Source organism: Haliotis rubra, unplaced genomic scaffold (genome assembly GCF_003918875.1).
Source record: "Haliotis rubra isolate DU_JTF1 unplaced genomic scaffold, ASM391887v1 Scf585, whole genome shotgun sequence".
NCBI classification, from domain to species: Eukaryota; Metazoa; Mollusca; class Gastropoda; order Lepetellida; family Haliotidae; genus Haliotis; species Haliotis rubra.
Window position 1 is genome coordinate 281,116 of NW_025767285.1, and position 144,179 is coordinate 425,294.

Genomic DNA, 144,179 nt, shown 5'->3' on the forward strand with positions numbered 1-144,179 from the left:
AATGTGTAACACGGAGGTCTAATCCAACTGGAAACTATGGTTTGGGTGATTATGGTAAACCAAACAGCGGAAAGTAAACAATTCGTGCAGAACGGATGCATATAACGACAAAATGTATCGACGAAGTTGCCATCATCTTGGAACATGAAGTAGTTCAGAGTTCTAATAATTCTTATAGCCAAATTGGAATGAAGTTTACAGACATGCGGCCGTAAACCTATCAGGTCCTGGGTTTGTCGTAGTTTTAAGAGCGAATAAAGCTTCAACCTTGCTAAGTTCCCCTAACAAAAGTTCCGTGTCTTGAAAGTGTAATTTTATTTAGGTTTATTCTTTGAAGACATTTGCCCGGTTAAATGAATTAACATCTGTTCATCACATAAAGAAATGTGAAATACGGTTTGTTGCTCATTTATACTTAAGGATGTATTTAGAACACTTTAGTTTCAGGACATTTTAACCAATGCTGCTTCCCAACTTATGAGCACAGATCTACCCAACAGATCGATCTTTAATATTATTATATTTCTTCTTAAAAACTTTCGTTTCTGTCTGTATGAATTCAATACGATTTTCTACGATTGGTTCTACTTCTGTTTTCATTTGATAAACTTGTTTTCTGTATTTAATAGTGTTCCGAACAAAGGTTTGAGTGTGTGCGTGAGTGCGTGAGTGCGTCAGTTTGGACAATATTCACGCTATATCTGCTGAATGTGAGAGAAAACCTAGAACTGATGCAAGTCGTAGACGTATACCACTTTGATGAGTGAGTGAGTGAGTGAAGCCTGCAACAATTTCAGTTGACCCAAACACATAATGCAGACTGCAACAAACTCAGCGTACAAACACTTGTTTTGTTGGTGCCTCTATTGAGGGAGTGAGTTGAGCTTTACGCAGCTTTATTATAATAATCCAGCAATATCACGGCGGACACACCAGTGTGTCTGTGTGTGTCTGTCTGTGTGTGTCTGTCTGTGTGTGTGTGTGTGTGTGTGTGTGTGTGTGTGTGTGTGTGTGTGTGTGTGTGTGTGTGTGTGTGTGTGTGTGTGTGTGTGTGTGTGTGTGTGTGTGTGTGTGTGTGTGTGCCACACACATACCCTAAGCCATAAATTATGTAGGTCCATTACCTTTACCTTCATGGGCAGTTAATTTCTATAGAGCGTTGGATGGTTTCCCTTACAGGCTCATGCACAGCCTGTGAAATATCCATTACGCTCCCGGTGTTGTGGCAAAATGCTACATTTGCAGAGAAGTAAAGGGGTCGTTTAGCAAATTACAAATTCACTTTATACATATGTTCTCATTGCAATAGAATGTATACGAGTTCCGTTACTGTCCTTGCTTTGGTCGTTGGCGTACCGTGGTCCTTAGATCTTGACACAGAGAGGCAATGATGAGATTATGACTATGACATATGAGGTTAATGACTATGTATTGTCAGTGCCTGCTCAATGCGTGTGATGCAATCATGTCTATTTGTCGCCATGTCAACGTCCTCCATGTCCTGGTTCTGTCGAGATGGACATAAGATCCTACACAGTGACAGGTAGAAGGAGACACAAGGATGTCCCGAATACCTATAACAGTAACATCGTGGCTATTCACAGCCATCGCGCTTGTATTTCTTTGATGTGAGTTTCAAAGGTGAAATAGACATCAATGATTTTCAACTTGTAAACATTCAACGGGTGTCTTAAATTTTACACTATAAAGGAAATACAATAATGTGAATTTCAATTTTGTTTATTCAACGAAACATTCATTACAAATACAATATATTTTAATTAACGATGTTAGTCAGAACTTTCTAAACTGGTGTGGTGCATAAACGCAACCGTGTTAAACATGTGTCGCATAATACAACAATCATATAAGACTGCACGAAAATGCCATGTAAAGGAAATTAAACGCAGGATGCACGAGCAGGTTGTGACAATCAACAAACAACTTTGAAGTCAATATTTTGATGTACGTTTGTCGAGTTATTGGGGGTGAGACAATGCTACCACAGGAGAGGTGAGGTGAAATTGGGTTTAACGTTGTGCTTGAGAATATTTTGCTGATATGACGACGTGCATGCGTGTGTATGTGTATGTGCGGCTGCTTGTACTAGCCCAGACTGAAGCTGGTTTTATAGCGCTAGCCCACTGAGATACCATGCCGCAGTGACTCCGAGCCGAGCAGTCCTTGATGTAACCATTAATGCCGAGCGCCAGGCAGGGGAGCCAACTAGTACCATATTCTAACGAATACCACATGACGTCTTTGCGCTAGAGAGTCCCAGTATGTAGTCATTTCAACATACACCAGAGCTGCATACCTCCTTTGCGAGATCGGTATACCAGCCTCAGTTCAACCAAAGATCGCCAGAGAAGTTGTACATCACCCCTGAACAGTTTTACATCTCTCATAGGCAGGCTACAGGCACTGGGACAGCAGGGGTGATTATGATTTTACGCCACTTTTAGCAATATTCCAGCAATATTACGGCGGGGGACACCAGAAATGGGCTTCACACATTGGGGAATCGAACCCGGGTCTTCGGCGTGACGAGCGAACGCTTTAACCACCAATCTACCCCACCGCCCCGAGACAGCAGGACAGGTGCCTAGTTTGAGGAAGGTGACCAAACAAACAGGAAGCGGGGGAAACTAGACCCACAACACCTGTATGAAGATGTTCTCATCGACGAAAACGTATGCTATCGAGCAGCAATGTACAGACATGAGACACCGACAGTGAGTTCAGTGATGAATCACGATTTCTTCTTCAACACCAAGGTAGATGACGTCTTCGGGTGGACAGATTCGGGGGCGGAAGTGTGAAGGTGGGGAGCCATATGTTACACACGCAGATTTGACCTGATGGTGGTACAATGCCCTTTCCACAGCCATAAAGAGTCAGTGATTTTAGTTTTACGCCGCACTCAGCAATATTCCAGCTATATGTCTGTTAATAATCGAGTCTGGACCAGACAATCCACGGATCAACAGCACGAGCATCGATCATGAGAACAAATGTGTATATGAATCAATAGTAATGATAAAGGGGTTTGCGAAAAGGTGAGCGTATCTTGCCCCACCGGTGGCACCAGTCATAAACACATGCAAAGTCTAGTCAATTCTTCATCCGGGATGAACATATGGTACAATCTACTGCCATCAGTATCAATTCAAGTTTCTCTCTCTGCAACATTTAGACAAGTTGATATCATTGAGGACTCAGGTTAGAATTGATCTTTGAATTGATTTATCCCATGCTTGTCATAGGAGGCGACAAACGGGATCGGGTTGTCAGGCTCGCTGACTTGATTCATACATGTCATCGGTTCCCAGTTGCGTAGATCAATGTTTATAATATTGATCACTGGCTTGCGTGGTCCAGACTCGATTATGTACATACCGTCGCAATATGAGTGGAATGTTGCTGAGTGCGGGGACCCTTGAAGATCCGGGTTAGAAAGGATCTTAGGAACCCCATGCTTGTCGTAAGAGACGACTAACGGGATCGGGTGTTCAGGCTCGCTGGCTTGCTTGACACATGTCATCACATAATTTACACATAATTTCAGACTTATAGTAAGTTGTTTTAAAAGCAAATGAACATCGCAAATTCATACATGAATTGCAGTTAGGAAATTCCTGAATAATGAATGACGTGTTTAGATAACCTGCAGTTTACTTTAATTCCTTTACTTCAGAGCCATTTCTGGGCGGTGGGGTAGCTTAGTGGTTAAAGCGTTCGCTCGTCACGCCGAAGACCCAGGTTCGATCCCCCACATGGGTACACTGCGTGAAGCCCATTTCTGGTATCCCCCGCCGTGATGTACTCACACACTCATTCACTCACACTCACTCAGAACCCTCTCAGCTTGTATTGTAAGACAACTCTGCGGTAGATGTATGTTATTGCAGTCGCAATTTTAGTCCAAAGTCGCTACGATTTTTCTTAGGCAAGACAGCTTCGTGGATAGGTAGTTTCATTGCGAATGAAATTAAAATACATAATTATCATAGATCAAACCGCTACTTATCTTACCTATATATATACGTATTATATTCTTCATCAATATGATCAGTAATTCATTAATATTTTTCAGATTGGACATAGGCATCACAAAATAATCGAAAGTACATTTGGTCTTTAGACATCATTTGAAGGCAAAGGAAAAGATGCAAGTAGATGTAAATGTTAACGTAAGTAATCATAAAGTAAAGTCGAGGGGAGGAATACTCTCACTCTGAATGTACGCTTGTCCATGGGTGGAGGAGACAGTCGTTCTTCCATCAGGACCTCAAGTACCTGGTTCTTGGCCTTGACCTTCGAGAAGTGGAGATGACATCCGGTTGGTGGAGGGGATCGTCACCTTCCCATGGCGCGTGTGTACATGAGCTGGATTGGAGGACAGTCATCTTCCTTTGTGCATCCTGGGATGGGTGGCCAACGCCAGGAGGACAGGACCAGCTGAGTGCCCGTAGTACTAGGAACTTCTTCATTGTGAAAGCGATGTACCGCCCAAACCACACCATTTATACACTCCCAGTCCAAAACAGCTGACGTATTGTTAACTCAACGTAATTACTTATGTGTCAACATTGCAGTGCATCATCAGCATAGCTTAGGTGATTAAAACGTGACATTCTAAAGATCGGAAATATTAGGAATTGATTGCTATGTCATCTGGTTCTCTTAACGGACAAAGCGTAGAAACTAATTATCAAATATTGTTTTCATTGAAAGGTATTTAATTTCAGAATGCAAATACTGAAAATGATTGTTATGTGTGTCTCTAAAGAAACAAAACGCGAAATACAACTGTCCACATTTTTTTAACTGAAAAGTAGTTTTTAATTTCAGACTGCAAATAATTACTTTGGAATATCCATATTTGAAGTTCACGTAGATGGTAGATGAAGCTATACAACATATGGAGATCTATTTAGAAATACATTGTAATGATAGACCGATATAACTTCTGGTAATCTATTAGGGAGGTCATGTATATGGTAGATAATGCTCTATAGCCGATGTTTTTATTCGCGTACAAGGGCCACCGGCCCAGTATACTAGCACAGAGCATGATAACGACTGTTTGACAGGAGCCCTGAGAACAAACATGACTAAATTATACATTATATAACAGTATATGGTATAGGCAAAACAATACAAACTATACACGATGTTGCTAAACAACAGGTTTTTCTTTGAAAAAGGAATTACGGGTTTTTTCAAAGCGAGAAAAACGTATATTACAACATTAAGTTTGTTACATGAAAATGAACATTTTGCCAATAGTTGATATTGTGGAATATGACTGGTGCGCAAATCCGAATAAAATGTGCACACTAAACAAAAGTGGAATTCATCCTCAGCGTTTGGGATAATACTAAATGGGCAAAACCTTTCATGTCTTAGTATGTTGTGATATCTGCCCGTTTCTACTAGAAGAGTATGGTTTGATCTGAGGAATCTTACAATATTCATTAGATAGATTTTGACATCAATTAATCTAATGCAATTATGATGCCGGAAGTTATCTTTTATGGACGAAAACAATTCAAGCTTTGAACAACATTTAATTGTTTCGCTTTTAAACTTGATAGATATATTAAGCCCTGTAACTACGTTGAAGATACTTTCATCTACTTAGATGATAACTGTTTACGTCAAAGATATTATAGTCTTCTATCGACTTTGGTTACCATATTTTCCCGTGTAATCGACAATATTTCTGGGTCTGTTTATGTAACTTCTATCTTAATTAATAAAGACCAATATCTTGGACGTTCTTTTTAGTGAGGTACTATCTGATAGGTATTAACCGGTTCAGACGTGAAAACGATACGTATTGCAATACGCTGATCGAAAACCGGTATTTTGAGATGCATTCGGAAACACTAGGAAACCTTGATGATCGTGGCAACTGTGGTAATGGTGGTGGGAATGATCGTGGTGAAAATTATATCTAACTGAGAAATGCAAGATTTATGGATGTCAACTTCTATATTGTGAATGAAGTTGGCATACATAAATCTTGCTTTTCTTATACATTCCACTTCTGCATGCCCTTCAAAGACTTTACATTTAACTTTATTGTTAAGTTCGGTTTGAAGTTGTGTTCTTAATTTTTGTTCAAGTGTTTCGCAATGTTTTGATTGAGATTGTTTTAAATATTTACTCATTAATGACCAATGATCCCTGATATGTGAGAGTGGAGAAAGTAGTTAAAACTAGTAACCACTCTGTTGATGTTAAATTATTCTTTTCCTTGTTTCATTTGTGCCAAATATTATTTATGTTCTTATTTTGTCATGATTAAAAGTGTTTATTATAGCTTAATCAAGCATAGTGATTTTGTTGTGTTTTTGCTTTATAAATAAAGCGTTAACTCAATTAACTCAATATATGCTTTGCATCGCAATATATCGCAATATGAAAATTCTCTGCAATACCCACCCCTACTATCTGAGCAGTAAAAAGTGACTCTTCATTTAGATATGTCGATATTTTGTTGAATGTATTTGAGTTATCTGTATTGTTTTAAAAATGATATTTTTAGATTTGACATCTCCGGGGATTTGTGAAAATACAGGAAAGGCCTAAATAACATAGACCACATAAGTACTCCCTATAAAAGGATCTTCTTCTTGCAACACGTCTCTCTTACGTTGCAACACTTTCATTTAAAAGTGTCCCTGATTCAAACTAAGTATTTCAAAAGGTTTTTTTCGAAAGGAGGCATTTATTTGAAGCGGTATATAGGTACAACATAGGTATAGCATTATCACATCGGCATGTAGTCTTCGACAAACTTACAGCAGTAAAGCATGAAAATATGATTTTCTTGTCAGTTGCCTAATAAGTATCCGGTGTCCGATTCAAATTAGTCGTTGCTCTTGCTTTCAGGCACTGGTGTGTCTGATCCAGACTCTTGTTATTTGCACACCAGAGCCTAGATTTTCGAAGCTCTCTTAGCGCTAAGATAGTCGTAAGTTAATGTTAATGTATGGCACTTACTTCTATCTTAGCGCTAAGAGAGCTTCGAAAATCTAGCCCCAGTGTAATAAAGCTGGAATATCACTGACGTTAGCAATACACAAATTCCTCATCATACGTCCCGTCGCAACAGCTGTTTACAATCAATGAACGGTGACTTGGAATAAATGTTTGCATTCATTATTGTCTTGTTAATTTGTTATGCCATGAAAGCATATTTGGTCATGTAATAAGATATGCCATCGTCGATTGAAACGTGGTCCTGCGACAGTCTATTATTGACATAACAAGCTATTCATTATCACATTTCTATTTCGCTCTTTGTCTTCGTAAGGACAGTCCTATTATGAACAATACATATCTTAAATTGAAGCAGCACGTTTTAATCCCTTGCTGACAATGCAAGCAATACCGCCTCCTCGGTGGTAATTAATAACAGTTAATGAAGGGCCATCTGGTTTTGGACTGGAAGTGTATAAAAGCTGTTCTGTGTCGAGACAAGACCACCACTCTCACTATGAAGACTTTGTTGGTACTACTTGCGCTCTCCTTTGTTGCCACATGTTGGTCGCAACCCCCTCAGGGGGAAGGCGAGGGCCCACCTCCACCAACTGGCTGTCCTCCCCCTAATGAGGGTATGGGAAAATCCCGCCAACGCAGACAACAGCGGCCAGAGGGTGACGGTCCACCTCCACCAACAGGATGCCCTCCACCTCCAGAGGGCAATGAACAATCCCGACCACGCAGACAAGCACAACAACAAGGTCCCCAAGGTCAGGGAGGCCAAGGCTCCCAAGGTCCCCAAGGTCAGGGAGGCGAAGGCTCCCAAGGTCCCCAAGGTCAGGGAGGCCAAGGCTCCCAAGGTCCCCAAGGTCAGGGAGGCCAAGGCTCCCAAGGTCCCCAAGGTCAGGGAGGCCAAGGCTCCGAAGGTCCCCAAGGTCAGGGAGGCCAAGGCTCCCAAGGTCCCCAAGGTCAGGGAGGCCAAGGCTCCCAAGGTCCCCAAGGTCAGGGAGGCCAAGGCTCCCAAGGTCCCCAAGGTCAGGGAGGCCAAGGCTCCCAAGGTCCCCAAGGTCAGGGAGGCCAAGGCTCCCAAGGTCCCCAAGGTCAGGGAGGCCAAGGCTCCCAAGGTCCCCAAGGTCAGGGAGGCCAAGGCTCCCAAGGTCCCCAAGGTCAGGGAGGCCAAGGCTCCCAAGGTCCCAAGGTCAGGGAGGCGAAGGCTCCCAAGGTCCCCAAGGTCAGGGAGGCCAAGGCTCCCAAGGTCGCCAAGGTCAGGGAGGCCAAGGCTCCGAAGGTCCCCAAGGTCAGGGAGGCGAAGGCTCCCAAGGTCGCCAAGGTCAGGGAGGCCAAGGTTCCCAAAGTCCCCAAGGTCAGGGAGGCCAAGGCTCCCAAGGTCCCCAAGGTCAGGGAGGCCAAGGCTCGAAAGGTCAGAGGGGTGATGGCTCCCAAGGTCAGAAAGGCGAAGGTTCCGAAGGTCAGAAAGGTGAAAGATCCGAAGGTCAGAGAGGCGAAGGCGGCAAAGGCCCCGAAGGGCAAAAGGAACAAGGATCTGAAGGTTCCGAAGAAAGGCCCAGAAGACCCCCTCCACAAAGGTATTTACTGACATTCAAGGATAGTTTCTTATGGGCTCAGTTCCATATGTATGTTTCTTGTAGGTAAGCTTCAAAATGACTATACAGTAGAGAGTATGTACATGTTTCAACTTCTTATTTGACAAGACGAGTCTGAGTGTATCTTGTATAAAGAGCCGTTCATGCATTTGTGATCAGTGACGGTGGACTAGCCTGGTGGTTAAAAGTTTCACACGTCATGTTGAAGTACGGTCCTGTTATCCATATGGGTACAATATGTAAAACACCTTGGTCCTTCCCCAGTCATATTACCAGAATATTGGAAGGCCGGCGAAAAAGACATACTTACTCATAAGTCACGCATCTTTGATCAAAACCTGCAGTCACGTTACCAATGTGCGTGAAAACCCCATGAAACGTATTACTGTTTTAACGCATGTTTTCTCATCTTTTCAGACGATGATTCCTGTGAAAGAAATAAAACAAATGAATACTGAACGATTTGTTACGTGTAGTTCCTGCATGTGTGTTTTGTCATAATGTGTGTTTAACGTGATGTGTGAAGAAAGATATATTGTTTTGAATACTTCGTGGTATTATCATCTGTTTGTGGTGAAAACGTATTGATGAATTTCACTTTAAACGAAAAAAAGTAAATCAAAGAAGTTGAAATTAAGTTTGCGAATTCTCATAATTTGACCTTGCCAATTGAACAGTTAAATTTCAGAATTTTATACAACTTAGGATAAAAGTTGTTTAACAAACGATCATAGATGAGCGTTAACTTAGACTAACCCTACTTGTTCTCGGTATTTCATTTAATGTCCATACCCCCTTGTAATACAAACCAATAATAGCGATTTGAAACTATGATCGTTTGTTAAACAACTTTTAACCTAAGTTGAATAAAATTCTGAGATTTAAAAGTTCAGTAGGCAAGGTAAAATTATGAGGATTCGCAATCTTAATTTCACTTTATTTGATTAACTTGTTTTACTAAGTTGAATAAAATTCTGAGATTTAAAAGTTTAATTTCACTTTATTTGATTAATTTTACTTTTTTGTTTAAAGTGAAATTCATCGGTACGTTTTCACTGCAAACAGACTATAGTATTTTTCATACCAAGAGAACCCTAAGAAATAGAACGGACACGTGCGGCCATAATATCTATATCGATTCGCTTTGACAGAAACATGGGATCACGGTCTTATCCCACGTGGTTGTGGTTCTTGGTTCGACAAATACCTCAACGATGTTTGCATGTTTGGAAATTGAAACTTAAGGCTTCCCTTCCATCCTCAGTCATCAATTGTTAAAAGCTGCGGTATAACAAACTCATTCATCCCCATAATCACTGAAGACCGAACAGGGATTCTGCTTTAGAACAGACCCGCAACCTTTGCTGGGTTCTCGGGAGACGACCTAGTGGATTGGATGACAGGCTCTGTAACTACAACGGTTTTAGCTACATAGGTTTTGACTGTAGGTTACAACGATCAATGGCTTTGTCCAAATGGATGGTGATGGCAGCTGAAGCCGACGATCACGATTGCACGGATTTACAATAATTGTAGCGCTGACATTGTTTTGTGTAATTGGGCCTTTGAGCCTTTTATGATTGTGTCATCGCAAACAGACGACATATATCAATCACGTTGTATACACTCCAACATGTACACGCCGCCGTCATACAGCTGAAATATTGCCGAGTTGGGCGTTAAACAACCACGTATACACCAAACAGTGAATTCGTGCAATATTCACATCATGTAGCTAACAGACTACTCCGAATAAACCAGAGCTGGGAGATCCAAAGTTAGCAAGAGCCTCTCCCAAGTTGAAGTTAGCTAGGCTACAGCTAGGCCATTACAATTTTCGCAAGCCGCTGCTTGATGACCTCAGGTCAACAGGTCAAGGCTAACCCTCCTTGCTGCATTTTTTCTGGAGCAAATAGGGATTGACCTTGAATATTAAGGAAGGGAATTTTTAAAAGCATTCCACAATAGGCCATCTGATTTAGATTTATGAGCATTATGCTAATACGTTTTATGATGGAAAAATTATGTTCAGGCACAATGCCTTAAGAAAGGTAAATGTGCACGATTGCTCAGTTGCATGAAAACCTTCCACATGAACACGCCATTGCTTAGCTGGGGACTTGTGAAATATGCCGGATATTCAACAACCATACACTGGTGAGTGATGTGAGCAATTCTGTATATTCCCATCAAGCATGTCACTTAGAAAATGTTGTACAGATGTTCACCGTCGATCTATGACTAGCTTCACTTCGGGTCGTCTTCTAATATATAGTACTGCTCAAAGTGGCTCAACCTAACTCACTCACACAGATATCGATGCCGTCCAAAGATGCATCATTTTAAATAAACTGACAAGACAGTGATAAAGATCAGTTTAGCACAAAGGATTTGCAAAATTTAAGACATCTTAAAGTTAAATCTTAAAATATATTCAATGTGTTCATGTGACTGACAACCGGCCTTGATTTGAACACGTATATGTTTCGACAATTGTAATGTAGAAGTGAGGCTCACACAAAGAATTTCTGCTTTAAACATTTGAACACAAGCAAGTCATATGAATGAGTCCTGTAATTTTCAGAACACCTTTTCTATAACTTCGGAAATTCCCCCACCCAGTGTGCAAAGAGACCTTAATCATCCGATTGCCTGTCACATTGCTTCGACCCATGAAGATCCGGGTTAGAATTGGTCTTTAGCAACCCATGCTTGTCGTAAGAGGCGACTAACAGGGTCGGGTGGCCTGGCTCGCTGACTTGGTCGACACATGGCATCATATCCCAATTGCGTAGCTCGATGCTCAAGCTGTTGATCAGTGGATTGTCTAGTTCAGACTCGATTATTTACAGGCTGTCACCATATTGCTGGAATATTGCTGTGTGCTGTGTTAAACAACAAACAAACAACCCTGTTCCTTTCTGACACACAGGCTCTGCAACACGGTAGAAAGGTAGACATACTTGAATGCAATGGAAACAACGTATACAAGCACAGATAGTCAGCGTCGCATGTGGAAGAGCATACAGAGAGAACATTTTGTCCTCAAGGGCAGGCTGGAGCGGTCACTTCAGGAACTGGACAGAGAACGGGAGTTGGCACAGAGAAGGATACGGACAAGGATGAACCGGGCCCTTCATCAGGCCGAGCTAGCAGAGAGGGAAAAGAGGCTCCGGCACATAGAGCTCAGCAGTATTTACTGGAGAATATGTGAACGGTTATTACGTACTCCTGACAATCCAAGTCGGTGAATTATATACCTGATTAATGTTATAACGGAACACCTAATGTCATCACAGATTTTAAGTGATTCATTCATAAAATTTTCTCGCTTATGTTTCCTTTTACCCCAGATTGGTTTCTGAGAATAGGCCAAGACTTTTTTGCACTGACGTTCTATAATTGATATGTTTGTACAAGATCACTTGGTTTGAAACCGATTATGGATTGGTTTTTAACTGCTTAGCAGGAAGTATGTAATTGTTAAATATGAAAAATTATAAAAGCATGTTTCAACGTGACTTGGCTGAAAAATGAAAACGATAAACTGATTGGGTCACTCATTTCAGTGTCAAGATTATTGTATTGTACAAAATACTGAATGAAATTCGGATTCAACACCACTTGGGCGTTGGAGATTATGTTGAAACTGTTCATGGCTTCTTTCAGTTCTTTGTAAATTAACATTCGACGGAGGTGATTAATGAGGAGCGTGAATGCTTAATTGGCCTTGGTAAACGGTATCAAGTATGGAATTGGTAACTGGGGTATCTGTTGTATCACCTTATGTCAAATTGTCACTGGATTGTCTGGTCCAGACTTCATTATTCACAGATGGCCACCTAGTCTGTCTCACAGTCCTTGAACCATATTATTTTAAATACTTACAAGCTATCTCTGAAATGCTAAAGCCGTAAATGAAGCAAGTCCAGATTCCCTCAGGTTATCTCTGGTCTCCCTGGGGCTCCTTTTCAGTTTATATGGGTTTGTTTGTTACTATCAAAAGCATATATATCATAGGCGGAACCACTGAAACTCGGGTGAAAATGAAGTGTGCACCCCTCCTTTTCTCAATAGTGTGCACCCCACCTTTCTCAAAAAGCTGTATCTGCCCCTGTATATTCAGAGACTAAGCGTTAGTCTAATGGCCACCTTATAGCAGGAACATTGTGAGTGGGGCATTAAGCAAAGAAACAAACAATGTTGTTTGACACAAACGTTTAGGAAAACACAGCTACATGACCACAGCTGCCAGGACCAAGGTGAATATGTGCTTGAATGGGTGAGTCAGCTATAGTCTGTTTGCAGTGAAAAGTACCTGTGAATTGCACTTTAAACAAAAATGTAAATCGAATAAAGTGAAATTAAGATTGCGAATTCTCATAATTCTACCTTGCCAATTGAACATTTAAATCTTAGATTTTTATTCAACTTATGAAAAAAGTTGTTTAACAAACAATCATAGTTTCATATCGCTTATATTGGTTTGTATTACAAGGAGGTAAGCGCAGTAGTTGGAACAGTGAAACAAATGCAGGTGCGGTACGTGATGAGCGTTAACTTAGACCAACCCTACTTGTTCTCGGTGTTTCATTTTAGCTGCATACCCCCTTGTAATACAAACCAATAATACCGATTTGAAACTATGATTGTTTGTTAAACAACTTTCAAGTTTTAAATTTTCAAATGTCAAGGTAAAATTATGAGGATTCGCAATCTTAATTTCACTTTATTTGATTTACTTTTTTGTTTAAAGTGAAATTCATCAGTACGTTTTCACTGCAAACAGACTATAGTCAGCAATCTTCCAGACATCTTAAATCTGAAATAGCCTTCACACATTCTATCGATGAGGAAACGGTTTACAGTGTAAGACGACCAGTGTGAAAAGAAATCGTTTTAAGCACACAAACAACAACTCCAAGTCTGAAAGGAAAGCCCAGTGGTTGACATTGTGAGCACAATACCCTGTTAAGATCAGAATCTATACCCTCTCTGAGGCTCTCAGGGGTACCATTTGCCAAAGAAGGCGGTTCTACATTTGAAATCTCCAATTCATTGTGAGTGAAGGGGATTCTAATATCAAATGTCCATTTAAATCAAACAGCAGCCTTTAAAAGGTGGAATCCCATCTGCAAAGTATTCTGCAAACACTTGACAAGACACAAACAATGACTAGACATAGAAGTGTTCCTTTATTGAGTTGTAGTTGACATTAGTGAATCAGACAATTAAGAGATACATTGTGTTATCTTTCCTAAAAACAAGAAATCAGAAACTTTTTAAGTAAGAGGTAGACCTGCAAAATTACATGAACATCACACAGAAGTATACCATTTCACTTGTTGACATCCACAAGAACAGCTGGACATACAAGTTGACGGATTTTAGTTGCACAGACAACACATTTATATTCACATAATGCCAACTAACTAATGCCATAATGTAAAATTAAAACCAAATTCATTTTGGTCCATGGCAATTTCAAATAATGAGTTCACTGCCAGTGAATGCGGATCATTAACAGTGAAAATGCTTCCAAGAGGTACACGAGAAGTGAACTTAACCAAAAGTAGCAACAAAGTAAAATCATTCACATCTTCATCAAACACGTGGAGAATGACACAGTTAACAGTGTTTTGAGTTTAACACCCTTTTGAAAAGTATTTCAGTCACATCACTTTGATGACTCCAAACAGCATGGGTGTGTTGCTGACAAGCAAGGGTCATTATGGCAAATCTAGGATGTCTGCCCTCTACTAAAGGGACACAACTCTGCACAAGCTACAGCCATCCAAATAGTTGGTGTTGTGAACACTGCACGCAATAAATATATGTATGTACATGTACCTTGTAAGGTGACAATTACTGCTTACTTTCTGAAGAGATACAGTAGGATATCTTTAACCATGTTACTTACTAGACATTAATATATTTCCAGTTGTATCAAATCTGTACCTCAGGATATTAAACACAAGCTCTAGAAGGGAAGTCTCCAGATATGAAAAACTGGGGGAAAATAATTACAAGATTAGACAAATCATACACTGGACCCTCAACGATGCTGGTTATAGGATGGGATATTTTACCAAGTGGGAAGAAATCTCAAATGACTTGTCATGAATTTTTAATGTTGCACTGACATCAATAGATTCATAGGCTATTTAGTTGCCATGATAATGCCCCTCTTCAGACAACTGACTTTCATAGTAACTCCAGTTGGAAAACAAGGCTTTACCTCGCTTTCTGCACAACTGCAACAATACTGTATCACAATGGGGTACAAATAAGATAATTGTCATCATCTGTGAATTGAACCCTATTTTTTTTTTTATTAAAAAGCAATATAACAACAGCGTAGGCTCCATACTACTGAAAATGTTACTTTACTTACTGAATCAATCATAAACTGAAAAATATTCAAGGATACTCAAAATTCAACAGAAATCAATGTCAGTGTCAACAAATAGTTTGGACTGCCTGTGCCTTTTGTTCTTAACTCATCACCCATGAATAAATTCATATTTTGGCAGTTAATCATACATGTTTCTATAAATACCATACAGTCAAAAAAGAAAAGTACCTATCACAATCAAGACAAAGCACAGATTCTAAAATGATGACCATATCTGACGCTAAACTTGTTTGTATGTTTCCTGTCGCCAGCTGAAACTGATCTTCGTGATCTCATTAAAAGCAAAACTTTAATACATTACCTGTGTGTGAAGATTTGACAACCCTCTATTGAAAGTTGCTTCAGGTAAACTCTAAGTGAACTCTGACCATCCAGTCTAAGACATTGGTTCTTGATCCATTCAGATGTCCATTTTCGAACATGATCTTTACTGATTCAGAAATTTTGATTTTTTAACAAAAGAAAACTTAACACAGAACACAAATATTTCCTTAATGGTACTCATTTTGATGTATGTATCGACAACAATAAAATGGCAAGGGTTATTTCTTTACCTCCGAAACTGGTTATCTAATTTCAGATACAGAAATGAGATATGCTGCTGTGTGCTGCAGCACTCCTTGGCTGATTAGAATGTTCTGAGCGGACTGGAAAGGTTGTCAGATCTTCATCAGAATGTCGGAACAAAAGCTGTGATTTTAATGAAACTGAGATTTTTATGACACAGATGAAGGAGGATCCTCTCACCCAGGTGACATATCTCATGAGGTTGTTAGTCTGGGGAGTAGGGCTCTATCAAGTTTTTGGAAAAGCTTTTGATCTTGTCCACGCCGCGAACCTCAGTGTCTTGCAATGGCAGCTTTGTAATATGAAAGTCCTCATATAAGTCAGATATCTGGAAATGTGAAAAAAAGATGAACAGTTAGTTTGAAAACTGCAGATTTATTTGGAATATTTTGTCCACCGACAAAATGTCAAACTTAAATTGTTATGACTGAAAGTTGATTTAAATCAAAATAGGTACATGTAATTAAAGTGAAACCATCTGTTTCTGGCAATGCAGGGATTGGGACAGAGAACTTTGACAATGGGACATTTTCAGGATTATTAGCCATTTTCTGAATTTAGAATGGGCCACTGCCCTTGTATCAATAGTAAACTTCAATATTAATGCGCCATTTTTTATTCCAATGTGCAAAACGGTCCATGGCCCCTGCCTTTCCCAATCCCTGCAATGAATCTCAATTTTTTAGATTTAGTTAAAAAGGTCATCCAGAGTATATAATTACTACCGACCAGACCACAGGACCAGTGAGTGGACAATAATTAGTGGTCCTGTCTGTACTTCACTTGTCCAAAATAACTTCCGTAGATTTACTTAACTATCAATACAAAATTCACTGGCCACCAGGACCACTTGAAACTTATCATTTAGTGGTCCTGATGAATTTTTACTAGCTGGGGACCACAGGACCAGCGTAAATTTTGCACACTGATGGGATAGATAAACATACTGGCCTACCAGTGAAACATTTTTGTCAGCCACAGCCAATTTGCAGATCATTTGATAAATAGAGTGAGTGAGTATAGTTTTACGCTGCTTTTAGCAATATTCCAGCAATATCATGGTCGGGAAACCAGAAATGGGTTTCAACCATGTTGAGAATCGAACCAGGGTCTTCAGAATGACGATCAAATGCTTTAACCACTAGGCTACCCCTCTACCCATTTTGATAAATAGAACCTTACCCAAACAAATCTAGTGGTTTTTACTGCATAAATCAAAGTTAGGAAATGATGAAACTCTATCAGCAAGACAATTGTCACTCCCCCTGGCTACAAAATTCTGGTAATAAGGAACTTCTCTACCCAATGTTCCAAAAGATCTGTTTATTTCATTTGAAGCAATTACCTGGTCCAGATACTTGGCTTGTATTTTCTGCCTAGCTCTGCACAGATTACATGGCTGTTCCCCTTTCTTCATCATGTGAAGCTGGTTGACGATGATGTTGTGAGTGTCGATCTGGTACTGAGTCAGCTCCTGCACCAGTCTCTCCGTTTCGTACAAAGAAAGAAACTCTGCGATGCACACACACACAAATGTGGTCTGGTCCTGAGGTCAGAGGTCAGGGGGCATGATTAGAATTGTGTTTATTCATGGGACTAAAATCATTTGTAGACAATGATTCATGGGCATGTGAAAACTGAAAAGGCTCTTTCATTCTGTGACTATCAGTCAAAGAAACTTTCTTTGTGTCAAAGAAAATGTCAAATTCAAGGTTAAGCCTGAGAAACATTTATAGCATTGTTCATACTTAAGGTGTATTGATCGCACCTCTGTATTTTATCAATAGATTAATACATAACAGAAGGCACATCTGGTAAAATTGCAAGTACACAGTACTTCTAACCCTTTTAAATTGGATGTACAGACGGTGTCATTTAAAACTTTGGTTATGCCACACTTTTCCAGCATTAATCCAGCAATATGATAACGTTCTGTAACTAATCATGTCTTGACCAGACAATCCAGTGATTGATATCATGAGCATTAATCTATGCATTTGGGATATGATGGCATTTCTCAGCCAAGTCAGCAAGCCTGATAACCTGATCTCTTTAGTTGACTATTACGACAAGCATGGATTGCTGAAGATCAACTCTGAGATCAAGAATCTTCACAGGTTCTTTAAAATTTCATACAACAGACTTTAAACGACACAATACACATTGAAGTGTTTGGGATACCATGTACCAGATTAAATAATGTTCAATACAACCAGGTCCTGTGCCAAAAGAATATGTAAATGGTAGGATGCATGAATGTAAAAATTCATTGGCTAAATTATACACAGAGAAATCTGAACATCAGAATAGGTGGTGCCTAATTCCAAACTGATCTCAAATTGTTCATGTCTGTGAGGTATACTTACAGCATTCCTGAATTGTTCATTGACCTGCCTGATGGTCACCAGCATGTCGTCAAACTTCTGGGACATCTGATCAGCATTCAGGTCCTGCATCCCCAGCATCCCTGCCATCTGAAACACACCAGCATTCACCAGTCAATGCAATGTGTTCCACAGACTGATAGGCCAGCCTGCCTCAGCGATTATCATTGGATTTCCACAAATCAACATAAGCCTAACAGAATTAGTTTCAAATGATTTTGCAGTCACTGAATGACATTTGACAAAAGTGAGGTGAGGGGTTTAACTTAAGAATATTTCACTCATCCTTGTTGTACCCATTAATGCCGAGCACCAGGCAGGGACCAACAAGTACCATATTTTAACGTTTTTTGGCATGACGCGACCGGGGATCAAACCGTGACCTTCCGCTCTCCGGACGGACACTCTAACCACTACACCTTGGAGGCGGTCATTGACAAAATGATGAACATAGCTGTTTATCTTCTTAATAAAGGATCATCTACATAACACTAACAGCTGGAGAATTACTCATGAAACAGAAATACTGGGTATATACATTAGTCAGTCAGAAGTATCAAATCAGAACAACCTCCTCTCATAAGAAAAGCCAAATTGTTTACCATCCTACCGCAAACATAACCTTGCTAGAAAATACTTCCTTTTTAGTCATTTTCTGGTTGGGTACATCAAAATGGGCATAAAACATATATCTTAGTTTGTATACATGGCATAAAGTCGTATCGACTGCTTAGTTGAAAATATATATTGAAAGTGTAGGATGTTCAACAATGTTACAGTAACAAGTACTACTGTTGGAGAAGGCTTTCCCCATTTTGAATCCACAATCACAGTATTCTGCTCAGCCAAAGGGACACAACCCCGTAGAGCAATCTGCATCACCTCAGATGATTTGGACATCAGTACACCCATATGACCATATGAATAAGGTTAAGACATAAACATACCTGTGAAATAAATGGGCTAATTTGGTTCTTGAGACGGAGTAGTTTACCAAGTCCCTTCTCGATAACAGTTGGGAAGGAAAGAAGACGAAGCGTGTGGCCGGTTGGAGCAGTGTCAAACACTACCACTGAGAAATTCATATTCTTTACAAGTCTGTGTGACAGAAACAAAGACATAATGTAAAAGCCATAGTTCTTTTGTCATTGCAGTGAGTGAGTGAGTGAGTGTTATGTTCCACTGCTTTGAGCAATATTCCAGCCATATCACAGCATGACACCAGAAATGAGCTTCACACATTTGCTGTAGAATAATTCTATACCAAGTTCAGATCACAAGTCATAATTTTTAAGAATATATTGTCTCCTGTAAAGACTGATGAAAGATGAAAAGTAAAAGGAACAATATTGGTCATGTACAGACCCTAAGCAATACACGGGTAAGTTTTTCATTCAAAACACTCACAGATTCAAACCTTCTTGGCAACAAAACAATTTGTGATTGTGAAGATCATATTTAGACGTATGGGGATCTGGTTGTCCATACTGCTTTGTCGAAATAAGTTTATTTCAATTTCTGAAAGATAAGTCCTTATGGAGCATGGAAATCTAAATTACAGAAGATTTAAAAATAGTGATGGTATTCCATGCAAATTGGGGAATTTTCCCAACTTTCATCAGTACTTAAGCTGACAAAGCCGTTGTCGGCACAGATATTACAGATATGAACCCCAAGTATGTGTCTGTATACAGAAATGTACCCTAAACAAAGTCAAAATACAGAAACATACCACGTACCCTACACGGCAGATGAGTCCATGTTCCGCAACCCAAAACCGAAAACATGTGTTATTGTTCCCGTTCAACTGTTTGCAAGTGATATTGTGCACCGTGACGTTGGTTACTGTGTATGGTCGTTTCTTTTATAATGCAATCAAATGCATTTAGGCCATGGGCCGAACCCCAAAATTGTGTCAAAGTGCTTCAACATATCTGGTGGATACTTTTCAGGAGCAGTGAATCATTAATGTACAACTATTTTTGCAAGAAAAGTTTTGATTCTTAACAAGCACATCCTGGGGATCATTTTGATACATAGTTCTTGTATTCACCAAGTATGTTGAAGCACTCTCCTATTTCTAGAGGCCCTACAGATTTCGGCCCACGGCCTAACTGGTTGCTAACATTTATGCATACAAAACCTACCTTGGGTATACATATGTAGTACCTGTGCTGACAACGACCCCTTCAACAGCACTCAGGCTTCACACACTAGATGGGCTTTACACATTGTATACATGTTGGAAAAGGAACCCAGATAATCAATGTGGCAAGTGAACACTTTAACTACTAGGCTGTCCCAACTGCACTTATTGTTGTCCAAAACTAACCTCATGACTTCAGCAAAGCTCATAGCTTCATCAATACCAGGAAACGCTCCAAGCAGCTCTTGCACCATATTCTTGCCCATGTTCATCATGTCAGCTGAAATTGTCATACATACAGTGTATTTGACCTCCATTCTGACCTCCATTCTGTTTTTGACAAAAACCCTTATTTCTTTGTCACCATTGCTTGTTTCTGAAGTGATACTAGCTCTATAAGAGACTTAATACCTCAAATATGAGGGTCTGGATAGTGGTGATGTAACCACTAGTCTAGGTCCCGAAACATAATGTAATTTGACAGCATTTTTATCTTTGTGTCATTGATAACACTTTAACCAGACTTAAAACAAAGCAATACTGATAAAGTGACAAGCATATCCTGCTGGGGACTTTTACTTTACACACATTCCTCCTGGGTGTAGTATCTAAGTAATGTTGCAGATAGGGCCAAATAAAAAGTATGTTGTGGTTCCGATTACACCTCTTTAAAATTTAGGGTAGGTAGGTAGGTAGGATTTTTTTTACCTTTTTTTTTAGAAGTAGAGTATGAACTAATAACACATTTATCAACGTGTACTTGTTTATTCAATCAAGCTTGCGGCCATCATGTCAACTTTCTCTATCACAATGACCAATATCCGTCAGTGCCGGGGAAAAAACAATGGTATCAGAAAGCTTATTTTATTCATACCGTCCCAAAAAGTAGGGTTGGCACCAGAATTCAAGGGTCGGTCGGGTAATCGGAACCACATTTTTGGGGGCCTAGTAAGTGCTGCATGGACAGACACATGGAAGGATGGACACTCTTCAATTGGGATGAAATAAGAAAGACTTGACTCAACATGCTATCCACACAGCATTTTATCTTAGTTAACTTTACATATGTTGATTGTGACCTTTCTTACCTTGCTCAAAATATTCATCTGGCAATTCAGAGAAACCCAGATTTGGGTCAATTTCCTGGAAAAGATGACACAACAATTTACAACCACATATCATAATTACAGGATCTACCATAAACATATTTCTAAAATAATTTCAGTTAAAATATTGAGGATGCATCTAAATTCTTTTTGTAAATATTCAATAAAAATGGCCACATCACTGTTGTAGTGAGTGGGCTTGATATTACACAATTTCAGCAATTGAGTACTTGAAAACTAGACTACTACCTGCCCGGACACATTGCATCGAAAGACTAAAAGTAATTGAAGTCAATGCTGTCTTTGAACCAAGTTACAGTAAAACATTCCATGATCATGATGATCACCATCTGTTATATATTATCACAAGTTGTCAAATGATCTGTGAATATGAGTCTCATGATACAGCAATATGTGGCTCCTGGACCAGCCAAGCCAAGATAAGTCATTATGGCAAACAGAAATAGTGAGTGAGTGAGTTTAGTTTTATGCCGCACTCAGCAATATTCCAGCTATATGGCGGCGGTCTGTAAATAAACGAGTCTGGACCAGACAATGCAGTGATCAACAGCATGAGCATCGATCTACGTAATTGGGAACTGATGACATGTGTCAACCAAGTCAGCGAGCCTGACCACCTGATCCCGTTAGTCGCCTCTTATGACAAGCATGGGTTACTGAAGATCAATTCTAACCCGCAAACAGAAATAATGTAGTATAGATTTAGACATGTTTCAAAATATGCTGTTTAGTTCTTGACTGTGTTTCAAACCTTCGCTGTCAGCATATTTATTCTGATTATGAACGTTTCTGGATGCCAAGGCAACATAGTGTCTGTAATTCAAATTTACATTGTGAGTTGACAATGTGTAACCCAATCATGATGGTTTGTCCCAATCAGGTTGACTACCTGTCAGCTGCCTTCATATAGCTCTTGCACTGCTGTCTGGGTTGAAAACAACATCTACACTTACCATGGCATAGAGATTAGGAAATCCTTGTACAAGTGTTGGAACCTTGGAGAACTTCTGGTTAAATGCATCAGAAATGTTGTGAGCAGGGTCTGTTGAGATCATGAGAACAGTCTCCCTTTTCTTGGCCAATTGAACAGCAAGACAACAGCTGGAAAAGAGCAAACATGCCTAGCTTCATCATTACATGTACAATGAATGGATACTGTGTGTTGCAGTCTGGTATAAGCACTTGTAAAATGGGACTGGATCTTGAATGTCTTCATGGGTAAAGAACAACATGCCCATGGAAGGTTGACATGAACAGCAATGACGATTAGTTTACCACAATGAGTTTAGACTTGGCCAAAGTGAAAAACTAAATCGTAAGTCTTGTGACTGTGAGGTTCATACATTTGTACATATACAAATGAACTGAATGCAATAAAGCCAAGCTGTGCATTCAAAGCAATGAAACATTACCTTCAAAATTATGAAAGTGCTGATTTGGACTGGAATTTACTATTTATTTAGGATTAATAATAACAATTGCTATTTTTATAGGTTCTGAAAATGCCCCAAAACATCATTTTGGGTGTCAGTTTTTAGTGAAATGACTCTTGAACTGGAATTAGCTCAAAGGTGTGATATCTAGCGAAGTGGTTGAATATATATCTTAATGGAAAGGAGATGCGATAGACCAGATCATCCAGGGTGCACAAGTGCACAAACTGGTGGGTGTGGATCGTCTCGACGAATAATCGAAGCGCTCATAAAATTAGGCTTACAAGTCAGCATTAACGCACCTGATGGTGGATTTTATTAGCTTACTCTAATGTGTCTTAAAAAGACCAAGATTGTTACATAAGTTCAGCATAACAGTCGGGGACAACTCAACCAAAATAATATCAGCGAGTCATATGCCATGACGTGTGACTAAATGACTTGCACATTAACTTTCCGACATATTGAATCAATGTCCTCATTGTTTATTACCTGGTAGTGGTTTTCCCCACTCCGCCTTTTCCACCGACAAAGACCCATTTCAGGGACGTTTGCTCTATTATATTCTTCAAAGACGGTTCATAAGTGAGATCCTCGTCTGCATCTGTGGATGCAGCCATTTTGTCGGGAAGGGAGGTAACTGCTACTTCCGCAGATCTCGCATGAAGTCTTGCCTGGAAATGTTTCGTATATGTGCGTGCATGCGAGCTTAGCTAGGTAACCATCGACAATTTGTAATCATTTTTTGCAACTCTTGGCGAATGTTATGGAAACATTAAATCAATTTTGGACATAGTCAGGGGGAAAACAATTATTTGTTGAAAATAGTTGCGTCTGGACCAGATAATCCAGTGATTGATATTGTGAGCAACGATCCAAGCTGTCGGGTTGCGATTGTGTGCAAAAAACCAAGTATAGTTTGGCATGAAATGCATGTGGACCCGGTTTTTGTAAATATCTCTTCATCCAATGACCCAATCGATCTCAAACTGTGCAAGTGGATGTTTTGTCAGACAACCTAATCACATTGTAAATCACCGATTTTATGCATTTGTATTAAAGAATCTGTCTATGTAACTGTCAACAAAATAAACAGCAGAACGCAGAATGCTTGCAGAGGGAGGGAGCCAATGACCTGTAACAGCGGCAGTGTTGGGTCATAAAGGTCAATGCACGTGCAGTTCATGATAGTTACCTGTGCACTGCACAGTGATAGACCGTTTGGATCATTCACATTGACTACTTCTAGCTGTCATCATGAAAGCTTATTCAGATGATGCTAAACGTTTAATTAGAAATGTGTTGAATTTTTTTTAAAAGAGAGCAAACGTAGCAAACCGATTTATAAGGTGTCGGATTACATGAAACGTACAACTTTTGCTCTTGGCATGAAAAGAACATCGTGCTAAAAATTGTGAAAAATAAACCAACAACCAATAAACAAAACCTTGTACAAAAAGGTAGGCATCCAAAGTTAGATTCTTTTGACATCAGGGTCATCAGAGATGTCATTCGCCGGCTATTTGCAAAATTTAAAGATTTTAACCTACAGAATAATTCTCACTAATGGGTTTTGTGGTTAATGTTGAACAACTCAGAGAAACAAACTCCGTATGATGGTTAACAGTTGGCACCCACCTTACCCTATTCACGACCTGTGACACCTCTTCATACCTGTCACGTGCATAGCTGACCTACATTGACGAACGTTGACCTTTATGACCCAACACTGCCGCTGTTACAGGTCATTGGCTCCCTCCCTCTGCAAGCATTCTGCGTTCTGCTGTTTATTTTGTTGACAGTTACATAGACAGATTCTTTAATACAAATGCATAAAATCGGTGATTTACAATGTGATTAGGTTGTCTGACAAAACATCCACTTGCACAGTTTGAGATCGATTGGGTCATTGGATGAAGAGATATTTACAAAAAGCCGGGTCCACATGCATTTCATGCCAAACTATAACCCCCTTTGAAAAATGACTTAAGACTACATTGAAGATTTTTTGTGCGTTGGCGGGGCCAATGGGGGCTTCAGGGGTTGAAACCCTGAAACACCCCATCCCCCCCCTTTCAAAATTCCTGGATCCGCCCATGGGTGTTGTTTCGTTTTGTTGTTGTGGTAGAGTTGTAACTGTGAGTGAATGCGACTCCTACAAGGAGCTCTCACTTGGAATTGGAACAGCACACTGGTCTTAATAGACTGAAATTTGTTAAAAGCAGCACAGCAATATTCCAGTCACATATGAGGAAGGTTTGTAAATAATCTTAGCCTGCGCCAGTCAATCCACTTCTTTGTATCAGCAGTGCTAATGCCATCATTGCAGCATCAACTAAGTCACCTTACCTTACTACAGGAATAACACAAACCACACATAGCTTAGTTGGAACTATTTCTAATCAAGAATCTAAAACTGGGAGATAAAACTTATAAACTGAACATAACACCGGTTTGTAGGGTAGAAACACCCTTTGTAGGGTGTTTCTGCTAATAGAAATGACTGTATAACAAACGTACTTTACCCCACATGATTTCCCTTAATATTTATGCTGTTTCTCAAAACTTCCAAGACATAAAAAGCCATGGGGTCTGTAGCCTCCAAATTCACTTGTCACTGGTCATCTCACAGAAAAACAACAACCTGATGATCCACAAGGTAACTGCATATAGTGAAGCCTCCCTCCATGTATGCTGATCATTTGCAGAAACACCTGCCTGAACAAGGATTTATATGGAGAATCACCATGACTTACAACCCTTGGGCCAATCTTTCATATAGTGTCATAGTTCGTTCAAATGTTTTGAATGAATATGAAATTTCAGTTTAATTGTCGTCATGATTTCTGAGGACCTGAAGTTCACAGACATCGGGTTTATGCCTCCAGGCAAGCAAACCTTCACAGAAGCTCACTTGAAGTTCAGTCATGAGAGTTTAAAACCAACTAACAATAATAATAAATATTTATTAAATTTAAGTGCACGTATTCAAAATAACTTCAGAAAGGTCAATTTCATCATGTCATAATATGAATAAATATACATACAAAATGATCAAAGATATTTGTAAATAACACAGAAATAGATCAAATCTGAAGGACACTGTGTGAAGATGTAGAAGAGCCAACACCCACTAATTGTGTCCACTATCACAAATAATGTCATCTCTGACCTGCACACACTGGCAGTCATATGTTTTATAATAATGCAACTGGCTAAGGTGCAGTGTGTTACAATTTGATAACCAAATAGAACATCTTACCAAGGGAGTTATACATACAAGTCCAGTTTCCACTGACCCATACTGACCAAGGAATTACTTAGTTATATTTTTGCTGTCGTATTGAGTCTTTGCACAGTCTTATCAAAATTATGTTACTGAATCAACATCTGGTTTGTGAGCTACTGCTATACAAATTGTTTTTGACAGCAAGATCTGCAAAGCATGTGTCTTGTCAAGTTTTTATCAGTATATTTCCAAATATTATCATGTTTTATGAACTTTTCCAAGTGATGTGATGCAGATCTTGATTTTGGATATTGAAACATTGTAGCTATTACAACAAAGAACCTGTCAATCCATAAAACATGTTCCCCTTGAAGAAGAGGGTCTACAGAATTTGTCAACAAGGGCACTCACTCTTCATATTCTGGGCCCCTATTGTCGAAAGGATCCTAGCCGAAGGATATCCTAACTTTGATCCCAGGGTCTAGGATAGGTGTCCTACCTTATTCTCGAAAAGTATCCTAGCGCTAGGATATCCTAACTTAGGACAAATACTAGGATAGGTTCTGACTTGTCCTAAGTCTATCTTAGTGGAAGTCAACATAGTTTGGTTCTTGTTTGTTCACCAATTTTGACATTGTCAAACAAAATAACTCACCTAAATAACATTTGAATTTACAACAGCACACAGTTTTGATGTGTTATGAAGAGTTTTTTGAGTTTATATTATCCATTTATCGGTAATGAATAGACACACTTGTTGTGATGCACATATTCTTTAGATCTACAAAATAGATTTGTTCAATTCTTACCTATTCTCGACCTTTTTAATCACAACATTGCTCTTTCCAGTCACATTGCCGTGAAATGTCAATGTCAAGGCCAACTTGATAGGGGAAGTAACTCCTGTTTATTTCCTAGGTGAATTTTTCAGTTTGTGAGATCAAAGACGTATATACTTCCTTGGTGAGATGATGCATAATGAGAGGTCAAATGATGATTTTCATAAACAAAAAAACAAATACAATGAAAATATTTTTTGCACACATCTTTAAGATCCTTATTGTTTTTTTGCAGACTTTCAAACTCTGAAGGAAAAATATGTTATCGAATTGTCAAAAAATGAATTTTCAAAGACTTCAAAACTACTATATAATGTGATGAAAATATCGAATAATTTTTTCTAGATCTACTAAGTCCATCGAATGCTGAATTTGCTCATATTATGTGTTTTTTATGAAATGAATCATGGGTAATATTTAGGGAATCCCCAACTTAATGAGGGTTTTTCTATCTCACCTACTGAAGAGCTCGCTATCCTTGCTAGGATAGGTAGCACAAGTTAGGACAGGGATAGGATCGTTTTGAGAATGGGTCTTATCCTAACGGTAGGATGTCCTAACTTCTGTCTTAACTACTTAGGATCTGTCTTAGCTGGGACACTTTCGAGAATAGGGGCCCTGGTTGTCACATGCCTCTAACAATGCTTGAGTTTCTTCAAAGACTCTGCTCCTGCTGTCAGAAATAAACGTACACAACTGGTGCATACCAAACACAACAATCAACCATATGGAACAAAAAACATTTGAAAATGTATAACTGCACAAACAACACATGGTTTTTAATGTGATGATTTCCTGAGAGAGTCCACATTATGGTCCAGAAGTGGATGCACAGCCTTGTCATGTCAGGAGAGTTACAACAGTTAACAAACAAATCTTCTGTCAGCACTACCAGGAGATTACATGATCTTTTCAGTCCTAATCACACTGGAGTCCTCTGACTGTCGTAGTGCTTCATCCTCTGTTGTCTTCCCTCCTCCCATGTGGTCAGCTCCTCGTCATCCAACACTCCCGTCATCACCTCCTTCATAAACACATCGCAGTCCCCGAACACGCGCACACCATGACCCAACTTCTTGTCCATGTGAGTCTTCTGTCTGGAACACAAGACATTCAAGTTGAAGACAGGATGTCAACACAGAGACATTAATCCCGATTGTATTGGTCAACGTTGATAAACATCCCAATCACAGATTTGAAACTTTCATCTCTGTATCAAAATGTGGATGCTTTTATGCATCCTTAACAAGCAAAATTTGACATGGAATCATTTGAGAAAACATTGGCAAGACAGGTTCAACACCCTTCAGACAGATTTTAAGTTACCATAGTTACATAACAGCATGTCAACTAAATAAGGAATGAAAGCCAAATGTAATGCAGATCTTATGAGTTTACCACTTCGATGAAGCCTATGATAGAGTGTTCTCTCCAGACTTATCCAGAAAGACAACCTGGGCTGATCTGAGATTCGAACTCACAAAGGATTCTGACAAGACAAAGAGTCATAACTCTGCAACAAACAGCAGGCCCTCAAACAACGTGTCACACATGTTTACATCAAGGAATGAAGGATACGGTTTGCTTTGGTGCTTTTCGCCGCACTCAGCAATATTCCAGCTATGTGGTGACGGTCTGTATATAATCGAGTCTGGAAAAGACAACCCACTAATCAACATCATTAGCATTGATCTACGCAAGTGGGACACGATGACATTTGTAAACCAATGACAAGCTACCCGATCCCATTAGTCGCCTCTTACAACAATCATGAGTTACTGAAGATCCAATTCTAACCCGGATCTTCACGGGTACCAAGGAATGAAGGAAGGAGAAATGTTACCTATTGCATATAGCCAGCCTGTGTCGCTCCTTGGTCATCTCCACCAGAGAGTTAGCGGGGGTAACCGTCAGTGTAGACCCCAGACACAGCATCAGGTCACTCTGTTCTGAATGATGCATAGCTCGGTCAAGGATGTCGTCTTCCAGGTGGTCACCAAAGTTGATGATGGAGTCGTTGAGATATCCCTTGCAGTCCTGCCAATTATGCATCAATGTATTCATATGGTCTAAGATTAATGCATTATTATACATGATAAACCTAATGAAGACTTATACAAAACACCGATAAATTGACTTTCACTTCATTAAGTGAAATCTCATGACGATTAAGTAATTTTTCAGAAATGTTTACAAAACACTACTTTTCAAAACATTCAAGAATATTCTATTCTATTGATAATGAATAACAAATTGAATTCATGAAGGGATATGGTTCAATTCACAGAATATGCAAGAGAATGATAACAGACCCAGTGCCAATCCTGTATATACTCAGAAGCCTCAATAAAGCCTGTTTTATATATCAGTAAAATCAACCACTATCACCATCTACATGCCTAACTTTGAAGGTCTTTCATACAAGATTAGAAATTATACATAACCAGTGTGCTAAATAGTTTCCAAATTTTGCTAGCCAGTCGGGCTAGCTATGTCTGAAAGTTACTAGCCCACAAAATATTTCACTATCCCAAAATTTTAATGTAGAAGCAAAGCAAAAATTACAAAATTAGAGGAGATATTATCAGCATGACACAGGTTTCATCATTAAGTTGCTAATATGATGAAATTTTTATCAGACCATAATCTTGCATGATTTACAAGTGAATAATAACTAAGCAAGTCGGAGAGAGAGATATATTTACAAAATAACCCCATGAAAATGCACTAGTCAGTCGGGCCAGAGATCTACTGGCCCGACTGGATTTTTACTAGTCATGGGCTAGCAGGCCAGTGGCTATTTCACACACTGTACCTAACTGATAATTAAAATCGCACCTTATTATCGCATCTGCGTCCAGTTCGGTGACTTAGTCCACACTTATCACACTTCTTGGCATGAGGTGGCTTTGATACTGTAGATGTCCCACGATCCTCCATTTCCTCATAATACTGACTTCCTGCATCATCCATTGTGTAGAATGGCCTATTGTAGCGTGTGTTACATTTTTCACAGATTTCGATGAACACATTGCCATGCAATTCTGACATGTTATCAGCTGCTACACCAGACAAGCCATGTAGCCCATCTCCATTCTGACTAATGATATACTTGAGGTATCCCTTCTCCACTAGTTTCTGCATTGCCTCATGGGTGTAGGTTGGGCGGAGACATTCGTATGACACACCTTCAGGCTCTTCTTTCATAACCTCTTCTTTGACTGGAAAAGAAAATATGAAGATTATATCTTGATTATGTGCTTTATTTCCAGTTTTTCATTTGAACAGAAAACTAACTGAAACCCTGCTAAGTGCCAGAGTCAGGAGGGACTAATCCAAGCCACCACTAATACCGACCATGCTGATTCACCATGTCCTAGATTTCAAATCTTAAGAGTGCAAATGGTTGGTTGTTTTTTGTTTAACGCCACACTCAATTCCAGCTATATGGCAGCGGCCTGTAAATAATCGAGCCTGGTCCAGACAATCTACTGATCAACAGCATGAGCATCGATCCACGCAATTGGGATGAGATGACATGTGTCAACAAAGTCAGCAAGCCTGACCATCCGATCCTGTTAGTCGCCTCTTATGACAAGCATGGGTTGCTGAAGACCAATTCTAACCCAGATCTTCACGGGTTGTGCAAATGGGTATCACTAAGACTGAACACATACCATCATTGTCAAGACTATCAGATCTTTTAAATTTCTTTGTGACTACTTCAGGTTCTTCCTCATCTAGCGGTTCTCCTGATGTCCCCATTACTGCATCCATGTCCACTGCATCATGATCTTGTTTCGTCCATTTTCCACTCTTCCCACGATAATCACCAATACCTGCAGAAGTTGAAATGCCTGCTCCTGCAACAGATACCATGATAACTGGTAATAATCAACATGGCAATAAAGTACCCCTGCATTAAAATATTAACAGTAGATTTCAGAGAGTATATGCTAGACCAAATACTGAATGCTAGACTGAATACATATAATTCTGATACAGACTCCATTTACATTAAAAAGGAGCCCAGTAGGGTGAGAGACTCAGAACCTGAGCGACATAGACTTGCTTCATTTAGGCAGGGAGAATAGAAGACTGAATGATGTAGATTATCCCTGATTTAGGGCTTTTGCATTCAATTAGAGCTGGGTGGAAAGGAAAATAATATGGTTCAGGGATTGTGAGGAGGACCTGGCAAACTAAGTAAATGCCCACCAGCATTTGGCTATTACTGTTTTGCTGGTTGAATTGTGACTGCTAACAACATAGTTGATGAAAAGCTTACAGTGCTTTTTCAGTAAATGGATAGATATATTATCATGACCACTCTTAACCGTACCAGTAAATGCTATGCAATGCTTAGATGACTTGATGAGTTTTGCACATTTAGCTCCTTTTACTTTCACTGTGTTTCTCGAATCAAAGAACTCTGCTGTCTTTGAGGCTTGCTTTATTAAACATTTTTCTTCTGCTGACAAAGCAGGTAGATCTGGATATATCTTTCTCGCGCGTGATGACTTCAACAGGTCATTCCAACAAGGTCGATGGAAAGCTGCCTCCCCATTTCCTTTCCATTTTATTTTCAGTTTCGATTTCAATTTCTTCAGTGCGCCTGCGTTTGGAAGGACAGTTTTCACTTCAACATAACTGTCATTGCTTGAAATGTCTTCACTGAGACAGTTGGTATACATACACTTCATCATGATCAATAGTTTCCAATATCAAACGTTTGCATAGAGAGGATAATATAGATGTTTCTGCTGACACCAGCAACGTCAGGTCCAATTTTAGATCATACCTAACTGCCATAAATAGGTAACTGCATACGTTCGACTGGTTTGCCTGCCACAGAGTGCTTGCGCTCCTCGCCGCGCTTCAGGTGTTGGCATTAGCTGGGCCCCTTAGTCGTTGGCGCTGTACGTGCGTTTACGTCATTTAACCCTCAATATAAGTCACAAGTAATATCATATTTTGTATCGTTCTATGAATCGATGTCGGTTCTAGGGCGGTTCATAAGTCGTTGATAATGCCCTGATACTTATTACTAGGAATTAATACGTTGTCGTAAAATATTTGCCGGCCAGAATACTGCTTCCGGTTGAAATTGCACGTGGTGAATCAAAACAAATTTGCTATGTGATTTATCTTCAGTTACGTTGTTTCTCTTGTAAAGCTAAACGACAATGCCAAGTGCTAGCAAAATATTCTCTGGATATAGGGCCTTGGGCTATGTGAGCAATGACATTCCACTTGTTGTACGGCATCACCAAAGGGAAAAAGAAAATTATGTGTGCACAAGCGTTGGCAAATCATTCCACACATACAATGTGAGTTAAACATACCGCCAACAAAGTTAATATGATAATGCTAATTCAGTGGAGTACGTCTTCAGTTAATTAGCCAACATAGACCGTCGATGACATCACTAATTATGCTAAAAATATAGTGCTTAGGGACCGTTCATAATTTATAGTTGAGCTGAAGGGGCCGTTGTCGGCACGGGTACTACAGATGTGTACACCAGGTACGTTTCCGTATACAGAAATGTACCGTAGCCAAAATCAGAATACAGAAACGTACCCTTGGACGATTCCAATCTGCATTGTGGAGTTTTCTTGGTCGGAACTGTCATACTGTTAATTGTATTAGATGCATTTGATGGTTATATATATATATATATATAAGAGCATACACAGTAACGAATATTTCACGGTGCACAACGTACATTACTCACAATGAGCTGAACGGGAACAACTACATACGCTTTCGGTTTTGGGTTGCGGAATATGGACTCATCCGTCGTTTAGGGTACTGGGTACGTTTCTGTAGTTTGACTTTGTTTAGGGTACATGTCTGTATACAGAAACGTACCTTGGGTACATATCTGTAGTACCTGTGCCGACAACGACCCCTTCAGCTATAGTTGATTGGGGGGTCACCCATTTTGTTCGGGGGAGGTGGGTCACCCATTTTGTTCGGGGGGAAGGGGTCACTTTTTACAAATTTGTAAAGATTATGCTTTCAAAATTTGGGAAAGGGGAGGGGGGGCACTGACGCTGAAGGGGGTCGTTGTCGGCACAGGTACTACAGATACGTACCCCAGATTCGTACCCCAGATACGTTTCTGTATACAGATATGTACCCGAAACAAAGTCAAAATACAGAAACGTACCCGGTACCCTAAAAGGCGGACGAGTCCATAGTCCACAATCCAAAAACCGAAACCGTATGTAGTTGTTCCCGTTCAACTGATTGCGAGTGGTATTCATGTGCATCGCGAAATATCCGTTACTGTGTATTCTCATTACTTACATAACGCAATCAAATGTACCTAATACAACAGTATGACAGTTATGGTCAAGAATACGACACAATGGGAATGGAATCATCTTAGGGTACATTTCTGCATTCTCATTATGACCAAGGTACGTTTCTGTATACATCACTGACTTTGTACATGACATGCAAGGGGGGGCATCACTTACTTTGTACATAAATTTTAGGGGGGGGGTCATTCACATTGTACATGCTTCTCCATAATAATCCTGGTGTCCCCTGCCGTGATATTGCTGGAATATTGTCAAAAGCAGTGTAAGACCATACTCACTCACTCCATAAAAATCATCATCATATGTATCAGGTCATCTTTATTCACATAAGTAGTAGCCATTTTCTCTGCGAAACTTGATTTATATCATAAGAATAATAAATGCAGTGTACTGACATTACAGTAGATCAATTCCTTTAGTGTAACCCAAATTCTACCTATCCTAAGAATTGTAAAGAGGCTTTTGATAAGCAAACTTGTACCCAACCCTTCGCCTAAGGATCATGAAGGGATGTTTGTTTGGAAAGGGGTACCTAGCCCTAAAAATCTGACATTGCTGTCCCTGTCATCAACATGATGAAGCTAGGTACAAGAGGTTCTATTAATTACAGATGAACATTTAGTTTTTTTGGCAATGGCAAACCTACTGTGTATAATGGTGTAGAAGTTATTTCCTAAACCTTACACCCTCTAAAATGCCTCTCAAAGAAGATATTTCCTGAACTGTTCTTTCTGGATATTATGGTGGCAGTCACGTTTCATGACAACATGAGAACTAAAGTGAAAGTTGCTATTAACTGTTGTTGGTTATTATGATCATTCATGGGTGAATGGAAGTAGAATGATGCTTCAACATATGTTTGCAATTGTTGGGACTATAATTAATTGAATATTGTTTTCTTTTTTTCAGTGCTCTAAGCTTGGTATTGTCAGTGTCAGTAAGTTGCCTTCAATCATTTAATCAATTGACTGCCAACAGGGTCCAGTGGATAATTTCTGTCGATGGTGCCATGTCCTGTCATACCAAAAGAAATTGGTGGTAGTTGTTGTTATCCAGCCTGGTATTTGGCATTGAAGGGATTTAACAAGAAGTGGTCGGCTCAGTCAGTACAAAGTGCCTGAGTAGTGTGTCTTTAACACTGGCAGACAGTCCAGACAGTAGAAGCCACAATCACACACACGCGCGCAGACTCCAGTTTTCCTAATTAATCAGTTATCATCATCATCATCCCCATCTCCCCGTGAAAGTCCGGGTTAGAATGTTGATCTTCAGTAACCCATGCTTGTCGTAAGAAGCGACTAACGGGATCGGGTAGTCAGGCTCGCTGACTTGGTTGACACATGTCATCGGTTCCCAATTGCGCAGATCGATGCTCATGCTGTTGATCAGTGGATTGTCTGGTCCAGACTCGATTATTTACAGACCGCCACCATATAGCTGGAATATTGCTGAGTGCAGCATAAAACTAAACTCACTCACTTACTGATGTTTTCTTTCCTCCAGGTGATGTTCATCCCACTGATATTACCTGCCTAGCAGCTGATGCCAAACATGTGTTCTCAGCTTGTGGCAAAACTATCCAGGCCTTCAAGAAAGGGAGAAAGGTATAATTAGGATGTTGAAGTAAATGTTGTTTAATGCAGCCTTCAATATTTACACAAATAGTGCGTCACGCCGAAGGCCCGGGTTCGATTCCCCACATGGGTACAATGCGTGAAGCCCATTTCTGGTGTTCCCTCGCCGTGATATTGCTGGAATATTGCTAAAAGCGGCGTAAAACCCAACTCACTCACTCACTCACTATACAAATAGTAATAGATTCCAAGTGTATGGGTTAATGAACGCAAGGTATTTCACAATATCTCTTATTTTGGTTTGTAATTATTGTGTACTGCCATCACCTGTAGATATGTATAACTGCCATGCACTGTAGCAGTGACGTGCTGAAATACTGTTCATATATAGAACATCAGTTAAAGAATACCCAGTCTTGACTAACCTCAGAAACTAATTCTGTTTGGTGTCAAGGGAAAATTACACCAGAAATCTTTAGCAGATTCACCCACTTCAAGCAATTGATTTGTTTTGATGTAATATTTTTAGAATCATGTTTCAATATTTCTATACCCCAGGCTGTGTGTTCCTATGAGGGTCATGAGTGTGATGTCCATATACTTCTGCCTTTTGGGGAACATCTGATATCAGTGGATGAAGACAGTCACATCATTGTCTGGGATATTGAATCACAAGGTAAGCTAGGCTGGCTCAGAGAGACTGTAGTCGCAATTCCAATCAAGGGAAGTAACTCTGTATTACTGGAAGTTTCGGTTTGTTATCATTCTTGCCAGGTGTACGTTTCTTTGGAATATTTCAAATAGCCAGTTATTCTGTGAAATTATTTTATGTCCTTTATTCATTATCGGTTTGAGTACACCAACATCGGTGACGTTACTCCTGGCTGGAGTACGTTTGTGTTCCTACTCAGCTGCGTATAAGGAGTGCTTTAGCGACATAATATGAATATGTGTTCTTTGTTCTAGAGCATGGCTTGTCCAGCTTATCAACTGTTTACTGGTCATATCACACACGTTTGAATGTGCTTATAATTGACCTTCAGTAACCCATGCTTGTCGTAAGAAGTGACTAACAGGATTGGGTGGTCAGGCTCGCTGACTTGGTTGATGAATGCTATCATATCCCCATTGTATATATTGACACTCATGATGGCAGTCACTAGATTGTCTGGTCTAGACTTGATTGGATTATTTACATATAGCTGGAAGATTGCTGAGTGCAGCATGAAACAACAAACAAACACTCTGGAATGTTCATGGGACAACATGCAGAATTTCTAGAGCAAAACAGTATTGAAGCATATGAAAACTGCATCTTCTTTTTTATTACATTCCCATTATCTTGAGGTGATAAACAATTGTTCTCATGTTTATATATTATAAAAAGCAGTACAGTAAGGGGTTTTTTCTCTAGAACTCTGTGAAAGTGACAAAACAGCTTTTAGCACAGTTACCTCCCTGTAGGAGTCCAAGAAACAAAGTTACTTTCCTGTAGGAGTCCAGGAAGCATGGTTACTTTCCTGAGATTCTTTAGGTTAGTTAGAGTAGGCAATCTAAGTGTACTTCAATACATGGGTAAATTGGATATTCTTACTTAATCAGTTTATCTGAATACTGTTTTTCAGAAATCTACCTGGAGATGGATTTTGATAACGACTTGTTCAGTGTGACGACTCTGCTCCACCCCAACACCTACCTGAACAAGATCCTCCTGGGCAGCCAGCAGGGCGTCATGCAGCTGTGGAACATCCGCGTTGACAAACTCATCTACTCCTTCAACAGCTGGAACTCCCCCATCCTGGTGCTGGAACAGGTATGGCTATCTAGTGATGAGGAAACTGTGTACCACTGGGATGATTACCAGGTACAACAGATAGTACTAGCACCTCATGCTTGTCCTCCCCAGGTGATTCCAGGGCAGAGTATGCCCCCAGCATCCTATCCTATCTCCTTTGGGACTCATAAGAAAGAATAGGTCTCTGGTAGACCATGGTTTTCTTCCTGTGGGGAGTCAAGGGCAGGGTGTTCCAAGAACTCCATATTTGTCTCCTTGTTGGTATTCTGAAGGAGAACTGGTCCACGCAGGTCTTCCAGCAGGAAATTCAGGACCAAATCCAGGATGATACCTTGTTTGTCTCCCTGTTTCTGCTATATGTCCAGGGTTTTAGCTTCACTTGTAAAAGTACCGGTCCAGTTGACCCCATCAAATAGTGTTACAGGTCCGTGCCCGTGATATGAGGGTCCTGTAAAGTATGGTAACAGTGTAATGTACTAGACCTACAGATAATTACTTCAGAGCCTGAAGACCCATGAAGATCTGGCTTAGAATATTAGTAGCCAGTAACCCATGCTTGTCATAAGAGGCGACTAACAGGATCGGGTGGTCAGGCTCACTGACTGTTGACACATGTCATCGGTTCCCAATTGCGTAGATCGATGTTCATGCTGTTGATCCCTGGATTGTCTGGTCCAGACTCGATTATTTACAGACCGCCGCCATATAGCTGGAATATTGCTGAGTGTGGCGTAAAACTAAACTCACTCACTCACTCACTCAGAGCCTGAAATGAACCAGTGATCATGAGGACATGACTGATGGGTGAAATAACTGACACAGAAAAATACTCTTGACGTGCTGTAGATACACTCTCGTATTTTTGTGCATCTCTCCAGATGCGGTATTTGGGGTTTTTTTTGCGTCCTTTCTCTACATTTGTGCATAGTGTACACACAACCCTGATATCATTATAAGGTTTAAACCATTACCTTGTGTCCACTAGGCTCCAGCAGTGGACATCGTGGCATGTGGTCTGGCAGACGGCAGGATCATCCTCCACAATTTCAAGGCGGACGAGATACTGATGAAGTTCACTCAGGACTGGGGACCAGTTACTACCATCTCATTCAGGACAGGTAGTGCCTTGCAGGGTTTACTTTCCCACATTACAGTACAAACTACATCCAGGTTTTAAGAATATTGCTAACAGCAAACAAAACATGTAGGCACATTGACCTAAAGTGTCACCATTTCATGGCCAGAGTTCCATCCGTTTAGCCTGAGAAATATCCAGGTTTGAATTCAAGATTCAGCATCTTATGTTTCTAGCTCATGAGTTTGTCAAAGTGCTAAATGTCCAACACCTGCATTACTTTAAACTTCCTGAATGCAATTGGGACATAACTAATTAACACTTCACAGTGGTGTAAAGCTAAATTTTTAAACTTATCCTATCTCACGGTATGCATTTCTCCCTCTTGATTTGACACTGAGTGGAACGATGTAAACTTTTTTCCCTTGGTCTCTCTTGTCCATCCACCCAAGCACTCCATGCTACCCTCATTATAAGACAGCTTCCTAGTTGTCATGCAAAGCATGCGGCATGCACCACTAGCTACCCACGTGACTATCTCTGAATCATCATTCTCCTTCTTGTCGGACATGAGTGTGAACGTGTTTTGCTTTGCTCAACGTTTTCAACTTAGTCTACAACATGGGCAAGTTGACCAGCCAAAAAAGAGGAAGAAATGCTCCCAGTGTAATAAAGTGTTCTCTGCGAGTGATCCACATGCATATTATGTGGACTGTGTGGGATAGTGTAAATGGGACTCTCGTTGCGATAAATGCAAGGATTTTACCTTCGAGGCGTTTGGTGACTACACTCGGGCTTGCGCTTGTCGTTTTGTTGACAGCTCGTTGTGCTGCTTCACTGACGGACCCAGTCCCTCCAAGAAAGGCAAGTTTAAGCGTCCTACTTTGTCTGCTCGGCGGTCACAGTCCCCTCCCTCGAATAAGAGGATTTCATGAGAGCGTCGTCAGATTTTTACTTATCGGAAGACCTTCGGAATTTGTTGGGCTCTCAACATTCCAGCCCAAGCCCTTCGTCTTCGACCACGTCCCAAGTAGTGGTTGTCGAGACTACTACCACCCCTCAGGATACCTCTACATAGCAGGACCTTCAAACTACGCTCTCTGTCTCTCGTTCTCCGGACCAGTTATCTCGGCAACTTGTCTTATCTGTTTCGGACAAGAATCAGCTAATCTCTACGTCTGACTGCGCAGAGCTCATTCGCAGAAGCCACTCTCGCTCTCGTCGCTCGTCCAGTAGTGAGAGGAACCAGTCTACCTCGCCTCAACGCTTGTCAGTGGTTACTTCGCTGTTTCCTTCCCATTCGGCGAAAAGAAGTATTGTTTCTTGCGTCCAGCTACCTCGATCTTCTGCTTCGTCGAGGCCTGCCAGATCGAATGACAGTTTGCCAGATCACGCTTCGCCTGTCCTCTCCCCTCCACCTAGACTTTCGCTGGACTGTCGACCTTCCCCAGAATTAGACCGGCTCTCTACGATACACATGCTTTCACCGAGACGTTATGCTTAGTAAGTTGCATAGGAGTTGCTCTAGTCATAACAGGCCTCCCTTGTGCATCGCTATCTAGAGTTGTTTCCAATCTACACAGTTCTACTTTTGCACTGACAAGACACAAGGTATCTTCGTCCCCGCCGTCCGACCGTGGGATAAGTGCATACCGTGAGATAGATAAGTTTAAAAATTTGGAAATTTTAAATATAAATGATGATTCGGAGATAGTCACGTGGGTAGCTAGTGGTGCATGCCGCATGCTTTGCATGAGAGCTAGGAAGCTGTCTTATAATGAGGGTAGCATGGAGTGCTTGGGTGGATGGACAAGAGAGGCCAAGGGAAAAAAGTTTACGTCGTTCCACTCAGTGTCGAATCAAGAGAGAGAAGTGCATACCGTGAGATAGGATAAGTATATAAATATACAATTGATATTTAAAATTTCCAAACTCATTGACTCCCTAAAATATGGTTGTTAGAAATAAGCCTGCTGTCATTGTTCTCTTCTTTCTTGGGGCTGTGGTGTAGCCTGATGGTTAAAGCGTTCACTCATCATGCCAAAGACCCGGGTTCGATTCCCCACATGGCTGCAATGCATGAAGGCTATTTCTGGTGTCCACTGCCATGATATTGCTGGAATATTGCTAAAAGTGGCATTAAACCATGGTCCCTCCCTCCCTCACGTCTCTGTTTGTCTTTATTCAGATGGACAGCCAATAATGGTGACAGGAAGTGCTGCAGGACATATTGCAGTGTGGGATCTGGAAGACAGGAAGTTAAAGAGTCAGATCCGAGATGCTCACTCATCATCTGTGACTGGGATGCGTTGTCTACCGTCAGAACCTCTCATGATCACCTCTTCTGCAGACAACACACTTAAGGTGACTTGGTTCATTGCTTCCAATCGGTGCCAAGATGTATTGGCTCAATATTGGGTTCTAAGTCCCATGTTCAGTAGATTTTAGTGTTATTATGTTGAGATATTTTATTAGTTGTGCTTAACCACTGACTCATGGCTTGTGTCGGATGTCCCTTTTTTGAGGAGATGGGTCATCAAACTGTGGTAGTGATTGGATAGCTCTTTTGCAGATGACCAGCTCAAACCATATGTCACTGGTGTGTTACATTTTTATCCCCCGCAATGCGTCCGTCTGTGCACATTTGTCTTTTCCGGAGCAGAACTCTAAAACCGTTCAATATTTCTTCACCAAACTTGGCACATACATGGATGTGGTGGTGTACCGGTGCCATTTGGTAGTTTTGGAATTCTGAATAAAATAGTTTTGGCGTTTCCATGGCAACAAGTTCGACTTAGACTCAAATTAGTGGTAGTGCTCTTTTCCGGAGCAGAACTCTAAAACCGTTCAATATTTCTTCACCAAACTTGGCACATACATACATCTGGTGGTGTACTGGTGCCTTTTGGTAGTTTTGGAATTCTGAATAAAATATCTTTGCATATCTGGAGCAGAACTTTAAAAACTTTTCAATACTCTCCTTCCACTTTTCTATATACTTACTCCAGCAATGCATTTGTGAGGTATAAATGTGTGGATGTGAAAGATGGTATATGATGACAGTTATGTGTTTCAGTATTTCCATGCTTGACAGAACTATGATATTTGGCTTTCTTCTAGCCACCCTATATCATTCTTGATACGAAGATTGTGACCTGATGGCAATATGATGATGATCTATGTGTGGAGGTGGTCTGCCTGCTGTGTTAGCAAAGTGATCACCAGGGACGTGGACATGTCATAGTTACTCTGATTGCCATCTAAAGTGTGTTTATACAGTGTGTGTTTGTGCTACTGTACTTTGTACTATCCTTGTCATGAAACAATAAACTAACGAAGGCAGCATTGTCAGGCTCTGAGACTCATGTCATATCCCAAAGATGGCAGATTTTGGTCATGCTGTCAACCACTGGTTATCCCCCGCAACGCGTTTTGTGGGGGGTATTAAAATTGACTCCGTCCGTCCGTGCACATTTGTCTTTTCCGGAGCAGAACTCTAAAACATTTTGGTAGTTTTGGAATTCTGAATAAAATATTTTTGGCATTTCCATGGCAACAAGTTTGACATAGACTGAAATTGGTGATAGTGCTATTTTCTGGAGCAGAACTTTAAAAACCTTTCAATACTCTCCTTCCACTTTTCTATATACACAACTAAATATTTGACATAATCATAACTCGTAGACATAATCATGAAGAGTATTTTGCGATTGCTGGGGATATTGATGACTTTGTCTTGTTTTCCTTGTCCCACGGCAGTTATTAACAGCAATCTTGACACAGATGGAATATTGTTGTTGGTGTAATAAGAAAATATGCTAAAGTGTTTTTTGTGAAGTCATGCATGCCCACCATTGCAGCTATGTTAAGAATTACAACAAACGTCTATTACCGACTTATTCCAGCAATGCATTTGTGAGGTATAAATGTGTGGATGTGAAAGATGGTATATGATGACAGTTATGTGTTTCAGTATTTCCATGCTTGACAGAACTATGATATTTGGCTTTCTTCTAGCCACCCTATATCATTCTTGATACGAAGATTGTGACCTGATGGCAATATGATGATGATCTATGTGTGGAGGTGGTCTGCCTGCTGTGTTAGCAAAGTGATCACCAGGGACGTGGACATGTCATAGTTACTCTGATTGCCATCCCCTCCCCTTCCCATAATTTATAAACATAATTTTAAAAAAAAATTATGTACAAAATTGCTGATTCCCCCTAGTACATGTGTACAAAATTGATGACCCCCCCTAGCTCCCCAGAACAAAATGGTAGCCATAAATTATGGACGGTCCCTTATTACAAACCTTGCAAACCACAATACAGAATTAAGCTGGTAATCAGTACACAGATTTCATAATGGTCATCAGTGTGTCAAGACTATCATAATAATCTAAATACTGTTTATAACAGCACTGAATCCAACTCACTGATTGTGTTCCACAGGTATGGATATTTGACCAACCAGATGGAGGCGGGAGGTTGTTGCGACTGAGAGAAGGACACAAGGCCCCACCAACTCGCATACGTCACTATGGCAAAAATGGTCAAAATATTGTCAGCGCAGGTAACAGTCTGCCCTGCTTCACATCATTTAATGATCAACTTGAAAGCAGGGAAATAATGTTGTATATGACTTCATCAGCAGACAATCAGCCATTTTCCTTGGTGTGAATCTATCATAATGGGGGATAACTCTTGCAGCTCTATCATAATGAAGTTCATGTGTATACAGTACTATCTTATAAAACACTGCCGATGCTCAGCAGTCATGGTATACCAATGTTTGTATAAATATTAGAAAAAAAATAGATACTGCAGGACATTGATGTCTTCTCCACTAGACTGCAGAATAATAGCAGGCATGCTATTAGAGCAATGAATTTGTGCTTCTCAGTCAATACATTTAGCATGAGATTTATTGCTTAGGGCAAGAGCCCCATATTCTCTACTATTAACAGGGTTTTACATGTTTGAGAAATGTGTATCCTGTATGCACAACTGTATAGAATGGACATAGAAAAGCAGAAGTTATCGCCCAAGGGACACATAATGATATTCCGCTAAGAGGCGACTAATGGGATCGGGTGGTCAGGCTCGACTTTGTTGACGATGTCATCGGTTCCCAATTGCGCAGATTGATGCTGATGCTGTTGATCACTGGATTGTCTGGTCCAGACTCGATTATTTACAGATCACCGCCGTATGGCTGGAATATTGCTGAGTGCGGCGTAAAACTAAACTTACTCACTCACTTAAACGATATTCATTGTATCAAATGGTTGACGTGGAATATGAAGGTCCTGGAATAAGCATCAAATCTTACTGTACAGAACAAATTCAGTATTGGAGGTGACTAGGACCCCATTTCTGTAAATCAAGGAGATAGTCAGAACCCATAAGGGTGATAGTACTCTTAGCATTGTGAGACAAATGTAAGTCTAAAATAGACTATTGTAGTGGTAGAGACAGCTTTGTGGAGCAACTGACCGCTGCATTGGCAGTGTCCTGAGCTGACTGTGGAGATGATATGGTGCCATTGTTTGTAAGCCAGTGATGCTGTTGCAGGTCAAGACAGCCTGGTGTTGTCCTTCTCCACAGTACATGACAAACACAACAAGAGTATGGGCCGGGCATCCTATAACAAGAAACAGTCCAAGAAAGCTGGTCGTAAACTTGACCAGCACATGATGCCCCCCGTCACAGAATTCACAGCAGGTAAAGAGGTTCTGGAGACACAAATACTGGTCATGGCAGCTACCATGGCCTGTGACAAAAAGAAACATGTTTCATAATAAACATAAAACACATACCTGATTACCTTGTGTCCTTTTCCACCCAAAACTGACAAATGATGAATTTATTGCCACATGTTTTAAGGTAAATAAAGTCTTCAGTGTGGCGTAGGACAATTTATTTATGACATTATGTATATTGGTTGTGATGAATACTTTTTACTCACTGGAGTTGGAGAAATAGACTTGGGATAAGTAAATATTTCCTCAATTTATTAATTGTCTTCAGTGAAGATCATTAGATCATTTCAACTTGGATTACAAAGCCAGACAAGGCATCATTTTCATTAAGGATCCTTCAATTTTCATCTGCCTTGAGATGAATTTAAGTTTAGAGCATATTAAATGGTATGGTATGTGAGTGGGTGTGTGAGTGAGTTAGAGCATATTAAATGGTGCGCTATGTGAGTGGGTGTGTGAGTGAGTAAAATTTTTGTCACATCAGCAATATTTCAGCCATATCGCGGACGAGAACAATTAATTTTCCCCATAGAACGCTGCTTTATGGGTATTAAATGGGTGCACATTTGTCTTTTCCGAGCTTAACTCTAAAACCATTCACTATTTTCTTCACCAAACTTGGCACATACATAGATCTGGTGGTGTACTGGTGCCTTTTGGTAGTTTTGGAATTCAGAATAAACTATTTTTATCCCCCCGCAACGCTGCTTTTGCAGGGGATATTAAAATGGACTTCATCCAGATCCATGCACATTTGTCTTTTCTGGAGCAGAAGTCTAAAAACCGTTCAATATTTGTTCACCAAACATAGATCTGGTCTGGTGTACTGGTGCCTTTTGGTAGTTTTGGAATTCTGAATAAAATATTTTTGGCATTTCCATGGCAACAGGTTTGACTTAGCCTGAAATTGGTGGTAGTGCTCTTTTCCGGAGCTGAACTCTAAAACCGTTCACTATTTCTTCACCAAACTTGGCACATAGATTGGTCTGGTGGTGTACTGGTTCCTTTTTGGTAGTTTTGGAATTCTGAATAAAATATTTTTGGCATTTCCATGGCAACAAGTTTGACTAAAACAGAAATTAGTGGTAGTGCACTTTTCCGGAGCAGAACTCTAAAACCGTTCACTATTTCTTCACCAAACTTGGCACATTCATAGATCTGGTGGTGGTGCCTTTTGGTAGTTTTGGATTTCTGAATAAAATAGTTTTGGCATTTCCATGGCAACAAGTTTGACTTAGACTGAAATTTTTGATAGTGCTATTTTCTGGAGCAGAACTTTAAAAACCTTTCAATACTCTCCTTCCACTTTTCTATATACACACCTAAATATTTGACATAATCAAAACTCGTAGACATAATCATGAAGAGTATTTTGCCATTGCGGGGGATATTGATGACTTTGTCTTCTTGTTTTCCTTGTCCCACGGCAGTTATTAACAGCAATCTTGACACAGATGGAATATTGTTGTTGGTGTAATAAGAAAATATGCTAAAGTGTTTTTTGTGAAGTCATGCATGCCCACCATTGCAGCTATGTTAAGAATTACAACAAACGTCTATTACCGACTTATTCCAGCAATGCATTTGTGAGGTATAAATGTGTGGATGTGAAAGATGGTATATGATGACAGTTATGTGTTTCAGTATTTCCATGCTTGACAGAACTATGATATTTGGCTTTCTTCTAGCCACCCTATATCATTCTTGATACGAAGATTGTGACCTGATGGCAATATGATGATGATCTATGTGTGGAGGTGGTCTGCCTGCTGTGTTAGCAAAGTGATCACCAGGGACGTGGACATGTCATAGTTACTCTGATTGCCATCTAAAGTGTGTTTATACATTGTGTGAAGTAATTCTGATATCTCAATAGTGCAGTAATGGTATCACCTTTGTCTTCTTGTTGTTATTACATAGTAAATTATGAAAACCTGTCAACGAAGGACAGTTATATAACTAGATTATCACAAATATGAATTTAAAACTAGTAATTGAATCTAAAACAGATTAACTATAGATGACAATACAATATGAAAACAGGCTATAGATTGCCAACAGCTAAAGGTAGATCACCATACTAGGGACCATGGGGACTTACAGCTGGATTTACATCATCCCTTCAGCTGTTAGCAATTTTAGGTAATCTAGCCACAAATTAAAAGAACATATATACTACGATTAAAATAGTTTAAATTTTCTTGGAAGGTTTTTAGACTAATGTACCCTCTCAGGAGGACAATAATTTTACAATACTTTAACCCCCTTTGAGGGTACAGCCACTAACAATCTAAGTTCCTAATCTTAACTACCAATCATTAAAATACATCTATATACAGAACATATTAATCAAAATTCATCAATTAAATCAATTTCTTTTAAAACACGAAGAATAAAATGAAAATGAACAGTGGTGAAAAGATCCTTAACTGATTTGACATTGAAATATTTATCCCTTGTGATGGAGAATTCAACACAGTCAAGCAGGACATGCTTGACTGTGACTCTCTCATCACAAGGGATACAAAACGGAGGATCTTCACCTTTTAACAGGTATTTGTGAGCATAACACGTATGATGACTTCCTCAAATCTGGACTGACAACCCAAGTAGGTGTAACCGATATAAGTATGTGTTTATGTATCATTGATTATGTAAACGCGATGTACAAAGCGAGTCTTGATCTTCATCTGTCCTCAGAACAATGTCGGGAGAGCGACTGGGACAACATGGTGGCGTGTCATCGAGGGGAGAGGGTCGTGACAACCTGGAGCTACCAGCGTTCTACCATGGGCAAACACAAGTTTGAGAATGACAGATTCCTTGACAACCCTCTATATCTGAGAACCACAGCTGAGGTGAGTGTAGCAGCAGATATCGGGTGGATGTTGGTGAATGGCGCACACACAACACAAAGCTACTCGTTACAGATGACAGCGATGTTTATTTGCACAATTATGACAATCATTATATAGAAGGTTCATTAAATCCAGAAAATATACATAAACACCTTTAAGTACTTGATTATGAAACATAACATAGCTAATATACATGTTACACTTTTCTACATATTATAGAGTGTTATAGCTAGCCCACAAACAGCACTAGCATGAATGCATCTTTAAATATATATAGTAAGATAACAACTATTTCTGAATAGTTACAAATATAAATGAAGAAAAGGTAAGAGTTCCTGTAACCCCTGCTTGAAATGTATTATATTTATTATGATTATTTCAAGGGGTTAAGATTTAGGGTTTAGATTTCGCATTATGTTAGGGTTAGGTTGGGCTTTCTATAAAAACCATCTATTCTTACTATAAAAAATTGGGGTTACGGGCAGACATCTTTCTAAAGAAAAAACGTTTAATATATATATCAAGATAAATTTTTAAACTTATCCTATCTCACGGTATGCACTTCTCTCTCTTGATTCGACACTGAGTGGAACGATGTTAACTTTTTCCCTAGGCCTCTCTTGTCCATCCGCCCAAGCACTCCATGCTACCCTCATTATATGACAGCTTCCTAGCTCTCATGCAAACTAACACCGACCCAGACCCTTCAATTCATCGGAGCAACTTTCGACACACACAGGGCCTGATTTTCGTCCCCCAAGACAGGTGGCTGAAGATTCAACGGCTAGTTCCGACAATTGCAACTGCCCCTGTTGCAGCATTTCCTGCATCCATATCTCGTCTCAGAGAATCTCCAGGAGTTGATTCGTCTTCCCGAACCCTTACGTCCTTTTCTTCAGTGGTGGCTTGTCGAACAGAACGTTTGCGCCAGAGTTTGTTTGATGCCGTTCATTCCAACGCACCACTTGTTCGTTCGCACTTTCTTCATCATCAGACAGCGGGCTGTGGTCGGTGCACATCAACGAACTCGAGTTCTTGGCGGTTCTTCTCGCCATTCGACATTGGGCAATGGAACTTTAGGGGTCGTCCCTGCTGATTCAGACAGACAACTCCTCAGTCGTTTGGTACATCAACCATCTTGGGTCGACGGGTTCGGCGAACCTTCTTCAGTTGGCGTTTCGGTTCTTCCATCTGATTGACTCCCTCGCCATCGATACTCGAGCCAGACACATTCCCAGAGTCAGGAATGTCATCGCAGATGCGCTGTCCCGTTCCGATCGGCTGTCTCCCACGGATTGGCAATTGAACCCACAGATCTTTCAGGAACTGGTCTTCCCGTTATCAAGGCCCCAAGTCGACCTATTCGCCATGCGGTTCAACCATCAGCTCCCACAGTTTGTCTCGCCGATACCAGACCAACTAGCGTGGGATCTCGACGCTCTGGCGATTTTGTGGGAGCGACTCAACGCTTACACCTTTCCACCTCCGGCTCTTCTACCCAGAGTCATCCAGAAACTCTGATCGACCAGGCAGATTCTACTGACTTTGGTCGCGCCTTACTGGCCAGTCAGGAGTTGGTTTTTCGATCTCGCACAGCTCGCAGACCTAAACGCAGTTCCTCTTCGCGATCGGGACGACCTACTGTTACACCCTCACTCAGATCGGCGTCATGTATCCCTTCACACCATGTCTGTGCACGTTTGGCGCATCTGCACAAGTCCTTAATCGCCAAGGGGTATTCGCGGAGAGTGGCTATGGCCATCACTTCTGCTCATCGGACTTCCACCCGCTCACTTTTATGATGAGAAGTGGAAATGTTTTGAGAGATATTGCACGTCCAGAGGCATTACATCTCCTGTTTCTACTTCGCCTCAAATCGTCGCTGAGTTTCTGCAGCATTTGCGGTCGTCTAAGAAGCTCAAGGGTTCCACTTTGGCCACTTACCTTGCTGCGATCAACTCGGTCCTGGCTACCACCACAGGCCCTAAGATCTCAACGGTTCCTGAGCTTCAGTATTTGAGACCTCCTGCTTGGGATTTATCTGTGGTGCTGCGTCATTTGGCCTCGGCAGACTATGAACCCCTAGCTCAGAAGGACTTTGAGAAGATCTCCTTCAAGACCTTCTTCCTTGTGGCCTTGGCTACAGCTGCTCGGATTTCTGAACTCCACGCTTTGGACATTAACAGAGTCCAGTTTGAACTGAAGAAGCATGGCAAAGTCTTCCTCGGTCTCCATTGGGATTTTGTAGCGAAGAATCAGTTTTCGGGACAACCCGATCGTACTTTTACCATCCCACCGTTGTCCACAATCCTTGGGCCACATGACAATGAAGACCTGCAGCTTTGCCCTGTTAGGGCTTTGAAGATTTTTCTTGCTGCTTCTAAGATCGCCGCCGTCTCCGCAAGCGCCTCTTCATTCAGTTCTCCTCAACATCCAGGGCGGAAGTGTCTCGCACCACTTTATCCTTCTGAATGAGAGCCACCATTCCTATGGGCTTACACCTTCGCTGGGTTACTGCCCCCGACAGCTTCCAATCCACATGAGACATGAGCATTTTAGCGTCTACAATGGCTCTGCATAGTAACTGCTCTCTCCACGCCATTATGGAAGGATGTTTCTGGATATCCGACTCAGACTCAGTCTTCTCAAGACTACCGCCGAGCACTACCTTCAAGACCTCTCTCAGTCAAGGATGTCCAAGGCCTGCACCAGTTTGGACCCCTTGTGCTCTCACAACAGCTGTCTACGGCCCACCAATGCAGATAGGTAACGATCCCTCCAGTTGCTGCTTCCCTGTATTTTCTTGAATATAAGTGTGAACTTGCTGTCTGCCTTATGTTTTGATTGCTTATGGGTTAGACCTACTTCACTTAGTTTTATACTAAGACACAGAGATACTACCACCTCGTGGGTTGGACGAATCTGGAGCTCGATTCTGTATCACGATGTGGAAGGGTTCGACATTTCACGTTTCCTGACCTCTACTTTTCGAAGCAATTACGTCAGTGAAGTGTGTCACTCCTGAATTCCTGTGGATTTTGTTGCGTTCCAACTCCGAAGTTGCCAGGCACATCCTTTGACTAAGCTTATGCAAAGGAGTGAGGGTCAATTTGATGCTGTTCCAGAACTGAACGTTAAAACTTGGAGTTCCTGAGTTGTGCTTCTCTTTCATCTGCCCCTGGTCGGTGTCTGTGGGGGTCTTCTCGAAGCAGGGGCTGGCCCGATTATTGTCAATCAACTTTAATTTCCGGGGATACCTTGAAAATCGTGGCGAAGTGACATACTTTCTCGCTGAGCTGCGTCCTTCTTCGGAGGTTGCGACCGAACACCACATCGCTCGGGAGCCCCCATCTCCCTGGGAGAAGTTGTGCTTAGTAAGCCAAGGAGTTCCAGAGAACTCAGCACAAGCATAGGAGTTGCATGCATGCGTAATAGGCCTCCCTTGTGCATCGCTATCTACGGTCGTTTCCAGTCTACACAGTTCCTGCTGTTCGCACTGTCAAGACACAGGGTATCTGTGTCCCGCCGTCCAACCGTGGGATAAGTGCATACCGTGAGATAGGATAAGTTTAAAAATTTGAAAATTTATATATATACATTGTATATTTATATACTTATCCTATCTCACGCGTGACGGATTCCTCATATTTAAGTTGGTTTTGATTAGGTATGCCCATCCTCCCCGCTATGCAGATTCTCCAAGATGGATATTATCCAGGGCTCCAAGAATATGAATGATGATTTGGAGATAGTCACGTGGGTAGCTAGTGGTGCATGCCGCATGCTTTGCATGAGAACCAGGAAGCTGTCTTATAATGAGGGTATTATGTAGTGCTTGGGTGGATGGACAAGAGAGACCTAGGGAAAAAGTTTACATCGTTCCACTCAGTGTCGAATCAAGAGAGAGAAGTGCATAACGTGAGATAGGATAAGTATATAAATATACAATTTATATTAAAATTTTCAATATCCTTCACTTACCAATGTGTGTCAATGAGTCCAACAATCACTTATGCAGTCAAGGATGATCGGTCAAGTATCATGGGTCATTCTTTAAAAAGTTAAAATATGACTTTAATAATGATAAGGAAAAATTATAAAATAGATTATAATAAAAACAACAGATCTCACATCCACATCTTCTGTACTGATGGCTGGTAAAACACTAGCTACATTTAGTTATACATTGATGCATTAATCTAACACTTCTTAGGAAATATAGTATATACAATACCATATATACAATACCATATATAAGAAGTTTCTGAAATAATCACACGACACGGATCTTCTCCAACATGTTTCACTTTTATCTTCAGGGAGAATACCTGATACAATACCATATATACACATACAATATATACAATACCATATATACAATACCATACATAAGAAGACATTTCTGAAATAATCACACGACACGGATCTTCTCCAACATGTTTCACTTTTATCTTCAGGGAGAATACCATATATACACATACAACATATGCACTGACCTGGATAAGGAAATCCTCCTCACATGCCAGCAATATCCGACGAAAATATAAATCAAGGTGATCTCCCAGAAAGATCTATGTGACCGCCAACAAGTTATGTGTGACAGCCACCTTTAAAACTAAAATAGACAATAGGTGGCAAGCTGACCAGACAAACTGAGACAGAAGGACAAAAGAAGCTTGTGCAAGGGGCAGTCACATGGGTCAGAACCTGGCCTGACCCAGTAGAGTGGCTATTGTTAAATGAGTAATTACATAAGTGCAGGGATACATTTAACTCACAGGGTTTGTTGTATGTATCTGTAAACTTAAAGGCTGAAACCTATAAACTATCCAACCACTATATACAAATACTTAAAATTGACAGTTATGGACTAGCAAACTAATAATGCTTAAAATTTGACTTGGCTTCATGAGTTTGGCATCGCAGAGATGATGCTTTGTTGGAATCCTATGTTAATGCCTAAGAAATGCCTCACTTCTGGGCTTGTCTTCCACATAAACTTTATAAAATGACATTAGACACAGCTCATTCCTTCATGGTATTAATCTGAAAAATTCATCGTGTCAGTTTGGTAGACGGTAAGTATTTATAAAGTAGCACAAAGTGTCTATATTATTTTTCACTATCAAACATTGTAAATGATATAATCAAATATCCTATCTTGCAGGCAGTGGAGATCACACCATGTGGAAACTTTGCTGTGATTGGCTACAGCTCAGGTCATGTTGATATGTACAACCTTCAGTCCGGTATCTTCAGAGGGACATTCGGGACACCAACAGGTAGGTGATGAGCCACACAAGTTGGACCAGCATGCATGTTTCTCACTAGTCATGGGATTATCTGGTCCAGATAGAAACTGCTGTCATATTGTGGAGTATGTGCAGATTGTTGCTTACAATATCACAGTATTTAGAACCAGCAATCATATGACCATATTCTGACAATCATGACAACAAGATGTACTGTTAAACATTACAATCAGCAATCATATGACCATATTCTGACAATCATGACAACAAGATGTACTGTTAAACATTACAATCAGCAATCATATGACCATATTCTGACAATCATGACAACAAGATGTACTGTTAAACATTACAATCAGCAGTCATATGACCATATTCTGACAATCATGACAACAAGATGTACTGTTAAACATTACAATCAGCAATCATATGACCATATTCTGACAATCATGACAACAAGATGTACTGTTAAACATTACAATCAGCAATCATATGACCATATTCTGACAATCATGACAACAAGATGTACTGTTAAACATTACAATCAGCAATCATATGACCATATTCTGACAATCATGAAAACAAGATGTACTGTTAAACATTACAATCAGCAATCATATGGCCATATTCTGACAATCATGACAACAAGATGTACTGTTAAACATTACAATCAGCAATCATATGACCATATTCTGACAATCATGACAAGATGTACTGTTAAACATTACAATCAGCAATCATATGACCATATTCTGACAATCATGACAAACAAGATGTACTGTTAAACATTACAATCAGCAATCATATGACCATATTCTGACAATCATGACAAACAAGATGTACTGTTAAACATTACAATCAGCAATCATATGACCATATTCTGACAATCATGACAAGATGTACTGTTAAACATTACAATCAGCAATCATATGACCATATTCTGACAATCATGACAAACAAGATGTACTGTTAAACATTACAATCAGCAATCATGTGACCATATTCTGACAATCATGACAAACAAGATGTACTGTTAAACATTACAATCAGCAATCATATGACCATATTCTGACAATCATGACAACAAGATGTACTGTTAAACATTACAATCAGCAATCATATGACCATATTCTGACAATCATGACAAGATGTACTGTTAAACATTACAATCAGCAATCATATGACCATATTCTGACAATCATGACAAGATGTACTGTTAAACATTACAATCAGCAATCATATGACCATATTCTGACAATCATGACAAACAAGATGTACTGTTAAACATTACAATCAGCAATCATATGACCATATTCTGACAATCATGACAAACAAGATGTACTGTTAAACATTACAATCAGCAATCATATGACCATATTCTGACAATCATGACAAACAAGATGTTCTGTTAAACATTACAATCAGCAATCATATGACCATATTCTGACAATCATGACAAACAAGATGTACTGTTAAACATTACAATCAGCAATCATATGACCATATTCTGACAATCATGACAAGATGTACTGTTAAACATTACAATCAGCAATCATATGACCATATTCTGACAATCATGACAAACAAGATGTACTGTTAAACATTACAATCAGCAATCATATGACCATATTCTGACAATCATGACAAACAAGATGTACTGTTAAACATTACAATCAGCAATCATATGACCATATTCTGACAATCATGACAAACAAGATGTACTGTTAAACATTACAATCAGCAATCATATGACCATATTCTGACAATCATGACAAACAAGATGTACTGTTAAACATTACAATCAGCAATCATATGACCATATTCTGACAATCATGACAAACAAGATGTACTGTTAAACATTACAATCAGCAATCATATGACCATATTCTGACAATCATGACAAACAAGATGTACTGTTAAACATTACAATCAGCAATCATATGACCATATTCTGACAATCATGACAACAAGATGTACTGTTAAACATTACAATCAGCAATCAATCAGAACATTGTGACCTGATGGCAATATGATGATGATCTATGTGTGGAGGTGGTCTGCCTGCTGTGTTAGCAAAGTGATCACCAGGGACCTGTACATGTCATAGTTACTCTGATTGCCGTCTAAAGTGTGTTTATACATTGTGTGAAGTAATTCTGATATCTCAGTATCTTCTCAACATCTATTGTTTCACTTTCAATCACAATATGTACATAATCACAGCAAGGAAGACCTCCTTCTTTCTGTTTGGGTGTTCATTGGTCCTGAAGAGGTCATTGGTTCCCTGGGGTTTTGGGAAGAGTGGGTCCTGAAGAGGTCGTTGGTTCCCTGGGGTTTCCTGGGAAGAGTTGGTCCTGAAGAGGTCATTTGTTCCCTTGGGTTTCCTGGAAAGATGGGTCCTAAAGAGGTCATTTGTTCCCTGGGGTTTCCTGGGAAGAGTGGGTCCTGATGAGGTCATCGGTTGCCCTGTGGGGTTCCTACCTGAACAGAGCTAGTCCTCATGCAGCATCTCATCCTGGTCCTGTAACAATGGACTAATGAAGGTCTGGTTATCATGCTCAGTGACTCGTATCATATCCCAAAGATGTAGGATTTTGGTCATGCTTTCAGCCGCCTGTTTAGCTTGCCCCATCTCAGTTATTGACAGCACCCTTGACAGGGCTGGAATATTGCTGTTGCTTCAAAAATCTGATAAAGTTTTATGTAAATTTATGCATGCCCACCATTGCCGCTGTATGAGGAATTACAGCAAAACCTCTTTCACCAAGCTATTCTAGCAGTGCATTTGTGAAGAATGGATTTGTGGATGTGAAATATGGTATATGTTGAGTGTTATGTGTTCTGAGTATTTCGATCCTTGATAGAGGTCTATGATATTTGTCTTTCTACTACCTAACCGTATATCGTTCAATAAGTTTATGAACATTGTGACCTGATGGCAATATGATGATGATCTATGTGTGGAGGTGGTCTGCCTGCTGTGTTAGCAAAGTGATCACCAGGGACCTGTACATGTCATAGTTACTCTGATTGCCATCTAAAGTGTGTTTATACATTGTGTGAAGTAATTCTGATATCTCAGTATCTTCTCAACATCTATTGTTTCACTTTCAATCACAATATGTACATAATCACAGCAAGGAAGACCTCCTTCTTTCTGTTTGGTAGTTCATTGGTCCTGAAGAGGTCATTGGTTCCCTGGGGTTTCCTGGGAAGAGTGGGTCCTGAAGAGGTCATTTGTTCCCTAGGGTTTCCTGGGAAGAGTTGGTCCTAAAGAGGTCATTGGTTCCCTGGGGTTTCCTGGGAAGAGTGGGTCCTGAAGAGGTCATTGGTTCCCTGGGGTTTCCTGGGAAGAGTGGGTCCTGAAGAGGTCATTTGTTCCCTAGGGTTTCCTGGGAAGAGTTGGTCCTAAAGAGGTCATTTGTTCCCTGGGGTTTCCTGGGAAGAGTTGGTCCTAAAGAGGTCATTGGTTCCCTGGGGTTTCCTGGGAAGAGTTGGTCCTGAAGAGGTCATTTGTTCCCTAGGGTTTCCTGGGAAGAGTTGGTCCTAAAGAGGTCATTGGTTCCCTGGGGTTTCCTGGGAAGAGTGGGTCCTAAAGAGGTCATTGGTTCCCTGGGGTTTCCTGGGAAGAGTTGGTCCTAAAGAGGTCATTGGTTCCCTGGGGTTTCCTGGGAAGAGTAGGTCCTAAAGAGGTCATTGGTTCCTTGGGGTTTTCTGGGAAGAGTGGGTCCTGAAGAGGTCATTGGTTCCCTGGGGTTTCCTGGGAAGAGTTGGTCCTAAAGAGGTCATTTGTTCCCTGGGGTTTCCTGGGAAGAGTGGGTCCTAAAGAGGTCATTTGTTCCCTGGGGTTTTCTGGGAAGAGTTGGTCCTGAAGAGGTCATTTGTTCCCTAGGGTTTCCTGGGAAGAGTTGGTCCTGAAGAGGTCATTTGTTCCCTAGGGTTTCCTGGGAAGAGTTGGTCCTAAAGAGGTCATTTGTTCCCTTGGGTTTCCTGGGAAGAGTTGGTCCTAAAGAGGTCATTTGTTCCCTGGGGTTTCCTGGGAAGAGTTGGTCCTAAAGAGGTCATTTGTTCCCTGGGGTTTCCTGGGAAGAGTTGGTCCTAAAGAGGTCATTTGTTCCCTTGGGTTTCCTGGGAAGAGTTGGTCCTAAAGAGGTCATTGGTTCCCTGGGGTTTCCTGGGAAGAGTGGGTCCTAAAGAGGTCATTGGTTCCCTGGGGTTTCCTGGGAAGAGTAGGTCCTAAAGAGGTCATTGGTTCCCTGGGGGTTCCTGGGAAGAGTGGGTCCTAAAGAGGTAATTGGTTCCCTGGGGTTTTCTGGGAAGAGTGGGTTCTAAAGAGGTCATTTGTTCCCTGGGGTTTTCTGGGAAGAGTGGGTCCTAAAGAGGTCATTTGTTCCCTGGGGTTTTCTGGGAAGAGTTGGTCCTAAAGAGGTCATTTGTTCCCTGGGGTTTTCTGGGAAGAGTGGGTCCTCAAGAGGTCATTGGTTCCCTAGGGTTTTCTGGGAAGAGTTGGTCCTGAAGAGGTCTGTGGGGTTCCTACCTGAACAGAGCTAGTCCTCATGCAAAATCTCATCCTGGTCCTGTAACAATGGACTAATGAGGGTCTGGTTATCATGCTCAGTGACTTGTATCTGTATCCCAAAGATGTAGGATTTTGGTCATGCTTTCAGCCGCCTGTTTAGCTTGCCCCATCTCAGTTATTGACAGCACCCTTGACAGGGCTGGAATATTGCTGTTGCTTCAAAAATCTGATAAAGTTTTACCATTGCCGCTGTATGAGGAATTACAGCAAAACCTCTTTCACCAAGCTATTCCAGCAGTGCATTTGTGAAGTATGGATGTGTGGATGTGAAATATGGTATATGTTGAGTTTTATGTGTTCTGAGTATTTCGATCCTTGATAGAGGTCTATGATATTTGTCTTTCTACTACCTAACCGTATATCGTTCAATAAGTTTATGAACATTGTGACCTGATGGCAATATGATGATGATCTATGTGTGGAGGTGGTCTGCCTGCTGTGTTAGCAAAGTGATCACCAGGGACGTGGACATGTCATAGTTACTCTGATTGCCGTCTAGAGTACAGTGGATATGCAGACAGTAGCACAGCAGCTGTGAATGTAATCCAGGTGTTGTATTGCCCACAGCACACACCTGTTCTGTGAGGGGTATCGCTGTGGATGGACTCAACCAGATGGTCATCACAGCAGGAGCAGATGGACAAGTCCACTTCTGGAAATTCAAAACAAAAGTTTTGCTAGGCTCCGTGAAACTCAAATGCAGTATATCTCGTATTCTTTTACACAGAGAAAGGTAGGGCCAGCTTTGTGTGTAATTTCTTTTGCTTTGTTGAAACATGCCCATCGTTTCTATTGCAACTTTACTATTGAATTGTCGAAAAGGTATTCTAACATGAACTTAAACATGGCTACATGGCTACTCCTGAAAGATCTGTCACTGTTCACAAGTCCACTTCTGGAAATGTAAAATATCTGTACCAGTAACCTGGTAATCTTCATCATATATAATTGGTAACAATGTAAACATTGTATTGCAAATGCTATAATGCAATGAATGTTTCCTATTGATAGGAACAAGTATAATGCAGCATTTCGTTCAAACTTTTCAGTCAGACATATCACTGTTGAAAATTAAGAATACACCCTAACTTAAATATTTTGTTTAGCTTGAAAGCTGGCTTATCAACATAACAATTACACATCAGTAGGACTGTGTATTGCAATATTTTGCGATTCTGGAAGAAAAGATTAGATGTTTGGCGGAACACGATGAGCCTGTTTTATTCTGTGTGTTGTTTTGACAGTGCCATGCTGGCGGTATCTGTAGATGACTACAGCGTTGTGGTGGTCGACACTGACACAAGACGAGAGGTCCGAGTCTTCAGTGGACACAGCAACATCATCACAGACATGGTAACTAGCTTGAGTCACGGGTTTGCATGGCCAAGGCTTGACTGTTGCAGGCAGTTATGATATATAGAGAATACAGTCTAAGTAAACTTAGGCTCAGTCTTATTCGTTACACTGCTATACTGAGTCTAACAATAACCTAGTAGAAGGTCGCATCAGCTAATGTTTTGGACTGACCAATAAGAACACAGCTTACCAAATCGCGAAAGTTAACATTCGCCCATACCGTTTGAACCTTTACCTAACAAACTCGAACGATTCCGAATGCTATTTTCTGCACGATTGCTTCCGAGTGATACTCAATGAGTAATCAGTTGCTGAAAATAGCATTTTTGTCAATATTCAAGGATGTCATCTTGCGAAAATATAAGCAAATAGTAACCATGTCATTAGAAACCCATAACCATACTTTCTGCATGTCAAATGTCTGTGTTTTATGCAGATTTTCGTTTGTTGATTGATCAGTGTCAGCGATCAGGGAAGAGAAAATCCCAAAACCACTTTGTAAGTCCCGCCGAACCCTAACAAGTAGTCGTTGTCTGATTGGTTAAATCCATTCGGCTGTCTTGCTTTGATGGATGGGCATAGGTCGCTCAAAGGTTAGCTGACGCGACCTTCTACTAGGTTTTGTTAGACTCAGTATAGCAGTGTAACGAATAATACTGAGCCTAAGTGTACTTAGACTGATAGAGAATATTGCTGACAACACCATTAAACAATCATTCACACACTTCATCTCATTTCATCTTTCTGTGAAACATGGACATTATCAGTGTAAGTTCCTGTGTGCTTGAAATAATACAAATTGAATACCAGCTTTCATGTTAAGGATATGTTGTTGTTTGCTTCAGACATTCAGCCCTGATGCTCGGTGGTTGGTGACCTCATCCATGGACTCCACAGTGAGATGTTGGGACCTGCCCACTGGCAAGTGAGTGTGTGCCAGTGTTAGGCATCATTCAAGCAGTACTGATGTTATTTACAGAGAACAGATACAGGAAATGTTGCATCTGTTTGAACTCAGTTTGTTATGGGCACTGATTAGGGTGAGGTTGGCAAGTGGTTAAAGTGGTCACTTGCCTATTTAAACAGTTATTTACAGACCATCAGGATACGACTGAAATATTGCTGACTGTGGAGTAAAACGACAACTCCATAATCATAACAAGAGGCATCAAGTCTACACAGTCTGTCTCAAGTTATCTAGTCTGTGCATGCAGGTCAATTTCCTTCTTTTCAGATGTTGTGATTGCTGATAAATGATTCTAATTTTTTCTTCAGAATGATCGACTGCTTCTTGGTTGATTCAGCGGTGACATCACTGAGCATGTCTCCGACCAGTGACTTCCTGGCTACGACCCATGTGGATGACCTTGGCATCTATCTGTGGTCCAACATGACCTTGTACACATATGTGTCACTGAAACCACTCCCCGAAGACTTCGAACCCCAGACGATGGCGGTACCCAGTACAAGTCGCAGAGTCACAGCAGGTAGATCATTGAGTTCATTTATATTAGTGCTTCCTTGACCCAGGAACTTTTGATATAGAGTAATAGAGTGCTTATAGGCAAGCCATTGGATATTCAAGGAAAGACCTGCAATTGGAATCATTTTATACTGAAAAAAACCAACCTGTTTGCAAGATGCAAGGAATGCAAAGTTGTAATACTATTGGTTAACAGACAGGCAAGCAGCTTTGAATGTGAAATGGAATATCAATATAGAAGTCTCTCATTCCAGTTGGTGACGAGGATGCAGAGGAGTTGGAGATGTATGAGAAGTCCGAGTTCAAGTCCCCGGCCCAGATCTCAGATGAGTTGGTGACTCTGTCCCTTCTTCCCAACTCCCGATGGCAGAACCTCCTGAGTCTGGACATCATCAAGGTAGGGGAGCAGAGACAGACTCTTTGCAAACTGGAAACCTGTCTGTGGAGAATTTGTTCCTTAAGTGAGTGAGTGAGTTGGGTTTTACACCGCTTTCAGCAATATTCCAGCAATATCGCTGCAGGGCTTTACACATTGTACTCATGTGGGGAATCGAACCCGAGCCCTCAGCATGACGAGCGAACGTACTAACCACTAGGCTACCCCACCACCCTGTTCCCTAATATTCATTGACAAAATTCTTTCTGGTGCCCTCTTTCAGGCAATATTAATGAAGCACCTAGTTATTATGTATACTGGTGTAGAGGCTCGGTATTCTTTGTTATCAGTACTAAATATTCCTCCACAGTGTGCAATATCTGTGCTGTTCCTTTTCTAAAGCAAATAAAATCTAGCAAGGCCCAGTAAGAGTTCAGTTTGACACATACCTGCTGTCAGTTTTCATGTGTTCCTAACTAACCATGCATTCTTTCTTACCTACCATGGTATCTCAGTCTACACATGCATGCACGCCACCATCATATGTTTCATGTTTTGATATATCACATGAGATGAGAACTTTCATGCATTATAACGAAGGTTACACAGGTACATTCATGCTTTATAACAAATTTCTGGAAAACAGCTTCTTGTTCATTGCATGGTGAGAAGTTCAGGTATACACTTAAAAGATATTAAGCTTAAAGTGTTATTTAACAAGAAAAGATAAATGTCTTCAGTTTGATTGTGAGTAATATAGTCAGCCATTTTATACTGTTACGAATTTCGGGTTCTGATATACCCGTGAAGGTCCATGTTAGAAAGAACCTTCAGTAACCCATGCTTGTCATAAGAGGCGACTAACGGGATCGGGTGGTCAGGCTCGCTGACACATGTCATCGGTTCCCAATTGCACAGATCAATGCTCATGCTGTTGATCACTGGATTGTCTGGTCCAGACTCGATTATTTACAGACCAATATGCCATATAGATGGAATATTGCTGAGTGCGGCGTAAAACTAAACTCACTCACTCACTCTGGTTCTGATGAATGTATAGTATTGGTCTGCTAGTCCAGCACATTTATGACAACCCAGTTTACATGACGTCTGCTTTGGATGGACAGTTATGAATATCTCCTCCACCACTTAATGACACTAAGTGTAAAAGAGCTTTCCAAGATGTGGTTCCTTGTTGATGGTTGTAAGACAGGGCAAAGCGGATCACTCGATCGGGCTCATTAACTTGGTTTATTGTATATCAACTTATTCCTATAGTAATCACTAATTTTGGTCCAGAATTATTTACCAGTCACCATGTTGTAACCGCAGTATTGCTGATTCTGACGTTAAACATAATAGATTAATGGCACAAGAAATGCACAGAAAGGTCACGATGTCCTTATATTTGTCTTAGCTGAGGAATAAACCAAAACAGCCACCAAAGGTTCCAAAAGCTGCTCCATTCTTCCTGCCAACTGTACCAGGCCTGCAGCCAAAGTTTGTCCAATTGGAAGAAGATGAGGGGAAAACTAAGGTAAGTAGAGTCCTGGTACTGTACTCAGAACTACTGTGTGGGAGTTAGGCATATGATGGCTGAGTTCTCTGAAAAATGCAGAGTTGGTTGGAATATGCAAGCACAAGTGAGACAGCCTCGATCTGCTTCTCTGCATGTGCAGTCAAACACGGTTCTGTCAAAAGTGGAAGAAGTACATAGATACTTCAAGTTACCCATGGTTCAGCTGACCAAAAATCTAACTTGGAATACATTTACTGATATTAAGAAAGAATGAATAACACAAGACTTAGATTAGCAACAGTTTTGGCAACTTGCAATTTAGTTTTGGAACACTGCTCTACTGCCATTGCTGGTTCATACTTGGTATCATTTGCTTTTACTATGAATTTATTTGTTTTGGGTGTAGGAACATCTGCTCCAGTAAACTATGCCTTCAGTAGGTAGGTGTCATGTTGCTAAAGTAAGATTCACTTCAGTATCTGTCAAAAACTATCGGTGCTACTCCTAATCTGTAACACATTCAACAATTTGTAATCACAACATAAACACAGCGCTCACACGATTTCTACATGTTGATCAGACCTGTTAATCCCACCGAGATGCAGCAATTAAATGTTTCTTGGAAGTTAGCCTGTGTTGTTAGTTCGTCCTCCTTGTTAAGCCTATTTCCTTTTGTTGAGCCTATTTGATTGAACAATACGGAGTGATGAGTCAAGGTGAGATCTTATGGTTATGCAAAGTTCTGTTATGCTATGTAACGTTCTTTTATACTATTGTGTAGTTATGTTTTACCTGTTCAATAACTTGAGTGCTTATGTAGCAATATTCACATTGAGTAATATACAGCAACTCATGGAGCATTGTATTGGTACTTATGGTATTAGTGACTGCAAACACGTGTTTGTAAGATGACACCATACTGCCAATGATGTTAACAGATGACATGAATGAACTAAACGGTACTTCAGTGTTTGGCCTGACAAGCACTTGGGCTTTCATGTGACCCAGCATGCACTGTCATTGGTCAATCAATGAACTAATAAAGTGACTCACAGTTAAACACAAGAACATTGTGACCTGATGGCAATATGATGATGATCTATGTGTGGAGGTGGTCTGCCTGCTGTGTTAGCAAAGTGATCACCAGGGACGTGGACATGTCATAGTTACTCTGATTGCCATCTAAAGTGTGTTTATACATTGTGTGTTTGTGCTAGTACTATACTTTATACTATCTTTATCTTAAAACAAGAAACTAATGGAGGCAACATTGTCAGGCTCTGAGATTCGTATCGTATCCCAAAGATATAGGATTTTGGTCATGCTGTCAACCACTGGTTTGCCATGCCCCATGGCAGTTATTATCAGCAACCGTGACACAGCTGGAATGTTGGTGGTGGTGGAATAAGAAAAAATGCAAAAGTGTTTTTGTACATCTATGCATGCCTGCCATTGTACCTATCTTACCTACCTATCTACCTATCTAGTTATTCCAGCAATGCATTTGTGAGGTATAAATGTGGATGTGCATTTGTGAGATGGTATATGATGACAGTTATGTGTTTCAGTATTTCCATGCTTGACAGAACTATGATATTTGGCTTTCTTCTAGCCACCCTATATCATTCTTGATACAAAGATTGTGACCTGATGGCAATATGATGATGATCTATGTGTGGAGGTGGTCTGCCTGCTGTGTTAGCAAAGTGATCACCAGGGACGTGGACATGTCATAGTTACTCTGATTGCCAAACCAGCACATTTTCCATGACCAGTCAGAATGTCTCAAGGAAAGCAGTGATGATGAGTGTAATTGTGCCTCTCCTTCCAGAAGGGCTCTCGTATCCTGTCCGGGAACCTGCAGACACTTTCACCCCTGGCTCAGCTACTGGAGGACTCCAGGGACACAGGCAGTTGTGAGTAGGGGGTGGGGGTAGATGGGTGGTTGGTGAGGGAAAAACTGGTATTGCTTCTCCATGAACATACTTTAATAAATGTGAATGGGAAATCAATGAATACCATGCCTTTGAAACAAGTGGAAACGGCATGTACAAGGGAGATAACTCTGTCTGCCTTATTGAACATATTTTAGTAATCAGTGTTTATTTATTATTGAATGAGTGTATAGCCATGTCTATTCTGCCAGTCAAGGAAATCTGTAAAGTAGAAATGTTGATTTGCCAATAAGTTTTACCATCTACTTGCATGATGGGGCAGTGGGATAGCTTACTGGTTAAAGTTTTTGCTCGTCTCGCCGAAGACCCAGGTTCGATTCACCACATGGGTACATTGTGTGAAGCCAATTTCTGGTGTCCCACAATGTAATATTGATGGAATATTGCTAAAAGTGGTATAAAACTAAACTCATTCACTCACTTGCATGCCCTACATTCAGACAGCACGGTGTTCCTTATCTTGTAGATTCCCCAGTACTGGATCATCTGAAGGAACTGGGCCCATCAGCAATTGATGTGCAGATTAGCTCACTGGCACCCTCGGGTGGAGGAAACGTGCAAGTGATGGCTGAATTCATGAAATTCATCAACCACAGTATCAAGACCAACAACAACTTTGAGATTGTGCAGGCATATCTGGGACTGTTTCTGAAGGTAATATCAAAGTCCTATACTAATCCACTGTGAGTTTCCATGCTCCACATATCATACAGAACTACACCACACCATTGACAAAAATTGTAGGCAGTAGACTTTAAAAAGTCAAAATTGTTTTGTATATGGTCAGGTCGATTTACATGTTCTGTTTTGATGTGTCATCCTGTGTTAGACATTGTGGTGGTTCCAGGACAGAATGGATCACCTCCGTGGTGTAGTGGTTAGTACTTCCAGCTGGAGAGCGGAAGGTCGCAGGTTAGATCCTGGCCGCATCATACAAAAACACGTTAAAATATGGTACTTGTTGGTCCCTGTCTGGCACTCGGCATTAATGGTCTGGTCGGCTCAGAGTCAGTATAATGTGTCTGAGTGGGGTATTCATGCTTTACTGTGGCATGGTATCTCAGTGGGCTAGCACTATAAAACCAGCTTCAGTCTGGGCTAGTACAAGCAGTCACACATACACACACATGCATGTCATCATATGAGTGAAATATTCTTAAGTACGACGTGACCTCACCTCCAGGACAGAATGGGTCTTAAGAAATATTTACCTGATGTAGGAGTTGTCTGATCTGGTGATAAAACTGTGTGACTGGTTGTCAACTGTCTGATGTGATCGATATTTCTTGTGTCATTATGTAAGGGCCACCGTAACACTATCACAATTATGCTATCAGAGGAATCTGTAGGGTGATTATGATGTGAAAGCACTTGGTTTTTTGGATTGGCTGGCTTCTAGAGCACTAATGTTGGGCATTTATTACTCAGCTGGCTGGCTCAGTCACCCAACCACTATCTAAAGCTCTTCCACACTCACAAATAAACCTCTGCTGTTTGTTTGTAGCTGAATGCTGACGTGATAGCTGAGACACCAGAGCTTGTTGAGGAAGCAGAGAGCCTAGTGACAAGTCACCGAGAATCATGGAGGACACTCGAGGACCTCTTCACCCAATCACTTTGTCTGGTCACCTACCTACGATCTGCAACCTTATAACATTACCTTTGTGTACATACTTGCAATAAAATGTATATACTAAGTTCTTCCTTATATTTTCTTTACTCCCACTTTGTGGCCCAGTTTCACCAAACAGTTTGAAAATGGCTGTTTAAAGTGTACTTAAAGAAACCAGATTCACAGAATCACTTTGGGCGACATTTGAACCATGTGCTCATATGATGTTGGTTTCTTTGTTGGTTAACACCAGTCAGCATTACTAATGCTATTTGACTGGTTTGTAAAAGTCTTGGCCTGACAATTAAGTGATTGACATCCTGGGCATAGATCTAGGCATTTGGAATATGATCAACCAAATCAGTGAACATGACCACCCAATGCTGTTATTCGCCTCCTGGGACAGGAGAAGCAGGGGTCGCTGCTGACCAAATTAACCCTGGGATGTCAAGGGTCTGTCATGTGTATTGGTAAGGATGAGAAGCTCAGAATATATATCCAGTGCTTTAGATAAGAGCTGATAATGCAGCTAAGTTCTTTGTTGTTTCAGATATTTGATAAATGGTTAATTTTACAAGAAGGTGCTACAGTTTCAGAGTGATTTAAAGATGGAAAACTGCTTGTAATGTCACTACAAGCGGTGACTGTCCTGTGGCAGTAACAGCTGAAGACGTGCAGCTGCCTGGAATATTTGAAAACCTGCTGGTGTTACATTAAGCACTTCTGACTCTTTTTGTCCTTCAGTCCTTCTGACTTTGACCTTTGGAGGTGAACGGGTTGCTTAATGATCTGAAATTGCTTCTGCTTAGCCGCCTCTCGTAGTAGTGATAGGTGTGCTCATGGGATCAGTCCCAGACTCCCAGTCGTTGCCTTTTGTCTCTGTGATCAGTTCCTGTAGATTTCCACCTAACGAGGCTGTGCAACCTGCGGCTGTCTGGGCTTTCCCATTCCTAGGTTAGGGAGATGCGTGTCATGACAAGATGGGAGGAAAGCCCAAAGTGGTGCGCACGCATGTTTACCATGTTGTGGCAAAACACAAGCACAGGAATGGTACAGACAAACCAAGGAAGAATCTGGGATTTGAACCGATGGGCGTGTGACACCCAAGAGACTCGACCCTCACAATTACTTGCTGCGACCTTTTGCTTTGAGCAAATGCTTTCTAGAAGTCGCATACATTTAGGTGAACGTGACCTGTAATACATACCGCAAATGGATAAAAAAAACGCACATAAATATAACCCGACAGTTACATACACAATATAATTATACATATATGTAAGAAAGATACGGCCAATCGGTAACGTGCATAATGGCGGGCAGTCATTCATTTGATATGAATATAATGTCAGGAATGATATTCCCTTCTCCAATATTGTTAATATCAGATCCCGTCGCATTGCCTTCCACAATCGGCTGCAGTGTGTTATAGTTAGGACATGCAGAGAGTGACGTGCATTCCAAAGTATACACCTGAACATTAATTTAGCAAAACCTAAAATCCAAGGGCAATTATTTGAAGTTTGTTCCAAACAGACCCGAGCATCCTGGAATGAACATGTAGAGCTGCTGCTTCACACAATATCTCAAAAGCTATGGGTCGCATGCTTACATGCTTCGAAGGCGCCAAGCACTTTCGGGTATACGTTTCATATTTGCAGTATGTGCACTAGTGGTGTAACGATTCATCGATAGTATCGATGTTTGCATCGTGCTGCACGATACAAACGCATCGATACAAAACACATTTAGGCAATATATCAGGATATTTATATCGCAAGGGTCCATGATACATCGATGTATGGCCACAAGAGACGATATATCCGATACTACATAAATACCACTTAAAGTTGTAAGGAGCATTGCATTAGGATTAGGAAGGGAGTCTCTTTGAAATACTTCTAACTTTTAAAAACAAACTGAGCCCTGGGATTGGGAAAGGCAGGGGACATGGGCCATTTTGCACATTAGAATAATAAAAAAAATGGCCCATTAAAATTTTGAACTTTACTATTGATACAAGGGTTTTGGCCCATTTTAAATTCAGAAAATGACTAATAATCCTGAAAATGGCCCACTGTCAAAGTTCCCTATCCCAATCCCTGTTAACCTTATAGAAATTTGTTTGTGTCTGTCATCTTTGTTACATGGACAAAAGGAGTTGGTGTATCAGTGAAAGAATGTAAACAGAATTGTAAAGTGTCGGGATACGTATCATATTCCCATCACTGTATCGTGATGATAATCGTCTCGCAGGTTCCTTGCCAATACTTTCATGATATATCGTGTCGCCTCATTAAACTGGTATCAGGATATATCGTCTCGCCACTTAGGCACCGATACACAGCTCTAATGTGCACTACAGTTTTCTGAACTGATTTAAATGACAACAGAACGAAAATTATCTTTTCTTGAGCTGACCGGCGAAGACTTTCAGAAAATACTAGATGACCAGTTACTGGCATGCATGACGCTGGGATGTCCTGTCGCAACGTCCGTGCTGACTTAACCTACCACACGGTAACTATATAGTCTGTTTGGGTCAGAATGATACCGATGAATCACAATCTAACTCCAAATCGGTTCATGATCAAACATTCATTTCAACGCAGAATGTAATGAAATCATCAGACCAACTCTGGAAAAAGGATTCATAACGTTTGTTTCCAAAATAAAAAAGTTACTTAACAAACTATCATCATTTTGTTTATATTTTCCGTGTGAGGTTTAAGAGGGTAAAGTAACAGTTACGGAACAGCCTCAAGGGCGGGTAGGGAAGCAGCTTAGAATGCCAACATTTATGGGGTTTATGAAAACTCAAAATATGTAGTGTTTGCGTACAATATATAACCGCCGAACAGCTGGAATATTGCCGAGTGTGGCGTTTAAACAAACATATATAAAAATGTGGGTGGTGCTTCATTACAGCTTATATGTTCAGGAAACTCATAGGCATGTTTTTTATTTAAGTACTTTGCTTTATTTTGCCCATAACATAAAGTAAATGGGTACAATTCACACCTAACCATTTCCGGATGCGATAGCAGTTTATTTGAAAAACGATACCGTTCAACGAATAAGAATTGTGAAGAAGTTGCCGGAAGAGCTCTACAGGGGTACCAGCCCATTCACAATTAATCAAACCTGTCCTCAATCAACTGCTCAAATAACACAATATAATGCACAATATAGTGATTTCCCTGCAATATAGGTGTTAGGAATTCCTTGTCCATTCAAGCTATCGAATTACCGACAGTGCCCGTCTGTCACCAGCACTTTGTCACCACTGACACTAAATGTGAAATATCGCTTCATGGAGTGAGAAGCGTACATCTGTGGCTCGTGTTTCCGTGTGAGTTCCTCTTCCTCTTGAAGAATCCAACCAGGTAGCAAAACTGTGAATAATCGTTATAAAATTATTATGGAATTTAAAAAAAGACGGTTCTAAGAATAAGTAACGAGTGTAAACTGGTAAATACGAAAATTCTGGATATCGCACATTTACCGTTCCTTGTTTTCTGCTATATATACTGGTACCAAAACTGATTGTTTATTACGTGGAATACACTACAGATTGTTCGCAATGATGTCCAAGTCTTCCAGACAGAGTCAATGTCTGCTGGTCTGTGCAGTGTTTGCAGTAAGTTAGTTTGAATATTGTTAAAATGTGTCATCTCTAGATGTGAAGTGATACTGTGTCAGAGTTGCTTAAAACATTCTTGTTATTTTGAAATTTAAAAGTTCGTGGTCTCGAATTGGTTTGAGTTCGACCTAATGGTTTAAGGTGCGGTGATTGGTACAATATATAGTTTACTTCCCTCAGGCAAGGCAGAATATGCTGATCGGGAGTTTCAATGCCCGACTCGCCCCGATTATCGTCCTTAGATTGTCAGAATCATGCCAGGACCAGTTTCACCACAAGGTACATCTAGCACCTGGAATAGAACTACCTCCCACTGCCATTATTTGACTAGAAATACTTTTGAAACTTGCGTTCAATCCAAATACGTCAGTTCAGATAGAATCCGTGAATCCCGGTCAGATTTGGTCGTCAGCAAACGATTCTTGCAGTAAACAGTGATTGTGCTTGTTGTTAATGATGGCTTACGCAATCGTGTGGTCAGGCTCGCTGACTTGGATGATCAATGTCAATACATCCTAGTAACGTAAATCGATGCTTATGAGATCAGTCAGATGGTTGTCTGCTGAAGACTCCAGCATCTACAGACCACTATGACGTAGTTGGAATATCACTCAGTGGGGCGTTAAACATGAAATACCTGCACATAGAAATCTGTATGTCTCGGTGAGTATGCGGTCGTTATACCTAATGGTAAGGGGTGGTGGGATAGCCTAGTGGTTAAAGCGTTCACTCCACACGCCGAAGCTCGATTTCCCACATGAGTACAGTGTGTGATGCCCATTTCTGGTGCCCCCCAGCCGTGATGTAACTAGAATATTCGCGCACTAACTATACATAAAGGTAGGGGGCGCCACCGGCCCTGTCGTTTGTCTCATTATGTGCGATATACCAAGCAGACATGGACTGTGGCTTGACTTAAAATACTGTTCATATAGGCGTTATACCAAAATAACCATTGAGGGCAAATGTGTGAGTATAAGCAGACAACCTATTCTTTTGTTTTCCATGGATCTGGGCCAGGGTGAGTATCTCTGTAGCCTTCTGTTGTTTAACGCCGTACTCAATAACACTTGGTAAATATGGCGATAACGGACACTGGATCAGGGATTGATATTATGAGCAGCGGCCCATTCAACCATGTCACCGCGCTTTAACAGCCCGTCAATTCAGTCGTCTTGTACGACAAGCATTGTTTGCTTAGGCCCTCTGAACGAGCATGCCGACCCTCGGCTGGACGCCGAACCCTGTCAAGTGTAATTCCGGATACAACCGTGCAGCCCGCTGGATGCCATAAAATGTTATCTGGTACACGAATCACTTTTGGTCCTATTCTTTGTCTTCTTACGTGAAAAAAAATAATAGCTATCTGAAAGCTTAATGTGATCGCGTTCATGGTCTTAATTGTGAAAATCCCAGTCCAACTATCTTGAACCAGCTGTGTCCACCGATGTACATGTGAAGCAAGAGTTCTAAAAAGGGTTCTAAAATATATAAAGTGGTATGCGGATGACCAGAGTCGAGGGATCGGCACCCTTCAAACCCGGGATCCCCGGGGGGAGAGGAGTACAACCTCTGTTCGGTAGGACGATCTGGTTGATGACGTTATTGGTTACACTTTGATAATAACAGACTTCTGTTGACATGTATACCTACTTACTGACCAACCCTTCTCTCCCATTCCAGCTCCTTCACCTTCCAAGAGTCCAGCCAGCATGCGGGGGCAACATCATGCGAGTGTGCGACGCCACGGACACAGTCGAGGCATCTTTCTACATGGTGCCACAGTTCGGAGCAGACAAGAACATCACTACTCCAATAACCAAAACACGCCATATATTTGGAGAAAAGAACTGCCAGAAAGCCAGCAGCACAAAAACTCCCGGTTCCCCATTGTGTCCTGTGCACTATATCCTCAACTTCGACGCTGTCCGAGAACCGTCGATGATCGTTGAAGCAGTATGCACATGCGCTTACGGCGATGGATACACGCATGCGTGTAGCCCAGTGTACTACTTCCGCCCGGTGCTGGAGTACGACCGGAAGAAGCAGTGTGGTCGGAAAGTCATCAGACGGTTCCAGAGCGGGTGCATGTCTACTCGAGTGGAGTTTGCTCGCTAAACAAGAACATATGTTTGAAAACGACAATGTCCATTTTTACGCAATTGTGATCAAAGTATTATTTATACCACATGGTGTTTTAGGCCTCGAAAATATATTCTTGTTTCCGATCATGTTTCAGAGGCACTTATTAGGTTGGTCGAATTTCTCATCCACTGCAGCCTAACTTCTCAGATGACTAAAACAAAACTAATATAAGAATATAGCGCTCTGGTTGTTCATATGACATGCTAGTAAAAGACTAATGGCGAATTACCGCTATTAGTTGTATTTGTAACGTTTACCACCAGTAAACGCTTTAATGAATGTATTTCTTGATTGATGTTCTTTTGAGTATTGCAAGAATGTATTTGTGATTAGAAACCCATCCAAACAAAGTGAAGAATTGTTCTGACTGAAGAACGGTTAGTTCATGTCCATGACCTGGCTAGCTGACTGCTTCTGCTTCTGATCATCGGCTAGCAAACAAAAAAAAAAAAATCCCACCCCGACCCCCACCCTTTCGTCCTGAAAATTTCCTGTGAAGTGTGCACCCCTCTTTCTCAAACGTGTGACACCCCCCACCCCCCCTCTCTAAAGGAGTATCCGCCCCGGGTTTGTATTATCTTCAGTTTTAACCATGTGAGATAAATCAGGACATGTTAGTGCTGAACGCCAGTTATAGTCGCTGTACAATGCAAAATTATCAGTTTTCATAAATGTCCATTTTGAAGGAATCTCAGAAGCTATAAAAAAAACAAAAATATATTAGGCAGGAACTGTTTAGGAATAGTTTACACAGAAATAGCATTATTTTAAGAATAATGTAAGATAGAGGTTCCCATTGCAACACCACAAAAAGTAAAGGTAACGATATTGACATTTAACATTCTGTCAATAAACGATACATTTGCAATTTTTCTTTGCTTGAGTCTTTTCTTTCTCGAAGAGCTGAACTCGCTTTTCAGGTCATTTTACAGACGCAGGCTAGTATTAGAGTTACCCCCCGTTGACTATATTCCGCTGGCTTTATTGTCAGCCATTCTCAACACGTTAAATCAGACGGATGGCATGTATCCCCTTACCTAATATATGAGGTGGTTGTGATTGAGTAATGTATAGTTATGATCTGCTAGAAATGTGAACGAACTAAGTTCCATTTAAAAAACTATTCAAACATGATAGGGCTATGTGCTCACTGATTTATTAGCGTTTGCTTGTTTAACGCCACACTAAATGTATTCCAGCTGTATGCCGGCGGATAGTCTCGACCAGACAGTCCAGTGATTGATGTAATGAAAGACCCCCTCTGGATCCGCCTATGCAGCATCTTCTTCACAGGGGCGGGAGCTATATGCTGGAAAGGAGGGGTGCACATTTCATTTTCACGAGCCGATTCTGTCATTTAATAAACTACAGGCATAGGGTAACAGATCCGCCTATGCAGCATATCTTCTCGGGGACTATATGCTGAAATCCTGAGGGTGTCACATATCCTTGCATTAGTGAGGGTTGCATTAGGGTGCAAGGGTGCGTGTTTTGCCATTTTGGCATTCAACTCAGTTGCTGTTGTTGCAGACTGCAAGTAGCACACCGGGTTCTAGCATCTGTAGCTTTCGTTCCCATGTGCTCCATATGTGTTCTGGCGGGTTTCGAACTGGAGTAATAGGATTGTCGTGATGGGGTTCAGCTGGAGGAACCCTGTTACCGCGTTGTCCCGTTTACGTCGATGTGGACGTTTGTGGAAGCAAAACGTTATCATAATGTGGTACAACGATCGAATCAAGGATTTGGCGCCAGCGTGCATGCATGAGACACGCTTCCCCACATCATGACTGATCCTCAACCAATAGGGACTGTGGAGCTTGGGCGTGTGTCCCATGTTTCATTCCCATCAGACCCAAATACCCCTGTCAGTGACAGACAACGAGAATTTGGAGTAGATCCAGTAGATCGCCTTCGTTATGAGGTACCAGCCTCGCTTTGGTAACACCACGACAGACTCTCCCTGTGGTGACCACCTGGCAGTGTTGAATGATCGCCATGTTTGACTTCAGATTTTTAAATATATATATGTAAATTTGAGATGCCCCCCGACTCGAAATGCTTCACCGTGCATTTCGAGTCGGGGGTCATCTCAATTTTTTATATATTTTTTTTAAATCTTTAATCCTCGCAAAGACACGAGGGCCTGTGTTCAAACCCGCTGATTTGATTCCCAATGTACATTATTGCAATAAGCTCCCCTTCTCCTTGAGATAGGAGCTTGTGGTAAAGGGATGTCGCCTAAGAAAATGAAAGCAGGTCGCGATTGATCCTAACTATAATAAGCCACCTTTCACCGTAATCTACAAGCCATTCAATACAACTATCACTTCAGTGTGCTTTTACCAATGTGCTAATGGCTTGTTGCTTTGCGCGTCAGACGTGTTATGCATAACTGATCATATCATTGCCAAAATGATTTTACGTTCGAAGACAGCAATTAACCTTGGATTGGCGCTGACTTGACCTGGTCTATACATTCCAAAATCCCACTATTCACTCAGTAGTGAATTGGGTACCCGGTAGGATGAGACAGCGATGACTGTTAACCTTCCTCTGCCAGATGGAAGCTGGTCTTACAACATTGCTGCCACCCGCAGCCATTTTACCTTTCAATCCCCGTTTTTATAATAACGAATTACTGTCTCGTTGGTGATAGGATCCTGGTTCGAATCCAAAATTGACTTTGAGTTATCTTTTCGGTCGGAGCTTTTCTCATGCTCGTAGGCTTCAACAAAGGGTCATACCTACTACAGTCGACGCTCATGATGTTAAACACCGTATTGTCGGATCTACACACGAATAATGACAGTCTTGTTATATGACTTAGTCACCGGTCACCGGGGAGCAGCCGCTGACATTTCTAGAGCAGTTGAACGCTGTACCTCTGGTTTTGTATCGTCACATCTGTGTCTTTCTTTAGAAAATGTGATAAGAGATCCATAAACGAACACTAATGACAAAACACCCTGTCCCAAATGAAACATACAGGATGGTTTCAATGTTGGATCAAGTGGAAAGACTCCGTGGGTTGGTTGAATGCATATTAACGTATCCAAAGGTGCAGAATTATCGAATGTGGCGTAAAACAAAACAACAAAAACGTTTGCCCCTGCTATTTACTTGACACCTAGACCTATCATACTCAACTCTCATTGAAAATACACAGAGAAAAAGATAAACAACAAAAAGCACTATGGTATGATTTACTCGAGGCAACCCAATTTCACAATATGACAATCCGATATTAGGCACTGACCTAATCAGCATTTTAACTGATTTCACCTTTCAATTTTAAAAGATTAAAACTAAATATATTATGTTTTTAAAATTACTCAATAATAACAACATTCAAATGTTCGTAAGAAGGTTTGTCTTTAAGAGCACACATGCAAATTGTCACATAGCCGTCAGCCCGAAGCTGACTGTATGCTAAGGGCAAGTACAAGTGAATGACAATGACAATGACAATACTTTATTACCCAAAGGGGAATTCTTTTTACATTTGAAACAGGTCATATGGTTACATATTAAACATGACATAAAGGTTAATAAAACACAAAACAACACAACAGACAGACAAAGTTAACAGTCATTTAAAAGGCGAATACTTGCTGGAATAAAAGAATTTTGAACTCGTTTTGTTTTAAAACGGGGCATTTGGTCTCGGCGGCCTGAAGGTAAAAGATGGTATTCAGAAAATAAAAAATGGCATGAACCAAATAAAATTCTCTCAGCGAGGTTAAGAGCACGGGAATTAAAAAGAGAAGATAAATCCGAAACAGGCACCCCAGAGATTTTACGTGCAATTAAAATTATTTTGTTAAGATAAGATTTGCTTTTGATATACCAGCATTGAATTGAAAAAGTAATTATACTTTCAACAAAACAACGTTAAAACGACAACATCACCTTTTGCTTATGTTAAAAGATCTCAGTTTGCGTATAAAATACAATCTTTGCTGGCATTTCTTAAAAATAAAATAAAAATGTCGTGTTGTCGGGTTGTCTTATGAGTTGCAGTATTCACGCCACTAAATACAAAGTGAAGGAGATACGTATGTTGTGACCTTAAATGTAGAATGGTCTTAAGTGTAGAACTGTTATTTGTTTACATGAAAATCTACGTAAATTCAGCAACGTCTGTTTCTCCTTGGTACATTGAAAAATATACGACGAAATGATATACAAATGATATGTAAATATTTTGTTTACTTGAACGATGTGCATAGCCTTGCGTGAATCCAGTATGCGACTTAAGTTGACAATTTTGCAATTATTATTCCATTTGGATGCACTTCTCTTTAAATACCGAAAACAGCTATTTCTACATCAGTTTAACACATGATCTGTGCTGAACACGGAACCCAGATCACCCAAAGACATGATTCGAAGGCCTACATCTGATACAGCCTGTCCCGGAGCACCTGGTCCCATCTCTGAATATGTCGACCGAAATCGCCCGCAGCACGGAAATGCGTTCCATGTGTGGCTGAATTCTTTTCATATTGATTAACAATTAGAGCCAACGCATTTCATGCATTTGCGCATCAAAGTTTTACTTTTTCTCTGCTTTATAACAGAACAAACTTTGTAAACGTGTGTCGCCACGCGAAATGTAAGTTAACTACCTTCTTTGTCTGGCCCAAACCACAGATCTAGGTGTGTATGCCGGTATTAGATATTTCATTGTTCGTGATATCATTCTGTGTCAATGTAAGAGATCGTTTCCTCTTAAATATTTTATGAGTATATCTAATCTTGCGAATGAATAAGAGGATTATCCTTGTACAATGAAATACGACCTTCAAGACTATTTATAACGGTCCACCTGTGGCAGGGGACTTCCGGACACACAGACAGTGTTGATATAGTGTGTCTGGCATCGCGCTAAGATGTATTACGACAGACAGTAAAATAGATCCCTGGGTTGACAGAAGGGAGATACTTACCTCGAAGGGTGGTCGGGTCAAGGGGGTCAGTGTGATTCATGGACGTCGACTTACCGCTCCTGTAGAAAGATTTGGCTAACACATCTTATTGACGCGTTACTACCCGTTGCAGTGGTATAACTGCTGTTATCTGAAGACAAAATTCACTCACTCTCTCTCGCAAAGTGGAGGATGGTTGTAGAAAAGCAGCTGGTGATCCTTGGCTACTGGCTACTGACTACTGACTTCGGAAGGTTTTTTCCCCGTGATGGGGTTGCTTAGTTACTGCATTATATTCCCATGTATGGGTGTGTCGGCCGTGATATCGCTTTCTTGACAGTCCCAAAAACTATCATAAAACTCGCTCACTTTCCGTCCGCAAATCTTGTACTAGTCTGTCTCACAGTCCCTGAACCACATTACTTTCCCTGCTGTGTAGCCCTCCCTGCAATTCTATTAAAGCCCCAAATGATGCAAGTCTAGATTTCCTCAGGTTTCACATCTCACTGGAGCTCTTTTCAATTTAAATGGGATCATTTGTTAATTTTAAAAATTATATATATTCAGAGAATAATCATTAATCTAATTTTGTACCACGTCACACTCACTCACACACTGCCCGCAATTGTTTTACATTCCCACCCCTCTCTCTCTCATATTCTGTTGTACAGACAATCTTTACAGAGTAGTACCCAGCGAACCTAGCAGACGCGACACCTGGCTGCCGTCTGCACACAACGTTGATCCCCCTCCACCCACTCGCTGGCCACAGCTATTTCCGATATACCCCCCAGAGACACTGATGGCACCGGTCACGTGGCGATATTAAGCGTCGTCTTTGCACAGTAGACGGCGACATAGGCCGTCAGTGATATCATCAGTGAGTGGCAGGTATAACGGGTATCTACTCAAATAAAACTGTCAAAAAGAAGAATCGTGACTCTACTGTATGACTCACCTGAAGCATCTTTGCAACAGGTAAACTGAAGGTTGCAGTAGTTACGCCAGGATGCGGTTTAAACATATTTTTATTTCCAAAGAAATCTGGGCCTAGATTTTAGAAGCTCTCTTAGCGCTAAGATAGTCGTACGTTACTGTTAATGTATGGCACTTACGACTATCTTAGCGCTAAGAGAGCTTCGAAAATCTAGGCCCTGGATTGGTAAAAAGGCAAAGCTTGCTTATGTAAATACCTCTCCAGGTAAAAAGTTGGCACAACTGTAACTCGCGGAATCTTCTGTTGAATATTTTAGAGTATACATTAGACTAACAACTAGTCTCTGAAATGAACATATTTTGCAGGAAAATAGTTCTTAGCAAAAAAAATAAAATATAATGAATAGGAGCCCTGAGACTTTCTTCATTTCAGCCTGAAGCTTTGGAAATCTAGACTTGCCACATTTTCTAGACTTGCGTTGGATTTCTTGGATATATTTGCTTCAGGGTCTGTATGACAGACTCAGCATACATAATAAATTTATTTTATTATAATTAAATAGTTCTCTTTTCTTGTGTATAATATTGATCATACATTTCAAGGGTGTCCTCCCATTACGCAGACAGCCAGTTCGCAGACACCTTAAAACAACAACATTTACGGTTCAGTGAATAGATTATCTACTACCTGTTACCTACACATTATAATGGAATAGTCCAAATAAAAACACAGGAACAACCTGAAGCTCTATTATTTATTTTGAAATATGGACGAAAAGTAATTTGAATTTTTATTGCTGCAATATAAAACAGTTTATTTTCATAAACATTTCGGGTTAACCTTCTAGTCTAACGGGTGTCGGCATCTTCATATTGAAAGCATTAGCTTAGCTATTAGAAATTGCGACACTGTTGTATCATATAAATCAAATGAAGACAAATGTGAACCTAAACATTATTCATATGGAATAAAGAAGTTATATGTTTTGCACACAATATTAAGATATATTACGAGTGCACATAATTAAGATTTATTTAGAATAAATATTTAAAATATGACGCATCATGTCAATAGTGGCCATGTATGTGAGAATGTTTTTCATTACTTCCTTGAATGTCCATTGTATACTACTCAAAGACATAAACTGTTACAATCTTTAGAAAGTATTGTTGAAATTAGAACACTGGTTGGTATTAATCGTATCTTACATGGCAATGCAGGTGTCTCATTTACTGCAAATCAGAATGTTTTCAATTATGCACATATCTATATCTCTTCAACAAAACTTTTTCTCAGTTAACTTCTGTTGTACATGTGCTATTATTGGAAGGGTTCTTTTCTATCAATAAACACAATCAAATCTCTCAGTGACAAACCTGTTTTTATATTCGATAGTAATTGATAGTAAAATCAATTGTTAGAAGAGAAATCATTTATCATTTAATCACAACAACGTTCTAGCTATTTACACACAATAAAACTTCTCAGTAACGAACCTGTTTCAGGCTCACCCTGCTCTACTCACTAGAAAGTGGACTGTTCCATTATACCCGTAGATGTTACCCTAATTAACCTTCTAGTTCAGTGTCTGTCAATTGGGTGTCTGTCAAATGGGTGTCTGTCAAATGGGAGATAACCATTTCAAGCGGGGGTTACGGGCGGAATTCTTACCGATATGAATACATGGAGGACCATCAAAAACATACACATACACAATTAACTCCATGTACTAAAGGTTTCCGACCCCTGCTTATCTTACTGACTTGTCGCAGTGAAAGTTCTTAATTTGGGGATTGGACGATAGAACCTTATTCAAAGGGTACATAATATTTAATCTTTCTTAATTGTATATTTAAGTGTCACAAATAAAAAGAATATTGCTAATAATTTATAGAATTACATAAAGATTATTTTAACAGACGTTGTTCATAAGTTATGTAAAATTGTGACCGTTATAATGGCCTCATTGCACCAAAATCTGAATAAAATGCCTTTCAGATTCATTTCATTGCAGGTAGTCTTCTATATTTCAGATTTCATGGTCGACTGTGAATTTAGACGGGAACCACTGCATATTAAAATGTATAAACGCATTATCATATTTTAACCAACTACTGCAACAGGTAAGGAAACTAGACAACAATTGATAACACGTTTACATGTTCGGCACAATGTGTGGATTCAAAGACGGAAGATTTCTTGGTGCAGTTTTAATTTGCTGGGGTTTTTTGTGCTGTTATTTCTTTTTCATTTAATTTTCATTTTATAATTGGGAACAAATTATAATAATTAACATAGTTCAACTAAATCCTGAAACAATTTGAACAAGGACCAAGAAGAAAAATGAACTGTACGGCATTAGGTGGGGTCATGTGAGCTGAAAATTGGAAGCCTTGCCCTGTACATTACATAGTTGGCAACCGGTGAAGATACAAGTTAGAATTGGTCTTCAGCAACCGCTTGTAAGAGGTGACGAAAGGGTAGCCAGTCTCGCTGGCTTGGTTGACACATATCATCGTATCAAAATTGCGTAGATTGATGCTCATGCTGTTGGTCACTGGATTGTCTGATCCAGACTCGATTATTTACAGACCGCCGCCATCTATCTGGAATACTGCTGAGTGCTGTCTTTGTTAAACAACAAAACATTGCTAGTAGTAAATACAGTAGTATAATATGTTTGGACGTTGAGTCAGATAAATAAGCGTCTTCTGCAGATATTAAACAGCGCATCCATGTAACGGTTTCAAGAACGTGTTGGTGGTAGGCCATGGTCTAATACGTCGGTTTGGACGATGTGCATTTATGGTCTCGATAAATACTAGGGTAAAATGGTTTACTTTCAGCACCCTCCTTGTCTCTAACACATTTTAAATCAGATAACACTGGTATACAGTTTATTGCTAGGGATAATGGTGATCCTGTAATCGGTACATATACCCCGTCGAGATATAGCGACAAGCAGACATTTTAATGCGACATAATGTATCCTGTTTATTTAAGTTTTAACAAAGAGTCTATGTTATTAACGATGCATCTGTGTATCTAAAGGCTCCCTTGACAATATAATTGGATTATCCAGACACGTTCCAGTCAGTATTTATTCACATGTATACAATGGTTGAATTTAATGTACCACTACAGTTGGCATTAAAAGGATTATAATAAATTAGAGTTTTTATATTATTTTAAAAGGTGTTATACTAAACTGTATTGAAGCATACACCCTCACTTCCTTCTCTGTAGGGGCTGTAGGGTACGTAGCCAAGTGGTTCATGTGTTCGCTCGTTCCTGAAGACAATGGTTCAATTCCCCACATGGGTACAATGTGTGAAGCTCATTTCTGGTGTCCCCTGCCATGATATTGCTGGAATATTGCTAAAAACGTCGAAAAACTAAACTCACTCACTCACTCTTTCTCAGTAACACTCGACCAATCCATTCTGTCTTCCAGGAATGACTCTACTCGTTAATGGTAAAGGTGGTATGTTTGTCTGTGATGTGAAGACATTTAGCTACCCTATCGGTGTGTTATAAGAAAACCATACACCGGTGTACATGTACAATAGCATCTGCATAAAATACATACATTATAATCAGTATAATTGTCGTACATTTCCAAGATGATCGACGCAATAGTTTTACTTCTTAACTGTTGGCTGACAACAGCCATCTGTCAGTGTACGTGTATAATCTACAGTATATTCATTTCTTCTTCTTCTTCAGTCTCTTGTACTTTTAACATGAAATCCATTTAAAGTTTCACTTTTAAGATTTAAGGAATGTGTTTGTAGTATGATGAATAAGAATAAGATATAAAGAGCGTAAGAACATTTAATCACGCTGTTTAATTGTTGCCGGATATATATAACTTTACATCTTCACAACGCCTGGATTGTGCCCAAACCAAGGACCATACAACCCATAACAGGCTATTAGTTTCGCTATTAAACATAATAGTTCTGCATAATGTCAACGCAGCTAGGAAGCAATATTACAAAATTCTCGCGGTTATTCCGCTGTAATTTTACTTGGTAAAGGCAAGAAATTAAAAATTGTTCTGTTACAGGTTATTCACATATCTTCGAATTACGTTCGGCGGTGGAGTAGCCTAGTGGTTAAAGCGTTCGCTCGTCACGCCGACGGCCCGGGTTCGATTCCCCACATGGGTACAATGTGGGAAGCCCATTTCTGGTGTCCCCTGCCGTAATATTGTTGGAATATTGCTAAAAGCGGCGTAAAACCACACTCACTCGAATTACGTTTGTTTTTACCTATAATTTCAGATTAAGAAAACACGATGATAATAACTCCCTCTGTAGAATAAGAGTAATAAGTATTCGATACCATCAAGACGTACAGTGACACCTGTGAAAAGGAACTTCATCAGCTCTATTTCCTTTTGGACGATGTGCATTTATGGTCTCGATAAATACTATGGTAAAATGGTTTACCTTCAGCACCCTGCTTGTCTCTAACACATTTTAGATCAGATAAGTTAATCTTTATCAAAGGCTGGGCGGTATAAATAGGGTTGAAACGTGTTCTAGCATATTTAATGCCTTACATGTTCGTGTCTATTCTGGTCCGGAATCGTGAACATCCGGGTTAAAAATGGTCTTCAGCAACCAATAAGAGGCGACTACTGAGATCGTGTGGTCAGGCTCGCTGACTTGTTTGACACATGTCATCGTTTCCCAATTGCGTAGATTAATGCTCATCGTGTCAGTTAGTAGATTGTCTGACCCAGACTCGAGTCCGGCGTTAAACAACAAACAAACAACTAGTCCCAACTAAGCCGACTTTGTAGTGCTAGTTGATAGACAGATTCTCAAATTCACCTGCCCGACGGTCGGGTTAAAATTTAGACATGCATATGAAGATATTCATAATATTTCAGGATAATAGATCATTATTAATTCACTGGTAAAATAAAAGGTGAATTCCAATTGGATGATAAACTGCGTCGTTTGTCACACCTAAATTATTTGCGGGCAGGTAAGTTTTGGTCAGGCCTGGCAAGTTTTATATCTAACCAGCCCTGTGGTCTGGCTGAAATTTTGGGGAGTTTCATACCCAGATATTGCAATACAATTTATTTGCCAATACAGCCCTAGAGAGGAAGGATAACAATATATGGATGAACAACTTCTTTATTGCTGAGAGCAATATGTTGTTATCCTTCCTTACTGCTCCAACTTCTAAATGCCCCTCAAAGAAGTTAGCCCTAGAGAGGATTGCAGAAAGTACCATATTTTCAGATCTATCAAGGGATCAAACTACCGACAATCTGTTCCCCAGGCAGACACTCTATCCACTACACCAAGGAGGCAGTCTATATACGGTATGTTGATATTGTGAGAAGTTATTTCAAAGTACACAGACATTAAAGGTACCAACAGCAACCTTTGACCATTTTAAAGGATGTTGTTTGGTGCGATGTCCTAGAACATTGGAATACCGTCACATATCGCCATGTTGGCTAGAAAGCTCATGAGGCAGCGATGTTAAACAACGTCACGGCGATAGCGTCACGTGGTTACGGAAACCTGGGATTGGATAAGGTCAAAGGTTACCATCAAGACGTGAGAAACTCTTAATTCACTGTGTATTTCTACCTTACGCCATTCACAGACCCTGTTGGCGATACACGACGCCTTAACCCACACCAACCTCAACATATTTTCAGACGGTCAAACCCTTTGATGCGCATTGCTGCAGCTAATCCATTACATAATGCCTCGGGGAATGGCCCTCACTGCCACCATACTTGTTTTAAAGAAGGATTGATGGAGATTTTCTGTGTTTGATCTGGGAAGCCGGGGAAATTCGATAGTTATAAATGGTGAAACATGAACGTCGATTTGAAATCCAGAATTGATTCAAAACTGTTCAGAATGTTCCCAAATCCCCAAATTCCCAATATCTTTCCGATTATCATTTTCAGTAATGTTTGCTTGAGCACAACATAATTATAATTCAAAACCACAATAAATAAAACAATAAATAAAAACGTTTTAGAAAATGATGTTTTTAATATCGGTATATTTACGGTACCGCAAGAAGACAGCTAACAAAGGCTCGAGAATGTTTTGAAGGATATATCAAAATTTAGAACTACCTATCAAAGATTGCCATTGAAACCACTGGGCAGACATCGCCCTTGTAATCGACTACAGCTTGAGAAGAACAGCAGAAAGTTCTTATTAACACCACATGCCTGAAATTTTCAAGACCTACAAAGATTTAAGAGACTACCTACGGTGTTAATATCTTTCGAAATTGCTCAATTATGTATTTAATTACAATTAGTGTAATCAAATTATGTCAATTAATTATATGTTATATCCATTATTTACGTGTTTTCGCGTTTTACGGATGATACAATGTACATATTTGACAACTCGAATCAACGTTGGTGTTTTCTTTTAATAGAACACACGGGTTGAGAAATCTTCCGGGTGCTGAATCACAACCAGCTTCTCGGTCTCATGAACACTATGCACTTGTATTCACCATTATTACCGTAGATTTACCGTTATTTATAACGAATTTTAAACAAACGGCAAAAAGACAAAATTATGCTATGAAACTGGACTGGACACAGCCTGGTTCCCTGGGTCTGTTGCGCCTGCAGTGTCGGAGCGTTAGCGCAGGTGCAACAGACCCAGGGAACCAGGATGGACTGGACAAAATATTACAAAATTTATCAAAACGTTACTAGACTGAAAACTGCAGCCGAAACACTGCAAATGTATTATCCAAAACAAATTTAAAACTATGATAATTCTCACAATTACAATTGTCTATGTAACAGTTGCTTACCACTGGCCTAATGAAACGATCGCTTTATAGAAACTGTAACCTGGTTTAAGGTTACAACAGTTTACAACTGTAGAACCTCTCCGAAACATTCCCACACTGCCTTTTTTCTGACATCATTGGGGTTTTAAAAAACGCAATCATCCCCATGTTCAACATTGACTTTTACTTAAGGCGATTTGCTTGTGTACCTAGCGCTAAACGGTAGCTGTACAAGACACGGAGACTCGTGTTTCGCAAGGTGTTTTTGTAGCAGAAACATGGCCACGTTTAGCTGTGTGTAGGTGCGGATGTGGCCCTTTTCAGAAATGTCAGTAAAACGTTATTTTTTATCAAAATATCTGTTTTCATTTCATAATTATATTGTTTCCTCGAATAGTTTTCTTTCTGAAGATTTTAATGCATATTCCTTTTCTATACATGAAGTGACTACATTCGATAAAAAGGGGAAGCAATATCGCATACAATTTTCTGCTTAATAGCAGCACACGTTTGGAGTAAATAGGAAAATAGTTTTTGTTTACACATTTTATTCAATAGCGTTGTCTATTTAATTGTCCCTACTAGCGTTACAGTGAACATAGGAAAACCTTGACCTTTAAAGAGGGACTATGTTCCCCGTGAATGCTGCCAACTGCCAATGTCAAGGCCTAGACATGTTTGTGTGAAACTAGGACCTGATAAAATAGTATCTGCAAGAATCATAGTATGTTACTGTAAGGTGATGTAGGAACGTATGGGGTCCAAATTACTAACATTCACCCGTATTCCTGTAGGATATATATAAAATAAGTATGGTTTTACGCCGTTTTTGTATCACGGCGGGGAACACCAGAAATGGGCTTCACACATGGAACCATATGGGGAATCGAACCCGGGTCTTCGTCATGACGAGCAAACGTTTTAACCACTTAGCTACCCCACCGTCCATATATACATAAAATCTGTAAAGTCTATAACACAATGCCTTGGGATTCCGCCGCTCGCCCAGGCTTCCAGTATGCATTTGAAATCTCAAGAGCCTCTTAACTTAAAACTGCGAAAGGCTGTGCGAAGAGGACCAGCTCTGTCTACAACACGTGGCCAGTGACCACTCGGTAGGCCCCTTGTGTTGTTATAGGAACCTGCAGCTGGTCACATGGTTCATTGTAATATCAAACTTTATTTATAATCGTCGACACAAAGAACTGCACACAACAATCTATTAATTAATCGTTCAGAAAAATGATACAAAGGTAACCTCATCGCCCCTAACCGGCCAGTCAGAAAAGTCGAATTCCCGTCCATTTTATTGAAACATAAACGCAAAACATACTGTGGTGAGCCAATCAAATACCAAGGAACCGCTTGCAATATATGCATGTATGAATGAAACATGGACATATATCAGTATGATAATGGGCGTTGTTTTCACGTCATTTGAAATTTGGCTACTTACAAAATAGAAATACAAAATAAACATACATAATATACCAATTATGTGTCGTTTAAGCATTTATTGTATGTCGGGGGGAATATGATGGCCTATCGAACATACCTTGCCATATAACTAAATAAAGCATTTATCTATAGCATAAGCCTGCGACATAAAATCATGTAGGTAGTACCAATGACATAAGTATTCAAATATATGATCGGAAGCTGCACTTTGTACATGAACGCACTCTATTCAAGGCTAGCCGAAAATTACAGACTGATGGTTTCGAAGCTGAAGTTGATACAGTCTGCCAAAAACATCGCCCTTCCTAACTTTTTGATGATTGGTGAAGGGCTGTTTCGAATCGGCACACGTTATCAGCGTACAGAGATCTCACGATCAATGGTCTATCGGAAATCATACTGAGGAAGTCAAACAAACCATCAACTCGTATGAAACATGGGTAAATAGGCCAACAATGGCGCAGACCGAAACACGCAGATAACTGTTTACAACAAATATCCCAGATACTTTCAGGAAGCATTCCATTAAACATATTAAACACAATAACATCCCAGCTTGATTCGTTCCTGAAACTACCGTGTCGTCTAATAGAGGCCCATGTTTCTTCATGTTCAAATCTCAAAGGGGGAACGTCACCCGGCTGATGTTGGTTTAGAGAAAGATGTGACAGTAATCTGGTCGGTTCTTCGGTTGACATCAATACTATGTAATTTCTGGTTCTGTAAGTCTCTAAAACAAGATCATCGTATCACACGTTTATATCCATGTTAATCAAACAACACGTAAGTTTCCTCTGACGTAACTGTGACATTGACCAAATGTACTGCTGTGACCAATTCGCCACCGTGACGTCCCACAAGTGAGAGCGCGGCATCGTTCGTGTGACTGAAGTTGAGGTATTACACAACAAATATAACCAAATGCAATGATTGTTATTCGGAGTTGCCGTCACACTTTTTGAAACAATCTACAAAAAAAACATCGACCATTTTATTTTTATTGACGAATATTTGCAGGAAAGACGTTACAGCACTAATTGAATGCTTCTTCATGCCATAAGATACCATCAGATTTCACTGGTGTTTATGTTGCGTTTCTAAATAGGGGAAATGTTTATGTGAAAATGGTAAATGGAATGCACCACTCTTTTTTCAAATATGACAAATTCCAACCGAACCCAGTCAATCAGTATTTGCCTCGCCAAAGGATCGGCACTGTTCGGCAAAGACTATTTCTGATTTATTTCCTATATTGAAAATATATACTGATGAAACACCTCCGTTATCGAACTATTGAGAGATAATGACGATGCCCTATCATTACCTGTATATCACGGATAATATATATGTCATATCACCGTTTCTTATCATATACGTCGAGTATACTACTCCCTGTTATCGGGTTATATAAGAGATAACTTCTGTAAAAAGCCCGTAACATTTAGCCCCAAGCGTCATATAATTTAACATTACTTCATATGCCTACGAACTGTACCAAAGCTTGCCCAATTCGACTAACTTGCTTATTCTACTCCACAGTTTCTGGCTCAGTATATATTGTACATACATTATTACGTTTTTCAGTTTTATTCAAGATTTTTCACAACCATGACTCAACACCTTTGAGAGCAGGCAGTATGTCCCGGAGATAGCACCAAGTCACTTGGTACTTCTCGTGTGGCAAAAAGTATTGTTGCAATTCAAAGTAAATACATTGAGTTGTATTATTCAACGTGATATATCCCTATGTACTGAAATGCCCTCTCCACAGTCGTGTCTCTACTGGCTGATCATATACACACACGTTGTGTCCGGATCCTTTTTGGAAGAAATAAGAATGCAATCACACGTATGGACTATGACCTCCCGTCTCAGTCGTCACCCGGCCTGCTTACACATAGGAGATCGGATTTACAGAGGCACAGGATGACTGTCGGGATTTGAGTCCATCGATGACGCATTTTCCCAGTCCACACTTATATGCATTATGTTATCTATCTTGAATAAAGTGAGCAGTAATGTGGGTGGCATGAACTGGGTTTATTAGATGTTACATATGGATGAGTTGGGGTGGTGTAAGTATTGTTATATGAGGATGGTGGTGTGGTCATGGTGATGTCAGTATAAACCTATCTATCTGATAATATTTGTACAACTTTCATGTCTTGACATCCGATAATGTCAGTTTGTGGGTCTGATGATGTAAATGTATGAATCTGACGATTTTAGTTTTTGGATCTGATGATGTTAGTTTTTGGATCTAATTCTGAGGTGCCAGTACATGGAGCTGATAATATGAGTGTATGGATCTGATGATGTTAGTTTTTGGATCTGATTCTGAGGTGCCAGTACATGGAGCTGATAATATGAGTGTATGAGTGTGATGATGTTAGTATCGGATCTGAGGATGTATACATGAATATTTCACAAAGCACTAAGGTGATCGTAAGTCACTAAGGTAACCTTAGTGCAATGTTACAGAACGGGAGTTAAGGTTAACCTTAGTAAAGGTTGCTTCGTGAAAGGAGCCCCTGGTAATGTGGGTATCTAAAACACCTAGACACTCATAGCGTTGAGGCATGTACAAGGGACGCAACTCTGCGCAGCGAATTGCAGCGTCACCCGTTTGCCCTGGTGCATGAGTGTCAAGTCCATTTGAGTGTACCTGAGAGTCAGTCTTATTGGTGTGCAACAAGGTGTCAGTCCTATTGGTGTGCAACAAGGTGTCAGTCCTATTGATGTGCATTAAGGATTCAGTTCTACTTGTGCAGAAAAAGTCTATCCATTGGAGTGTAAGAGGGAGTCAATCATAGTGGTGCGCAACAAGGTGTCAGACCTTCTACCATGCCGTAGAACGTCGTTCCCACTCACAGGATGGGTGTCAGTTCTACTGGCATAAGTAGAGGCTAAGTCTGAAGTAGCGAGTCAGTTTTACTGCCGTGCAACGGGGCGTGAATAGAGGATCAGTCCTACTTTTCTAAAGTCAGTCCTACTGGTGTAAATAGAGAGTCAGTCCTATGTCGTCCTACTGGCACAATAATAGAGTCGGTTTTACTTGCGTAATTAGGGAGTCAGTTGTACTGGTGTAATTAGGGAGTCAGTTGTACTGGTGTAAATATGGAGTCGGTTTTACTTGCGTAATTAGGGAGTCAGTTGTACTGGTGTAATCAGGGAGTCGGGTTTAGTTGCGTAATTAGGGAGTCAGTTGTACAGGCGTAATTAGGGAGTCAGTTGTACAGGCGTAATTAGGGAGTCAGTTGTACTGGTGTAATTAAGGAGAAGGAGTCAGTTGTACTGGTGTAATTATGGAGTCAGTTGTACTGTTTTAATTATGGAGTCGGTTTTACTTGCGTAATTAGGGAGTCAGTTGTACTGGTGTAATCAGGGAGTCGGGTTTAGTTGCGTAATTAGGGAGTCAGTTGTACAGGCTTAATTAGGGAGTCAATTGTACTGGTGTAATTATGGAGTCGGGTTTAGTTGCGTAATTAGGGAGCCAGTTGTACTGGTGTAATTATGGAGTCAGTTGTACTGGTGTAATTATGGAGTCAGTTGTACTGGTGTAATTATGGAGTCAGTTGTACTGGTGTAATTAGGGAGTCAGTTGTACTGGGGTAATTATGGAGTCAGTTGTATTGGTGTAATTAGGGAGTCAGTTGTACTGGTGTAATTAGGGAGTCAGTTGTACTGGTGTAATTAGGGAGTCAGTTGTACAGGTGTAATTAGGGAGTCAGTTGTACTGGTGTAATTAGGGAGTCAGTTGTACTGGTGTAATTTGGGAGTCAGTTGTACTGGTGTAATTTGGGAGTCAGTTGTACTGGTGTAATTTGGGAGTCAGTTGTACTGGTGTAATTATAGAGTCAGTTGTACTGGGGTAATTATGGAGTCAGTTGTACTGGTGTAATTATGGAGTCAGTTGTACTGGTGTAATTAGGGAGTTAGTTGTACTGGTGTAATTATGAAGTCAGTTGTACTGGTGTAATTAGGGAGTTAGTTGTACTGGTGTAATTATGGAGTCGGTTTTACTTGCGTAATTAGGGAGTCAGTTGTACTGGTGTAATTAGGGAGTCAGTTGTACTGGTGTAATTAGGGAGTCAGTTGTACAGGTGTAATTAGGGAGTCAGTTGTACTGGTGTAATTAGGGAGTCAGTTGTACTGGTGTAATTAGCGAGGCGGTTGTACAGGCATAATTAGGGAGTCAATTGTACTGGTGTAAATAGAGAGTCATTCTTATGACGTAAAACGTGAAGAGTCAGTCCTGGCAAAAGTCGGTTTTACTTGCGTCAGAGGGTCAGTTGTACTGTCGTTGGTAGCGAATCAGTTCAACTGGTTCAACTCAGGTTTTGTATCCTCTATACGTTTATTATCATGTAGACCTGTATTTGCAGTAAAACAACATTTACAAACCCGTTCTTCTTACTCCTCAGGTGGCTGTTGCCATACCTTGTGTTATATCAACGATGCAGAAACAACTTATTAAGCAGCTTTGAAGAAAACCATGAAACTTCAACCACAACGTGGTGACTCATGGTTTGTTGAGGGTTAAATGTGCTGTCACTTTGCCATCTAAATCCAACACGTATACAAGTTAACCCTGTGGGATTTATATACGCTACAATCCTTTTAAGTGGGATAAACTTTATGCTGTCGAATTACTCCAAATGGGAGGTATTCACACCAGTACAAAGCGTTTGATAAATGCTCGTTTGTTAAGAAACACCCCACTGTGAAATACATTTCACAAGGTATGCCTAAATCTATTCCCTATAACGAACCCCAAATCCTAGGGTCGAAGATCCCGTAGTGTGTAATGGATGCATTTTAAAATGCCCGAATACAGCCTCGTTTCAGAAAATTCGGTTTGTGATGAGATAAAGAGATTCACACCGCCTGAGGAAATGGTGGCATCCAACCAGAAAATGTAAAACATTTTAGATTTATTTAATCTAGAGAGTGTTTGGGATGAGATTTGATCAAAAGTGACAATATGAATGAACACCTGCTTGTGCGGGTCTACTTACCGCCACGCAGCGAGATGATGTTGATTGGGTAATCAACAGTCACGTGATGCGTTCTACTGACGCCATGTTGTTTTTTGTTTGTTTGTTTGATTGTTGGGATAATAGGGTTCTCAATTATAAGTATGAGTCGAGTAAAGAAAAAACATGATATATTCAATCAGTACGAAATTCCTATCAAATTAAATCACTATATGGTAATATATCGATTTAATTCTAAATAAAATCTTTTCGTACATTTACATTTCTTCTGTCCCGAATTTACGATATAACGAATAATTATTCTATGTCAAAGCTGAACTGATGGAAGAGAAAGGCAGGGAAGAATTATTTTTACCGGCCTTGCTAAACATACGTCGGTTGAGGGGATTGAGGTTATTGACAAAGCGCACATGTCGACAATTACTGCTAAAATACGTGTATTTGAATCCATTAAACTTTGAATCCATGAAGTTTGTAAAAGTGAGCTGAAGACTTGTCTTCGCAAGGCTCGAAAGCAAATATTAGCAAATCACTTATAATTGCCAGGAAGTAATTTCCTTAGCAAATTTCCCACCAATTAAAATAATTATACTCCCTCTTCGTGGAAACGAAAACCCCAAGTGGTCGAAAAAGAGCTTGTGTCGATGAGAATGCGATAAAAAGCCGCGACTTGGCTGAAAAAAACTTAATGGAGACATCAATTGATGCTGATTTGAGTTATTTCGGAAGTCAACAAGAGGAACACCACAAGCGGCACTGATAAGAGCGTCTTAACGCTTGACCTTGGTCAAATAGTTCCGGGTGTGCACGAGACCCTTGACCAGGTCATGTGACCTGCGCGTCATTAAAGCCGGTTATTCTGTGTACGCTACAATCTCATTAGACCTAAATTGACTTTTTTCCAAGAAATAGGATGGTTTGCTGGAAACATTAGAGCCGAGCAACACAGAAAAGCGGATTTCACCGAAATGAAATAAGAATAGCGCAATAAAGCGTAAAAGAAATTTCCTCTCATTTTTTTCCAAAAAAATCAAACTTTTGATGTATTTGTCAAGTATTATTAGTTTCTATCACAGTGAGGATGTTTGTAATTCATTAGATGAATTGCGTCGCGCTTAAAAACTGTTGGGACACGTCTTAAAGAGTGCTAATGAACGGGGCCCCAAACATTGTTCGAAAAGATCTAAGGATTCAAAGCAAATAGTTTCAAAAAACCTTCCTAATACGGTAGGCCAAAATAAATTATTTACTTGTTCTAGTGCCGTGCCGTCTTCCCTTAAACCAACATTATGTTTGGGCGCTCTCCTTTGTCAAGGTCAACGTTGGGTTCAGGTCAGCGCAATCAACAAGATACTGTTCTGTGTGAATGATGAAAAAATGAAGGCTTAGCACTTCCACAATTGAAACAACAAGAACGCACATACATATTTTTAAACATACTGTTTAATTCTGTTTGAAATTTTTTTTTTAACTGAATACTATCAACATTAATGACACTTTGTGACAAACATTGTTACATCGATGTGACAGAATTCATTTATTCTACTTGATCTGATCAAGTTTTCAAGAACGAGCATCAAATCTACATATACATACACATATCATAGGATGTTTTACGTCTGTTTGTTTAAGACGTAGTAAGGTACCAAAACGCATCATCACATTACCCTATCACGGCGACCACCAGTGTAATTTATGACAAAATGTTATTTGTGTCCTTCCTTCCCCTCGAATTGATTATGTAAAGTAATTTGTGATAATTTGTGATCGCATGTACAATTATCAAAATAGAAAAACATAAATGTTTTATAAGTAGTGTTTTTTATATAGATATGTCAGTATGTCTGATCCATGATTTTTTGAAAAATGAATTTGGTACCAAATTTTCCCAAAAATTATAATTGTTCTCTGAATTCCCTGAGATAAGAAACAGAACAATATTTTCAAGAGTGTGCAGGTCGGTAGAGTAGCCTAGTGGTTCAAGACTTCGCTTGTCATGCCGATAGCCCTGCTTCGATTCTCCACATGAGAACAATTTGTGAAGTCGATTTCTGATGTCTTCCTGCGAAAATATTGCCAACGGCACCCTAGAATGTCCTCTAGAATAGAACTAGACTTTGAATAGAACTAGCGGACACTATTTCTTTGGGAAGAAAACATGACCTAAACATCATCTGAGGCCGCACAACACGTATTGTTTGGCGAAAAATCATTATTTTACAGTTGTCACCATTTCTTTCCCAATCAATTGATTGTAATCAGCTCTGGTGTGTGAGGCCCATTCTATGTGTCCGGATCCCTGTCGTTATATTGCTGGAATGTTGCTAAAAGCTCGCACACTCACTCACTCACTAACTCAGTGTTTGCAATACTTTAATTTGCCAGTTGGCCATCAGGGCCTGCTGCCACCTGAAGGCTTTAAAATCTACAGGCCCTGAATGAAATCTGCAGGCCCATTTTGTTAAAGTCAATACAATAAAAACAAAATAGACTACACTGTACACAGTTTCACACCGTTTCTACAAAATCAATTTGCGAAGCCTATGGCGCAGAGAGATGTTTTTATTTGTTAAAGACTGGTGTTAACCTTCCTATGCGCTATATTTTAGCGCTGAAATACCAGGAAGTGAAACGATAAGTTATCGTGACATGATTGATCATGGATGATTCCTGAACGCTAAAGAAAAAAGGGAAAGATTCCAGTTGAAAAAAAGACAGATAATTTACATAGGGCCTGCAAATAACAACCGGCCCGTTAAAATAACAACCGGCGCTGGGCCTCGGGGCCGGCGATTATTTCGAACGCTGCACTAACTGGGGTTGTATATGGACATGGACCTACATGGGTTTACGGGTTACACATGCTTGTCCTTATGCATGTAAGATGCGGGTATGTCACAGCCGCCTGTGTAATGTGCAGAGCAGACAGTTGTATGAGTGAGTGAGTTTAGTTTCTACCGTAACCCTCCAGCCATATCACAGCGGCAGACAACAGAAATAGACCTAAAATACAGAAACCGGATGAGTGAGTGAGTATGGTTTAACGTCGCTTTTAGCAATATTCCATCAATATCACCGCGGGGGACACCAGAAATGGGCTTCACACGTTGTACCCATGTAGGGAATCGAACCCGGGTCTTCGGCGTGACTAGTGAACGCTCTAACCGCTAGACTACCCCCACCGCCCCAGTAACCGGATGAGCCGATGTGCATGTTATACTGAACGTACAGGTCGATAACTTGGATAATTTAACTCGCGTTACCTTCTCTCATTCTGTATGTCAATAATTCACATCCTCCATAGTTTCTGAAAATACGCCAAAATCTTCTTGTGGTCTTTGAAGACAAGATATCACTTAAACACTGCTGCTTATGTAAACATACACCTCCTACGTATAGGGCCGTCAATAGTAATAAAACCGAGTCCCCGGGTAAAATGCCGAGGTATATTTCAAACCAACAGCAGCTTTTGATATAATTGTAAAGAGAAAGCTTGGTCTAATTAGCTATTCTAAAGAAATTCTTCGCTCAAGCATTGCTTATATAATAACGTTTTAAAATAAAAAGACCGATATTATTTGCGTCTTCTTGACATCCAGAGAATGAAGTAGTATATACAAATGCTAACACACAATTGTTACTCTTCATAATCTTAAAGCAATATTTTATAATTCGCACATTTAAAGCAATGCACTAAGCAAAACGACCATAACGAGTAATAATACTGCATTGCATGCTTCACAAAGGAATTAAAAATTCAGAATGGGATCTGTTCCTTAATTGTTTCAATAACATACCAAATTTACCGAATAACAAGTGAAGCGAATTAAACTTTGTTTTTAGTCATGTGACGGAAACACGTTTAAATGAAAGAAGGAAGCGTGAATCGAAAACGGAAGATCGATAATGGCAAGATGCACATGTTCCCTGCAGCGATGTTATCCTTCCCTTGTTCTTCTTTGAAGATTGGTGTGAAAACATGGCGCTGCAGTGGAGCGGAAACATCGTCTGAGACACCGCGGAAGACTGAGCTCAGGGAATTGTGTCATAATGGTGAAATCAGATTCCTTTTAACGAGTCTCGTGAAGCGTTTGAAGCGCGATTTGTCAACCATATGACAGATTCTGGTGTGTCCAATTGCAGTTCCAGTTCGATGACGATGTGAAACTGTCAGGGGCCAAAGGTCAGTAACTGACCCGAAGAAGCCGAGTCCAATGGTGAACACTGGTTCTGGTGGTATGACTCATAGTTATAGGTTTAACTGATTGTTAGGAATCCACGACACCACGAGTCTGCTTCTTTACCCTTCAGCTGTAGAAATCGCAGATCTTTAGTAAACAGGAACTGGGGATGTTGGAAACGCAATGATTGATCCAAAGTGTGTCTGAAATGGGATGTACATATTGCCAAGTCGCGAAATAACATGACCGATGGCGCAACATGTCAGTATCAGCACACACACACACACTATCTCTCTCGCACGCACACGCACGCACGCGCGCACACACACACACACACCGTACATCACCCCTTGCCCCTCTGCCCTGATCCCCTTTAGTGTCAATGGGGCAGTTTAGAAGAGGGGCGGGATTACACCGTATTAATAACGGTATTTCACTAACAGCACAGCCTTTCAGTTTGATGCCCCGAAGCGACTTCCATACGCGTGTCTATGTGGCTGCTTGAAGTGTCCTGGACTTCAGCTGGTCCTATATAGCAAGTTCGTGCCATCTTGTAACGTCTTTTGCTTTGAGGGGCGGTGCGGTAGCCCACTGGTTAAAGCGTTCGCGCGGGTTCGATTCCCCACATGGGTACAATGCGTGAAGCCCATCTCTGGTGTCCTCCGCCGTGATGTTGCTAGAATATTGCTAAAAGCGGCGTAAAACCATACTTACTTTTGCTTTGACTCTGCCAGGCGATAATGATTAACACACACGTATCATGGTCTTGGGATCGAACTGTAAGAAGAGATAGCTTATCCCTGTGGAAAGGTTTTTGTTGCTCTTATATTAAAATATAACATCTCCACCCACCCCACCCTTATTCACAAACAAACACCATTGATTGTCACTGATACTTCAGTCAGAATATTGATACCTCCTTACTGAAGAAAAACATCCTTGATTATAAATAGAGATTTCAGGTTAGAATAGTAATCCACGCTTGTCATAGGAAACGACTAATAGCCAGGCTTGATTTTACCCGACATCGTGTGACGTCACTGGTCTGGTCCAGACTCGATAATTTACAGATTGTTTAAGTGCGGTCTCAAAATTCCTTATTAAAAACGCGAGCATGGGAAACAGCTCGCTTGACGGAGGTACCTATGTGTACCACCAAGCCACACAGCACCTGAGTGAAGGACGTGAGTTTATTAGATAACTACTGAATGCTCATACATAATAAGGCTACAAGGGAATATACACAATCAGGTTATATAGCATGTTACATTTATAGAAGTACATAGTTATCAGGAATATCAACGGTATGAAAGGATTACACAAGGTACATTAGTCTTTTAGTTCCAACGTAACCAACGTAAGACAACATACATTAGTCTTTTAGTTCCAACGTAAGACAACATACATTAGTCTGTTAGTTCCAAAGTAACCAACGTAAGACAACATACATTAGTCTTTTGTTCCAACATAAGACAACATACATTAGTCTGTTAGTTCCAACGTAACCAACGTAAGACAACACACATTAGTCTGTTAGTTCCAACGTAACCAACGTAAGACAACATGCATTAGTCTTTTAGTTCCAACGTAACCAACGTAAGACAACATACATTAGTCTTTTAGTTCAAACGTAAGACAACATACATTAGTCTGTTAGTTCAAACGTAAGACAACATACATTAGTTTTTTAGTTCCAACGTAAGACAACATACATTAGTCTGTTAGTTCCAACGTAACCAACGTAAGACAACATACATTAGTCTGTTAGTTCCAACGTAAGACAACATACATTAGTCTTTTAGTTCCAACGTAAGACAACATACATTTGTTTGTTAGTTCCAACGTAACCAACGTAAGACAACATACATTAGTCTTTTAGTTCAAACGTAAGACAATATAGTCTTTAAGACAACAATACATTAATCTGTTAGTTCCAACGTAACCAACGTAAGACAACATACATTAGTACTTTTATTCGAACGTAAGACAGACAACGTAAGACAACATACATAGTTCCAACGTAACCAACGTAAGACAACATACATTAGTCTGTTAGTTCGAACATAAGACAACATACATTAGTTAGTTCCAACGTAAGACAAGATACATTAGTTTGTTAGTTCCAACGTAACCAACGTAAGACAACATACATTAGTCTTTTAGTTCCAACGTAAGACAACATACATTAGTCTGTTAGTTCGAACATAAGACAACATACATTAGTCTGTTAGTTCCAACGTAACCAACGTAAGACAACATACATTAGTCTTTTAGTTCCAACGTAAGACAACATACATTAGTCTTTTAGTTCCAACGTAAGACAACATACATTAGTCTGTTAGTTCCAACGTAAGACAACATACATTAGTCTGTTAGTTCCAACGTAAGACAACATACAACAAACGTAAAGACAACGTAAGACAACATACATTAGTTCCAACGTAAGTCATTAGTCTTTAGTTCCAACGTAAGACAACATACATTAGTCTTTTAGTTCCAACGTAAGACAACATACATTAGTCTGTTAGTTCCAACGTAACCAACGTAAGACAACATACATTAGTCTGTTAGTTCCAACGTAAGACAACATACATTAGTCTTTTAGTTCCAACGTAAGACAACGTACATTAGTCTGTTAATTCCAACGTAACCAACGTAAGACAACATACATTAGTCTTTTAGTTCAAACGTAAGACAACATACATTAGTCTTTTAGTTCAAACGTAAGACAACATACATTAGTCTTTTAGTTCAAACGTAAGACAACATACATTAGTCTTTTAGTTCCAACGTAAGACAACATACATTAGTCTTTTAGTTCCAACGTAAGACAAGATAGATACGTCTTTTAGTTCCAACGTAAGACAACATACATTAGTCTTTAGTTCCAACGTAAGACAACATACATTAGTCTGTTAGTTCCAACGTAAGACAACATACATTAGTCTTTTAGTTCCAACGTAAGACAACATACATTAGTCTTTTAGTTCCAACGTAATCAACGTAAGTAAGTTCAAACGTAAGACATACATTAGTCTGTTAGTTCCAACGTCATTAGTTCTGTTAGTTCAACGTAGTAAGACAACATACATTAGTCTGTTAGTTCCAACGTAAGACAACATACATTAGTCTTTTAGTTCCAACTTAAGACAATGTACATTAGTCTGTTAGTGCCAACGTAATAAACGTAAGACAACATTTAATACATGATTGAATATTATATGTCTGACTCACTCTAACTAATACATCACAACAGAAGCATTTTACATACAATAAAATACAATAAAAAGGCGCCCAGAGTCTTTGTTCATTTTCAGAAACTGCAACTGTGGTCATCTAGATTTGCCACACATATTAGACTTGCAAGGGCTGCATTGGGTACATTTGTTTCAGGGTGACCCGGTCCGTATGACAGGTTACACAGTGGGCATTCACACGATATATACAGTATACGTAGTCATAATACATATTCATAGCAGAATTGAAGTTAACTATATGATCAGTAGTGAGTGAGTGACATGTGCCAACCAAGTCAGCGAGCCTGACCACCCGATCCCGTTAGTCGTCTCTTACGACAAGCATGGGTTACTGAAGATCAATTCTAACCCGGACTTTCACGGGTCAGCATACACATGTAGTTAGATACAATAGATTAAAGTTAAGCTATAAAAGATTTAACAAAATAGAAGATAGTAGAGTTTCTTACTAGAATATATATACTGTGTGTTTATAAGATAGACACAGATTGATTTGTGACTATCTGACGTCCGTATTATATACCTATCTAGCTACTACAGATAATCGCATTTACTGGTTAAACTGACGATAGAGCTGTTATTGTAAAGTTCAGAGGCGCTATTTCGACAGAATTATATCATTGATGATAAATATGTATAATAGCTGACCAGATGCGAGTGGTATACGTCGAAAATACAGATTAATGTTTAGCTGTTAGCTTAACCCTATCTGACAAGCGCAATACGAGAAACTGGTCTTGGATTATGTCCGATGCTGGTCATCACTTGTGACCCATGGGAAGTATAAGATAGCGGAACATTGTCAGTTAGTCTGTAATATTTAAAATTTCCAATAACGCGAAAAATAGTTATAAAACTTTGTTCATGTTCCCCGTGTTAATAGTACAACTCTTCACCAACACCCGGCAACAATATACAAAACCGATGAAAGAGGAACCCAGTATTCAATATCAAGCTAATGTTTCTTCACCAACAACGAAGCTTTGTCACATGTGTTTATCCTTTAAATATATCATTAGCTGAGATCATTCAGCAGAAACATCTATGTACACGGTGTGAGAACACTAGTCAAATTATACCAACAAACCATAGGCTCCCAAAGGGCCAGTCATCCACGCTTTGCTACCTTCTCCCTTGCATAATACAGGGACAATGGAACAACACAGGCCAGAAAATGAGCCCCATAAGACGACAGGATTCAATGAATATTGATAAACAAATTGTTATTTTATTGCCGTAAGAGCCGCGATCCTTGACTGCGTTTATGGTAAATCGCATGCTAACAAAGGGGAGAAATGTACCGAGAGACCCTGCTTGTGAAATAGGGCAGTACGTTACGAAGGGTGCTTGTGGAATTGATGGGTAAACTGTATATGTGAAGTAGATGCCCTATCCTCTGATATTACTTGACAATGAGATCGGAGACTCCCGTATGTAAATACACTGTATACAGGGCTGGAGGTAATAGTGGGATTATTTGGGCTTACAAAGCGCTTACTTGGCGTGGACGGAGAATTGTCCGATCTGAGGTGCATTTGGTGTATTTACACACATACATATGTAAACTATCAACAGACACAGGGAATTGGGCGCCCGTGAAGGTCTTCATGATGACTCTCAAAGAAAATCATTACAAATCTTTAACGTTTTCGAATTAAGGTCACCCGTACAGAAGATTATTGCTTTCATTAATATTTTATGCTTTCAGTCAATACATATATTTGCTGAGTCACGATCTGTTTGTGTTAATACTTTATCCTGACGTCTGATTAAAATACGATATTGCCAACCTACATTTGTCTTACGTATTTCAAACATATTTTCGCTATGAAAATTCTTTTGTAAATGTAGGCCTGTTATGTCCATTAGCACATTTACAATGTAGGTGCGGTCTTGTTCTAACAAGAATAATTGCATCTACTGTCAAAGGCTGTGTAGAAATTGGATTTCAAGTCATAAAGTAATTTTATAACCACAGCTAGGTTTATACCACACAGATTTATTGTTTTGTCGACTCTTTCGTGCTTTGGAGGATGTCGTACCTATGTGTAAAAACACCCCTGCTCCTCAGAAGGTTATCACAGTGTGTTCGCGAAATATTTGCCGGGGGGGACTCTTCGACTCTGCAGCTGCACCTCGGACGTACAATAGAACCGATACATTTTTTTAAGTGAAAAGGATCACAGATCACCATCCTGACACATCTCAGACACCCGGTAATAACCTAGGTCCGCGACCACTGTCGAGTTGCCCGGGGTGAATCCACCCCTTATATTGTATGGGAGAGACATGTGACATTCTTGGTGATGGAGCAAGGCGTGTCATCTGAACCTATGGAATCTGGTGGGTGTGAGTGAAATTAGCAACAAAAGCATGCAGCACGAGCTTCTTGCGGTTACGTCTTCGCAAGCAGACGACATTCCGGCAGACGACATCTGAATCAGAGATGACTGCAACAAGCATATTTCAATCCAGAATGCCAGTAATTACATATTTCACTGTACATGGATGAACGTCCAACCCTGGACAGTGATATCTTCCGATAAGAAGTCAGAGCAAACAGGCGCAAGTCAACCATATCACCCTCGCAAAATATATCGGTGATCCCAAGCCTTGTCTATGGCGAGGAAGAAAGAGGCTTTGACGTTCCATTGTGTTTCCGCTCTTCTATGGGTAATTACGTTTTAAGGGACCGAATTTAAACTGAGACTGACACAGCGATGTATTATCCAGAGTAACTCAACTTGAACCAAATATCTCTTTTACCTAAACCGTCTTTAACGTGTTTGCCGTTTACTACAAGCGACACCAGCATTTCACGACCGAGTTCATGCTTGAAGAGCCAAAGTATACTTATGGTTGAATAGGCGATTTTTTTCGCCTGATTAAATACCAAGAACAGGTCAAGGATTCAAACAGGTTCACAAGCCATATTGTGTAAGACGAGCAGCATGCTGCACTGTGAGCTTCAGAAAGATGGTCTCCAACATCAGGTTGTTTTAACAGATACCGACTTTATCTACAGAGTGAAACCCAGGGATGACAAGGAGATAGATCATGGCTTCACAAACATCTGGAACATGGGTAAGTAAGCCTTCAACAAACGCTACTTAAATCTACATCATGGCAGTCACAAAGATCAGCACCCAGTCATCATTTCAATATCAATGCTGAACGTGTTATTTATAGACTTTGTTTGTATACAAAAGCTTAAGCGATTTCTTTTCAAAGATGGCTTCCAACTGTCACATGACCATCGCTAACTATTCATGTGTTATTTTGCTAAATAGCCGCTACTTAAATTCCTATTTGCTAAATGTGTGACTTCAATGGTAACATGTCTGGGGACGGGTCGAGCGTGGCGTGTTTACATTAAATAAACGTTTGTGGTGGGGCGACACGTACATTTCATTTACAGATGTCAATAGGTGTCAGAAGATGTCAGTGATAGTTTATTATGATTTTAACATGAATATAGCGACTAACCTTTTTAATTTTATGATTAGTGCGCACACCTTTCTCGTACTACACATCAGAGTTCACGATGAGGTATACCTTCGAGGTTTAACATTTTTAGGTTTAGTAAAGTCAGAAATATTCCCTAAAAAGATTCATCTGTAATGAGCAGAGATTAACAGCTGGCATAAATATAGTAATCCATTGCCTGAACACGACACTGAAACCAGGTTAAGAAAACAATACAGGATACATTTGATTGTCTGGTCATGTTGAAATTATGTTTAAAACAAATATTTACACACACTGTTATTCATATCGCTGCATATATCTAACCATCTGCTCTCTATTCATCCACCTAGGTTTATGCAGGATGATCCTTGTATGTCAGTGTGTCACAGAGTGTATTCAGTGTAGACAAGGCGTGTCTTGAATCCGATAAATGATCTAAATATAAGTTATGATTTAAGACAGCATACAGTAAATCAAACCTAGGCACTATCGATGGTCTCGGGTAATCGAGTTGTCTAAGGTGTAGAAACCCGCCATGCAGAGTAGTACTAGTGTATCTTAGGTGTGCCAGGATCATCGTAGGTTCGAATCCGAGATTCAGTATCAATTGTTGTGCATCTATGCAACGCCACCACCCGCAACAAGCAACATGTTACCTAATATTTACCATGATACCAGGGTAGGACCTCTACGGGGCGGTGGAGTAGCCTAGTGGTTAAAGCGTTCGCGCTTCAGGCCGGAGATCCCGGTTCTATTCCCCTACATGGGTACAATGTGTGAAGCCCATTTCTGGTGTCCCCTGCAATGATATTGCTGGAATATTGCTAAAAGCGGCGTAAAACGCACTCACTTACTTTACCTCCACACTCTACCATGCCCCATTTCAAGTCAGTGGTGGCCGTACACCCAAATACCAGGTGTAAGGATAAGGTCGGCTTACTACATACCCATTACAAGTCAGCGGGCTGGGACAGTATACGTACAAAGACGTGACTCGCAATCACGTTGTAGTTAGTCATAGCTTGGAGTACAATTTAGTCTACGAACATAATTACTTCAACAGTGCACTGACGAACTACAAGAAATGGGAGAAAACAAGACCTGATTGCATCGCGTTTGGAGCACTATTTCCACTCCTCGAGGAAAAACATACCCCCAAAAATAGACATCTTTCAAAGGAATGTTTGACCAAGAATAGAAGACTTGCACTTAATAAATCGCCGTGAAGCTTCTTTATTGAATGCTTAATACACTTATAGTCTTCAATGAACTTACCAGCCTTTGTACTGAGCGAATCCCAGCACTGAAGTGCTTAATTGTAGGAGTGTTTAGCAGTGTTTACTAGATCAATATCAACATTGTGAACAGTTTTGCAGTGTCAACATATCATGAAGAGCATGCATGAATGAAAGCTCTGACTAGCTGTAAAAATGCCATCACCAGACAACCAGTTCCCAGTTTCATAAACCAGCACTAATATAGTATCAACCTCGATCCTGAACATAAACATGCCTTCAGTGCAACAGATAGAACTAAAACTTATTTCAAATTAGGATTCAATAGATCTAAGTACATTCGGTATGTACATCCTGCACTGGGAGACTGTTTACAAGTCTTTAAGTGTGAGGTCTCTCAGTCAGCGAGATTGGGAATCATTGGAGCTGATCGCTCCCAACACGTGTCTGTGACTCACACTAGTACTGATCTGTTCAACACCACCATAATGTCTCAAAGGTAGTTCACTTTAGAAACCGCCGTATTTCCATATTACTGCACAAACATGGAGTTAATGACAAGTTCTTATTCCTATATCCATTCAAACGTCTTGATACCTGAGTTGTATCAAATCAAATGTGCGGTCTGGGTTTAACATATGTGTGCCTTTTCATTTCAATAAGTTTCCCTGCAATGCTACAGGTTTTCTAAACAGATCCTACAAATCACAAAAGATGCCCGAAATAATTCTATGAAGGAACTTTCGAGCTTTAAGGAAACCGCAAGTGTCAATTCCAAACGGTAGAGCTGATAGGGGAATGAAAGCAGGCTTCAAATCGAAAGCAAACGAATAAATACTGTTAGAACAGAGGGACAAGATGAATGCAGGCTGCTGTACAGCTGAAAGGATCGAATATAGCATGGTAGAGCTATGAAGGAGGGGAATATATTCTGCTGAAGGAGGTGATGGTAATAATTATTGCTGAATATAGTCTACTGAAGGAGGGGATGATACTTGTTATTGGTGAATATCGGCTGCTTAGGGAGGTGATGATAAGCGTTCTTGGTGAATATAAGCTGCTGAAGGAGGTGATGATATTTGTTATTGGTGAATATAATCTTTTGAAGGAGGTGATGATAATTGTTATTGGTGAACATAAGCTTTGGAAGGAGGTGATGATAATTGTTATTGGGGAATATAGGCTTTTGAAGGAGGTGATGATAATTGTTATTGGTGAATATATGCTGCTGAAGGAGGTGATGGTAATTGATATTGGTGAATATAAGCTTTTGAAGGAGGTGAAGATAATTCTTATTGGGGAATATAGTCTGCTGAAGGAGGTGATGATAATTATCATTGATGAATATAGTCTGCTGAAGGAGGTGATGTTAATTGTTATTGGTGAATATAGACTGCTGAAGGAGGCGATGATAATTGTTATTGTGAATATAGGCTGCTGAAGGTGATGATAATTGTTACTAGTGAATATAAGCTGCTGAGGGAGGTGATGATAATTGTTATTGGTGAATATTAGCTGTTGAAGAAGGTGATTTTATTTGTTATTGGTTAATATAGGCTGCTGGAGATCAGAAGGGGTGAGAATGGTGGCTGTTTTTACTTTATGCAGAGAGACGCTACAGGGATACACAACGGAATGTGAACACAAGTTGATAAGTCACTGAGACATCTCGGACATTACCGCATTACATTTCCGGGTGCCCTTTGCTTACCGGATGACAGGGGACTCCAGGATACTTCCAAAGTGGTGATACCAGGTTCCTATCAACCCGTGCTTGTCGTAAGAGCTCACTCAGAGAATCAGGCTCTACGTCTTTGTTGATGGCGCCTCATCGCACGCAGACGTCACTCAGTTTTTCTGGGTATGACATTCAGGCAGTCAAAATATAACTGGAATATTTCAAACACCGATGGCGTCTCCCCAATCACCACGGTAGTTGATATTCCGCAGGGTGGCTATTTCTCCTTCATATAAGTCCATAATGAGCTTACTTGCACAGGGTGTTTACCCAAACTCAGATTCAGCTATGAATACTTTTTAAAGCCATATATGGTCCCATTCTAAACAAAGTTATGCTAAATGCACGATTAATTACGTTTCATCAACCAACACGAGTGACGGCCGTTGTATCCAACAACGGAAAACCTTTTATAAAAATAATGTACAAACATTCATTCATCACTGTACGATAACCAGCAAAATATCATCCATTTCATCTTGTTTCGCATCTTACAAACCAACACACAGGCATCCCCAACAAAACTGTGACCATACCATAGAGTCTCATGTAAAATATATTATCTGTATAATGAACCCGGAAGAGGGTGCGAGAGAGCGTCTTTACGTTTGACCTATGATGTATTAATATTCCAAGTTTGCATTTGATGGCAATCTTTAATCCCAACAGATGTGGCAGGTTCATGAAGTGTTTCTGTTTGTTCGCGTCGTAATTTCCAATATTCATCTCAGCCATTCCATTTAGGATTACGGTTGAAACACAAGGTGTATGAAGCTTTCCTTTTGCCTTAATGGCCGCCACAGCCTAAGCCAGGTTCATCAGGTGGCTTCGGTAGTACTCGTTACTTCTCCAATCAGCTGCCTGTAAGGCCCTCCCTATAATTGTGCGTGATGTCATTGTACTGATCGGTGGGAAGAATATTAAGATCGCATAAATTAAACGGACTTATTAAATAAGTATAACTAATAAGGTGTAAAATATCTATTAAGATAAATGACATCTATGTTGACAAAATAAAAATGAAGAATACTGAATATTTTCCAAATAAGTATTTGCTCATAAACTCACGGCATTGTGTGAAATATTCTAAGTAGTGGCCAATTCGTCGACGACGTTACTGTGCACAAGGGGGCCAATCGGCGTCCCAGAAACCACCATCGTGGTTTCAAATCCCAGATCCCCCATGATTATGTTCTACAAACAGACAATGACCTACTTTTCAGCCGATCCAAATTTTCTAGTGTGAAAGTGAAAATAGACATCACAAACTATGGTTACACCGAATTCCAATTCCTTGTTTGATAAAAAAATGGTATTTACAAATGAATTTTAATTTTAAACTTTAATAACATCGTATTTCTATATTTTATGGCGAGGAGTAGGCAGCATGACCTTAACTAAGACCTCACAGACAGCCCCAGTTTGATGAGGTCGTAAAATGATTCACATCTGGCTCACTGGTTACACCTGTTATGTGTTTTTTTGCGCTTATTCAGTGTAGTTCTGTAATGCACAATGTGATTGATATAATATCAAGCCCGTACCAGATCGCCAAACCTTTCTAGCGGCAGAGCCTCGTTTTGAGATTTCCACGATTTCCAGGTTTCTGTTTGTCAGTGCTCGCTGTACGACAGAGCACGCTGCACGACATATTTGCAAGGATTATAAGGAGCGTAGTGTTGCAATATACAAGTGCTTAGATGTATCAAATAATACTGATTAATATTTATGTATCCAGTTAAATGAATTGGTCTCAAAATTCTGGACTGGTTATTGTACTAAGTTGCGCAATAGGATGGAACACAGTCATCAGGAAACGAGACTGTTGTGTAATAAATGTTTTGAGTTGGTTTGTCGGCACCATACCAGTGCTGTTCAGATCCCAAAAGTGATGAACGTCTGAAATATGTTAACCATTGATGACGAGTGATACGGGGTGATTTAGGCGAATACTGCGGCGTCAAACAACATGCAACGGTTGCTTATAGAACAGAAAAAAGGAAGCTATAGGCAGGCTTTAACGCTTCATCGAATATTTTTGCGATTTGTATTAAAATATTTCATTTTTCCAGAGCAGTTGACGTATTTTATGTGTTTGGAGCCCATGAATAGGCGATATATAACATTACATATACTTCTATGAAAGTCAGAAAATACAGCTGAATGTCTGTGAGTTGTGAATCGTATGTTAACTGTCAGTTTCGGTGTCAAGCCTCATAGTGACCCGTGAAGATCCGGGTTGGAATTGGTCATCAGCAACCCATACTTGTAGTAAGAGGCGACTAACGGGCTCGGGTGGTCAGGCTCGCTGACTTGGTTGACTCATGTCATCGTACCCCAGTTGCGTAGATCGATGCTCATGCTGTTGGTCACTCGATTGTCTGGTCCAGACTCGATTATTTACAGACCGCCGACATGTAGCTGGATATTGCTGAGTGCGGCGTTAAACAACAACTAAACCAAACCCAGCCGAATCAAGCCTCATGGGAATTTCGGTCAGCAGTGGTCCCCAGGAAACTCTGCTGGCCGTGAAAGTCACACGGGTGGTCAGGCCCGTGTTATCGAACTCCGTGGATCGTTGATCACAGTTCCAGTTACTGATTGACCTGGTCGAGATTATTTACAGGCGGTCGTCATATAATTGGAATATTGCCGAGTGTGGTGTTAAACAACAAACAAACAACCCCAAGACCCGTGTTTACACGTTCTAGGAGGCCCGAGGAGGCGTGGTGTACCTAATACAAAAACAACCGGTCTGACTGTCCCGAGCCCGAGTGTAATACACCAAGGATCATTTACGAGGCGAAACTGTTATTTGAACCCACGAACACAGTCTAATTGCATAGATTAACTTTGACTTATCGTTACCATCGCTTTGAGCAGGTGGATCCAGATAACCTGACTGCCAAGGCCCGCAACTCTGTTCAGCGTCACCCCACCAAGGATACCCGTCCCGACAGCCTTTCCAGGGGGGTCGTTTATCTGTCCGGACAAAAAATAGTTTGCCGGGCACATTTTTTCGATCTTATGTATCCCTATAAAAATCGCCGTTGAGACACTGCCTTATCGGTACCAACTATGCTTATCAGGATCCGATTTATACAGGAGAAAATGTTACATTAAATAACTATATAAAAAACGTCGGTCTATTCTGGCGCATCTGTGCTGTTGGAAACCATCTTCATCACTTGTTGACTTTAACAACCGCTCTCCCGATCACATCGCCAATAAACATACTTCTGCCAATTGCTGAAACCCTAACAAACCAGGTCTAAACTTCAGACCTTCCTCATATAACACTCACTGCATACAATGGAAGGCCTCAGGTTACCTGCATGTATTGTAAGAAGCTAATGGCCACACGTGCCATTATTATGTGCACAACTACCCAACACACCAAACCCTGTCCTGGGACGAAGTATCAATGGCGAGTTTAGATTTCCCTGAAGTCATTCAAGTGTCAAGTCTTGACCTTGTATGTATGAACCAGGTGCGCTATAGACGGAAATACGAAAAAACAGTTCCCAGATAGCAACACGACTGGATGTGACAGTACAGGTGACTTAGGACACCATAAATCAAGTCAGCATTGTGGCCGAGAAACGTATGAGAGCTGTTAAATGGATGATCTCTTTAGTGCGATCTTCTCAAGAATTGCCACATGTGCTGCGGCATTGAATTATTCATGAAGCTTGTAAAGAGGCGTATTGAGGTAGAAGGATTTGGGAGATTGATAAATCACGACTTTGTTGGTTTGATAGTTGTAATGACACTTCCATGTTACTGATGTAAGATTTATGTCCTTGTTAGCACCCCCTGCGTGTCAATGTATATTGTGACAGGGGGTCGGGAACTTGCAGGGTGGGGGTGAGATTCTGATCTAGCAATCCCCTGGTACTGTCCTGTGTCTTGGGTCAGCTCGTCCTTTGGTTTTACTGTGTGATCCCTGTGTGGTGAATCAAGTACCCCCAATCATGGGGAACTAACTAAAGGGTGGATTGGTTGATTTAAATGTGTCTATGACAATACAGATCGTCGTTCATGCTGTCGACCTCTTGTTTGTCTTGCTCAGATGTAGCTGCAATATTGTTTTGCATAAAACATACACTCGACCAACTATACATAATAGATCCACCTGCATTCCATCGCACATCAACATCCAGTCATACCCGTATCTGTATCTAGCGGCGGTATGTAAATAATCGAGTCGGAACTAGACAATCCCTTGATCAACAACATGGGCATCTATCTACGTAAATGGGATCCATATATGCTCGGCATCTTGATACTCATGGTTTACGTACGTAATGTTGCCCCGTGTATTGCTCGCCGGTCCACCAGAAGAGCTACCCAAAGCTTGGCCATGATGGCGGGTCCTCGGTCTTTGGCTTACACACAGCTTTCATTTTCTTTCAACTTGTGTTTTGGGAAAATGAAAAAAACTCACTGGCAAGTTTGCACAATGATGTTAAGACATCGTGGACGCATCTCGAACCTGCCATTTTTGACAAACCTTGTACATCTGCACCAACGGACAAGAAACTCGCAGTTGCATAATAACGAAGCGCTGTCACAACTTGTAGTGATACACTTAGAGCATTTGACCGACATGTAGGACGTGCAACATCATCTCTGATTAAATCACACAGGTAAAAATGTGTGGTCTGTTGAGTCTGAATCCTGCTTGTATTTCACCATCATTCAAAGTATCTATAACGGATTAATTCTGTACCTAACGGATTATACGTTGATATGGATTACGACCAGTTAAAGACTGCTTAAAGGTTGGTCAGGGGTACACCTTATACACAGTCGCTAACCTGCCTTTTAAAGATAGTCCTAACTTAAAGGATTACTTCGAATTACACAACGTTAAAATAGTGTATGCTTAACGATTATCTAACGACTGCTTCGAGTTACAAGCCCCAGGGCCCCGTTTCTCAAAGCGATCGTAGCGCTGCGACAGTCGTAAGTCTACGTTAAAGTTAGAGTCTATGGGAGTTACGATCATCTTAGCGCTACGATTATTTTGTGGAACGGGACCCGGGCTCGATGTTTTCTGGCATGATCGTTTCACTGTTCAAACTGTTTTACCATAATTCTAGAGAATGGTACAAACTTACCCATTTGCAGTGATGCAGTGTTAAACAGTATGAGCATCGATCTACGCAATACATTGTCATGTGACAATCACGTCAGGGAGCCCGACCACCCAATCCCGTTTGTCGTTACGACAAGTATAGGTTGATGAAGACCCGAATCTTCACGTTTAGCTCAAGTGCATAAGTGACTGAGAATTACCCGATAGCCGCACACGCTTTCTGCACGTGCATGACGTGTGTGTTCATACTTGACGTGAAGTTTCATTGTGAGTAAATGTTCCGTTCGCATGCAACAAGACGGTATTGCAAATGTACACTACGATTGCTGCATTTAATTGTTTGTTCCCATATGTTTTCGTCGGTGTAAATACATACGGACATGTTCATGTGGTCTCATCGAAAAATTTCATTTCACCTTATTTCAAACAGATGTACTAAGATGTCTTCAGATATTAAAATGTAACGTCCTTCGTTCGAAGTAAACACAGGTTTGATCTTCAAACTCCTTCTATATGGTAAAGCGAATTGTCTTCATCATAAGTAGTTCATTAAGATCATTCATTGGTGCCTATTGATTACAGCAATGCGCATCCCTTTGTAACTATACATTAATACTGTAGGCGTATTTCTTCACCACTAGTTGCGCCAAGGAAGCATGAAAACGTAAATCAAACACTATTATGCTTAATAACACGTTGAGGCTTATATCCTTGGTGGATTCTGAACCACCTCTATTCCCAGATTATGTAGATGAAACTGTACCCTCTCTGGTCTCATTGTCAAACATTAGTTGGTCGGCCATTGATATTATTGTTATTGTCCTCCGTTTATCTCACGAAGCACCTTCATTGTTCCCCAGATACCTGTGTTTATAAATAAGGACATCATTTCACATAAATTACTCACTCTTGTCCATTGTTTGGTCTCAGTACATTTAGGTTAGTGTTATTTTTCATAGGCAGTCATGTTAACTGGATGAGACAGATATAGTGTGTTTAACATGTATCAGCCGTGCCACGATTAGCTAATCATGAGTTCGACTCAAATATTTGCTGCGATTATTATCATTGGTTTGTCAAGAACCCGCGTCACGTACCAGGGTTATGGTTAGAATATTTTAATAAACAATTTGAGAAGAGCATTAACGTTTACCCAGTGTTCTCCACTCACCATTCTATTATTACAAATACCCCAAAGCATTACGTCGCCATACCTATGGTTCGAAAGTGGCATCACAACACCAATCTATATATAGTTTGGCGGATATTCTAGCGTTATGCCATTCGAATAGGACTCAAAACGAAGCAATGTCAGCGACTGGATAGACCGAGTTTATAACAATTAAAGTTACAAATATACACAGTAAACCTGAGGATGGGTCGCGGAATTCAAGTATACTCCCCATCAATTTGATGCATGATCCTCGTGCAATTAATCTGCATAAGGTTTGCAGATGTTTCCCCCAAGTTAGTGGAGAAATTAATCTTCTTTGTAACCATATGTACGTACATAACATATAGTGATTGATTTAAGCGAGTGTAAACTTTTGATGGGTAGTATATTTCCAGGAACCTCAAGTATCCCGAAAATACTTGATTAATAACAAAAACGATGGTCGTCCATTTCTACGATTTCAATCCCCACGCAATACTTATTCATCACAAAATGAGTAGTTTGAACGGTACCATTCAACGCCCAAATCACGTTTATTTTTTTGTTCAGAATACTTAGGTAAAGTAACACGTGCAAGACCGCCTATAAGCAGATATACAAACATAACGGAGAAAAAGTATTGTCGAATATCACGTTGATGTGTGTGGAATTCATCTGTTTGGTTTGCGATGAGAAAGTGATAATTGCCACAAAGACTCGTGGATGGTCCTTAGAGTATAATGCGCTCCCATTACCACATGCACGTTTTAAAGTGTAAATACGTGATTAGTGGACAGCCTTGTCAGATACATGTACACTTACGTCCAATCATTCTCTTCCCACAGAGGTTACTCATGTCATATCTTCCTACGTAACCTCTGTTCTAATACGGCCCTTTCATGGTGTGAGCGTTCAAGACTCGTGATTGGAGACAATCAGATTTAGTTGTGCAATCAGCGACGTTGTTTCAAAAGTGATCATTCGCAAAGGCCTCGGTAATTTCCGTATGCTTCGAGAAAACTAAACTTCTTCCCCTGCGCGATGCGCAAACGTTTCTTCTAGACAGAACTCAGTCATGTTATGGCGGGTCAGTGGCGTCTCCATCGCCCTCGTCGACAACGGACAAGCTAGCCATTAAACGTCTTGTGTATAACATCAACACAAGTCCCCGGCAGATGGGGGATATCTGTGGCCTCACATTTGCTTGTGTTAGTCAAGTTGAATCTAAGTCGATGTAACAGGTGTTCTGATTGGATAGAAAGAAGGGAGATAATTCGTGTTGCGATCTTTTGCCGCTAGGGGATTTTACGAGAACCTGGAAATATGGCCGTATTAGAACAGAGGTTACGTAGGAAGATATGACAGGAGTAACCTCTGTGGGAAGAGAATGACGTCCAATACATTGTCACGATAATATATAATGAATCTCAATCCACCCACGACATGCACGACCGATTTGATTGCCGTTCGGGTAGTCTAGAGGTTAAAACTAGGTTTCCATGTGTACGTACTGTCTGCGTAATCGCGTGGTGCGTAGTGCTTAGTGCGTATTATGTGTGCGTAGTGTCCAATTCCATGTGTATGTGTATAAAGGCAATGTGATGCGTTAAATCAAGTCCTTCCTTTCCTGGAGATTGTACTGATCACAATTGCGGTTTACAATGCCAGCTTGTTTCTCAGAGAACGATAGAGAACTAACAGATATAACAGAGGATGTGATTAGGGCAGGTTTATTATACTGTTATGTGAAAAAACAAAGGCCCCGGTGGTGGGTGCGTGAACTCCTGATACAAAGAAGGAGGGTTCAATTAATTGTTCAGTATTCTGGGTACCGAATTCCTTGGCATTTTGCAACTTGTGTGCACAATGAAAACCACGTGACATTGGGAAAACCCCTTGGGAATCCTTACTTCCGGCCTCCGTATAGCTGCGTGATGCGTATTCGGACACTTTTTTAGCGTAAGCAAATTCACGCACTACCCACTATGTATCACGCATCACGTTTTACGCGTGCATGGAAACCGCTATTACTACTTTAGCATAAAGTGTTGTGTACGCATTACGCACTACACATTACGTATCATGCACTGCGCGCACATGGAAACCCGGCTTAAACCGTTCAGTCGTTACGCAAATGCCCCAGTTCGAATCCCCACTTAAGAACCATTTCTGAATCCCTTTCCGAGAGTCTAGTATTCCATGCATTGATAGTTTTTGCCTCTATTATTATAATTCAAACCGATTCACGACTGGGGGGAAAGGGCTTTACACTTTCTACCCATCCAGACCCCAAACCAAACGAGCAAGCGCCATGACCTCTGAACTAGCCTGTCGCTATATGTACATGCACTTGCCATGTTTTGCCACATTGGAAACCGTCCAGCTCTTAGTCACTTTGGACTTTCCTACGCACAAACAAGTACCCCCACATTACTATCGTATCTTCGTATCGGTATTCAAGTTAAACCCCACAAATCTCACTCGATTAAACATCCATGTCTTGTCATGAGACACCCCTAAGTATTGAGTGATCTCATTTATTCAAGCTTTACAGAATACGTGTCTCGGCATTGAGTGGTATATGCAAATATCTCAAATAAAATTTCACCATTTACATTCATTATTCCAAAAACTCCACAGGTGGATTACAATTACAAAGACATTCTTGTCAGGTCCAAAACAACACCTTTGTCCAAGGCTTTGCAACATATCAGGTAACATGTAAATTGGACTGAGTAATACACGTTATAAATTTGAACTGTTAGTAAAACCGGCTTGAATATCTTTGCATAAGTAAGTGAATATGTCCTGAATCCCTTGCTGACTGAAAAAGAGTGGTTTTAACTCTAATTGTATCACTAATCCAATTATATCACGACGGGTCAGCTTCATGTGGGAGAAAATCCCGAAGTAATACATATTCTTTAAGAATGTCCGTAAAACCACCTTGAGGTGTTTTAGCTTGAATGGCATGTCAATCGCTGCGTCCCCATGTCCATTTGTATAACAGTTGCAATGAATATGTTCTGATGCAGTGTATGATTGAATAATATAAGCGTTCTTTTAATGAGTTCTATGCACTTTGTAGGTAGCATCCCCCTTGACAGGATGTTGGCCGTCAGCAAGAGGGTCAAGCAACTCAAAGAAAACCAGGATTCCTTCACCATCCATTACGTTACCAAAACCGGAAGTTGTAACCTAAGCGCCAGGAAGGTCAAGTTCAAGGGCGATGAAAAGACCTGCTTGGTTATTAGAGACAAATTGAGGAGTTATGTCAATAGTAAGTAATACGTAATTGTTATTTAATGTATTTTACATATTTAAGTTGAATCCTGAATCTCTTAGGATCATAATGAATACCCAGAATGTACCTTCTACCATTTGACGGTTTCATTGATGGAGGGAGACTTGGATGGGTGACCATCTTGGATTTCCAGCTCTCAAATGTGACCCGACTGATATACTTTCACAAGAATTGCCAGTGACAAGTAATTATTGGTCACGGGTTTGCCTGGTCGAGATCCAATCTCGACTCTCCCAGGCCAGCGTGGAATACTTTTCCGTTCAATTGTCTTGTATCTAACCAACCAGCATATTCAACCGGCTTTTATAATTAACCTCAAAAACACAAAACACAGTGACACCACCAAAATAATGTCGCAATTGTAAGACGTCAGTGTAAAACACGACTGAGTCATACACAATTCTACAAAATCGATATAATGCCCATGATCCAAATATAAAAAAATGTAAGTTCAGGATCTGTAAAGATTTATTTACTGACGTACTTACAATATGATATTTGTCAACCTCTCAACCACTCAACCACCCATTCCCCGTTCCTCACTCCACCGCGGTTTCACTGTCCACGTTCGCGATTCCCACTGAATTAGTGAGTATGGTTTTAAGCCTCTTTTAGCAATATTACAGCAATATCACAGCGGAAACACCAGAAATGGGCTTCATACATTGTAACCATGTGTGGAATCAAACCCGGGTCTCCTCCGGTGAGACGAGTTAACGCTTTAACCACTAGACTACCCCTCCACCCTTCCGCAGCCGAGGAGTTAGATAAGTATCGCTCCCACAAGCGGGATGTTGACAATGCATATTGTCTGCTCCCATTCTGGAGTCTGATTATTCTGTTTTCAGTTTCAATACAATACCACGCTGCTTTTATGCAAAGTGGTTCAGGTAAGAATCTCTTCTCGCGCTGTTCCCCCGTCCTCCGATCTACTTTATATCATAATTAGCCATGTATATGACGCTTCATGTGACAGCAAACAAATACCCCCGTAGAGACGAGTGTAGCAAAATCTACGACCCCTTACGAATAAACAGACGAATTGTTGCATCTTCAAAAAATATGGCGTTTAATGCAAATTAAACCCATCCAAGCAGATAATCAACGGTGTGAACATTTCCATTACTGTTTGTGACGCTCCGCTGCTTCCACGACAACGATGCCACAAAAAGACTTAATGTGTATTGATCTCACATTGTCTGTAGACGACAGCAGGATGAGTCACAGTGCCGCAGGTGCTTGTTGATAAATTAAAATTTAAACGAGAAGGTGTTTTTCGTCAACAGATTGCACTTCAAATACCTTCTGTGCGCTTGTTGAGCATCTTCAAGTCGGAATTATGTTTCGAAGACGTCCCTTTGTCAGAGAAGACTACCGTCACAGGGGCCAGAATGCTTAATGACATTTTGCAGTGTGATCAAATAAAAAACAACAATAGATGAATGTCTGTGCATACCCAGAACACGATGCTACACTGTGCAGCATAACCCGCCTCTGTGGTGCTAGCTGTAAACACCTTTGTGGATGAAATTCTAAGTGTTGGTCGGAGGAATAACGATCTTACTTTAAGGGTGTGAGATGGGTTGACAAACACTTCAAGCCGGGTTGTTTGGTGTACGTTTAACACGATATTGTTTGTGTATATATAAAGGCATCCCTTGCCCCTGGGGAGAAATTATCTCGTAGTTTTTAAAAACTGTTTTGTGTTGTGACAACTATAAGTATATTGTTTAAAAGTATGTTGTGTGTTTTTAAAAAAATACAAAGCCATCGGTGTTCCACCGTGAGAAAGGATGAAGCTTGAATCAGCCCGGATTCAAATGGAGGTATTTTGTCTGTCAGCAAAATGGTAAACTATGATTTGTGTCACCTTGAACTTCACCTCCAAACGTTGACATGTTGGGATATGACTGTTCATATTGATTTGCGTTCCTAGGGCTCGACATAGACCTATGATTAGGAGTTCGAATCCAGGTTTACCCGATAAGGTTTTTAGGTTTGTTAACTCCATACTCGTGGGTTTTATCAAAGTGATAAACACATGGGACCTGTATAGCTTTCGAATTTCCTCCCACGGTAAGGTGTGTAACAGGAATACTGTTCAGGGCGGTGTTAAACCCAACACTCACTCACTCACTCACTCACTCACTCACTCAGTGAGGACCAGGTTGTATGTTGTTCAACTCACTGGGCAATATTTCAGCGATAATACCACGGTTGTCAACAACGGCATCTGGACCAGACAATCCCGTGATTGACATCACGAGTGTTTGACATTCCAGTCAGAGACAACTCGACCGTCGCCTCACGACAATCATGGGTTGATGACCAGTGTAACGTGGATCCATACTTGGTACACTATTCTTGGTGCTTGAAACAAGATCAACAATCCCCGCTGTTGTAGTTTAGTTTCAAGTACAGTGACAATATCAAACATGCAACCCCTAGCTTTCATCTTTTATAAACCGGATATATTTATCATGGATGAAAATCACTTTGTACATGTACACGCACCAAATACCTGCCAACTTAACAATATGTACACATTCCTCACAGTTTTTATTGACTATGATATGACATTAACAAACAAACACGAATTCAAAGCGTTATGTACCATGTGTCTACGACAATTGAGGTAACTTCAACTGACTGATTAAATCCTCAGTCATACATTTAGGAAACAGTCGCTCATTTATTTTATTTACCCCATTTCAGATAATTCATTTACCCTAGTTCATATAATAGATTTACTTATATTTAACAACTGTCTTCAGTAGAGCTCAGTCACAACTTAAGAGCGCCTGTGAATTCCAAGTCACAACACAAACGTGAAGGAGAATTTTAATGGCAGGCACTTGGCAAGTCGCCAACCCCGAACAACGTCACTCTACAAGAGACAGTGAGAGCGATATACAGCTGCACATTACGTTTGTTTACATTATGGAAAGCATCTTAACAACACGCATCATCCACTCTAACTAATATTTGCTATGCACAACTGCTTGCTACACACATTAAAACAGTCGTAAAAAATACACCAGGTTTTTTCACAAGCGTTTCCCTTTTGTGAGCAGGTTTAAAAAGCTGCACTGAGTAAACCCGCCTACTTCGTTACTCTTCCAACACATTGCTCAGTTTAAGGAAATCAGTACGTCCATTGTGCCTCAGAAAACATCATTTCTGCTCCATTGTAACCCGTGTACTCGTCCATAAAGCTCCGCCACTGTCCATTGAGCGCCGTGATGGACAACCTACAAATGTGTTGCTGCATACAGCGATTGTGTTACATCAACCGCATGGCTGGACTCAAATGAAATGTGGTATGAAAGGTTGTATAAAGGTGCTTTAGTTATTTCATAAGGTCTTTTTAGGGAGCAGTTCAACAGTTCCGTGACGGCGAAATTAGTTAGAGTTTCGTAACATATCATAATACACACACACAAACACACACACACACACACACACTCACACTCACCGTCACCCCCCGACACACACCAAGATACAAAATACACGATATACAATTGCAACTATGTCATAATTGATATATTTAATAATTTTTAATGAAATTAATTAAAAGAAAACAATGATAAGACTTTATTGTAAAGTATAAAAGCTGAAATGTTCACTGCCGACATGCCAACCGGCGAAGGCGACCTCAAAACCACCTAACACCACCTGTCCAGTGAATATGTGAATTTATTAACAAAAGTTGTGCATCACTAACGCACAAGCTTCGTGTTACTAGATGCGTATCTTTGTGCATTTTACTTCGCATTTATATACTCATGTTGTCCAGTTCCAGTTCTAAAATATAATGGTTAGAATTAGAGCTGCTGTTTATAGGCTTTAAATGTGATCAGCCTGAAAAGTGGATTTTACCGGATGAAAACGAGCACACCTGTTATCTTCCAAACCCTAAACCTGCAGACCTGTTTGTAATTAATCCACGTACACCTCCTACCCTCAAACGTGGAGATCTGTTAGCACCCATCTCCGAACGAAGGTCTACCTGTTACCCCCTACTCCAAAGGTACAGACCTGTTAACCCCTTCCACAAACATGCACGCTTGCAGTCACCAAAATCCCCAGAACGTACAGACATGTTACCCTCTTATCCTTAATAGTACAGACTTTTTACCATCGCCACCCCGACCCTAAACGCGCAGACCTTTTACCCTTCCTCTACCCCTCGGTTCTAACTGAAGAAATTAATGTTGTAATCCGACTGCAAACTTTTGAACCGCCCCCCGAGTCATGAGCATTGCAGCACACGTTTGCTGCTCTTACATGTTATTAAACCCACTGAACCCTGTTTTATGATGACAATAAAGTAGTTAAGCACGGTGAGACGTTAATCAGTGTGGAGAATAGGGACAATTATTTTTCAAAATGTGTCACGGACAGACTCGGTTTGTTGAATGGACCAGATAACAAGGTGGCTCCTGTAACAGAGGCGAACACAACCTTCAGCAACGTACTTTAATTCTTCTCAATGAAACTGAACCGTAAATGTACTCTGTCCTGCACTTTGTCACATCTATTTCAGCGTACTAACTACAGGGAAACCTCGACAATCCGGACGGTGACTTTTACGGACAGACGTAACGCGGACTAACCAGTGTGGAGTTGTATAATAGTGAGGTGGACTGATGAGAGTCAGTATGGTTTTACGCCGCTTTTAGCAATGTTCGAGCAATATCACGGTGGGGGACACTAGAAATGGGCTTCACACATTGTACCCATGTGGGGCATCGAACCCGGGCTTTCAGCGTGACGAGCGGACGCTTTAACCACTAGGATACCCCACCTCCCCGGTCTGATGGGATCCAGTGTGGCGAGGTATATAGTAACGAGGTCGAGAGTGACGAATGACGTTACTAAAATACTATTCAAAACCTCATTAAACCAACCAAACTAACTCTTATATTTCCAGAACGTCATCCAATCCGGAGGTTCCTGGTACTCATCAACCCCGTGAGCGGCAAGAGGAACGCGAGAACGATATTCAGACGTAACGTGGAGCCTATCCTCACGTTGTGTGGAGTTCTCACGGAAGTCATAGGTGAGTACAAACGTTTCCATTTATCAGTTCATAGTTCATGCAAAACCTACAGATTCTTACAAATCTTACCGGGACAATAAGCTCAGACGTCGCGGTTAAACTTCGTATTCCGTCCAACAGTTCCTGGCATCTCAAGAGGTCAGGGTCAAGGTCAAAATTGACGTGTTCTAAGACACACGGAGAGGAAACTCATTGCTTTGTTGATTAATAGATTACTTTACCGCAAGGGGATTCGCTCATGCTCAGAGATCAAATTCACAATGGTTTACACGTAGACTACAGCTGCGATTGTGGTTTGTCGGCTATATCGTTTACGTCAATACTTTTAAATGAAAATTATTATATGTTCTTAACAAATATATCACGCACTTTTGATAAGTAGACAGCTAATATGTTGTCAATGAAGCCCGCTAAATTACGTGTAATATTGGTTATTCCAAATTTAAATATATGTCCCGAGTAATATATAACTCTTCTTGAAAGGGTGGCATTATGTCTTTTTATGTTGTGTCATCTTTGACTGGAGTACTTTGCCCAATCAGCACACTTGCCCATCCCTTTTCCGTAATTATTGCATATCAGTAGTACAATGTAATTCACAAAGGCTTGCACTTAGTCAAGGCATATTTACTAAAAGTCAAAGAGACCCGCCCATCGGATAATCTCTTCCTGAGGGCAGATTGCGTGTCACATCAATCAAGGAAATACGTTCCCTGTGTTACACACTGAGGCCAGAACATATGGTTTGCCATATATAGTGACCCGAACGATTTAAACCTCAAATTAAAACCCTGAATGAAATAGGTCGTCATCTTCTTTTATCCCCACACTACAAACGTATCATATCATCCAAGAACATGATTGATGGTGTTTAATAATCGCTATTGAGCAGTTTACTTTTTATATAAGTACAAGGACTATCCTCATCATTTTAGCGCCATCAAAGAACCCAGAATTCCTCGACGACATCTAACACCTCTTTGCCCGCCATAACGACTTCGAGGCTTTGTTGTATATAAACAGACGCCCTTATATTGGGTAACCTTGGCCTATCCCTGTCTAACCAAACAAAAACCAACAGCACCTTTAAGTTATTAGAATTCCGACAGCATGGTATTTTCACCTCGTAAATATGAGTTTATGACTTTATTATTCAATGTAAAACATAAATTACCTTTTGCTGCCTTGCACACTGAATAATCACAGTCTTTGTGGCTATGGATGGACGCAGACTTCGCCTGACGCCAGGTGATTCATACAAAATGTCCGCATGACAATAACTACTCTGCATATTTATGTAATAATCACTTCGAGGTGTAATTTGATAGGACATGAATGTGATTTAAAGTTGGGGGATTAGCTGCAGGGACTCGGTTTATTCAGGGCCCGTAACTCTCTGCACTAGGCAAATTGGCGCCGAACAATTCTACTGCTGTTTTATGCTGTCTACTTATCAGCTTGTCAACACAAGATCGTTTGTGCTATGTGTAACCCTGATGCAATAATTTTGAAACATTATTGAATTGTCAAATTTTAAATGCACCAGTAACCCCGGCATCCCACCTGCAAACATGCATCGGGGATCTGCATAGGGATGCAGGTGAGCGCCGCCTGGCGGGGTGTCATCTCGATAATGTCATTTCCTTGAATTAATTTTGGATTGAGCCATTCAGATCGATATGGTTATTACACCGGGTATTAGACCAACCCGTATGAACATATGCTTAAGACGACTCCCCAAATGGGGTTATTTAGAATATTATTTTTTTACTTTTAGTGTTGAATGTGTCAATGGTTACACAGCAGCAGCTTGATATTTGGCTGAGTAAGATTTACTTACAAAGACGTCAACAAGTGCTTCCTGTCACTGCACGACACACACCCTGATTCTGGGTCAGAAAGGGGCCCAGTGAACTCCGTCTCATAAACCTGAACATTAAAGTAAGGGCCGCATGGTCAGGCTGTGTGACTGATCTTAGGCGGATCCAGAGGAGGGGTGCACACACACACACATACACACACACCATTCTCAAAAAGCTGTATCCGCCCCTGGCATCCTTTCAGTTATCGTATGGTGTGGGACCGCCTCCATGGTCTACACAAAGTAGTAATTGGAGCCTTTGCTGGAGACGAAAAGGGCAGTGGTTCGATCCCCTACTGTATCATACCATGATGGATGAATATAACAGAAGGTACTTGTTGTTGCCTTGCCTGGCACTCGGCATTACAGATATACAACAAGGGGAGATGAGCTCGGAGTCAGCACAATGTGCCTAGTGAGGTATCTATGTTCCACTGCGTCACGGTATCAATAGCTAGCACCATAAACAGACACTATATGAATCAATTGTAATTAAGTGTCCCTCGTTTTTCGTCAAATCCCCATACACACAAAAACGACGTTTTCGTTTTCTCAGTGTTGATGCAGTCACTGCATTGCTTAGTCTAGATTCGAATTTTAAAGAACATTCACTCACTTCCACACAAAGCTGTTCCGGGTTTGAATATTACTGTTCAGGCGGATGTACAGGACCATGCCTCACCTTTAAATGTTTCATGTGGTCTGCAGAGGTACAGTTACTTCTTAGAACGATTAACGATATATCGATTTCTCTATACTTGGAAACGAAGTGTCGATATCATACCACTGTGTTACTCTACTGCATGTTACATCGTGTAACCGGATTACACAGTCTAACCCTACCCAATGTTGAAAGGTACATAAAGATATACATGTCTCTTTACAGTGACAGAGAGGCCAAAACATGCTGAGGAAATATTGAAGAACAGGGATCTATCCGATTTTGAGGGGCAAGTTTGGGGTTTTTTTCATATTGCGTAATCAAATTGAAAGGAAATAATTTAAGTCAGATTGACCTTCTTCGGAATACGGCACGAGGCAAGTTTAACGGTGTGTGGAACACAGATGAAGATGGTTGGATTTGTGTAGATGAAAGTTCACTGTCGGTTCATGGCTAGTGTAAGATGTATGAGGTCCCGTATACATGTACTATATAAATACAGTGTGATATGTTCACCTGTATACATGTACTATATAAATACAGTGTGATATGTTCACCCGTATACTTGTACTATATGAATACAGTGTGATATGTTCACCCGTATACATGTACTATATACATATAGTGTGATATGTTCACCTGTATACATGTACTATATACAGTGTGATATGTGTATACATGTATCACCTGTATACATGTACTGTATACATACTATATACATACAGTGTGATATGTTCACCCGTATACATGTACTATATACATATAGTGTGATATGTTCACCCGTATACATGTACTATATACATATAGTGTGATATGTTCACCTGTATACATGTCCTATATACATATGTGTGATATGTTCACCCGTATACATGTACTATATACATATAGTGTGATATGTTCACCCGTATACATGTACTATATACATATAGTGTGATATGTTCACCCGTATACATGTACTATATACATATAGTGTGATATGTTCACCCGTATACATGTACTATATACATATAGTGTGATATGTTCACCCGTATACATGTACTATATACATATAGTGTGATATGTTCACCCGTATACGTGTACTATATACATATAGTGTGATATGTTCACCCGTATACATGTACTATATACATATAGTGTGATAAGTTAACCTGTATACATGTACTATATACATATAGTGTGATATATGTTCAACTGTATACATGTACTATATACATATAGTGTGATATGTTCACCTGTATACATGTACTATATACATATAGTGTGATATATGTTCAACTGAATGTGGTGTTTCAGGGTAATTGCTGTGGGTGGGGACGGCTTCTACAGCGAGTGTGTCACGGGGCTTCTCGTCAGAGCTCAGCTGAGGGCAAGGATTGACCCCAATGACCCGGAATCCACCATCACACCTGCATCTCTACCTGTAGGCATCATACCAGCAGGTGGGTAATACACTATCGACCATCACACCTGCATCTCTAACCTGTAGGCATCATGCCAGCAGGCGAATAGTAGAATGTCCGCCATCACACCAGCGTTTCCAAATGTAGGCATCATACCAGCATGTGAGTAGTAGACTGTGGGCCATCACACCTGCATCTCCACCTGTAGGCATCATACCAGCATGTGAGTAGTAGACTGTGGGCCATCACACCTGCATCTCCAAATGTAGGCATCATACCAGCATGTGAGTAGTAGACTGTGGGCCATCACACCTGCATCTCCACCTGTAGGCATCATACCAGCATGTGAGTAGTAGACTGTGTTCACCCATCACACCTGCATCTATACCTGTAGGCATCATACCAGCATGTGAGTAGTGTAGACTGTGGGCCATCACACCTGCATCTATACCTGTAGGCATCATACCAGCATATGTGAGTAGTAGACTGTGGGCCATCACACCTGCATCTCTACCTGTAGGCATCATACCAGCAGGTGAGTGTAGACTGTGGGCCACCACAACCTGCATCTCCAAATGTAGGCATCATACCAGCATGTGAGTAGTGACTATGGCCACCACACCTGCATCTCTACCTGCATCTCTGTAGGCATCATACCAGCATGTGAGTAGTGACTGTGGGCCACCACCCCACATCTCCAAATGTAGGCATCATACCAGCATGTGAGTAGTAGACTGTGGGCCATCACACCTGCATCTCCCACCCTGTAGGCATCATACCAGCATGTGAGTAGTAGACTGTGGGCCATCACACCTGCATCTCCACCTGTAGGCATCATACCAGCATGTGAGTAGTAGACTGTGGGCCACCACACCTGCATCTCCAAATGTAGGCATCATACCAGCATGTGAGTAGTAGACTGTGGGCCATCACACCTGCATCTCCTACCTGTAGGCATCATACCAGCATGTGAGTAGTAGACTGTGGGCCATCACACCTGCATCTCCAAATGTAGGCATCATACCAGCATGTGAGTAGTAGACTGTGGGCCACTGTGGGCCACCACACCTGCATCTCCAAATGTAGGCATCATACCAGCATGTGAGTAGTAGACTGTGGGCCATCACACCTGCATCTCTACCTGTAGGCATCATACCAGCATGTGAGTAGTAGACTGTGGGCCACCACACCTGCATCTCCAACCTGTAGGCATCATACCAGCATGTGAGTAGTAGACTGTGGGCCACCACACCTGCATCTCCAAATGTAGGCATCATACCAGCATGTGAGTAGTAGACTGTGGGGCCATCACACCTGCATCTCCACCCAATGTAGGCATCATACCAGCATGTGAGTAGTAGACTGTGGGCCACCACACCTGCATCTCCAAATGTAGGCATCATACCAGCATGTGAGTAGTAGACTGTGGGCCATCACACCTGCATCTCCACCTGTAGGCATCATACCAGCATGTGAGTAGTAGACTGTAGGCCACCACACCTGCATCTCCAAATGTAGGCATCATACCAGCATGTGAGTAGTAGACTGTGGGCCACCACACCTGCACATACCAGCAGCATGTGGGAGTAGGCATCATACCAGCATGTGAGTAATAGACTGTGGGCCACCACACCTGCATCTCCACCTGTAGGCATCATACCAGCAGGTGAGTAGTAGACTGTGGGCCACCACACCTGCATCTCCACCTGTAGGCATCATACCAGCATGTGAGTAGTAGACTGTGGGCCATCACACCTGCATCTCCACCTGTAGGCATCATACCAGCATGTGAGTAGTAGACTGTGGGCCATCACACCTGCATCTCCAAATGTAGGCATCATACCAGCATGTGAGTAGTAGACTGTGGGCCACCACACCTGCATCTCTACCTGTAGGCATCATACCAGCATGTGAGTAGTAGACTGTGGGCCACCACACCTGCATCTCCAAATGTAGGCATCATACCAGCATGTGAGTAGTAGACTGTGGGCCACCACACCTGCATCTCCACCTGTAGGCATCATACCAGCATGTGAGTATTAGACTGTGGGCCATCACACCTGCATCTCCACCTGTAGGCATCATACCAGCATGTGAGTAGTAGACTGTGGGCCACCACACCTGCATCTCAACCTGTAGGCATCATACCAGCATGTGAGTAGTAGACTGTGGGCCACCACACCTGCATCTCCACCTGTAGGCATCATACCAGCATGTGAGTAATAGACTGTGGGCCACCACACCTGCATCTCCAAATGTAGGCATCATACCAGCATGTGAGTAGTAGACTGTGGGCCACCACACCTGCATCTCAACCTGTAGGCATCATACCAGCATGTGAGTAGTAGACTGTGGGCCATCACACCTGCATCTCCAAATGTAGGCATCATACCAGCATGTGAGTAGTAGACTGTGGGCCACCACACCTGCATCTCCACCTGTAGGCATCATACCAGCATGTGAGTAGTAGACTGTGGGCCATCACACCTGCATCTCCACCTGTAGGCATCATACCAGCATGTGAGTAGTAGACTGTAGGCCACCACACCTGCATCTCCAAATGTAGGCATCATACCAGCATGTGAGTAGTAGACTGTGGGCCACCACACCTGCATCTCCAAATGTAGGCATCATACCAGCATGTGAGTAGTAGACTGTGGGCCATCACACCTGCATCTATACCTGTAGGCATCATACCAGCATGTGAGTAGTAGACTGTGGGCCATCACACCTGCATCTCTACCTGTAGGCAGCATACCAGCATGTGAGTAGTAGACTGTGGGCCACCACACCTGCATCTCCAAATGTAGGCATCATACCAGCATGTGAGTAGTAGACTGTGGGCCATCACACCTGCATCTCCACCTGTAGGCATCATACCAGCATGTGAGTAGTAGACTGTGGGCCACCACACCTGCATCTCTACCTGTAGGCATCATACCAGCATGTGAGTAGTAGACTGTGGGCCACCTCACCTGCATCTCCAAATGTAGGCATCATACCAGCATGTGAGTAGTAGACTGTAGGCCATCACACCTGCATCTCCAAATGTAGGCATCATGCCAGCAGGTGAGTAGTAGACTGTAGGCCATTACACCTGCATCTCCACCTGTAGGCATCATACCAGCATGTGAGTAGTAGACTGTAGGCCATTACACCTGCATCTCCACCTGGAAGCATCATACCAGCATGTGAGTAGTAGACTGTAGGCCACCACACCTGCATCTCCACCTGCAAGCATCATACCAGCATGTGAGTAGTAGCATTTGTCATTCATCCTGGTTGTATCTGTCCCTGACGCCCTACCAATGAGGAAAGCCCTAAGTCACTAAGGTCGTTAACGCAAACCATTTTGGTGCTGCCCAAGATATGGTTGAGGACACAGGGGCCAGCGACACTTGTCCTGGCTATGACAGTGCTGGTACTGCAAACTGCTCGCTTTCTGTTGTAAGGTTCTGGTGACTTCATCGTGCAGTACCTCCACGGCACCAGGGACCCCACGACGGCAGCGATACACGTAGTTCTAGGTACTCTAAGCCTGCTATTATCTCACGTTGTAACACAGGTTGAAATGTTGTCACAAACCCAGTCACACACTTCATCATACTAGTCATCATACGTGTCATCTTGCACATAATCATACACATCATCACACTCATCATCACACACATCACACTAGTCATTACACAAGTCGTCACACAAGTCATCACACTTGTCACCACAATCGTCATCATGCACACCATCACATCCGACGTCACATGACAAGCTTGAAAGCCGCCGTACATACCATCACACACGCCATCACGCATTACATCACACGCACCATGAAACCGACCAACCAAAGTGCGGATTTACCTTGCAACGGTGTCGTATATGAGATATGGACCATTTAGAAAAATCAGAATATTTCCCAGATTAAATCACAAACACTTTTTACATCGAAGAAAAAGACCAAACAGCCTTCGTATGTAAAAATATTTTCGTTCTTTTTCTAGGAAAATGTCAAAAAGCCAACGTTGTCAGCGTATTCAAGGGCAGACAATTGTGTTGTTATTCTGGGCTGCTGTTAGGGTTTGGTTTGATTGGCGACATCATGAATGACCTTGAAGGGTACAGGTGGATGGGGTCAGCTAGATTCAAGATTATACCCACAAGGTCGGTGATGAACAGGCGGATGATTGACATTGAAATGGATTACTTGACTGACACGTGGCAGACGCTGAGCCGCAGTGTGTATGGCATTGACGCTTACGTCATAACATGGCGGCCCGAGGAATCCAAGATGGCGGCATGTTTTGGTGACAGTGCTCTCTCTCTGTATATCACAGGCAAATGCAAGTTGTCTAACCACATGAAACAACTGAGGAAGGTCCAGCTTCAATCAAAAGACTGTGTATGTGTTCACTGAATAATTTTCATTGTTACGATTGTACGTATGTGATGATAAAAGTTTGTTATTGTCTGTCGTCACACCTAGCAATATTCGAGCTATAAGATGTCGGTCAGTAAACAATCGAGTCTGGAGACGACAATGCAGTGATCCACATTGTCAGCAAAGATCCACGACGTCTGCAGTGTACGAAGACACGCATGCAGTTACGTCACCGATTGTGGCCACCCAATCCATTGGTAGCATTATACAGTAACTGCCATCAAAAATTGAGGGGCTCATATACTAACATACTGTAGAGGGCCACTGGTTGGAGTTCGCACGGAGCTTCCAGATATACAGTGAAGTTCCCTTAAGACATCTGCTTGTGTCAGCAAGCTTTGGTCTATAGTTGTGTGTACAGTCCACATAGTTTTTATAAGATGAGCACATATGGGTGTTGCCACTTATGCATTTTTAAGAGCCTTTTTTTGAAATAACATTGAATATGACTAAGAGAGCATGAAAGATGAAACATGAAAATGTAACCTTTTTCGAAATATGTTGGTTTGAATACGGACACTGTGGGATATTTAGCGAACCACTGTATATGACTATGCGTGTAATCCTTCAGAAGTACTGATTGACTGACTGAGTTTGGTTTTACGCCGCTTTTAGCAATATTCCAGCAACATCACGGCGGGGGACACCAGAAATGGGCTTCACACATAGTACCCATGTGGGGATTCGAACCCGGGTCTTCGGCGTGACGAGCCAACGCTTTAACCATTAGGCTACCCCACCGCCCCTCCTTCAGAAGTAGGTGGTAACGTTCTCAGTGTGGCAGATATGGATGTCACTGACGTCATTTGTGGTTAGGGTGAAGGTCGACATATCTTACGACGTAACGATGCTCTCCCCCTCTCGACTGAATCAAACAGTCTTTGCGCGTGCCTGCACTGCCTGGATCGTTACCATGAATAACGACCAGCCGACCAATGCGTCATTAATGGGCACAACAGAGCACGTGTACACCATTATGATACTCTATTGTGATTCTCTCGCCTTTGTTGTGAAGTAAACTGATGCAGGCAAAGTTGGTCGATTTCACACTCAGTATAAAAGTTCGGCTTTCCGTATACCTTCCGAAATATAACCGACATTGTAATGTTCATATTCTTCAATATTGTGTGAAAAGCAAAAACACATCTGTAAATTAGCAAAATGGGAACTTCAGTGTATCGGAATTTTGACTTTTCATGCTGTGTCATTAACACGTACCCTTGAGTAATAAACATCCTCTTAAAGGCAAATTCTGAAATACGTATTAAAATGTCACGCTCAGTGAAGTTTCAAGTGCATTTTCACGTTGATTGTCAGACAGGTTTAATTGTATTATTTTTTTGGGGGAAACAGACGAATAATTGAGCATTAACAAAAAACTTTATGTTGATGATATTCACTACATGAGTTAAATGACGTGTTCTTATGATATTCGAATCATGTCGAGAATATAACTTTATACCCACAGATATTTGTTACTCGTATGTTTCTAGTGGGATTATGACTTTGTGGACCAGCTCCGGGTCCAGGGATTCCGAGTCCGATTCCCAAACACCCCCCAGCTACAGACGCCGGAGGGTGAGGCCCTGCTGACAGACAAGTACTACCTCAACTGTGACGGTGAGGTGGTGACCATCGACAGACCAGAGTTTGAAGTCAGGTATGTAGACTAGCGAATGAAGATACGTAACTGCTGCTGATCTTAACCAACAGCTCGTATCAAATGCATTTGTAAATTGTTAAGCACCGTTTACTATGTATTTTCATATGTACCATTACCATTTCATTATATAATAGTGTGCATTAATATTAATAATTATGTTATTAATTGAAATGAACAAACTCTGTTTGATTATTTTCCATTACCCCCTGGTTGTTACCACGTTGTTCACCCGTTGCACCTAAGAGCTGGGTTCACTTTTTAATAGCTGCGTACTAGGCCTAGGGCTGGACGCATAGGACGAGTAACCCGGATACCCGGGACGGGTGGGTAATGAGTTGGACCCGGGTACCTGTCTCAATACCCGGACCCGTTATGATTATGTGACTAATAAATTAAACAATGTAATATGTTATTCTTTCATAATTAAAAGGTTGTATGGTCTTTAAAGATGTAGATATAATTATGCAGTAACCTGTTTTGAATACGTGGATAAGATATTGAAAACTCGAGATTTTAGCCCCCGAGCTGAAGAAACAATTGCCATTTCTTGCAAATTTGATGTCAGAAATTAACATAACGGAAATCCGGGTAATAGGGGGTGGGGTACTCGGGTAGAAAATTTGGACCCATCCCAGCCTAATGCATACGGTATGTGGAGCCTGTTCTGGTATATCCCACCGTGTTATTGCTGGAATACTGCTTGAAACGGCTTAAGACCGTACACAATCAGGCATATATTGTAGTATTGATGAAACGTAAAATAAATGACTCTATGTGTATAACGGGTGCTAATGGTCGAAGCTGGAGCAGGAAAACCAGTGGTGGATGGAATGAATGTTACTATTGTCATAGGGGCGGTTGGGTAGCCTAGTGGTTGAAGAGTTCGCTCGTCACCCCGAAGACCCGGGTTCGATTCCCCACATGGGTACAATGTGTGAAGCCCATTTCTGGTGTCCCCGGCTGTGATATTGCCATTGCTAAAAGCGGCGTAAAACCATACTCACTCACTCACTACTGTTGTTATATATCGACTTTTTTTAAAAATATGTTTTCTTTTCAGGTTGCATCGTGACGTGGTATCACTGTTTGGAGACAGTTCCGTGCGCGACATGAACAACAACGTCTTTGTATGGTACAGGTCCACGGAGACGACAGCGCTTTGATGATAATAACCCAGCCAAAGGCTTAGATGGTACTTTCAAGTATGGTGCCAATCTTGTTACAGGCGTATCACCCCAGTGTTTAACCCTTCTTATAACTCGAATACTGCTGACAGCAGCGTTAAACCTTTCCTTAACTCAGTCTGTTGGTATTCCAGGTAAATGGAATAACTAATGCTGTGAGAGCGGTGGGGTAGCCGAGTGGTTAAAGCAGACGCTCGTCACGCCGAAGGCGAGTTAGGTTTTACACCGCTTTTAGCAATATTCCAGCAACATCACGGCGGGGGACACCAGAAATGGGCTTCACACATTGTAGCCATTTGGGGAATCGAACCCGGGCCTTCGGCGTGAAGAGCGAACGCTTTAACCACTAGGCTACCCCACCGCCCCTCACGCCGAAGGTCTGTGTTCGATTTCATACAAGGGTACAATGTGTGATTCCCATTTCTTGTGTTCCCCTACCTTGATATTTCTGGAATATTGCTGAAAGCGACGTAAAACCTTACTCACTCACTGACGCAGTGGGTATAACATCACATGCTTCTCAAGGCTTCAAGGACTCTATTGTAACACAGTCATGCTACAGCTGTGTGTACATATTAAGAGGGGTATGTCACTGCCCCTAAAGGAGTGTTGCAGTCTGATCCACAATAAATTATGCATGATGAGCAGTGTTGGGTATTGGTATTTACTCAACTGAACCTACATGTATTGTTATTATATTTGTTTGGCATATAACCCACAATCCATGTCATCTACAGACACCGTATGTCAACTTGTGTCCGATGCTTGTGACATTCAACGTCTATGTATATCTATTGTCAGGAGGTTGCAGTACATGTCATACATCCTCCATCCATTGAATAACCAGTACTACCCATACATTGTCACATGTGTACATCAAGGATCACCCGTACATTGTCACATTTGTACATCAAGGATCACTCACAGATTGTCACATTTGTACATCAAGGATCTCCCACAGATTGTCACATTTGTACATCAAGGATCACCCTCAGATTGTCACATTTGTACATCAAGCATCACCCTCAGGTTGTCACATTTGTACATCAAGGATTACCTCAGATTGTCACATTTGTACATCAAGGATCACCCGTAAATTGTCATATTTATACATCAAGCATCACCCTCAGGTTGTCACATTTGTACATCAAGGATCTCCCACAGATTGCCACATTTGTACATCAGGGATCACCCACAGATTGTCACATTTGCTCATCAAGGATCACCTACAGATTGTCATATTTGTACATCAAGGATCACTCACAGATTGTCACATTTGTACATCAAGCATCACCCTCAGGTTGTCAGGTTGTCACATTTGTACATCAAGGATGTCACATTTGTACATCAAGGATCACCCGTAAATTGTCATATATTTATACATCAAGCATCACCCTCAGGTTGTCACATTTGTACATCAGGGATCACCCACAGATTGTCACATTTGCACATCAAGGATCACCTACAGATTGTCATATTTGTACATCAAGCATCACCCTCAGGTTGTCACATTTGTACATCAAGGATCTCCGAAAGATTGCCACATTTGTACATCAGGGATCACCCGTAGATTGTCGCGTTTGTACATCAAGGATTACCCTCAGATTGTCACATTTGTACATCAAGGATCGCCAACAGATTGCCACATTTGTACATCAGGGATCACCCGTAAATTTTCACATTTGTACATCAAGGATCTCCCACAGATTGTCACATTTGTACATCAAGGATCTCCCACAGATTGTCACATTTGTACATCAAGCATCACCCTCAGGTTGTCACATTTGTACATCAAGGATTACCTCAGATTGTCACATTTGTACATCAAGGATCACCCGTACATTGTCACATTTGTACATCAAGGATTACCCTCAGATTGTCACATTTGTACATCAAGGATCTCCCACAAATTGCCACATTTGTACATCAAGGATCACCCGTACATTGTCACATTTGTACATCAAGGATCACCCTCAGATTGTCACATTTGTACATCAAGGATCACCCGTACATTGTCACATTTGTACATCAAGGATTACCCTCAGATTGTCACATTTGTACATCAAGAATCTCCCACAGATTGCCACATTTGTACATCAGGGATCATCCGTAGATTGTCACATTTGCACATCAAGGATCACCTACAGATTGTCATATTTGTACATCAAGAATCACTCACAGATTGTCACATTTGTACATCAAGGATCTCCGAACGATTGCCACATTTGTACATCAGGGATCACCCGTAGATTGTCGCGTTTGTACATCAAGGATCACCCACAGTCTGTCACATTTGTACATCAAGGATCACCCGTAGATTGTCACATTTGTACATCAAGGATTACCCTCAGATTGTCACATTTGTACATCAAGGATCGCCAAAAGATTGCCACATTTGTACATCAAGGATCTCCCACAGATTGTCACATTTGTACATCAAGGATCTCCTACAGATTGCCACATTTGTGCATCTAGGATCACCTACAGATTGTCATATTTGTACATCAAGGATTACCCTCAGATTGTCACATTTTTACATCAGGGATCACCCGTAGATTGTCACATTTGCACATCAAGGATCACCTACAGATTGTCACATTTGTACATCAAGCATCATCCTCAGGTTGCCACATTTGTACATCAAGCATCACCCTCAGATTGTCACATTTGTACATCAAGCATCACCCTCAGGTTGTCACATTTGTACATCAAGGATTACCTCAGAATGTCACATTTGTACAGCAAGGATCACCCACAGATTGTCACATTTGTGCATCAAGGATCACCCGTACATTGTCACATTGGTGCATCAAGGATTACCCGTACTTTGTCACATTTGTGCATCAAGGATTACCCTCAGAATGTCACATTTGTACAGCAAGGATCACCCACAGATTTTCACATTTATGCATCAAGGATCACTCACAGATTGTCACATTTGTACATCAAGGATCACTCGTAGATTGTCACATTGGTGCATCAAGGATTACCCGTACTTTGTCACATTTGTGCATCAAGGATTACCCTCAGAATGTCACATTTGTACAGCAAGGATCACCCACAGATTTTCACATTTATGCATCAAGGATCACTCACAGATTGTCACATTTGTACATCAAGGATCACTCGTAGATTGTCACATTGGTGCATCAAGGATTACCCGTACTTTGTCACATTTGTGCATCAAGGATTACCCTCAGAATGTCACATTTGTACAGCAAGGATCACTCACAGATTGTCACATTTGTACATCAAGGATCATCCGTAGATTGTCACATTTGTACATCAAGGATTACCCACAGATTGTGATATTATGTAAACACAGGGTCACAATTAACCGTTGTTTGCCACATTAAATACATTCAGCATCACTAATGGATTGCCAAACATATATTATGTATGAGGCGTAAAACTAAACTCACTCACTCATATCATATACATTCGGCATCACCCATCGATTGCCACGTGTGCATCTGTCATCGACCCATTGATTGTAACATTTCCACATTCAGTATGACTAACAGATTCTCACATGTGTGTATCCTACAAAAGCATTGTAATTTCTAATCTGTTTAAAACGAAAATTATCTTCAGGAAGAACTAGTTGTTTTGAACGCAAATCTTCCTATGGAAATAATAAATATATGTGCAGATGATAACGTTTCTTGTCTCACACGACGTGGGGTCAGGTGACAGGAGACAGATGCACCTGTCACGCCACCTCGTGACATGGCACGCCACCGTGTCCCAGACGGAATATACTGATACCACATCGATGTCTCACGGGTAGATAAATAACGGGACTTCTGTTTTTTCGTTGATAATTACATATCATTACCATGACAGCTTCAAATTACTTTTGCTATTTCCCGAAAATTCAATTGTCGATGAATTCATTGTTCATGTTTCTTCCCTTACTGGAATATGCGATATAAGTATGCTCCACTTATTAAAAGGTTAACTTATACATTGTTAATATTTTTATGATGTTTTTGTTGTTTTTTAGTATTTTTGTTTTAATGTACAAGAACTGTTAATTGTGAACCGTTAAATATGTTAATCGCGACCTCTAGGGGATTCGTGGTGATAGTGAAGGTGGTTGGGTGAGCTATGTCCAACTGACTGGTCTAGAATCGAGTATATGGGATCGGGTGGTTACAGTTTGTGTGCTTGCTGTTAAATGCCGCAGTCGCCAAGTTGCCAGCAATGTGCCAGTTCTGTATATGATCGAGTCTTGATCAGCCAATCACGAGCATCGATCTACTCAGTTGTCATACGAGGACATGCATCAACCAAATCAGCAAGCCTGACCACCCGATCCCATTAGTCGCCTCGTTAGACCAGATTCTAACCCAAATCTTACGGTTGGGATGGTTGCAATGGCTGACCTAACTAGCTGTGTTGACGTGACCCTGAGACGTGGATCGTTGATCACTGATTTGTCTGTCAGATTCAATCATGAGAGGTGGCTGAACATTCAGCTAAACAACAAAGGACCTTGGTACTCTTTAACGCTTTTACAGGCGGCAATTAACCCTAGAACACTGTCAGGAAGAATATTTCCACAAAGTGACGAGGTATTCTCTTTGGGTGATGACAAATTTGAAACGTGAGTCAGTTTAGTTGTACGCCGCCTTTACCAATATTCCAGCAATGTGACGACATCTGAAATGGGCTTCACACATTGTTCAAAGATGGGGAATCGAAACCTGATCTTCGGCGTGACGAGCGAACGCTTTAACTACTAGGCAACCCCACCACCCCTTAAATGGTAAGGGATGTCCGCTTAAACATAATGTCAACTTTAGGGATGATACTCATTCCTTTGTAGTGTTAAGCCCCTGGAGGGATGAATGTTCTCGAAGACTCTCCAAATCAGCAAGACAATCAATTACCACCACGAAGGAAAATGTTGAAAGATTACATGTTTGTGGACGATCTACAATTGACCACACGCCCCATAACCAATATAATTGACATCTATCATGCAGAGAGCAGAGAATACGGAATGACAAAGGATTCAGCAGGCTTCATGCCAAGGCTTCTTACTCCCGATCTCTCGCGAGAATTTACGTTGTTTTCAAGCAGGCCAGCTCATTTTGTAAAGTGATTCGTAACCATGAATGACTCCCGGATTCCACACAATTAGCCAGAGGCTAAACAAAAGTCATAGTGTTTTGTTTTCGTATAGTGCCTATCCATGCTCATGATGTTAATCACTGGATTGTCTGGTCCAGATACGATTATTTACAGACTGTTGAGTGTTTCGTGAAACACCAAACAAGGTGGTGAAAGGTATCTTCTTTGGATACACGACCAACGCAGCTAATCAGAATGCTAACCTAACAATAAGTGAGCGAACACATGATCTACTCACTGCTGTCATATCAACACGTACAGTACCGTGCATCTGAACGCATCATCTAATCATAGTGTAATTTAAACAGCAAGTGGTGCACACAGAAGTTAAAGTGGGCGATCTTGTTGGAGAACTTTCAACCACTGTTCCAACTGAGCTAAGCACATGATTTAAAATGAGAGAGTATCTCAATGAACAGTCAAAATTATGGGTACGATAGAGAGGTTGCCCGAAAATCTGAGAGCGTAAATTTTCGACTGGGGGGGCAAGTATCGTCGAACGGGTGGTTCTGCAACAAGAAATGGGTCTCTGACCCAAACTTTACAACACGAAGACAAGATTGGAACCAGGTATGCCTGAATGAGGAAATGAAACGTCATTGTTTTTTCTTGATCTGAAAATGCATATTATCTTCAATTTTGCTCTACGACAAAGTTAAAAAAGGGATGTATTTCAACTGTCTATTTATTACTTTTTCTTGACCTTTTCAATCGGATATGCAAAATCAAAACAAAGGAAATTTGTCCATGAAATTCAACTTAAGCTACCCTGTATAAATGATCTCATATCGTTCAGTGACGGGCAAGCAGCTGTAATATTTTGGCCACCAATTCACCAGTATTAACTATAAATAACAAGGAGACAGATGAAACAAACTTGTCTGTTTCATATTTAGAAATCAACATACAGATTCAGTGACTGTTCGACAGGAGAGATGACTTGGAGGTACAATCGACCATGCTCTTTCAACGAAGATTCTAGCACGACATGGTGTGATACTCGATTCTGATTAGCTGAGAGTTTATCAAAACCGTACTTAAATTAGAAGATAAAGCTACTCTGTTTTCAATTTTGCTGTCATTTATCGTTGATTTAAGACCGCTAAATAATTAATGTAGCGGTCTCACGCTAACGCGTTCGGTTTTTAAATTACATTTAGCGGTCTTAAATCAACGATAAAGGACCGCAAACTTGAAAACAGAGTAGCTTTATCATCTAATTTGCAGGACCTTACGAACCAAAAGTGTTTGATCCGGGTTACAGCATTTAAGCTTTTTAAAGTTTTATGGTGAACATTTCCAACTTAGATGCATCAATGACCAAAAAATTGTGTCCAGTGCAATTTTAAAGTTTGACTGGTAAGTTCTTGGGACAAGAAACGCTCACCTTTGTGCGAACACCTGGTATCAAAGACTAATAATCGACTGTTCTTTAACAAGAAATGTCATGGTTATGTGAAAGGGTGTGTCGCTTTTATCCAACAGTTCCACTGCATATGCGTCTCTAAGCATATCCCTCAAAGGTAAGTATGCGAAGTCATTACATTTCTTCTTATTTGAACCCATGAAGATCGGATTAGAATTGGTCTTCAGTAACCCATGCTTGTTGTATGAAGCGACCTACGGGATTGGGTGGTCAGGCCCGCTGATTGGTTGACACCTGTCATTTTGCGTTGATCGATGTTCATGCTGTTGATCACTGGATTGTCAGACTCGAGTATTTACAGACTGCTGCCATATGGCTGGAACATTGCTGAACAGCAAACAGACAAACAAACGTAAACATTGATTGATGAATAACCACAAACATACTGAAAACGTTGGTGAAAATATATACTCTCCCAAAAAAGAAACGCATATAGGAATTTCAACTGTATTTTTATGTTTATTTTGAAACATCTTGTAAGCTTTATGAGTCAATGAAATATAGCGAAATTGCACACTGGGAATGCAGACTTATCCGTCTTTGGCACCAACTCGAGGAAAGTCAGTTTGAGTGTCACATGGAGACGTGTGGTGGCGCTGAAGTCAATACCTCGTGCGACCACCGTGGGCGTCCAGAACTACAGGGCATCGCCTCGGCATCGAACGAATAAGTCTCAGAATCTCGTGTTGCCCAATGACGCAGCCCACTCTGCCTGTAGTGCCTGTGCGAGTTGCTGAAGTGTCTGGGGCTGAGGGTTACGGCGTCGCACCCGTCTGTCCAGGGCATCCCACAGATGTTCGATCGGGTTTAAGTCCGGTGATCTTGAGGGCCAGGGGAGCACATTGATGTTATGGTTCTGGAGGAAGTCTCTAGTGTGACGTGCTGTGTGGGGCCTGGCATTGTCCTGTTGAAACAACTCCATCTGGCGATCAATGATTGGAAGGAGGTGTGGGCGTAGGATATCGTCACCGTTGAGCTGTCAGGTTGCCCTGGATCATCACCAAATCACTTCTCCTACGGCAGGTGATCGCTCCCCACATCATAACACTTCCCGGGCCGAATCTGTCCACCTGGGGAACGCAAGCGTCGGCGAAACGTTCACGTCGACGTCTGTACACCCGCATTCTTCCATGGCGTCGTTCTAATAGAAATCGTGATTCATCTCTGAACCAGATTCTACGCCAATTCGGTAGGTTCCAGGCCTGAACGTTGGTGCACCATTGAACTCGATGTCGACGATGTTGTTGTCGCTCGAGGTCGCCCAGTACGAGGGGCATCTGCTACCGAATTCTGACGGCGATATCTCTCCCAGAGCCGTGAAATGGTGCTTTGGCGAGCATTCATGCGTCGGGCAACTGCACGTTGAGAGTGGCCAGCTTCAAGCAAACCAATGACGATATGACGGGTGGCTTCACTTAGACGTGGCATATTGCGTTCGTCAACAATATTCCAAATACAGTGAATAATCGACAGACAGCGATCAACCTTTTATACCCATCATTGAGACTATCTGATCCCCAACTTTCACGTGCATTGCATGTGAATTGTGTATTCTGTGACACTACACGCCGAAATTGAAAATCATGCTGTTAAATACGGGTATTTTACGGATGGTGCCTTTTGTTGTGATGTTTCAAAACATAAACACCATAGGACTCATAAACAGTGCAAAACCTTTTGCAAAATGAATCACGTTTTATTTCATTGCTACATGAAATTGTTATTTTCATGATGCGTTTTTTTGGGGAGAGTATACTTTGCTGTATGAAATCTTTACGTCTACTTATCATTTAACAGTTTATTCTAGTAACCATAAAGTGTGCTTGTATAGCTGGAATATTGCTGGGTGCGGCGTTGAACAACAAACAAAATAATCATAAATTGCATTTATTGTTCCATGCACCATTGTCAGCATATTCGTTCACTGTAAACAATCATTTAATGATGGCCCACTGTATCTCAACCATGTGTTGAACTCTCAACAATTTTTATTCATCCGTATTAATTAACGAAAGGAAGTCATCTTCAAAACAGTGTCGTCAGTGAATTGTCAGCCCCGTCTTTTCATCTGACTGCGAAGTTGTTCCACCTCGTTATCATGGTCAGCATCCTCTGAGACTAGACAAAGCGAACACTTGATGTGACATCGGGGATTTTCTTCAACTCTCTTCAAAGAAATCGTTTGTCAACCAAGGCTCTTATGTTTTCTACGCGGAGTAGAAAACTGACTTTCAACTATCAATGAAATTAGTTTGACTACAATTAAGGCCGTCGGTCAAATACAGAATTAAATATTGAGTTGACTTCAAATTCGCTTTAATTGTTATAGAAGGAGCTGAGTGTGCCCTCACCATTGCGTGTATTTGAATATTAAAAAGTACTGTGCGTGGTTGTCTGTTTTAGGACGTGAATTCTATTGATAAGATGTTCCTTTTTAGCTTGATCCTTAATTATACATTTTGAAAATGTGGATTTGCCATTAATGGATTTAACAACAGGTCGTACTATAGGATGCCGGTACGAACTGACCATATTTTACAGACCTACTGTGGCCAATGGCCATATACATAGTTTTCACTAAGAGATATTAAGGAGTAGAAGTACATTATGTATATTATATATATTAATATAGTATATCATTATGAGCTTCTCGGTGCGTCTGCTAACTGCTGCAACCAGCCTATACATGCACACTGTCAGTCATATACAATCAGAGGCGGTGGGGTAGCCTACTTCACGCCGAAGACACGGGTTCGATTCCCCACATGGGTACAATATGCCCATTTCTGGTGTCCCCTGCTGTGATATTGTTGGAATATTGCTAAAAGCGGCGTAAAACCATACTCACTCACTCATACACAGTAAACTAAGTTTATAACCGAACACGCTCGTGTCGAACTATCAGATGTGACGAAGTTGGGTTTGGTCCCGTTCAATTCCTGTACATCTTAGTCGAAATGCGGGTATAACGAACTGCGGGTATAAGGAACTAAAAAGGGTGTGGTCCCTCTGAGTTGATTATAACCGTAGTTTATGTACTCCGAAACATCGAGTTCCTCGTAATTAAGAAGTTGGCATCCATGCATCTTCTTAATTCCCTAAGTGCATCACTTAGAATTGCCATCCAAAGATTGATATTTGTTAATCTGTTTAATAAACATTTATTCGATAATAGACGTTTTCACTGTATTTGTAATATTTGGCTTGGACGAAGCACATTTCATGTGTCGTTTGCCTGGTATCAAATCGTTGTTTTGATATTCATTCGCTCATTCACACGTTGTATTACTTGGTGTAAACTTCATGCTTAATATATAAAACCATTCACGCATTCACATATATCAATCTTCTCGAAAACCCACTCACTCACTCACTCTCTGCAGTAAACATAAATTGATGTGTTTTTCTTTTCAAGTTTGGTCAAACACACTGTGTACTTTCTTTTGAACACTAGTTTATGTTTCTTTGTTATACTTTACTCTGATCGAAAACGAGTTCTTTTGCACATAAACATTAATTTAATGTAAATATCAAGAAAAATGCGCCCTTTAATAGTTCGGGAACATGGTTTCATAACTGTCTGTGAAAAACAGACAAAAAGGAATTTTGATATCGCGCAGGTTATCAACGGTAGCAGCGGAAGCTGCGCATAATGAGTGTTTTGTGGCGTGGAGTTGTGTCTGATCCGCGGTATTACGCAAGTCTTTGATGTTAAAATGTCATCCTATTTTCCAAGTAAAGGTTATCCGAGTATCGTGTCTGTGTGATACAACAACAGATAAGTCCCCGCGCGTTAATGTCGTCCCCCTCATCACACTAAGCCCACCTGGCGGTATTGTCAGATCGTTTCCTACCTGGGGGCATAAATTTCAGGTGGCGGAAAATCGTCCTCAAGTCAGTATTGTTTAAATTGAGTTTGCGGAAACAGGCGATTGTTTGCCATAATGAAAAAATATTTTTTATTATTTGTAAAGTTAACATAAAAACTATGAAAAATCAATGTTTATCTCACAGAGTGTTTTACTGTCGAAGGTAGGTCCGAGATTTGACTTGATCGTAGTATGGCGTGAGTCTCTACATTATCGTCAGGCTGGAACACTCAACTACTCACTCAACCACTCACTCAACCACTCAAGGAACGGTGGGGTAGCCTAGTGGTCAAAGCGTTCGCTCGTCACGCTCAAGACCCGGGTTCGATTCCCCACATGGGTGCAATGTGTCAAACCCGTTTCTGTTGCCCCCCGCCGTAATATTGCTGGAATATTGCTAAAAGTGACGTAAAACCATACACACTCACTCACTCACTCACCGAACCAGCCAACCATTAATGAAATTTCGCTCAATCGATGAACCAAATCAGTCAATCAATAATAGGTTATATAACGCAGCTGCATCTGCATGTCCACCCGCCGCCCTCTACGACAAGGACTATCACTCCGTGTGAGTACAAGGCTTCGACCACAACAACATACACAGAGGTTCGTGGACAACGCGGATATTCTTTAACACTCAAGGTTGCGTACAAAGAATTATCTATCTCGCAATGCTAGCCTTGTCACTCGGTGCAGTTTCTACCCTCTTCAGCCTTTTTACCTGTACAGGTGTCACGCTGTTCTGACTCACTAAGGTGATATATATAGCATTGTGTCATCTTGTGTCTATTGTGTCACTACTGCCAACTCAGCAGGTACCCGTGTTATTTACACGGCGCTGCACCTGATTACAACAAGTAGTCTTTTAAAGGAACCTATAGAAGATGTAGACTTTGAGGCAGCCTACCTACAAAGCGTCTTTATATCATTACCATCACCTTGCCTAATAAAGTCGTAAAATTTCACAAAAGACGCTATAATGGCATGTTTTAGGGTTTGTTTACCATATTTACAAAGGGTTTATGAAAGTGCACACTGAGGTTGTTGGATATGGTGTTGTTGGATTTAACGTTACTTTATCATTGAACTGAAGTAATTCTCATCACAATATTTCAAAACGCAAATAAACAATATATATACGACTCATTGTATAAAACGTCATCAGCGGATATACCATGGTTGTGTTCAAACAGTACTGTCAACGAATGATGCAGGGTAGTCAAGTGGATATTGCACTGATTCGTCCAAGTTTAGGTACAAGTTCGTTTCTTCATGGGGTCGTTTCTTCATGGTGTAAAGGGTCACTAAACGTTGCTCACTCACTCACTCACTCACCCACTCACTCACTCACCCACTCACTCACCCACCCTATCAACCAATCAATCACAGCGCTGGTTGTTTTGATATTAACTCACTCACTCTGATTCATGATACCCTGTCCAGCGAATACAACAGAATCCGTACCCATTGTTCATTAAGTGGGAAATTTGTTAACCTCCGATTTCATTGGGATTGTTACCATGATAAACGCGGTTTGTTGTTTCCAAGGCTGATTTGTATAAACTGAATGGCGCCAAACTGATAGCAGTCATTTAAAAACGGAACGCTGGAATCTTTCTTCAAGATCAACCATGACGAAAGGGTATAGTTCTGAGCCCGTAACACTGTCACATGCTTGCAGTCTATATCCATTGTCAGATTGGATTTCTAGCTTAACCTTCACCTTCTTGCACACTCCCTGACCCGTCAAAGACTGATAAACGAACAAGCTCCGATACTCTAGTAGAATGCCCGGAGTTTCATTCACAACAACGCAGAGACTCGCATATCTTGCCTGTGTCTGTTTTTTGACAAGCTGGCCACTGAGTGCACGAACTTGGATTTATGTCGTTAGCGTTGGATGCAAACGTGTAAGATTCCGTTGGTTCTTGTCTGGTGAATGGCCTTGATTCGCGCATTCTGTTAATTACGTATTGCATTGCATTCGTTTAAAGTAAATCTATTGAGACAAAAAACGTACTAATGAAAACATTGCTGTATGCACAAGTTGTAATCAAGGAGTTCTCGAAGATGAGTACCATGTATTATTTGTATGTGAAAGGTATGCGGATCTCCGAACAAAATATTTACATAGTATCAATTACAAAAGTCTATCTGTTCTCAATACAAAAAATATCCAAACCATAACTTCTTTCGCAATTTTCATGAAACATGTGTTTTCCTTATCATGAAGATGTACATGTGTTCTTCCTGTCACGTGTTACGGCTATGTCGTCACAATCTATTGTACTTTGGGCCACATGGCCAAAATACCGAATATATGAATTGAATGGGGAATAACGGCAAATGATTAAAGGAACTAAAAAATTGTTTTTGGGACTTAATTTGTAGATACAAAGACATCATTGTAGCAATATTAAAGGGTACCAGTGCATGGTTATCCATATAATAGTAATTTTATAGGGAACATTGCAGGACTATAAACATACTGTCATCTAAAAGAGAAACAATGGTGATCCACTGCTAAAAGGCACCTCAATTCGTGGTGCAGAGTTGCCTGCCTTTTGTGTGCTGGGATATGGTGCTCGTGGATTCTAATTTTTGGATTCCGTCTAAATATGATCCAAAGTTGGCATAATATCTTTGTCCATATTTTATCGAACTGTTACTCCTCCAAGAACTACTGCACTTCTGGTTTTCCGCTTCTGGTTTTCCACTGTTCGAGGTGGCATTCCAACTCACTCACTCATACTAAGAATTGTTGCCTTTGGTGGTGTTTTGTTGTTTAACGACGCACTCAGCAACATTCCAGCTATATGACGGCGGTTTGTAAATACTCCAATCAGGACCAGAAAGTCCAGTGATCAACAGCATGACCATCGATCTACGCAATTGTGATACGATACCATGTGTCAACCAAGTCAGCGAGCCTGACCACTCGATCCCGTTAGTCACCTCTTACGACAAGCATGGTTGCTGAATTCAAACTGAACACCAGGCCACAAATAGTGCGCTATAGTAAACTACGTTTATTACGAACTCAAAGCGACCACTATACTTAACTCGGTATAACCGTACTTCGTTATATGCATTACGACTATAATATACAGCAAGTAGTCAGACAAAAAACAGCCAATACGTTACATCCGTTATATACGTGTTCGTAATAAACGTAGTTTACTGAATATACATTTTATATGAGAGTAGAGCCATCTTCGAGTATCCAGGGTGTTATAACTCAATTACATCAAGATAAATACATTGGACCTACACGTTACCATACATCGCTTCGGAAGTGACGTCACCATCTTCGTTTCCCTTAATTATCACACACAATGTGTCTCTCTCATGAAAGCATTTCGATTGGACGGTTATTTTAATGTCGTGTCTTCGAATCGGTCACGAAACAAAGCTGTGGTTGGGAATGGGGCCGTGGCATTTATAACAATTAAAAGGAATTTATGAAAGGAATGACAGTCGGGTTGAGTTCTACCTATCTCCTGGATAACACGAATTTACCTTTATTCATTAAATACATTAAAACTGTCTTATTTAAATAACTTTTCTTGCATCAGTCTCAACGTGGCATTATCATATATTACTTTCCGAGTATTCCAAAACACGAAGCTCACGCACATCCAGTTTGTCTAAATTATTTGAAATAGCTTTAAACCTTTTAAGTATGCCTGATTTAGATTTCCATTCACAGAGTTTGAGTAATGTTTACCCCCACCATTAAGCCTAACGCTTGCATTAACCTAAGGCGTGCATCCAAACAGGCAAGATCTTCACTCTATTGTCCAACGGGTTTCTTATCGTGTAACCGTTGTGTTTCAACGTGTCGAGAGCGTTAGCTACCCATTACATTTCACAGCTGAGCTGGCGCCTGACTTCACGATAGGGAAGACTCTGGCGACCTAAACCAAGCGATGGCGATGGGTGTTGGCACAAAGTGTTTATCCCCCGCGGGGAGGGATGAGGAGAACCTTATTTTATTACTGTGAAGACACGAGCAAGAACTAAACTGAGAGCAAACCAAGCTTCAGATTTACGTTAAACCAGCGTGAGACTGGAAAAAACGAAAACGATAAAATCACCGCTTACAAAGAACAATAGGATTTCCTTTAACCAACCCGTGATATTTTAAGGGCGTAGGCTAACATAAGGGATATAGGCTAATATTGGGATAATACCTGTATGGTCAGTTTAATACGAAGGGGGTAGTAATTTGCCCTCACAATAGAACTTTCTGGGAAATTATCTTCTTTCTCTCCTTGTAATTAGATTCGACGGGTGAGATTGACGTATAATTTTGTTTAGCACAAGTATCTACCACAGCATTGATGGGGACAGAGAAGAGCCATTTAACAGGGCCACTGTGTTCATAAAGGGTTTTAGAGGCTACTGATAGCTCTCTTGTTACGATCAACACGGCCACTTAACCTGGTATCCGGTGTCAAGTTGACCCATACAGAGGTAGGACTAGGGCAGGCTTCAATAACACGACTGCTTTCAATGGGAAGACGTCTTGCATTACAAAAGGCTTGAGAAACAGGTTTCTCGTGGAGTGGATGTGAGAATGAATTTTTCACGTCGTGTTGAGGAAGTATTCTGCTCTATGACGTCACGTAGTGTTGTGGCGTCGTGTCTGGTACAGACAAACCAGGGCCTAGCTTTTCGAAGCTCTCTTAGCGCTAAGATAGTCGACGTGCCATACATTAACATTAACTTACGACTATCAAAGCACTAAGGTGATCGTAAGTCATTAAGGAAATAGCAGTGCAATATTAAAGAATGGGAGTTAAAGTTAACCTTAGTAAAGGTTGCTTCGTGAAAGGAGCCCCAGGTACTGAATAGTGC

General features: G+C 40.8%; 7 protein-coding genes and 2 long non-coding RNA genes across 22 annotated transcripts; 5 read left to right on the forward strand and 4 right to left on the reverse strand.

Annotated features, from left to right (window-relative positions):
* Positions 1-7,420: 7,420 nt before the first annotated feature.
* On the forward strand, positions 7,421-9,059 carry LOC124254845 (S-antigen protein-like). 13 transcript variants are annotated; one of them, XM_046688702.1, is made up of 5 exons: positions 7,516-7,757; positions 7,791-8,186; positions 8,219-8,317; positions 8,360-8,582; positions 9,018-9,059. In XM_046688702.1, the coding sequence occupies exons 1-5, from the start codon at positions 7,623-7,625 to the stop codon at positions 9,056-9,058; spliced, it is 894 nt and encodes a 297-aa protein (XP_046544658.1). In that variant the 5' UTR covers positions 7,516-7,622; the 3' UTR covers position 9,059. The 13 variants fall into 13 exon arrangements, with proteins under 13 accessions (XP_046544648.1, XP_046544649.1, XP_046544647.1 ...); XM_046688704.1 differs by having other exon boundaries at positions 7,824-8,186; XM_046688692.1 differs by having other exon boundaries at positions 7,421-7,757; positions 7,791-8,317.
* A 4,717-nt stretch (positions 9,060-13,776) lies between these two features.
* On the reverse strand, positions 13,777-23,319 carry LOC124254847 (ATPase ASNA1 homolog). Its single transcript, XM_046688705.1, has 8 exons — positions 23,165-23,319; positions 22,193-22,340; positions 21,201-21,255; positions 20,299-20,392; positions 18,914-19,064; positions 17,949-18,056; positions 16,928-17,128; positions 13,777-15,910 (listed from the first exon to the last, which is right to left on the reverse strand). Exons 1-8 carry the CDS (start codon positions 23,290-23,292, stop codon positions 15,788-15,790), a joined length of 1,008 nt encoding a protein of 335 aa, XP_046544661.1. The 5' UTR covers positions 23,293-23,319; the 3' UTR covers positions 13,777-15,787.
* Positions 23,320-27,323: 4,004 nt separating this feature from the next.
* Positions 27,324-31,556, reverse strand: LOC124254849 (NAD-dependent protein deacetylase Sirt6-like). The gene is made up of 5 exons (XM_046688707.1): positions 31,083-31,556; positions 30,418-30,603; positions 29,579-29,961; positions 28,584-28,777; positions 27,324-27,837 (listed from the first exon to the last, which is right to left on the reverse strand). Exons 1-5 carry the CDS (start codon positions 31,444-31,446, stop codon positions 27,663-27,665), a joined length of 1,302 nt encoding a protein of 433 aa, XP_046544663.1. The 5' UTR covers positions 31,447-31,556; the 3' UTR covers positions 27,324-27,662.
* A 233-nt stretch (positions 31,557-31,789) lies between these two features.
* LOC124254848 (WD repeat-containing protein 36-like) lies at positions 31,790-64,355 on the forward strand. The gene is made up of 20 exons (XM_046688706.1): positions 31,790-32,070; positions 33,982-34,009; positions 34,576-34,676; positions 35,205-35,322; positions 36,272-36,459; positions 37,427-37,559; positions 39,705-39,880; positions 41,971-42,091; positions 43,093-43,242; positions 45,981-46,138; positions 51,306-51,420; positions 56,537-56,702; positions 57,214-57,322; positions 58,171-58,250; positions 58,601-58,812; positions 59,063-59,205; positions 60,602-60,721; positions 62,535-62,619; positions 63,125-63,312; positions 64,163-64,355. The coding sequence occupies exons 1-20, from the start codon at positions 31,927-31,929 to the stop codon at positions 64,310-64,312; spliced, it is 2,685 nt and encodes an 894-aa protein (XP_046544662.1). The 5' UTR covers positions 31,790-31,926; the 3' UTR covers positions 64,313-64,355.
* Positions 64,356-67,856: 3,501 nt separating this feature from the next.
* LOC124254837 lies at positions 67,857-70,031 on the forward strand. The gene is made up of 2 exons (XM_046688686.1): positions 67,857-67,910; positions 69,597-70,031. The coding sequence occupies exons 1-2, from the start codon at positions 67,857-67,859 to the stop codon at positions 70,029-70,031; spliced, it is 489 nt and encodes a 162-aa protein (XP_046544642.1).
* Positions 70,032-98,972: 28,941 nt separating this feature from the next.
* LOC124254841 (ceramide kinase-like) lies at positions 98,973-129,526 on the forward strand. The gene is made up of 9 exons (XM_046688689.1): positions 98,973-99,704; positions 112,404-112,595; positions 117,553-117,681; positions 120,429-120,492; positions 121,497-121,642; positions 125,056-125,130; positions 125,599-125,996; positions 127,529-127,695; positions 128,759-129,526. The coding sequence occupies exons 1-9, from the start codon at positions 99,572-99,574 to the stop codon at positions 128,859-128,861; spliced, it is 1,407 nt and encodes a 468-aa protein (XP_046544645.1). The 5' UTR covers positions 98,973-99,571; the 3' UTR covers positions 128,862-129,526.
* Positions 122,981-123,568, reverse strand: LOC124254844. The gene is made up of 3 exons (XR_006892570.1): positions 123,481-123,568; positions 123,237-123,419; positions 122,981-123,103 (listed from the first exon to the last, which is right to left on the reverse strand). It is a non-coding gene; the product is annotated as an uncharacterized LOC124254844 (long non-coding RNA).
* Positions 129,527-129,564: 38 nt separating the features above from the next.
* LOC124254842 lies at positions 129,565-132,864 on the forward strand. Its single transcript, XM_046688690.1, has 4 exons — positions 129,565-129,911; positions 130,149-130,182; positions 130,657-130,949; positions 131,663-132,864. The coding sequence occupies exons 1-4, from the start codon at positions 129,565-129,567 to the stop codon at positions 132,012-132,014; spliced, it is 1,026 nt and encodes a 341-aa protein (XP_046544646.1). The 3' UTR covers positions 132,015-132,864.
* Positions 129,748-131,697, reverse strand: LOC124254843. Of its 2 annotated transcripts, none has more exons than XR_006892568.1 (2): positions 131,635-131,697; positions 129,748-129,802 (listed from the first exon to the last, which is right to left on the reverse strand). It is a non-coding gene; the product is annotated as an uncharacterized LOC124254843 (long non-coding RNA). The 2 variants fall into 2 exon arrangements; XR_006892567.1 differs by having other exon boundaries at positions 131,534-131,666.
* Positions 132,865-144,179: the final 11,315 nt, after the last annotated feature.

Excerpts from the sequence above, each read along its gene's own strand:
- LOC124254845 (XM_046688691.1), top strand. The coding sequence starts at position 7,436 with ATGAAGGGCCATCTGGTTTTGGACTGGAAGTGTATAAAAGCTGTTCTG. Across the intron at positions 8,318-8,359 it reads GGGAGGCGAAGGCTCCCAAG|GTCAGGGAGGCCAAGGCTCC; the intron begins GTCGCCAAGGTC and ends AAAGTCCCCAAG. Across the intron at positions 8,583-9,017 it reads AGAAGACCCCCTCCACAAAG|ACGATGATTCCTGTGAAAGA; the intron begins GTATTTACTGAC and ends TCATCTTTTCAG.
- LOC124254847 (XM_046688705.1), bottom strand. The coding sequence starts at position 23,292 with ATGGCTGCATCCACAGATGCAGACGAGGATCTCACTTATGAACCGTCT. Across the intron at positions 21,256-22,192 it reads TTCCTAATCTCTATGCCATG|GAAATTGACCCAAATCTGGG; the intron begins GTAAGTGTAGAT and ends CATCTTTTCCAG. Across the intron at positions 18,057-18,913 it reads TTAGCCCATTTATTTCACAG|ATGGCAGGGATGCTGGGGAT; the intron begins GTATGTTTATGT and ends GGTGTGTTTCAG.
- LOC124254849 (XM_046688707.1), bottom strand. The coding sequence starts at position 31,446 with ATGATGAAGTGTATGTATACCAACTGTCTCAGTGAAGACATTTCAAGC. Across the intron at positions 30,604-31,082 it reads GCATTGCATAGCATTTACTG|GAGCAGGCATTTCAACTTCT; the intron begins GTACGGTTAAGA and ends TATCTGTTGCAG. Across the intron at positions 28,778-29,578 it reads GACGCAGATGCGATAATAAG|GACTGCAAGGGATATCTCAA; the intron begins GTGCGATTTTAA and ends CATAATTGGCAG.
- LOC124254848 (XM_046688706.1), top strand. The coding sequence starts at position 31,927 with ATGCCAAGTGCTAGCAAAATATTCTCTGGATATAGGGCCTTGGGCTAT. Across the intron at positions 34,677-35,204 it reads CCTTCAAGAAAGGGAGAAAG|GCTGTGTGTTCCTATGAGGG; the intron begins GTATAATTAGGA and ends TCTATACCCCAG. Across the intron at positions 51,421-56,536 it reads GACATTCGGGACACCAACAG|CACACACCTGTTCTGTGAGG; the intron begins GTAGGTGATGAG and ends TATTGCCCACAG.
- LOC124254837 (XM_046688686.1), top strand. The coding sequence starts at position 67,857 with ATGTCCAAGTCTTCCAGACAGAGTCAATGTCTGCTGGTCTGTGCAGTG. Across the intron at positions 67,911-69,596 it reads TGGTCTGTGCAGTGTTTGCA|CTCCTTCACCTTCCAAGAGT; the intron begins GTAAGTTAGTTT and ends CTCCCATTCCAG.
- LOC124254841 (XM_046688689.1), top strand. The coding sequence starts at position 99,572 with ATGCTGCACTGTGAGCTTCAGAAAGATGGTCTCCAACATCAGGTTGTT. Across the intron at positions 121,643-125,055 it reads TGTAGGCATCATACCAGCAG|GTTCTGGTGACTTCATCGTG; the intron begins GTGGGTAATACA and ends TTCTGTTGTAAG. Across the intron at positions 127,696-128,758 it reads AGACCAGAGTTTGAAGTCAG|GTTGCATCGTGACGTGGTAT; the intron begins GTATGTAGACTA and ends TTTTCTTTTCAG.
- LOC124254842 (XM_046688690.1), top strand. The coding sequence starts at position 129,565 with ATGTATTGTTATTATATTTGTTTGGCATATAACCCACAATCCATGTCA. Across the intron at positions 129,912-130,148 it reads ACATCAAGCATCACCCTCAG|ATTGTCACATTTGTACATCA; the intron begins GTTGTCACATTT and ends GATCACTCACAG. Across the intron at positions 130,183-130,656 it reads ACATCAAGCATCACCCTCAG|GTTGTCACATTTGTACATCA; the intron begins GTTGTCAGGTTG and ends CATCACCCTCAG.